Raw genomic sequence first — 144,179 nt, 5'->3', positions numbered from 1 at the left:
GGCTGGGGAACCAGGCATACGATAGCTCCAGAGAAGTGTCTTGATAATGCAAATCAGTGCACTTACTCGATTTTTTTCCTATAGGTTTTCATGTCATCATTAATTTAATTTTATCAAAATAGGATGCAGCTTTTCTATAAACTTGTGGCAGGGGAAGAGATTTGATTTAGCAGTCAGAACCTCTGTGTCAGTCAGGATATAAGAGGGATATAAGAAAATGTATTTTAAAAATATCCTCAGTGGATCCATTTTTAAGTTAATTCCACCCAGCAGATGCCCTTCCTAAACTACTTTCAAATGACTGCCTTGCTTAAGTTCCATTTCAATAACTACTAAATAGCACTTTCTTCAGTGACATGCACGAACTAAACCCCACATTACCATCATCTGGAATAGTTTTCTGTGGATTCACTCACTGCATGGTCTTGAAAGGCTTCCATGAAAAGAGGCTGCTTGATTTCTGTATGGAAATCTGACATTTAGAGTATGAGGTAAATGAGCTGTAAAGAGGATGGGTCAAGTAATATCAGTGGGTTTTAAGTACCCTCCTGATTATTGGAAGCATGACATTGATTAGAAGCATGAAGCAGGGATGTTAATTCATAATTTCTGCTTGTGCACTTGCACACGACTGGTTTGGGAGTGGCAGTCTTCAAAAATGTACAAAGAACCAGAGAAAGTGGCCAGTTAGAGCATTTACCTTCGTGTCACATCATTATTGAAAGCATTGACAACACTCCCTTCCAACCTCTCCCCCTCACTTCTGTAAAAGCAGGCACAGTAGAAGGGTTTGAAAGGAAGGGAGCAGCTTTAGCCCCCCAGCTTGGTGCTGTTCACACCTTGTAGCTTGTGTCAGTGGATGACAACCCGAGCTGCCTGCCAGGAGATGAGGATGCCCGTGTCTCAGCAGCTCCAGTGGGTGTCAGTCATTGCTGACACCATCTGTTCACTTCGCTGACAGCACTTCCAATCTGCTCTCCTGGAAGGGAAATGGCTGCAGTGGAATTCCAGCAGCTCTGCCGCAGGAAAGGACGTTTGCCCACATACAATGAGATTTTTTTCCTCTTTGCTTCCTTCCTTATACATATTGTGCATATATGCAAGGTGCACTTGAAGGTAAAATAACTTCCTGAGAAAACAAAACAGAAAAGTCCATTAATTCTTGGTACAAAGTCTGTGTGTCTGACTTCCTATAATAAAACATGCCATGCTTGCTGGAATAAAAATATATATCCCATGTGTAACTGTCCACTGTGCCAACAATTATGCTTTCTTCATGATAAATAAGAAATCAAATTTTGCGGAAATGAAACTTGAACACAAAATGCGGCCAATACTTGGTGTGTTACTTATCAGCTGATAGAGTTTATAAGGAAATGCGTGTGAGCAGTTTATAAGGACGAAAGAGAAAATTATAAGGGATTAACCACTTGTGATGCATGGTAATAAACTAATGTTGGGTGTTACTACTGCATGATGCCCGAGCAATAATTACCTTAACTGCTTTAAATCATTTACCAGCTCTCTATTATTTATGGCTCAGGCTTTATGAAACTTCTCAAGTTATAAAAAAAAAAACAGACTGAAACTGTAAGCACAGGAGACTTCTCCAGTTTTTGTTGTTTTTTTTTTTTTTTCACTACATAACAATGAAAACATTCATATGAGCATGCAGTAATATGTTTGCCAAAATAAGGTGAAGTCCTTCATTTCCTCTGCAGTCTTGAATTATATTTTTTCGCTTAACTCTCAGAGGCAGAAATTTCATTTGCAAGGTGACTATTGGTTAATGAGCGCACATCCTTTATTCCCTTTTTTCTTTATAGTAGTGTCACTGAAATGTCTCTGAAAAACAACTGGAACTTGCAAAGTTCTGGATAATAAACATGCATTGCTTGAGTGAGGCAGAAGGATGATCTATCTTTTAAATTGCAGTGTAAAATAAAGATGTACAAGATTGGGTAAACATTGAAAGCATTTTGAACGTGGTAGCACACAGGTTTCAACACAATAATTTTGTTCATACCAAAGTATTGTTCAAAATGATGTTGGGAAAGCAAATTAATTCAACCACTTACCACAGACCAGAAAAGATCAGGGAAAATTTTACGCTGAAATTCGTGTCTCACATACACATTTCATTTTCATTTTCATTTTCATTTCGGTTTGCTTTTGCAAGAAGTACTAAAGATAAGTAGAAAAGGTACCTTTTGGAAAATGTCTCCTGTCATAAGAACCAGTGTCTGCTATTAAATATTAAGGTATAGTGCACACTGAAAGAGCAATTAAGTATCTATAGTACTTTAAAAATATTTCCCTATACCTTCAGAAATGAAATAATATTGATGAAATAACAGAACACAAAGCAGTAATATTGAAACAAAATAAAGACAAATAGGTTTCCAAATTAATTCCATGGATTGTACTGGCATTCTGTCATGGTGAAAACCACGGTGAGACTAAAACAGGAGGTGTTATAAGTAGAGCAAAGCTGGAAATACTGCAAGTGCATATGAACTGACTTTTTCAGCTACAAGAGCAAACGAAATGGTTCAAAATAATAACTGTTCTTTGTTTCTCTAAAGTGAGCATGAGAAATTCTAATTTACAGGAGTCTAAGGACATTTGGAGTAAACAAAAATAATGTACAAACTGTGAGGTGAAATATTCACTTTTCTACTTCCTGACACAGGGAATAGTTTTTGTCAAGCCATTTATGTTTCCTTGGGCTAGACACTTGTTTTTGATGCCAGTGGAAATGACATTTGTTTATTCCAGAGGAGTTGCCTAGTGAAGGGGGTCTGTAGATCCAGGAAAATTTAAAAATGCTGCAACAACGAATGGTTAAGGTATTGAGCTCTGACTCTGGGAATTTAATTTTTAAACCTTTTTTTGTCTCTTTACGCCATTTTGGACATTTCACCTATTTGGTTCTTTATTTGCTCCTATATTTTAGCTCCAAAAGAACAGGAGGAGGAAGGGGTTTGCCATCTTCAAAAGCTTTCCTGCCATTACTAAAATCAGAAGGGAAGAGTCCAGGAAAACCTAGTGATGACTGCTGCATGCAGGCAGTACCTTGATATTTGTAATTTAGAATAATTTTCATATAAAATGGGGCTGTAGGAGTGCCCCATGCTGGGGGTCAGTTCAGCCTCCTGTTCTGGAACAAGGAGGAATTTCCTTCCTCCCTCTCTTTCCCTTCCCCTCAAGGCTGATGAATGAAAATTAGCCAATATTAGCAAAGGGTTTTTTGCAGTCAAGCACTGAAACCAATGCAGGTCATGTTAAGGGAGCACTCACATCATCTGCTGGGGTGGTGACCAAAAGAAAAGAAATGGGGCAAAGCTCCTGGTTAAGAGAGGGCTGATGCTGCTCTGTCAGCAGACACTGGGGCAGGATGCATGGCCATGACCTCAGCTAAATGGAATCACGACAAAAACCTTCCACTGATCCTTAAAACTCATCAGCAGCTCAATCTAGGGCACCTTCATTTTTCAGGGCAGCCAGATAGAAGCAGATTTAAGAGGATAAAGCTGTGGGGTTATTTTAAATTTCTCTACTGTCTCTTATTAAGAGCATCTGGCCTGTGCTTGACACAGAGATGAAATTAAATATATGTATTCAGAGCAGGATATGCCACTTTCCTAACCAAGGTTAGGAAAGGATGAGCATAGAAAGAACATCTTCCAGTGCCTGGGTTGTTAAACACTGCACTTGCAGTAAATAGTGAGAAAAATTCCCTTTTTTTCTGTTGTTATGGGTCTCTATATATCTCTCTCTTGCAGTTTCAGTGCTGGTTTTCCTTTGTGCTAAGGTATCTTATATCACTGAGACAAAATTTGCCACCTTTCTCCAAACAACTGCTCAAATTGGATGTTGTTCTCACTTTACAAGCACTGTAAAAGTTATTAGATGGCTTGTAATATCCAAATAACTTACACTCCCAACACAAATGTATCTTTTAATATTTTAAATTCTTGTGTCAGGTTAAAGGTGATAGGAATGCAAAGGTGAAAATCCATGGGTTCAGCAACTTAAAAAAAATTGAAAGCACATTTTAGTCATTCTCCTGATTTATAAATGAGCAAACAAAAGAAATGTTTCATAAGAAAAAGGGCAGCAAATTGGTAATCTCAGGAAAGCTTTCTTGTTTTACATGTTCCTACTGGATTCTTTTTCTAAGTCACTTTTTAAAACACAAATGAAATTAATGTTTCCTAAAAGAAAGAGCAGCCAAACTGGTAATCTGAGAAAAGATTTCTTGCTTTTCATGTTGTTTACTGGGTTATTTATCCTTGTCACTTCTTTAAACACAGACATCAATAAACAAGTTATAAAGCACAGTAAGAATTTATGACCTGCAATTCAGCTGAGCTATGCTCAGACAATACCATTAGGTCTAAGCAATGTGACTAAGCCTGATAGTGATAACTGTAACAGAATAATCTGATTTTTTTTTTTTTTAAATGCAAGCATTCTGGGTGTTTTTCATGCAAAAATCTGAGAAACTCATCACCCTGCAGCAGCCACTAAACTTACTTGAGCAGAAGACCCAGCACAGTCTGAACAAGAGTTCTATGGGGAAAAAAAGACTAGAAACCAGCTCTCAGCCAAAACCAGAGGCAAAATTGATCTCCTTATCTTTTCCTTTCTGTGCAAATAGCAAAATGCAGCTGTTTTGTCTATGCTCATAAAGAACAGATCTATTGTATCTGCCATGAAAAAAGGTAGACTAGAATATTGAAGAAATCTCCAAATCTATAGGACTAAATAGTGCATTTCTTAAAGAAAATACCAGTATCTTTTTTTCCCAGTAAAGTTCTCCACTGGAAGTTAAACCAGGGACTGAACAGAGGCATTGTACTTTAGATTACTGTACTAAAATTGCCATGCTAATAACCTTGCTGAACCACTATACATTAATTTATACATATGTATATTAGAAACATTATATAGCAGTTCATTCTGTATTAAAATCGCAGTTGTTTATGCACTTGCCTAATTTTCCTTCCTGAAAACGGCTGGTCAGCAATTAGTTTCCTATTTACCACAACCATTTTTTCAACTGTAGTTTCTCTCCAGAGAGTAATGCCAGGACAGCAGAAACTGCAAGGTATTTTGTTCTCCAGTATGAACCTGCTGGGCAGCAGATATTTTCCTAATTTTACAAATTTAGGAGCTTTCCCTTTTTAAATTTTATTTTTTTAAATGACGGTTTTATGTTGCTGATTGATTCCTCCTCCATACTGTGTGCTGTGCAGTACAGACACCTCTATTGATTTTATTTTGCACAAAAACCTGCCACTTCATAACAATCCAGCTGAAACTGATGGAACTGATGAAGCAAAGGGGACCTCCAAGTCAGGGAATCACAGATTTGTGAAGATGTATCAGCCCATCCTCTTTATCTTCCTGCCAGAGCCAGGCTTTTCCATGCCATGTGTCTGCTGTTGGAGCCCTGGTCACTGGGAATTTCAGGTTGTCTGTGCTGACAGGCACTGACCCCCAAGCAAACATTGCATTTGACCTGAGGCCTTGGAACAGGCTTCCAAAACTGAGTGATGGCCCTGGGATTATGAGTGTGTTGTTTAAACAGAAGTGTGTAGTATCACAGGGTGGAAAACTTAATGTTTAAGGTTTTAGAATACAGTAATATATATATAAAGCAAGATGGAGGTTTTAGGGTGGAGGCTGTCTTTCTTTTCCACCTTCTTCTTATGGGTCTGGATGGTGTTTTGTAATTGGATACAAAAATCCACATTGAGGGCCACGGATGGTTGGTTATTGGGTAAAAAGTAAAAATAATTGAGGGGACATTTCTTAATTGGACAGTTTATCCTTAAGAGGCCTTACAGAGAGAGAGATACAACTCCATTTTTAGTTTGTTAGCTAGAAGTGCTGTAGAACTCACGGCTTGTGAGACTAATATGGATAAGAATTAATAATCATCTGAGTCAGAACAAAAAATACCAACTCTGGCAAAAAAAAGATAAAAGTGACAGCCTGATTTTGTTCACTGGGCTTCAAATGATGCTGAAATGGGACAGGTTTGTATAGAAGAGGCAATCAGCCAGTTCCTACAGACGCGTTTTAGTGGGAGCCACATGGACTTCACTGAGTTCCATCAGGAGGTTGCAGAGCTGCCTCTCTTCTTAGTACTTCCAACCTCTCAGAGCATGGAGTTTGACGTTTTTTGGAATGTACAAACCAATATCTCACTGCTACACAATCCAAAAATTAAAGAATCACAACCCTATGCTTTCAGTCAAATTTAAGGATGGAAAAAGAAATGAGCTTTGGAAAGAAAAAAAACAAACATTTGAATAGAAATTGCAAGCAAGAGGAAAGTCCCTGAGAGGAGAAAAAGGTAGCTTGATTCTTCAGAAGAGACTTGCAGAGAAGAAGGAGCAGAAGCCTTCAAGCCATTAAATTTAAAACTTCATTGAGAAATGAAGCGAGGTTATGGATTGCTCAGTTTCAGCTCTGCTGCGTTCTGCCCAGCAGATTGAAAATTTCCTTTAGTTTTGAATTAATAACAGAACCTAAACAGATTTAATTGACCCTGATTCTCCTTTTTTTGTGTGTGTATTTCTGATTATACTGCAGAATGAGTGCAGCTCTGAGGAATGACATGGGGTGACACCACCTAATTAGAAAAGGGACTGAACTTCAGGCTTCAGCAACACCAAAAAGAAGATTGTAGATTTAAGTTGTTCCCATACCCCGAGGGTACTGGCTTTACAATTTTGGGTCATTTTAAATCTCACAGATTCTCATATATATTTAAAAAAAAAAAAAAAAAAAAAAAAAAAAAGCTCCATTTCTGATATACTTAAAATGATTATTTACTAACAAAGTATACCAAATAAGAGCCTGATAAAATTGTGTGCAGTCTTCATTATAAGAGAAGGAATGATTTTTACAGAAAATTAGATTGTTCTTCTCCTGGATCATCCTGAACATTTTTTTCTGGTTTGTGGGATTTCTTTGCACAGATATAATACTCTACCTGTTGCCTGCTTGCTGCTGGGGCTAGGGGAAACCTTAGAGATGAGGAAGAAACAGAAATTTGTGCTGAACACCTTTACAGTGCTACTTAACCTTGACATAAATCCTTTAATAACCTCCAGCTGCTCTGTTGTTATCATGCCCTTCTGAGCTTAGCTGGTTAAATCTCCCTCCTGCCTTTAAACTTCTCCATAAAAGTAGCTTTTTCTTTTGCAAAGTCCATCCTAAGGCTGAAGAGCAAATAGCCAAGGGACTGTGCCCCAAAATCCTGCTCATCTCCAGGCATGCGTGCTCCTCCCTGTTCCCATGAATGGGGAAAGGCACAGAGAATTCAGCAGAAGAATCATTTATTAACTTGAGGTTTGCAGCTTCAAAGGGAAAATAAAAGCCAGGCAAATCCCTTGGTGTGTCTGGATATTGTGGAGGATACGTAGAGGTCATTCCAGGAATGATGTGGCAACTTCTCATGGTAAAGACTGTTCTGTCTTCTGAAATTCTCACATGCTTGTGAGGATCTCTGCTGGCAATTTTTAATTTAAAAAAAAGTGTTTCCAGATCAATGAGTTGAAAACATTTTTGAAACACATTTCTGTGAAAGCAAATAGAGGGATTCACCCATTTAGCTGCGAAAAAACCAAACACCACATTTTAAAAAAATGAACTTAATTTACACAATGCAGAGAGCATGGGGGCAGGGAGACAAGTCATGGTCTTTGAATGTTTAAGGTTGAGGATATTGAATTATTCCATTTATTTTGAGCTTACTCATGATCCTGTGTCCTGCAGGCCTCAGGGATGATGAGGCTAAAACGCCTAAAGGGATGACACTGCTTGAAAACTGCAGAATTAATACAAGTGAGCTCCCTCAGCTTACATGTGACCTCTTTGGACTTCACCTTAGCTATAAAAGAAGCTAAATTAAGCTTGCAAAAAAGCTCAGAAAGGCCCTAAACTGTTTTTGCAAAGAGCCAGAGTTGTGTGGCCAGTGCTGGAAAAGAAATCTGGCTCTTTTTTTGTAAACTGTGCTTCCCTGACTGTCATTTTTACTTTGAATATTTTTCCCCTTCAAGGAATTCCTCCTGGATTTTTCCTCCTGCCTTGTCTCATCACAGTGACTCAGCTGGGAAAATAATGTAGCCTGCAGTTTAGCCAGTGTGCTTTTATCAAGAGGCTTTTCTGGAAAGAAAAGTAGATTTAAAGTGAAATCCCTTAGTTCAGCACAGATTAGGGCCTTCTGGTAGTTCACATGTGTGGGGATGAATTATTAACCTTTGGGGAAAGGTAGCAGTGTGTTCACATTAACTTCTCACAGTGTTTGAGGGTTTTTTCCAAGTGCACCTTGGGGAGCCATCAGGATGCTAATAATGAAGAGCAATCTAATTCCTACCATTCCTTATTTTATTGCAATGATCTCTGCAGAGTGAGTACAGCACAAACATTCCCAACAAATATTATTATTATTATTATTATCACTATAGTTATTATAATCATAATTATCACCATTGTCATCATTGTCATTATTATCATCATTATCATTATCATATTTATTGCAGTGCCAATGTTCAGCTAAATTTTTAATAAAAGTTTCTGCACCTCTCAGATGGTATTTATGTACCTTGATCTCCATGTGGACTAAATTTAAACAGAGAAACAGAGTAATAGGCTGTTGTTTGGGGTGTTTTCTTTGTTTCTCTGTTTGTTTGTTTCATATTGGTTTAAACAGACAAATTTCTTCTCATGGGGAAGATCAATCATTCCTCAGAATCAAAATTCTCCCGAAGTGGAAGCCTCTGGGCTGAAAATAATGAAGTTTCTGGGAGACGCTGCACATGCAAAGGTATAATATTGGTGTGGAAACTGCATTGTGGGATCTACTTCTGAGGAAAGCTTTGTTAGGGAAAAAGTTAACATTAATATAATCATGTTTGTTTAATATTTCAATTGAATTTAATTTAAGCAAAGTAGTTTCTTTGACATCAGAGAAATATGTCAGCATAATTTAAAAACTAATAAATCCTTTGCTTCTCTATCTGTTACCCATTACATTTTCTAGGATTGAAATGAAATAATTGAGGTAGTATTCGCTGACCAGATTTTTGAACCAGCAAAAGAGAGGTTTCTAGTGTGAGCAGGTTAAACTGTTTGAAGAGTTAAAACCAGCTTTTTCCAGCCATATCCTCCTGGCGGGCAGACTTGCTTTGAAGTTAGACTTTTTTTTTTTTCCCTATGTCAGTTCATTAAAGTAAACCAGTTCAGAGAGTAATTTAAAGGAGAGAATTTTCTGAGGAATTGAGAAATTGGCAGAACTGTTTTCCTCAAAAGGTATGGTGCTAAATGAGAAATGAGAACTAGCAGTCCCATAATCCAGGATGATTTGGACCCTGGAAGGGTAACTCATTAATTAAAAATAGCACTTTTAGAATAAGATGCTGGTTTTTCCTGTTTTTTTCTTTTTTTTAACCCCCAGCAGTATCATGCCTACAAAAAATGTTAGACCGTTGTTAAACTGTAAGTTTAATTGCAAATTTAGTCTTCTATTTTTAGGCCTTCCTGATTAAAGTCAAGGTCTCAGATGCAGTTCTATGAAAATCACAAGTGAAAAGGAATAATTTAGTAAATAAATGAAAGCTAACATTTACTGATAAATGGCTACTCTGAATAAATTTATAGTACTAATATATAAATAGTCAGAATAAATGACCTACTTTATCACATATAATAATGGGGCAGTCACCTACAAAAAAAGAGAGACTATGTTTCCTTTCATGTGTTTGCTGATCCTCTTTCGTACAGTTCCATCTTGTTTCAAGTCAATTTAATGTTAAAATTTGCATCCAAACCATTTCCATTTTTGGACAGCCGTGTAAGCAGAACCAAATTGCATCTCGTTAGTCACTCAGGGGAAAAAAAAAAAAAAAAAAAATAAAAAAAAGAAAAAAAAAGAAAAATAAATTAATAAGAAAAAAAAAAAAGGGAAATATGTATCAGGCTTGTGTACACTAAACAGAACTTTTGATGGAGAAAAAAATGAAGGTAGCACAGATCCTCCAAGGTGACTCTGCCTGTGAAGAGGTGTCACGGCTGGGCTGCCTGCTGAGGATGACCAGGGGCTCCCTGTCAGCAGCCTGATCACCCCTCACTTGGAAAAGGAGCTGGGAGAAAGATTATCAAAGCACGATGCCTTTATGAAGTGTGGCATTTAAAGCACGGCCCCAAAACCCCTTCCCTGGTGTCCTTCTAAGGGGAGAACAGATCTCAGGGAAGCCAAGAGGGATGTCACGGTGTCTCACCTGGCAGGTGATGGTGCACAGATGAAAAATCTTTCCACGAGGTGTCTTCAGGAGGATAAAGTCAGAGATTTTGCTGGTTTCTAAACAGGGAGCTGACAATGCCCCTGTTACTCGGAGTTATCAGAAGTGTTTATACCCACACTGAGCAAACCTCAGCCAGTGACTGAATCTGTAAATCCTCAAACAATCAAAGGCACTGAGTCGCCCCCCTGACCCAGGGGCTCTCCAGGCACAGAAGGCTGGCTGTGTGTAGGTGCTGATCCAGCCACTGAAACCCCCTGGCAGGTTTGCAGGGTGTTTTTTTTGTTCAGAACCGTGGCAAAGGCTGAGCTGCTGCCACACGGAGCACACAGACTGTCCCGTTCCACACCAGCAGCCTCGTTTGCCCCTTTGGCAGGCGGCTGGCACCGAGTGTCTGCTTTCAGAAACAGGACTGCTCCATCATGACTTGCACAGATCTAATTCAGCAGTGAACACGGAAGAGGAAAGGTTCCAGTTAGCACATTTCCTTTCAAAGACTGAGAAAATTGCCTTTTTCTTTTCCTCTTTTGGTATTGTGTCTAAAATAAACATTCGTTAAAACTTACCCTGTCCAAAATCCAGCTACAGTGGCTTAGCAGAATGCCTCAGGAATAGTGCAGCAACAAAGTGGAAGGAATTGGTATCAGATCACCATGGCAGAATAAAAATTTAAAATTATTATACCTTTTCAAAGCCCTCAGGTTGTCTGTTGTTAAAAAAGAAAATGAAAAATCTGATGCCAGATGTAATGCTGACTTTTTTTTCAGTAGAAACCAGGATACATGATTAGAGCATTATCCAATTCCTGGCACTGTCATGCATAGTCAGAGTTCTAGTTTAAGTGCTTCGTGTAAAACTACATTCAAGGTTAGAACCACTTGTTTCTCTTCTATGAAAATAATGATTTAAGTTTTCTGACCCATGCTAAAGAAATGGCTGTTAATTATTTAGAATATATTTACACTAGAACTCCAATATAACATTAAAACACCCAGCTAACAAGAGAATTTAACACACAACAGGAGGAAACTTGCAAGTTTAAACCAGACTAGATGTTGCTTCTCTGTTGTTACATAAAAAAACACACTTTACACAACAGTAAAAGGATGTGAGACTTTCCCTTTCCAGAACAGTGAAAGGCAAGGAGCCCCAAAGCCTTCATAAACTTCAGTGGACAATCAATTCCTCAGTCATTACCTGGCCATAGTTCTGGGCAGGGAAAGCTTTAATCTTTCCAGCCTTCCACTCTTCCAACTTTGAATCCTACATTGAATCCTTGAAAGTCCGGAGCACTGTTTAAAATATGAGTTATAAGTGTTTAATGATAACAATCCATGATCTGCTTGTCAGCTTTAGCTGGAATGCTGTTGGGGTCTCCCTGGTAATGTTGGATTTTTGAGACAATCCATTGCTTGGGTGCAAACATTTCAGGATGCAAGAGCAAAGCACCTGTGAGAGAGGGCAGCTAAATACAATTCAAGAGGAAAATGTTTCTGTGAAAGCATATAGAACTATAAGAAAAAACCAGCAGAGATGTTAGTTCAGCAGCAGCAGAGGACCAGCCCATTCTGAGCTGCAAAGGCGACTGACACGTCCCCACTTAAATGACAACTGCAAAGCCCCATCAGGCTTTTCATCGGGGGGTGAGGAGCATATCAATGTTTAGCCTGGCAAATCATCATTCACAGTCAGCTGCTGGGTGCATTAGCAAGTTTAGAAAAGCTTTGCACTTCTCATTTGTGCACATACTGCCTGCAGAAAGTGTTTTAGTGTGTAAGCTGCTCAAATCATCGTGGCACAGCCAGGGGAGTTGGTTCCCTGCACACATACATGATGCCACCTGCCTGGCAGCAATATCTGAAATATCTGAAATATCTGGCCTGAAACCAGCAAGTTATTTCACATCCATCCTTAAATTAAGGCTGAGTGATCATTGTTGGTACAATGATCTTGCTCAGGTCTGCGGAAGGTTCAGTTTTGCTGTGTCTGTGACCTTAAAAAAGGGTAAAAGAAATCCTGCTGAGTGGTGCAAAAAAGCATAGTTTGAAATACATACTGATTTTTTAATAAATAAAGAGTCTACATAATGGCTCTTGGGGCAGAGAAATTTATGGGTAGCTTAACTTCAAGCCCCTCTACAATTCTTTCTATTGGTAAATTACACATCCTTTTTTACCCCAGTGATATTCCATTTTTACCTTAATACATGTTATATAAGATGCCTTTTTCATATTTGCTAATCGTCTAAGAAGAGAAGCCCTTGACGAGGAGAAGCAGAGTCTACATATAAAGACTATATTTAAGGCATGTGATCTCTGCATTTCCAATGACACAGGATGTGACCAAGCCCAAATATTCCAAAATACATGAGTAGCAAGGCTACAGAACATGAGTGACAGGCTGACATTAACAGCATCCTGCAGTGATAATATCAGACAAACTTAAATCCTGGCTGTCTCAGAGCCTGGTCAGTCCTTTCTCTGTCAGCCATAAATTTCAGACCAGTGCTCATATATCAGCTAAATCATTTGAATGGTCCTTCACTGTATCATTCCCCAGCTGTTGACTGGATACATCCATCAATGAGGTGAGCAGCTTCTGCTGCAGTTGGAGTAAAACCTATTTTTCAGTTTGAAAAGAAAGTCAGTGGCAAGGTTGCCTAACGTAGTAACAATCCTTCTATTTAACCTTTAATGCCAAAAAACCTTGATGTAAGCAATAGTCACCTATTAAGGACACAGGAACAACATTAAGGCTGCTTTCCTGTCATTACAGGAAGTGTGAATATTGAAGTGTTGAGTAGTCCTGAACTGCTGAACCATTTGTACTCTAGCTGCTTAGAAAAACTCAGGATCTGATCTCCCTGTTTGGCAAGAATTTATTTAAATCAACAGCAATGAACATATTTATTCAAGTGTATTGGAATTTGCTGCAGCCAACTTGTAAACAGAGGTAAAAATGAACAACTTCAGCCTCGTGTTTGTAATCCTGGGAAATGCATGGACTGGAAAATATAACCTTAGGCTTCAAGTTCCTAAGCAGACATGCAAATACCATCATCTAAGTGAATTCCCTCCTGGTTTCTATGAATTGTTATTGCTTCTCCCATTTTTAAAAGCTCCTTTCAATAATTAGCCAACACCAAAATTGCACAGGAAGAAAGCTGCAGCTATCTCCATCTGCATGTGGATTAGCAGGTAGAAAACAAATCCATTTTGCATACAGGAGCTGTAAATCCTAGGACCTGATGGAATTGGACTAATTAAGAAAGAATTAAAGGTAGGTAATTTTTGGCATACCTACTTCATTGATAATTTTATGGCATACAAGTTAGGAAGGCACCAGATGAGAGAGAGAGATGAAAGTCATTTGCATCAACTAGCTTGGCTAGAGCTGAGGCCAAATGGCATTTAATGACATATATTTTCATTCTGAAATAATATTAATTTGACATGGGGAAGGGAAATTACCTTTAGCAAAATCTTAAACTTATGGTATTTTTAAGAAGAAAACAAAAATCTTAATCCCTGATCAGCTGCTTGCAAACCCAATGAAACTTTTCAAAGGACTTACGTTTTGAAACAATACCTTTGGCTCCAAATAGATAAAAATATTTTGTGTGTTCTATACTTACAAAAAGACTGCATTTCTCCTATGTCTTGATAAGACCAAAAGCATAATTTTCAAAGCTGTGAATCTGTCTGATATCCATTGATAGCCCAAACATTGCTTTTCCAGTTTCACACTGATGAAAATTTTTTAAGTTATGGAAGCAAAAGTTGCAGCTGTGTTTAAATAAGCCCTTGGGCAACTGATTGTGCTCTTGAAGTTATCTCATTCTCCAAGAAAATTCATCAGCTTTGGACAGTATCATCATTTAACATCTTCTGCAACATGCATGCATCCAAAACCAACAGTTTTGCCACACACTCGCCACTATTTGCACACGGATTGACAATTTGCTGACAATCTGCTGTCCCTATCTCAATCTTTTTAAATTGGAACTTTTTGGTCAGTGAAAGATGGTTTTACTTTCCCAAGTCTGGGACAAAACAAACAATCTGCCAAGAAGTCATTCTTAAAACCCACAAGAGTCACTCTGAAGGTTAAACAGACCACTCCACATAATGGGTGGCTTTTCTTTTTGCATCACGTTCACTTTACTAAGCATCAAAACCTTTCTATCAATTAACATGCTCCACTTCCTATCAGATGCCATTCTAAAATTGTCCTTGGCAACTTTCCTGTTTAATTTAACAGATCCTGCTCTGAAATCTGTCTCCTGAATTCCATGTCTTGCTTGTAGAGCCTGCAGCCCGCCCCACCCTCTGCAGCCTTGTCAAGATGCTGACAGGTGAAACAGATTCCAAAGAGTAAAATAAATACCGCCCGAATTCCAGCTGGGAATCTTCCAGCAGACTTTGTTGCCCTTTGTTCTGCACATTTAAAAAATTGGTTCTGGTAGTTCCCCATAATTTTCACAGCTCAAAGGTGAGAACCAAGCCTGGCACTGCCTGCCCAGTGTAAGCAATACGACCTGACACAGGAGTGTGTCTGCGCTGTACAGAGGGAATCAAATTGCTACAGACTCATTACAAAATCCACTAACACCATGGGCAAAAAAGTATTTTCTTTCTTCCTGAAGGACCCTATCAGAAATATGGTGAATCTGAAGACTGATGAACTTTCTTAATATGCTTCTACTCATTCCCTTCAATGATCTCATTTCCTTGAAGTTTTTAGAGAAGTTGACCACGGGGAAAAAAGACTAATTCAAAACAACTTTTGTCATGAATTAGATTTCTGAATTGAGCTGGGGTTAGATGGTAAACTGATTTTCAGCTAACTGCTTCTCATGGAGTTCATTCTTTTGAATGCATGGCTGCAAATCTGCTTGCTCACATTGCTGTTTCCTAGGCTAGAGTGACTATTAAGTTTTGTAATTAGTGGAATGTAATTATTTCCCGTAATGGGCTGTAAATTCACATTATGCAATAAATCATTCTTATGTACACTTAAGGATCCATTACTCTTCTTAGCAACTGAATAGCATATTTACTAAGCACAGAAATGTTCAGCTGGAGTGCCTTGTAGGTTATTCGGAAAGCATTAGTTGTTCCCAAATGAACCCTCTTTGGTGAGGGAAAGTGGTTAGCAGCAGGAAAATTGTGGTTCTACCACTGAGTTTAGAAATAAGCCTTGCAAACCTGATTCAGCAGGGCGCTAAAAAAATATTTGCATACCAGTTCCACTGGGATCATTTATTATCCTCATTAAGGCTATTAAGAGCTTTCTTAAATCTTCCTCTGAAATAATAGCCAGGGAGAGAGAATTGCTGTTATGACTAAAGATTTTTCAGCCTGGACAGGAGTGAGAGAGCAGCAGAATCCATGGAGCAGCTAAACCCAAACCAGAACAACCCTAAGCCTTGTATGTGCCAATTTTGTACCTTGGGAGGGTAAAAATAAACTGAAAAAGGCTGGTGGGTATTCTCAGTAGAGAAAGTAAAGTTTATTTTAATATTGTACTGAGCTGAAGATTCTCACTAATGTGGCCTTTAAATTGTATCTTCCTTGGAGCTATGCTATTTGTCACCTCTAAGTCAATGAAAGAAGCAGAAGCTCAGAACATCTTTGAGCACTGCCATCAAGAACTGAGAGGGCGGGAAAAGGGAATTTGTTCAATAGAGAAAAAATAAAGATCCAGCACAAAGTTTGTGATCTGTGTTGTCACACTGTTGGCAGAATTCAGATTCTTTTACATACTAACCTAGTACTCATATAGCATGCATGTGCATGTGTGCCTCCACCATCCTAATGTGGTTAATGAGGCATAAATCAGTCCAAAGATACTTGACTTCTCATCAAAATTAGGTTTTGTGTATGAACAGGCAGGCATCACCCTTCACAAGATGGAGGATTTCAGTATAAAAAGCTTTCCTTGCATTTTTCTTGTACTACTTTTGTTGTAACCTTTCTCCTCACCAAAACTGATCTTATCCCACCTATCTCCTCATTCACCATCAGTAAGGAAAGTAAAACTTTAAGAAGGGTCAGAATCTCTTTTCCTCGTTGCTATCACCATTAAACCCTCCTTTACCATGGTCCTGTTCCAGCAGGAAGATATCCTATCACATTTACAAGATATACATAAGATACATGTTAATTACAAAAAAGGATAAAGCTAAAACAGGTAAAAAGAAATCCCCATCTGCACCTGGAGCATTCACAGTCAGTATTGTGCATATGTCTGAAATGTGCAGGCTGCAAGGATATCCTAATGTCCTTCAAACCCAGTATAGAGTGTCAATGATTGATTTAACAGGAAAAAAAAAAAAAAAGAAAAAAAAAAAAAGAAAAATGCTAATCCAAGAGATAGCAGCAATGAACTAGATGCCAATAAAGGGAATCTGAGAATGAGCTTAACAGATTTTCTGCAGTGTAAACCTTGAAGGTGTTAGTTTGTGGCCAGCAAAGATCAGCTCTCTGCTTGTCCCAGCCTGATCCTTTGCATGTGATTAACAAAGGTGAAGGGAAGCAGCTCCAGGGGACTGTCACAGTGATAGATGGATGATTTTAGACACTCTTTGCTTCTGCTGTGGCTAAACCCCAGATCCTATTGCTGTCCATGAATTTAGTGTGTCCCCACTGGGCACTGCCAGATCCCATCAGCTTTGTTCCCATACCTTGGGGAACTTTCTGTCCAAACCACAAACAGATTTTTGCTCCCCAGAGGCTCCCCCAGTGCAGCTGAATAACCCAACACAATCATCCCAGCTAAAGGAAGGGCAAACACTGCTGTGCTAGACCAGGGCAAAACCTAAAATTAAACAGTCAAAATGCTCTCCTGACTCGGGGTACACAGCACCAAAAGCACACACTGGTCAGGGTGCAGAGAAGGCTGCCTGGGAGTTCTGAACCCTTTCATAGGAACTAGTCAGTGAAAAGCCACTTTTTGGGGTTTTTACACGTTCTTCAGCAATGGTGGGACAACAGTGCATGGTTACTGAGTACAGGACCAGAGAGCTTCATGTTTTCAAGAGCAGACCTTGTCATCAATCTGATGATGAGCAAGCAGTGCCTATTAAAGGTCATGCACAGCGCTGTCCTGCCTATTCAAGAACAGCCTCCCCATGGTTTTAAGGACAAGCTGCTGTGAGGAACTTTCTATCACTGCTCTGAGTCTGGCTTTAGCTCTGCTGCCTCTTCCAGCCAAGGCTGTAGCAATTAAAAGCTCCCCTTCAGCCCTATTAGGACACAAGAATTCACCAAGAAGCCCTTGCAACCTTCACAATATCTTTTTGACCAATAGCAGGACCATCTATCTGCTTGTTGTCTTCACGCCCAGAAGGAAGAATCTGGAACAGAGCCAGGGAGTTGCAAATAAACACCTTTTTAATTATTTCTTTTCTATATTTGCTGGCTTTCAAAAGCAGCAAAGAAGAAATTTGCTTTTCAGAAGCTGAATGTGTCATTTACTCAAGTAAATATGAAAAGTGGTTTTATGTATCACTTCCTCTGACTACTTTATAACTCTTTAAAATACCATTCAAATATAAGGTACTTCTGAGATACTTATGTTCAGTAAACGGGTCAATAAGAAACTGTTATGATAACAAATTCTTTTTCTTTAATTGCTTATCTGCTTACAATGCAAACCTTTCTCAAGGGCTTCTGTTTCTATGAAATATTTTGCAGCAGAGTACAAAGTTTTACAATATTGATAATTATACCTAATTTTTGGACGAATAAAAAATATTTCTTCCCTATTTAGAGTCCATTTGGAAAGATTTGTTTCCAGGGTTAAGGAATTGCCCAGATACTAACAAGAAAATTAACACCATCCCACATAAAACCAGGAGAGAATCCTAATGAAAAAAAGCTCTTCCAGTTTCAATATCTTTCTGTTACATGTACTTTTTTATCCTACAAAAGCTTTCAAAGATATAATGACTAATTTTCCTTCTTTTAATATTTTTCCCTCTTGCATTCTGTCCTGAAAAATTTCTCACTTTGGAGCTCCCTTCATATCCTTCTCTCCCTGCTTTTAGTTTTCATTGCTCATCTATTTTTTGGCAACTCTCCATTCTCCAGGATATTTCTAATGATTATTTAGGTCCACAAGCCAAATTGTAAAGCAGCTTCTGAAGGCAACACCTGAGCAAACATCTTTTGTGGGACAAGATTAAGGGCATATCAATGAGCCTTTTAAAAATGTATTCTTATTTCTTTAATGATAAAATGTACGTTGCTCCAGACCCATTTCTGTAAAACCTGCTAAACTACATGTATTGAAGGTAACATGAACCTCAGGGCTGCTCTGTCTTACAGTTCACATCTCAAGTGTGGTTATGACTTCACTTCATATCTTACTATTAAGAAAGAAGCATCATAGAAAACCGATCCAAATAAGTAATTAAAATAAATCATGCCAAAAATCTGCTCAGAACTGCTGAATACAGGGGTTAACTCAGTGGGAAAACTGCCCTACAGCCCATCACAAGGATATAAATTGTATTTTATGTTACAGCCCAGAAACTCAGATTTATTTCTGATGCCATTAATTACCAATCACCTCCTTTTGACTACATTTATGTTCCCATATAATAAGCAGGGCTATGCCAAACAGGTGGCTTTGTGTTCATTATTTTTTAGCAATTGATTTTCACAATTATCACTGATTATGACAGAGTATCTCGAGCTGGAAGGGACCCAAAAGGTTCATTAAGTCCAACTCCTAAGTGCATGGCAGGAAAAGGCCTTGGGGTGGCTAAATTTTCAGGCAGGTAAATTTTAGATATTAAAAATATTAAAAGGAAATCAGCAGTCAGTTGTTAGTCAGTCTAAGCTGTATATTTCACAATGAATGAAAAGGGGGAAGCACAGAGGAGAAAATTTTATGTAGCAGAAGATGACAAATTAGTACAGCTCTGTGTCAAACTCACATTTAGTGCAAGATAAAATAAACAGGTTCAAAGGCAAACCATAAATCAGGCTTATGAAAAGAGAGTGAAGAATTCACACACAAATGAAATCACTTGACAGCAAAGTCAGTGGGGATCACTCCACAGGCTCAAAACAAATAGGAATAAATCAGAAACAAACAAAAAATACTGTTAAGAACAAATACCCAAGTAAACAGTGAGTGGAAATACAGGCTCTAACTTCATACAGAAGCAATTCTGTCTGAAATGAAAACAAGAGGAATATTTACAGAAGTGTGACAGAACAATGGAACAGATTTAGAAATCCTACAAAGCTCCTAATGCAGGTCAATGATTTTAAACATTTATATTTAGTGGGATAGTAGCTAATGCTCTCACATGTTTTGAGGTGTCCTTAATTAGCCAAATACAGATTAAGGTTGTGACTCCTTTCTATAATGGATCTTTAAAACATTTTAATGAAAGCAGAGCAGAAGGAACATGCTCCTGACTTTGTCGTGGAATGGGGAAAAAAATCTGTTGCAAAATTCAAGTATAATAATGGTTTAAGCCATTAGAAGTTGAAAGAATGTTGTGATATATATGATGGACTTTGTCTTATTCAAAAGTGTTCACACAGTGCTCCAGTCTGCCCTCCTTGGGCTTTCAGATACAGAGTTGCTGGGAATGCAGACACTGTGTTCACTGGGATATTCTGCAAGTCTGTCTTGAATTTAGTCCCAGAAAAGTCTAGGGAGAGGCCCTCACTGATCTCAGAACAGGTAGCACATTGAAATAAACCAAATGCATATCTTGTCTAAATTTTTTATTGTAGAGCTGTTCATCAAAGTGATGAAAGAAAAGTAAAGTTCTTTTCTGACTAAAGAAAGCTGCAAAGATTTTATTAATGAAGTATAAACATTGGGGGAAATATTTCTGATTCCTACAGCAAATTGGAATGGGGCTTCAGTCCCACTATGTCTACCTGATGTATGTATTTCCAATTCCAGTGAAACATTAGCAGAAGGGACCATTTACAGGAAGGATTTTGAGGATTCTGTCCCCTTAGGGTCTATTAGCACACAGTGACTCTTTTGGTGAAGAATAGGGATTTTCAGTATTTTATTATTGTAGATTAGAATAAAATTACAGGTTTCCTCCTTGGATATGTTTTCTTTTGGGTTGTAGAACAACATTTTCGTTGCAACCAAAAGGCAGAAAGAATGATGTGATGAAACCAAAATTGCCTGGGAGAAACCCAGCAACTCAGAGAGAAAATATTAGAGTTTAACAGCTAAAAAACTCACAGTGACAGACTGATCTAGGTACAGTTGTTAAAATGCCTTTATTCAGATTCTCATGAACTGACTAGTTTAAAACAACTGCGGGAAGTTCTGAGTAAAATTAGAGAAAAAAATTACTGTCAGATCAAAAATGTCTTATACCCAAAGTGTTGTCACAGAGAAATGGAATTTTATAGCTCGTAATGTAAATGTATCTAGACAAGAATATTATCTCCAAAATTACAAATCTGGCATCACAATTCTTTTAATGAGCAAATTAAAAAAAAACTCTCCAGAAAACAACATTAATGAATGTTCAAATGACTTTCAGTATTAGGTTATCAGTGCTATATAAATAAATATGATGGAAAGCATTTCTGATGGGACAGATATATGCATGTCCTTAATCTTCAGTATAAATTTGACAAGTCTGTCAAAGCAGAAAGAAAAGTGTAAATATTGTGTGCTGTTTTTTAATAACCAAGCTCATTTTAATAATAATTGAGCCCCGTGCCTAAAGACCAAAACAGAATTTGATGGATTCTGGGTTGTTTTCTTTTGTTTCCCATTATGAAGTGAAGGCAACCTGAAGAAAGAGAGAGTCTGGACTAAATTTATAACACAAAATACCTTTTTGATCTGTTATACTGCAGAAGTTTTTCAAGAAGGGGAAGAAAAGGAGATACAGACGTCAAAGGTTAGGAGTGAGCAATCTCAAGCAGTCATTGACTTTCAGATCCAGGCCACCATCATCTTGATATTCCCACCTCCCTGTGTTGGTTTGGTTATGAGCCCTTCACAGTTTATTCATTGCTTCCCCTGTGCTCTTTGATTTTATTCTGGTATTTAATGTTTCAGGTAAAAAAAGGGCCTCTGTATAAAACCTCTCCTAAGACTGGAGCACATTCACAGAGGGATGTGAAGGAGCACTTGGAGAGGAGAGAAATTTTCCAGTATGGTTCTTCCATAAAGAAAAGAGGAAAAATTCTTGAGTAAGAAAACCAGATAAATTATATAGCCTTTCTGAAGTGATTTTGAACAAGAGGAAATCATAGGTTTTTACAGAGATGGAGAAAAACTAATATATCACCAGAGAGAAACTGGTGACGACCCATTGATTTCAAGAGTAAAAATGATCAATTGAGGACAAGACTGAAACCCTCCCAAAGCCCTGAAAACGAGCTGAGACAGTGAATCTTGGCAGAGCCCATCCATCCAAATTAACACCAGTATGTTTTATTGTTGAACTCACCCAAGACATCCACTCTGACATCACTGATCTCATGAAGCAGAGCAAACCCAGCACCCCACAAACAGCTGCTGGTGTTAAAGTTGATCTTTGCACGCTGCAAGAGGCACATTTCTCTCAGACGTGTCAGGTGCTGCAGCTCAATTAAGTTTTCTGGTGGGCTCAGCAGCTGCAGAGAGGGACAGGTTTTCAGGAGCGTGTCATTCCCATTCAGACTATAAAAGGAGTGACTTGACACTCAAATCGAGCTTTTGCTTGTGCTTAAAGATTTGCAAGCCTTGCAACGCTAGTGGATTTATAGAAATTTGTAATCATGGCTGCAGGAATATTTTTTTCTGAGTTTTGCAGCATGTGGGAATAGGATTCTGTTTAGCTCTGCGTAGTCCAAATGAAGACATCTGTATTTGAATATTTCATCCTTCTTTTGCCATATAAAGAATATAAATACCCCTTTCTTAGTGGAGAGAAATCAGTGCTTATAAGACATGATTCATCTCATCTTGAAGAATAAAATGATCAGGAAAATCATGTTCTAAAAATGTTTGTTTCTTCCCATGCATTGTAGAGGAAATGTACAGGAAAAAGACCATGATATTACATATATATAGGTATATACAGGTATACATATATGTATATATGTATGCACACAGATACATATATGAATATATACAGATATCTGTATATCTGTGTGTATATATATATACTCATATACTGTGCTGAACTCAACTTCAGTGGTTTAATAGAGTTATTTTAAAAGTGATTTGATGATTTCTTCCCTCTATTCACACACCTCATTTTAAAGTGATTCCGTTACATTTAAAGGCATAAATAAGACATTACTCTAGAAACGTTTTTTTCTCTGAATTTCAGCACTTAGAAAATGAGCTTAGGGGTTTTTTTATCTCGTTGAAGAAAACAAAATCAAAATTATAGCTGTCCTGTACACTCAATGACATCATAATTATATTTTCTGAAAAATGTTTTCCATTCTTTTTGTCCCTAAATTGGGGAACATTGTTGGAAGAAACACAACCCCTTATGCTTGGTCATATTCTAATGACTAGAGTTGATAAAAAGTCCCCTGTGGGCAGAAGTGTATTTGTCTGGGGGTATATTGATTCTTTTTGCTCATTTTGAAATATTGCACAACCAGTAAAATACTGGGTCATCAGACATATCTCATGTATTTAGAGGTGTGTGTGTGTGGTACAAAAAAATGCCGGTGATTGGAGCACAGCAATGTTTCCAGAAGTGCCCTTGGTCTTCCTGCTGGCATCCCTCTTAAACTCACTTTTCCCTGTGTTTTATTCACAATTGGCTTTTTCTTTACTCTTGAGAACAAACTAAATGCCAGAAAGTGTTTTAGGCAGGCTAGTGGTTATCAGCTGTTACAACACCTGATTTGTAAAACATTAAACCAGAGCTGCCTCTTTACCCACAGCTGGCTCAGATGGATGAGATAGAGCCTGTCCCTGGTGGTTTTTAATGCCCATGATGGGTCCTATCTGCCTTTCCCCACACAAACCAACTCTGAAAGGTGAGAGGCACCTGGAGACAGCACTCAGAGCAGCAATACACCCATGGGAAAAAGCTGAGATTGATTATTTTCATCTGGTCCAGGGGTTTAGCTTTACACAGTTTTGCTTGTATTGCAACCCTATCCATGCACAGGATGTTTACGGTGATTATAATGGACATTTCTCATCTCTGTTTGCAGAACATGCTGATGGCTGTTTATTTTTCTTGAGACTCAGCTGTTATTTCCCCCTCTCCTATGGAATGACAATGATGCTATTTTAAGTAAAAGCTGATCCTCGTAGTCAAAAGATTCATTTCACTTAGGCTCACAATACATTCTTGCTCTCAGCACACTTGCTAACTCAAGGCTTTTGGAAAGACAGAACATTTCCTGCAAAGGATTCAGGGCAAGGTTGATTGGAAAATTCTGCCAGCAAGACCTTGTCCTGTCATCCACTCCCCCTTGAGCAGCACCTCTCCCCAAAGCTGAAAGCTTGATAAACTCTGAATTTTAGGGTAGCATAGCTCACAACCATTTTACCTCTAACTCCACAGCACACTCACAGCATTCTCCAAATATTTGTGTTTCCCCTTCCAGAGGATACATTTAAAGACCTGTTTTACAGCTTCATAAATTAAATACTGCTTCTGAAGTCCGGGGCAGCTGGATCTACTCTTGCTTTGTAGGATAGGCAACCATATTTTATCTTTTCAGCTGAACATACCAGCAGGTACCATAGGGCTAAAGACATCAATTTCAGCCCTCCTTACTGAACCTCCAAGAAAAACTTGTACTCCATCTACCAAGCAGGAGGCCAGGCTGTGTGTAAGCACTGAAGGTGCTGCTCTCAGCCCGATACCCTTTTCAATCCACTGTTGGCTGTAAATAGGATTCTGCTGCAGGTACAGCAGAGCTGTGAAGCACAGAGGATCTGCCCTGCTGTGCTTTTGTGTGACTTCATTTTCAGAGAGAAAACCAGTTGATCATACGAGGCAGTGGAGTTGGAACTCCCAGTCTCTCTTACTGGAGACTCAGAGGTACCACAAGAAAGCTTCACTTCTTTTCATGTGGGTGAAGGAATGGCAAAAATTATTGTGTGTATGTACACCTGACCACAGACACAAACCTCAGGGCACCAGAGCCTTTTTGGGTAGAAGAGCAGCACCTTTAAAAGAAGATGCTGTCTGAACTCAGAAGCCACTGGCAGTGATATCTCCACAGAAGAGAGTAAATCTATAATGTGTTTAACAAGTTGTATGTTTTCCCACAGCTCTGGAGCACAACCCACAATTCCAGCAGAGCAATCACTGTGCTGATCCTTCTACCTTCCAAGTCATGCTTAAATCAATGGCTTTTTGTGGAAATGCAGCAGGATGATGTATGGCTGAGGATAATAATATCTGAGGAAAAAGATACGAACCAGTAAACTATTTCATCTTCTGTCACTGAAAGAGTGGCCTTGATTGAAAACTTTTTTTTCTTATAATAATTTAAACAACACAGCTCCAGCTGCAGCCTTCTAGACTGTGGTGTTTTGACTCTGACTGAACACTAGGTGCTCACAAAAGCTGCTCCATCACTCCCATCCTCAGCTGGACAGGAGAGAGAAGAAATAATGCAAGGCTCATTTATCCAGATAAGGGCAGTTACTGCCACTGGCAAAACTCAGCTTGGGGAGGTAAATTTTATTTATTAAAAATCACATCAGAATAGATTAATGAGAAATACACCCCTTTAACTAGTTCATGAAACTTTTTCCTGGACTGTGCAAATGCACAGTTGTTGCTTTTTTCTGAGTTTTGGTAGAAATGTTGGGTCTTGACCTACTGCTGACTTTTGAATTGTCATACTTTTAGGAAATTATCTCCTGCCACAAAATGCTAAATTTCCTCTTTTCAGCGTTAGAATAAAACTGCAGTTTTCTCTGGGGATATCCTGTCAGCACTTTCAGAGAATTTGATTTACAAATCTACTCATGGAGCTACAGAGACAATTTGTGTTGTGCAGTTCAAACTTTTCTATCCTCAGTGAACAATTAAATTCTTATTGGTGATACTGAGGCGGCTGAGGCATTTAGGGAACTCAAGTCATGTTGGGAAAATGCCTGGATTGAGGCACAGTAAAGCAAGAATTTAAATACGAAATTTCTATTTTCCTTTTGTGAATTTCCTTTTAACCTCTGTGAGTGTTAGAGGTGGCCAGAGAAGTTTTCAGCTTCTAAGACCTGTTGAAGTTGTTCCACACCTTTGTGGAAATTAACTCATGTCAAAAATTGCTGCACCAAAACTACATGGACTTTCTTAAAAATTTGGTGATGCTTACTTCATAAATATACAGGCTTTAATTTTTTTTTGAGCTGGTTGTTTATTTCATCTTCTCTTTGCAGTATGTAAAAAACCCAACAATATTCACATAAAAGCAGTGGTATATTTTCTCATGTATAACAATTACATCAAATTCAGAGCTCACCATTTTCTTCTCCCTTCTTTCTTTCCACCCTTACTTTTTTTTTTTTTTAGTCAAAGCTTTGAGATTTCTAATCCTTTGTCAAATTTGGCTTAAAATCACTTGAAAGGTCAAAAGTTTATTGGAGCAGGAGAGAAACAATGTAATCACACAAATCTTATCATCAAAGAATAGAATGAAAATTATGAGATTAAAAAAAAAATTCTTATATCTCCTTAAGTGAATGTTTGTTGTGGGGAAAACCCCTCCTTAATCTATTCATTCTATATTGCTTTTCCTTATTGGTTACAGTTCTGCTCATCTTTGATTTTCAAAGTTTTTTTAAAGTACCTGAAATAAGAGTAGAAATTACAAAATTCACTTAATCAGTATCTAGTCTGTTCTACAATGAAATCCTTTTTTGAAGGATTTTGAAAGGGAGTGTGTTTGGTTTTTGTGGTTTTTCTCCTTTTTTCCAATTGAACAATTTTCATCTATCCTTCACTTTCTAACTGCTTGGGATGAATCCAGCAACATTCATTCAGTGCCAATATCCTAAATCAGCTTTTCTTATCTGAACTACTTTTTTCTTTTTTTTTTTTTCTTTTTTCTTTTTATTTTTTTTAAGCATCTTTACATAGATTATTTCCTCATTTATATATTTATTCACAGCTGACCTATACCAGCATTCATCTGAACATGCTGATCAACGTAAGGTGCTCTCTGTAATTAGGGTTTTCTTTTTAATTAAAATAAATTAAGAGGAGTTATTTACATGAAATCAGCTTTGCCACTAAGAAATTTTATTGGTATTTGCATGATTGCCTGCTGCACATTTGCTTTGGTAATTATACACATGTTAGCTCTTAATGGAATGAAAAGGGCACAGAGACCCCATGTTTTAAATCTGTCATTTATATCCCAAAGTTGCCAAATTGAGGCTTGGCTAAAGACAGTTTTTCAGTGGAAGAGTGAGCACTGCTTTTATGCATCTAATCTTGAAATCATGTTTGTACTCCTATCCGTTTTCAAGATCGGAATGGAAAAAAATGGAGAAAAAAAAAGGAAGGGCTGAAAAAATATAAATGGAAACAAAAATACTATAGAAACTCAATAGCAACTGAACCTCTTCTGCAAAGAGAATGCATCCATATCATGACAAACAAAAAGAGAAAAGGACGCCTGCAGTTCAGCACAAATCTTTTTGAAGTGAGTGAAGTTCTCTGAGAGAACAATAGACTGCCACAGAATAAAGGTGTTTTGTGAGGAATCAGTTGTACTCATAGGCCAGCTGGAACCTTCTTTTTTTTTCCTCAGCAAAATCACTTTAAAAGGGGCCTGCACAGCAAAACTAGGATCTCTGAAAAGGAATGATTGCTGGGTTTACATGTTGAAGAAATGTAGGAAAGTAATTAGGGAGGAAATAATGTCAGCTTGTTATACTTCAGCTGAGAGGAGAATGTGGCGTTGATACCCAACTACTGCATTATTTGTATCCACTCTGCCATCCTAAATACCTCTCCTTAGCTACCCTGAGGGGAGTGAATTTAGCATTTCCTCCTTCTCTATAGAAATACATTAATTCATGTATGGAGAGTCACTTAAGCAGCAGGACAGCACTTTATTTACATGGGAGGCACATAACCAATGCCTGGAGGCACCTTCACCAATGTTAAATAATAGACTGACTCCACAAAACAAACTGCATTTGACATTAAATAGTTCTACGTAGTCAATACAATGCAATATATATTACATATGTGTACCTATTAAACACAATACAATACAAACAGTTCCACAAAGTTAAAAAATAAATAAAACCCTCATTTCGGGATCTGAGAAGCTTGGATCTGAAAACACACACTCTCACCCAAATGTCGTGGAGGTTCACAACAGGATTTAGCCATCATCATTCTTGTATTTCAGTGATGCAAGTGATGACGCAGCCTCCGAAAGCCCACTTGGGAATTTAATATATTTTTAAACTAACCAGGAGCCCTGGTGGACTTGGTTGTCAGTTTTCACAATGAAGAAATATGCCTCTCCTTGGAAATTAAGGAAAGAAGCATAGGATGGTTGGTTGAGAGGGACCCTGAAGCTCTTCCAGTGCCATCCCTACCATGAGTAGGGACACCTTCCACTGTCCCAGGCTGCTCCAAGCCCCAATGTCCAGCCTGGCCTTGGACACTGCCAGGGATCCTGGGGCAGCCACAGCTTCTCTGGATACCCTGTGCCAGTGCCTCACCACCCTCACAGTAAAAAACAGCCTCATAATATCTACTATAAACCTTCTTTCAATTTGAAGCCATTCCCCCTTGTCCTGTCCCTCCAGGCCCTTGTAAACTGTCCCTCTCCATATTTTTGGAAGGCTCCCTTCAGGTGCTGGAAGGGCTCAATTAGGAGAGAGAGAGGTGAGGAAAAGATAAGGCAGAGAGGATGGAGGGAGATGAGGGAAGAGAGAGAGGAAGGTGCTGTGTGCATGTGTTTTGCTCAACAGCAGATAAAAATACACTATTTACACTCTCTTCCATCTACATGTGCCCAAACTGATCATAATATAAAAGCAGCCAGTGATTTTTTTACCATGATTTTTCAAAGATAAAATAAATGGAATTTTTAAAGTATTTCCAACCAGCTTTCATTCTAAGCAGCCGTGAAGTTGCTATTATGACCACCCTCAATTATCAGATTTTTTAGATACACAGCCTGTGAACTATCTGTATAAAAAGTGAAGTTTCGTTTTATGCTTTAAAAATAGTGCAGGTCACTGCAGAAGTTAGCCTGCATGTGGGCCTTTGTGGAACTCTGGTTTTGGGGACTGAATTTCTGGCATCCTTTAGGATATAGACAAAGGTTTTAGAATACTTGTGGGCTTTTCTAGACAGGTTATATTTATGGAAGAGAGCCAAAATTTGGGTAGCTATCTCAAGAAAACCACAGAGAACAATAATCATGAGACAAAAATGTGGTAAAGGGGTCTGAAAACTTGCTCTGTTTGACACCTCTCCTAGAAGACCATCTTTGGAAGCTGAGTCTGCTATGTTCACTGGAAATTTAGGGGTTATTGAGGAACAGACCTGATTTAGTTTCAGTAATCCCTTTAGAGACATAAAGCATCTTGCACAGATACCAAATATCACAAAGCAGCCACCCATTCCTGCCAAATCTGAAATCTTCCAACCCTCTGTACTCAAGTGGTGAAGGCCATAAATCACTAACATCATAAAACTCATCATTGCATTTCACAGATACATAAAATATGAGTTGTTTACAACAGCCTGCTTGTCAAGAAATTAAAAGTCAGCGGAGGTTCATAAAACCTTTGGTAGAAGGAGGAGTGCAGATCTGAGACATTCCATAAACATCCATCTGTCTCTCTTAGAACAAATCTTGGCCACAGAAGGATGCAGAGGAATAGATGCAGAGGAATAAATGGCTCAGTTTATTTGGGATTCAGAACTGTCCCTGCAGCAGCACTGTGGATCAGAGTACAAGTCACACGCCCATGGGCAGAACTGAACATGCACCAATCTCTACATCTGAAAGATTTGTCTGTTTAATACCATGGAAAGAATCACTTCCAAGCCTCTTCCAGAAGGAGAAGGAAATTCTCACAGGAAATAGAAGTAAATGGTAGCTGTGGCATAGGAAAGTAGAAGAAATATCAAATCTGTGAGAAGGCCCAGGGGAGGATAAATAAACAGTTTACTGTGGAACCACTGGGTCCATGCAAGAGCCAGGTGCTATTTTATGGGCTGTGGAAAGACCTCTCAGTTTTGTGCTTGCCTGGGAATTAACACGTCATCTTCATGAAAAAGCTTGTTTGCTAATTAATCAACTGAATAAATAGGTTTGATTGCCATAGGGTTTTCCCACCTCTGCCCTCCTGCCTCCTCCAAAATCTGGAATCAAGAAATTCTTTTCAGGGCTTTTAATTTCTAACTATAACCTAGAGTGCTTTGCTATTATTTTATGTAGTGTGAGATTTTGTGACACTTCTGTATGAACATGACATGGCAGAGAAAAAATATAAACAATAACAGAGGAAAACTCTGAAGTGCAGATTTTAAATAAAGCTCAGTAGCTAACGTATTATTTTGCTTTTCTTTTTAATAACCTGCATAAAAATAAGGTAGCCTGGAGACTGCATGCTAACCATAAAAGAGATGAAAATCATTATGCAGTATTACACTCTGAGAATTAACTCAGGGGATTAATAATGTTACAAAATATACTGGTTTAAGTGCTGACTGTACAGAAAAACAGGGTAGGCCACTACGATAGTGCCACATCCTCTTTTGCATATTATCATTTTAAAAGAAAAAGCAGTGCAGGAAAGAAGGAGAGAAAACTCATCTGAATGAAGGGAGCTTGATTTGGGCAATGATGTAAAAACCACTCACCCATTCCAGGTGTTCAGTGCTCAGTTTGTAAGGCCTAAATCACCACATCTTGTGATTCAGCAGGTCTCAGAACAAAACATTCTGATTGCACTGTGCTGCTGTTTAGAACACTTCAGAGAATTTTGGGGATGAGCTTTCTCTGTGCATATTAAGGAAAAATATGTTTAAAAGACTCCTTCAACAGGAGGACTCCTCCATGGGTGGAGGGTAAGGCATCTTTAAGATGCCTTTTTTTTTTTAATACTTCAAAATACTTCCTTTATTTTTTTTTAATACTTCAAAATGAGCTCTGGTGTGATCAAGAAAACTGCAGGGCTAAATTTATTTGCACTTCAGTACTTGCTCCTCGGTAATGGCTTTACTTTTAGGGTGTCAGAGAAGCTTTAAAATTCACAAATTTGGGTATTGTGAAGTGCCAAAGGTTTCCTCCTCCACCTAAAAATGTCATCTCACCAGCTTTGGCCTCAATGCAACCCTGCACTGCAGCACTTCACTGCCTGAACTTTTGTCAGCCACTGAAAGAACTGCAGCTCCTAGGCAGGGACACCTGAGGATGTTGATAAAGTACGAGGACAAACAATATAATGAATAAATAATTAACATGTAATTAAAGCTTTATTAAACCAGACTTGCATTAGACATGTGCATACTGTGACTCTCTGTGGTTTTCTGAGATCTTACAGTCCTGACTCTCTCATTTTTTGCATTCTGTGTGTAGATCTTTGCCATGGAAAAGTTAAAAATTAATTGCTACCAGAGAGTAGTCTTTTTAACTACTGTAAATTAATTCACATATAAATGGTAATCAAACCCCAAACCTGTTCTTTTTCAAATTACCATGATAAATTACTATCTTTAACTAAATTTATTCTTATTTGCAAAATCTCCCTTCCTACAGAACAAATCGTTTCCAAGCTCAGCCATGTACAAATTCATTATACCAGTATTTCAGAGAACTAACTAAATCTGCTGCAAAAGATTAGGTTCCACAAGACCTAAATTGCTGTTTCTGCATATGTACAAGTAATTAAAAATGAGTCATGGAGGCTGTGAAAGTGTGAGAACCTCCCATAAATATTGTGGGCATCAGAAATGGGAGAGGCAGGTTTGCTGAAGTGCAGGAGATCTGCTGCTGTTCTTTCACAATGAAAGGATGTAGAGAAGATCCTGACAGGTCACAGCTTCTCTGCCTCCATGGGAAAGAGAGAAAACACTTCCACTGCTCACTGCAATTCTTCTCCTTGTTCATTGTCACCAATCTGGTTTTCTAATTAAGCCAGTTTTTACTTCATTTATTCCTGAGACTCCATTTTTTAGTAAGTGTACTCCAAAATGTGACAAGTGCTGGTAGTGGGTTAATTTATAGATTTCAAGTGCAGAGAAAAGTTTTAAAAATTAGTCATAACTGGTTTACAAAACACAGTTTGGTGAATTAATGTCACTGGAGAAATATTACACTTTGGAGAGGTGAGACGTCTATGGGAAAACTCATAAATTAACTTTTCTCCAGACTACAAAACTTATAAAAAAATCATTTCTAGATCCCAGTTTAACTCCTTCCCTTTAGAGAGAATCCAAAATACCCCGTGTCATACACATCATTTTTTATGAGGTAGGGAAAAGACTGTGTGGGGTTTAGTAGGAACTGCTGCTAATTTCTGAAATTAAAGGCACAGAGTGAGGGAATAAGAAAATGCAACTGAACCTTTAAACATCTACATCCTTTTTGTCATGTATTGGGGATCTTGACTAGTCTTGCTACAGGCCTTGCTGTAGAAAACCATATTTAAAATGGGAGGGCAGGGGAAAAAATAACCGAATAAAATTAATTTCTTTTTCAAGAAATAGAGGGAAAAAAAAGGAGTAAGATTTATAGTATGGTCAAGTTTTAATTGTGTGAAAATATTTAATATTTTGCCATTTGAGGAACTGTTGGTTAAAAGACAGCTCCTGGCAGCACCTTTTCAGAGAACCATTAACCCCACCCTATACAAAGAAATACATCTTTAATCTAATTTAACTTATAAAATTTCAAAATATAAAGTTGTTGTAGTACACCTGGTTTGTTAAACACCTTCTTTAAGGTCAACTTTCCTCTTCCTTTTGTCCTTGCTTTCTTCCCCAAAAGAAAACCTGAATTTTAAATTAATATATAGAATGTCTGAGAGTCTTGTAACTCTTTTTATAAAACCACCGAAATTCAAATATATTAGGTAAAACTGAATGTGAATCTCAGCAGGTTCTTATAGAAACCAATCTGCCTTGGGTTAATAAGGAAAGCCTGCTTATACATTAAGAAGTGCTCAAGAAAATGGAAAGGAAAGCTATGGGTGATACAATCCCTCAAGTGCAGCTTTGTCATTATTTTATCACTGTGGCCTGTGCTGGAATTGGAGTAGGGAAATGAAATCAGCTACTTATTGGAGAGAGCTAGAGAAGATCTGAGATGCCTTTGATCATAATTGACTACAGGGTTTACTTCTCAATGTGTGAAAAAAATCACAGAGCAGTGGTTTTTTGAGGGTTATGAATGTGGTGGTTTGGGTTTGAAGTCAGGGTTTTTTACATCATTTGTTGTGCTGTCTGATTTGCTATTTTTTTTTCTGTGGAATTTCTGAGGTAACAAATAAACTTTTTCATGTTGTTATTAGATTCCCATGTGATCAACACTTTTCTCCTCTGGCTTAGAAACAGGATCCCTTTTACCTTGGAGCCTGTACAAGCATTGCTGTCAAAAACTGAAACTCCATTTATTTCTCCAGGGTGACAAACCTCTCTGCTTTGACTGAGTTTCCCAGCACCATGCTCAACAACACAGTCTTAAGCTAATTCTTATAATTAATCACTAGCAGCTCATTTCCTTTGATTATATTTGTTTCTTTTGCCCAATACACCCAGAAGAAAGAGCCAGGACTGCTTTGTTCAAACAGTAATGAACACAAGCTAATCTCCATTTAATAGCATGTAACTAATGACATCTAAATGACCTCTGCTCCTTCCCGCCCCTGACTTTATTACATTTTTGAATAATGACCCTCTCAATCAAACCTTTCCTCAGAAGAAGATTTCAGCAGCATGAGCACAGATCAAGCAGGAAGCAGCTGTGATGTAAAGAGGAGCTGCTGTGACTGTGCCCACAGCAAGGGACACTGAGCCACTGCCTTAATCTAACACAGCACCTCTGTCAAGCCTTGATTTGCAAGAGTCCTGCAGTTCTCAGATACCTGAGCCATTTATGTCCCCCATTCTCTGAGCTGAACTGCTGAACTTACCTGTAAACTCCATTAACACCAAGGATAACTCAGTGATTGCTTCCCTGACTAGTTACTGGACAGTAGCTGAGATTATTTGCCACCCTGAGGAATATCAGAGATAAAAGAAGTACTCCAAATATTGGTTAAAAAAAAGCAAAAAACCACAGCAGGTATAATTTTTTAGGGTGTAAGAATCTCAACATCTTTTTCCAAAAATAACTTCTAATGTAGATTATCTTGTCCTATTGTAGCTACACCTAATTTCTTACTCTCAACTATAATTCTGTGTCTGGCCCAAGAATTACCTGGAATAAATCTACATCTTGCTAGGAACTGTGGTGCAGAGTGGTACATCCCACATTTCAGATAAAGCTTTGGGAAGACAGGTCTAATTTTATCTTATCTACTGGAGTTGTCCGGCACGATGATTTTTTTAATAGGGTTTTTTCTTTTTGGAAGATCTAAAGGTGAGTTACCTAGTTATTAAAAGCATTTCTATGTCCCCAAATCCTTCAGAGCCCTTAAAGCCACGTATCCCCGAGGCAAACTTGATTGAGGTCACAGACTTCTGATGTCCTGCAACAACTCTGTAAACCTGCAAGGCTCCAACACCTCACAATGCCTCCTTTAAAGATCTCAGAGCCCTGAGGCAGCCCTTTCCATCACAGCATGGCCAGAAGGCATCAAGAAAAGCAGGAGCAGGTGGAATATGGACACAGGAAAACTTCATTGCGCCAGAACAGGGAGGTTTGGCACTGGAGAGGGGAGCAGGAAAAAAGTCCTGGAGTCTGCAGATGCTCCAAGCAACCCCGTCCTTACAAGGAGAGATATCATCTGTGACAAGGACACAGAACAGAGTCTCTTATTCTCATTCTGAAACAGACTTGGTGTGCTTTTTTCCTTCTCATTACAACCAGGATAATGACTGTAGGGTGAAAGGGCGGAATTCAATCCAAAACATCACAACAATTGATATTGAAAAATATCAATTTCCAAAATGGAAAACGGGTATGAACTTAAGAACTTGACTCTGCTGCAGTTAGTGAGGAGGCAAAACACACAGAAGAGGAGAAATATCCCAAATGTCCTGTGGGATCAACATCATCAGAGGACAGAAAGGGTTTCTCCTGCCTCTCCCAAGTGGCAGCAGCTCACTCACAGAACACCAGAGCTTTCAAACATTCATATTTATGGATGTTGCGAGAGATGACAGCTGAGTACAAGGAAGAAAGCTGCTAAAATACATTTATCAGTGTTGGCTAACAAAAGCAGCATGTTTTCAGCTCTTTGAGGGAACCACAAGCATCGAAATCAACCAAAAATCAGTATTTATGATTACAACTGAATTAATGCAAACTGCTCCAAAACTTTTTGATATTTCCCATCAAATTAAAACTGAAGCTGGAAAACCATATGAAGACAGAAATTTGGTTTTTCTGCCTGTAGTTTCATCTTCAGGGTTGGATAAATGCCTTTGTTGTCTCTTCATAGTAGATGAAAACGGAACATTTAAAAGAGAAAGATGTTGAGTTTATAAAAGAAATGGTGTCTAGATTTTCTTCATCAAGTAGAACATCCTTGATCACTAAAATAGTGACATCATTGCATTACCCATTCTGTGATTCTGCAAATAACTCATTTTGTCTCTTTGTTTTTGACAGTTGTGACAGAAGGTCTACCAATGTATGGTTTTCTCGGCCACAAGAAATTTTTTCTTCATCACTAGTAGGAAGTAATACCAGGTGGAAAAGAAATTACCAGAGATTCCAAGAGACTTTCAGGCAAAAAATGTAGTGAACATCAGAAAAAAAATTCCTACCAGCTACTCTAACATGACAACATAAACATCCTGGCACAGATTACAAATATGTCTTTACAAATATACACATTTATTATGCCATGTACTTGCCAATAAGAAAACTTGATAAAAATGAATAGAGCTATTCTTTTTCCTGCAAGAGCAGGTTTAAAAGGAGGTAGAGGAGGACAGAGCTCCTTCAGAACAGAAATCTAGGACCATGCAAGGAGAAAAAGGCAGGTCAGACCTATCTTGTGGTGTCTTTTCAGGATCTGAAATAAAGCAGCAGTTTGTATCACTTCAAAGGAAGCAAATGTCATAATATAACACCACAGACACATTGTTGGGCTAACACAAAAAAAAAAATAAATCCATCAGCAGATACGGTTTGTTTGACATTGAGTCTGGGGAGCTGTGTCCGATGGCTCTGGTTTAACCTGATGATGGAAATTTTATGGACTTGGACAGCAGAGGCTTTGACTTTGTGGGTGAAACTGTGCAGCAGAAACAGTTTCATTTGATTCAATTCATTGGAGTATCGATTTTCAGGGTTGATGATTTATTAAAGTAACATTTGGTACAGTTTGGATCTTCCAGTAATGATGATGCTGTTACTGACACTGAAAACAAATCACTTAAATCTTAAAAAAGAAAACGAGTGCTTAGCCAACAAATTGGGTGTCCTGGATCTGAAGAAGCTTGGGAATTCCTGCTAAATGATACAGTGACCTTTTATTTCTGTGGAACTGTTCTCCTTTTTGACAACATTGGACAAAGGACAAGTTTATTTAAACATACAAGGGAGTTGAGAGCCTCATTTTTTATCTAAAGAGTCAATTGAACATACAAGGTGTGAAACACACATTTAATTTAATCTTCTTCACTATAAACGATCCTGTGTGAAAATCAGGCAGTGATCTAGCAAAATGAACAACTCACCACTGGTGTAAATGCTTGCCTCTCTTGTGTGGAATAGAGTTCAATAGTTTAGAAAATCCCTGGGACACACAGGACAGTTTTTGTCCCTAAGTAATCTCTTGTGTGTCTACCTGGCAGGTGCCACCCAAATATTTACCCCTGAAGAGGCTGCAGCTTCACAGACCTAGAGGATTCCCCTTCCCTGGAACTTTTCCACTGTTTTAGCTGCTGACAGTAATTTTCAAGGCTCACCTTTTTAATTACGGCTGCACTCAGAAGTAGGCAAGTCCTCCCATGGGGAAATGAGTGCAACCAAGACCATCGGCACTCCCTACACCAGTAATGCTGCTGCTCATCAGGCTGCTGCTGTGTTGCTGCTCCATAATCACTTTTAGACTGCCTGAGATGTGATCTCCACAGAATGGAGTCCATTCTCTGTGGTGACAAAGATACAATAAATGCTCAGTAGCACAGCACATTGTGAAAATGCATTTCTACAAAACAAAATTACAGGAAGTTAATATCTTCACAAGGGGATCATGACTTCTTTTTTCGACTTTTTTTCCTTTTTTTTCCTAAGGGCAGCTAGCTTAACTCATTTATTTTGCTTTGTAATAAACTTTATTTCCAAACCCTTATTCTTTTTTGCGTGAGAGAGAATAACCTTGGTAAGCACAATACACTACAAGCAATTCTGCCTATTGACTTTATTTATTCCTAAATAAAATTCTCTGAAAAATTCTGTCCTGAGATCAGGCAAACCTGTAAAGGAACTGCAAAACTGAGAACTAATTTGGTCACATTTTGCCACAGCCTTGAGAAGGAGGTGTAAAGAGCCATCTTCCCTGAAAGATCCAAAATTCCCTGCTCCATTGCACTGGGATTGTACTCAAAACGGCATCAATTAGCTAAAGCTCATTTAAAGATACACCACAGGGTCTCTAAACTGGGTTAGATCAGAGATTGCAATACAGAGGAACGGATCAGCAGGCCTTGTAGTGCTCCTCCATATCTTCTGTCTGGTGAGTCAGGGATTGATGTTGCAGGATGTTAAACAAACTTTTAAAAATTATACATAAAGTCTGACTTCTTGAAAAACAGAGGCAGCTCAGAATCAAAAAGAGATGTTAAAAAAAAAAAAAAGAAAAACCAAAGTAAACCCAGTGAATGGCAAAAAATTTCCTCTACTTCTTTTTGAGTTTCTTGTGGATGGGTCCTCTCAGACTGTCACTAGCACAATCCCCTGCGTTAACTCACTAAAGGAAAAAGAAGAAAAAAGAAGGAAAGAAGGAAGGAAGGCGGGAAGGCAGGCAGGCAGGCAGGCAGGCAGGCAGGCAGGCAGGCAGGCAGGCAGGCAGGCAGGCAGGCAAAGAAAGAAGAAAGAAAGAAGAAAGAAAGAAAGAAAGAAAGAAAGAAAGAAAGAAAGAAAGAAAGAAAGAAAGAAAAAGAAAGAAAGAAAGAAAGAAAGAAAGAAAGAAAGAAAGAAAGAAAGAAAGAAAGAAAGAAAGAAAGGAAGAAAGAAAGGAAGAAAGAAAGAAAGAAAGAAAGAAAGAAAGAAAGAAAGAAAGAAAGAAAGAAAGAAAGAAGAAAGAAAAAAGGAAGAAACAAAGGAAAAAAAGAAAGAAGAAAGAAGAAGAAAGAAAGAAAGAAAGAAAGAAGAAAAGAAAGAAAGAAAGAAAGAAAGAAAGAAAGAAAGAAAGAAAGAAAGAAAGAAGGAAGAAAGAAAGAAAGAAAGAAGAAAGAAAGAAAGAGAAAGATAGAAAGAAAAAGAAAGAAGAAAGAAATAAACAGAAAGAAAGAAAGGAAGAAAGAAAGGAAGAAAGAAAGAAAGAAAGAAAGAAAGAAAGAAAGAAAGAAAGAAAGAAAGAAAGTGAAGATGCCATGTATATATCTGCAGAAAACCCATTGAGCTAGCAGTTGTTTACTGTTTGGGAATTTGAAGGTTTTGATAACTATTCAAGACCACATATGTAAAAATGGTCCTTTTAAACTTCCGTATCATGTAGCTATCTTGTAGCTAAAAATCTCTGCTTGGCTGAGTATAATATATTGGGTTCTCAATAAATTCACAAGGGAAGTACCACATTTTCATGTAAAAATAAAAAAGGGAGGAAGAACTAGCAGAGATACCCAATCTGTTAATGAAGCTTGTTTCAATTTAAAAATAGCTGGCCATGAATTGTGTTTGTCTTAAGCCCTGACAGCTTTGTTATAAGTTTTGTAGCAGTTTTGTAGCTACAAATGGATCTTCTCTGTTTAAGGCTGTGAAAAGCCTCCCCCTGGGATGGGGCAATCCCTGGGTGTGGTGAGCAATTCTTTTGTGCATCACCTGTTTTGATTGGTGTTCGCTTCTCTCTTTTTCTTCTCTCCATTCTCATTCTCATCATCATCATTATTGCTGCTATTTTCTTTTATTTCAGTTGTTAATCTGTTCTTATCTCAACCCATGTGTTTTAGCTTTTTTCCTCCCCCAATTCTCCTCCCCATCCCACCCCTCAGAGATGAGGCTTGACACTGAGGACCAGATGGCCCTAAACCACAGCACTGCTTTTCCCTGCAGATTTACCCCTTCCATAGGCAGTGCACCTGATGACAGCAAGGTGAAGTCCTCACTGATGTTTCAAGTGAGGACTTCAAAAGTCTTGTTTTTGACTTGTGTGTAGACCTCTGTGACCCCAAAGCTGACACTCTCTCTTCCTTAAGATGAATTTTCCTTGCTAGGTGACATGGTTGGAACTCCTGTTAGCCTAAAGGCTGACCTATAACTCTGAAGGAGTCCCAAGAACTGGGAGAGATAATTTCTCCCCTCAGCACAAGCATCATTGCAATCATCAGGAACTACAGCAGAAGAACAAGAGCTAGACAGAAAAACATAAACAGCTTAAAAGCAGAAGTGATTATTTTAGTAATTAAACATTTCTTAACTAAAATTATGTGAAATGCAAAAGCAGCATGAAAGGTCAGGAGAGATTTTTCAGAGTGCTCCAGAGGAAGGGAAAGGGAAAAGCAATTAAACACAAAGATAGAAGGTTATGATGCATACAATATTACTGCAAACATGTGGCTCCCAGCAACAAATTGCATTGTTTTGAATGTTTAATTAATAAAATAATCTTTTTCATTAACCACTGCTACTGGGGAAGACAGATTGGAAAAAAAATGCAGGAAACAAAACAGACCCATTTCTTACTTGCATGCCTTTATGTATATGTAAAAATCTGAAAATAAATGTTGTTTGTCTTCAAAATGATAAGATCAGAAGGAATACATGGTTGTTACTGACACTGCATGTTCAGGTCATGTTTTCTTTAAAAAAACCACCAAGTTTGCCCACACATACATTTGGGTAAGCTAAAGGATGCACTTTTTTTTTTTTACTTTGTTATGCCTAATACTCAAAGGTAGAAAAGGCAGCTCAGGGAAGCAGAACCCTTAAAAGGAGGAAAACTAAAAGAAACCCCAGCACTTAAAAATTCCAACTCTGAGGCAGGATTGGTTAGAGCTAGTTTTTTAATAGTGCCAGAGTTGTGAGTTCAATCTGTGTATGAGTCACTCACTTAAGAGGTGGATTTGATAATCCAAGGTGGGGTCCCTTCCAACTCAGAATATTCACAAACGGGATAATGACTTAATGTGAATAATACCCTCCTTTATACCCTTGACGTCAATTGAGATTGAAGGTTTGTTTTTCTCTTCTAAGAGGAAAACATGGAGTAAAACATCGAAGGCAAAAGGAGCTGGGTGAAGGGCCAGTGTGTAATACTCAGTCCCTTTCCCCATGCTCTCTGCTCAGTGAATGTTTTCCTGCACCAACACACTCCTCTCTGCCTTCAGCATCAGCCCATGAGCAAAGCTGAGCTGCTCAGAGCTCTGACACCATCCCTGATTAAAGCAAGGCCTTGATCAAAAGCAGTTTTTAGGCTCCCAGCTCACTGTGCTGTGCCAGGCAGTGACTTTGTCACACCATATGAATCAAAAGCCCCACTGGATGTTGTAAATAAAAAAACACTTTAAACAACAACCACAATCAGGAAGAAAGAATCTTTGATCAGGCTACAGTTAATTGATTAAAATGTCCATTTCATTGTCCTTTCATGTCTAAGCTACAGCAAACAACATGAGAGAGTAGAGCTCAGCATGCCATAGTAGAAAGGAGGCCATGAAGGAAAGCCTGGCAAGTAAACAAAGATTAAAAAGAAAGGGAAAAAATAGATTATACAGAATAAATACAGAAACCTGCTGTGCTCATGCCCAGAAGCTTAACCCAATTCTCCAGCTATGCCACTGAAAGGCAGGGGAATTAATAACCATCAACAATTCACGGACTCATATTTGCATTTATTTTCCTCACTGTAACCGTATGAAACCTTTCCTACCAAACTCACAATGTGATTTGTGCAAAACTAACCTCCTATAATGCTTCCAATATGAAATGTATTAAGTACTGGGGAAGGATATTGACTTTTATTCTAGGGAAGCCTGAAAAAATCCTTGCCTTTGGTTAACTAATAAACCAGGTTTCCCACTCTGATGAAAGTGGAATTGCTATAATTGCAATTTCTCTCTCATCTGAGAGGTATCAGGATGGCAACCAAGTTCCAGAAAATCTCAAAGACACTCAGACATATAAACAGCAGCAGGGGCTGCTGAAATACTTCAGGATGCTCACAAGTAAATCAGTTTACAGGCTCCTCTTCTATGCAGTGGAAGAGAGCCACACAATCCCTCCTCCTCCTCTCAGACAACTCAGCACACTGGTGCTTCAACTTCTTTAAATATTCTCTCTGGAGAGCCTTTCATGATTCAAACAGAAAACCTAGAGACACTTGTCTCACCAAAGTCCATAATTTTTAATTATCTCTTTCAGCCTTACTATTAAAAAGAGATCACAACTTCATTAAACAATTAGGTTCAATGCTGGGCATGATATTTGCAAAAGGATAAAATAACGTGAAACAATATTCTAGAGTGCAGGTATTGTTCTTGTTTGCATTTTTACTTTTGCCTAAAGAACACCAGTGAGATCCCTTAAAAGCATAAGGTGCTCAAATAAAATGTCTTTAAACTTTTAAAAGTTTTAAATGTTCTGAAATGTTTTAAAACTTTCATGCATCAAGTATGATATATACCATAGTATCATATATGCAAATACACATTGACAGACAAAGCAAATGGGAGGTGAGGCAAGTGAATTGTGCCTCTCTTGTTACACCTTGGTTGAGTTTTATTAAAGAAGAGAAAAAATTACTCCAGGGATCCTATTTTATCTTGTTGAGGAAAAAAAAATCATGAATACAGTGGTTTTAAATAAAAGTAATGATTTTTTTCCTAGAATCAATGGTGCAACTGTAATAACACCCCACTTGTGTCATTGTCCAGTCCTGAGCCCAGATGGAGAGACAGAGAATTGCTGTCACTTATATATTTACCTCTTCTGCAGTGACTGATGCTCTGCAGCCCAAACATCCACATCCAATGCCAAGCTTGATCTCTCTGTTTTTCCTCTTTTAAGAGCCCAAAAGCACATCCCCAGTCACTGGCTGAATTTGGGGTTATTGCCTCTTGCTTGCAGTGCTTGATGTGTGAGCTCTGCATGAGTGACTGGCTCCCTTCTCCAAAAAACATGAGAACATCACTCTGCAAACACCAAGAGCTGCCCAATGTCCCACCTGAGTCATACTGGGTTTAAAATACAAAGCACTCATCTTGCCAGCACTTATTGTTGCTTGGGAAAAAGTGGCTGCCATGAATAAAAATCACAGAGAAACCTACACAGAGGGTCATCACTCCTAGCACTAAATTAAATTATTAAATAGTATTGGTGCAAAGATTGCGCATTCAGATATTTAACAGGTGCAAAATCTAGGAATATTCAGCTCCTGACATAACATGACTATTTGCCTGGTTTATTCCACAATTCCCTTTTCTCCTTTGTAACAGTGCAAACAGCTCCTCTGCCTTGGAAAGGCAAACAAACAGCTGGGTGCAACATATTTAACAACAGACCACTAAAAACACTTCTGTTCAAATAGGCAGAATTGCAGCAGCAAACCTCAAGATAATATGGAATTTTATGGAGTTTTTATGGATCCATTAGCTTGAATAGCTGCTGAATTTTTGAACTAGAATAACAGATTTGCATATACTGCCCCAAATTTGCACCTTGCAAGGTCTGTTTCCTAATTTTGAATGATGAAGGCAGCAATGTAATACCAGAGTATGCCTGAATAGTGCATTATATTAACTGTAATACTTTTTATTCTCTCTAATTTATTAATGTGCCATACTTCAAACAGCATGGGCTTTTTCAATCATCTCATTGAAGTGTCAAAGATGCTTAGTACAAACATTTCTAAGATATTAGTTATTAGACTGTTCATGCATTTTATTTTAGCAAATAGTGAAATCACGCATTTCAATTTGATTTTAATGTTCCATTCACACAGAACATTTTCACAGTTTTCAAATCTACTAATACTAGTCAGGCATAGTCTTCTGGTTGGAAAGATTAAATTTACAAAACTTCATTCCCACAAGTAATAAAAGTAATTTCACTTAAATTAAATCACTGCAGAATCATCTCCATTCAATTTTTTTAAATGCAAAAAATGCACAGCACTCCTCTCCTCTTACAGCACAAAAAAAGTGTAAAGGAGGGTAGGTTCTCACCTAAGTGCAGTCCAGAACTGATAAAATGTCTGGATTTTTGGGAATGAAAATGAAGACAAACAAGGCAGTTTTTCTGAAATATCAAATAGGACCTCCCCTTAACTCCTTGTTTTGTGGTGCCTTGTTGAATACAAAGAATCTAGGATAGTTTTATCAATATAAGTGGATATTTCCCTTGCTACAAAAGAGTAGTTTTTTTAAACTACCAAGCTATGTATATAAATAACCAGGGAGAAAAACAAGATCAAAAAAGCTGAGCCAAACACAAATAAATTGCCAGATAATCTTCAAAGATTGCACTTTTGCTAAATTACTGGTACTGATCTTAATTATCTTAATGGCTCCATTAAACAAATGAGATGTCTGAGAACCACACAGAAATATGCATTCTGATTTTGCTCAACAAATTGTTTGATTAATATGCTACAAAGCTAATTAATCTTAAGGGAAAGCATAAGTGTTGTGGTTCATATTGCACAGGTTATCTGTTGTTAGCTAGCAATCCACCCAAAAGAACTTTAAATCTAAAGGGTGCATTCATTATTCATTCGTTTTCTATTATTACATTTTAGGACTGCCTAAATACTGCTGATCATTCTCTTAAACCAAACTATTTTTAGCATAAATTTGAAGATTCCAAAATACACCAGAGAAGTGTAAACAAGCTTGCAAAGTTCATCTTCAGGAATATTTGCAATGTTGTCATTAAGTCCACAACTAAAAATTACAATACTCAGGTTATGGGACTGGGATTTTCCAAACAGCAGAATTTCCTTATGATTTTTTAACCCCTAAAGCAAAGACATTCCTAACTTTGAGCACAATGTAAACCCTGGGGATGACACCTAATATTTGCTTGCAGCCCTGCCATACAGAACTACTAAATCATATGATGGTGTATAAATTCATGTCAAGATGTGCTCCATGAAAGAGGAAAATCCTCTCCTCACTCTCCTTCACATGACCTGAGCAGACAGCCAGCATGTAGAAAAAAAATAGGAAACAAGACATTTGGAAGAACTTTAAAGAAAGAAAGATCACAAAACTTCATGGAATCATCTTAGAATATCCTGGGTTGGAAGGGACCTTAAAGATCATCCAGCTCCAACTCGTCTGCTATGGACAGGGACACCTTCCACTAGGACAAGTTGAAAAACTCTGTGATAAACTGTTGGAAAAAGCAGTATAAAGTAGCTTCAATATTCTCTAGTATAACGAAAATTTGACTTTGTAAGATTGAAAGAAAAGTGAATTTACCTATTACAATCATCAACATTATTACATATGTTGCATGTGAAAATATTTATATAAAATTGGATCGTCATTCTACTACTCTGGAAAAATTTTGCTTGCTAGCTCTTCAATGCAAGGAGGTGTAAGGACTGTAAAAATGCACATTCCACCAACTTTGTTTTTTAGTCAGGGACACTTGCTCCGCTTAGTATGAAAGTGAGATATGTGCTGAGCTTAAGGGCTAAAGATTTAGAAACTCTGCCTTTTCAAAAGGAGGTCTATTAAAAGAAAAAGAAAAAAAAAAAAGTAATGATCTTTCTTCAAAGATGCATTGAGCTGAATTGTATGTGAAATACTTAAGAGATAAAGCAGAATAAGATATTCCAGCAACTGGTGAGATTTAAAGCATGTTTTTGGCTAGCAGCCAATTACAGACTGCCACATTCAAAAGCTTACATGTAATTTGTCATATTTCTGTCAGAGGGATGCTTTAGCTGCCTGTGGGATATATGACAATAGAGATAAAAACAGCAGATGGGATCAGAGCACTGGCTTACTAATCCAACTAAAAACACTTATGGGAGAAAAAAGTCAGAAACTATGCTAATAAAAAAATTATATTCTGTAATTCTGTAATCACAAAATGAGACATTATGCAATGTGCCCTTGTCTTTTAGTACTTTGAGTGGATTTTCTACTCCATTTTGTTTTCTCTCTATTCCACATTAGCCTGCTGAAAAACATTGAAACAAACCAAAAAAGCAGTTTAATGCCTTATGTTTTTAAAAAAGTATTAGACTACAATTTTTTCTCTTAAAGCTTTGTATGACTACAGGAATATACTATCAAGATAATAGGTACAGATTTTTCTTTTGTAAAACACACCTTTGCAATTAGAGAAATTAATCCCGGAGTTTATCAATTAGATTTGTGTGCACACACAGAAATTTGTTTTCAAGCAGGATGTTTGCTTTTTATTTTTTCCAGTTTTCATAATAATGAGAGTTCCCAAGTTGATAAGAAAAAGCTGTTGCAATAACAAAGCAGAATACATTAAGCCAGAAGATGTTTCTTTTGATGGTAAATTTCTTTTTAATATCTATGCTTTTGGTCTTGCTTTTTGGTCTTGCTTGGTCTGTTCAGCCTGGAGAGGAGGAGACTGAGAGGAGACCTCATCACAGTCTGCAACTTCCTCGTGAGGGGAAGAGGAGGGATGGACACTGATCTCTGCTATCTGGTGACCATGATTTTGGGTATTTTATCTTTTCAGCTAGGATTACCCAATGCTTCAGGGGAGACTGAAGGGAAGAATCAGTAAAAGAGTAAGAAATATAACAAGAGCAGAATGCCAGAAAGATGAAGGGGAAAAAAAAATCAAAAAGTTAAGTGAATCAGCACTTCAAGTGGAAAGGTTGAAAAACCAGCCATCTCTGATGTAATTGGAAGCCTCAAAATCATTGAAGTTACATTGTCAATGATGAAAATAGAAGCAAAGCTGCCTCTTGTGAAGAAAGCCACTCTCTGCCATCATGCATGAAAGTAGACAGAGTCTCATCCTACACAAATCCTTTAAATGTGGCATGAAAGAGGGCGTGCTGGGGAGGAGGAAATGCTCACAATGAGACCTGTTTGGGACAAAATGGGCAGAGGAGGAAACTGTAGGGAGGAAAGGATGGTTGTAGTGTAGATTGGGTGTAAAAGAGATAAGAAGGACAAAGAGAGATATGAGAAGGTCAAAAAGGGGACAGGAATTCAGAGTATAAGAGAGGCGTTTCTAAACATGTCTAGATGACTAAATTGACAAACACTTGCAAGTGGAAAAAACAATGCTAAAGCTGAGCTAGGAGAAAGGAAGTGAAGTTTCACATGGAGCAGTTAAAATTGCGACCTTATGTTCACTGGAGACCCAGTTCTCCATCAGCTGAGTGCATGATCAGGCTGAGGTGGGGGCTTTAAGAAAAATCGTGGAACGTGTCAAAATAAAGCTTGTGGTTTCTGGGCGGTACCACTCCATCAAATCATTTTCATTCTTGTTTTGAAAATGGGCACTTGCTCTTGATCTTTTCAGATGAGCAATAAGTAAGAAAAAAGAAAAACGCACGGTTGGAGATCCTCTCTCATTCTGACCTTGGAGTTCCTTAGAATGACCAAAGAATAAAAAAATAACTCGAGCTAAAGTCATAGAGAAACAGACCAGAGATACGAGGAAAAAAAATGAAATTAGAAGTAGAAGCTAAACTGAAGTTAGCATCTGTCAACCAGCAAATCTTTGGCTTTGTCAGACTCTGTAATTTTCATTCCACAGAGATGGACAGGAGAAAAATGGCACATAACTGATGGGAAATGCTTAGTTCTGAGAATGTCTCCTGAAAATAATATAGACTTCCCTTAGTTTCATGCTGTAGCACAAGTATTTTAGTGCTGTTTCATGGAAGGCTTCACTCTGATAACCCTGGCTGCTGCTGTTTAGAATGGTGTGCAAAAAATCTCACTGCCCAGGGGAAAAAAAAATGGGTAGAAATGTTGCGTGGATGTGAAAATACTGATCTTGTTTTGAAACTTCCTCAAAAAATACAGCAGTATCTGCCAGAAAAAAAGCAGAAAAAAGGTGGTTTAGGCTCAGAATTTGTTGTTTTTTTGGTTGTTTTGGTTTGGTTTGGTTTTGGGTTGTTTTTTGTTGTTGTTGTTGTTGTTGTTTGGGGGTTTTTTTGTTGTTGTTGCTGTCGTTTTGGGTTTTGGGTTTTTTTTGGCTTTTGGGTTTTTTTGTTTTTTGGTTTTTTGGGTTTTTGGGGGTTTTTTTTGGGGGGGGTTGTTCTATGTTTGTTTTGGGTTTTGTTTTGTTTTGTTCACTAAAACGTAAGAAAAGGTATCTGGGAGAAATCCCTGCCCAGATAATTTTGTGCTGGATGGAAAATATAATAACATTCACCCCTGTCTATTGAGGTAAGCTGCTCTCCAGAGAGGTAGATGTGTAACACCCACGTGATAAATCCATATACATATACATATACATATACACATGTGCTAGTGGCTCGTTAACCCATCAGAATAAATACAGAATAATCTATTCATATGTCTAGTGTATAAGTACTTGTCAGCAGAACAACAGAAGGATTGTTATGCCTCCAAAAAAGGTGATCTCAAAGTTTTGTGCTCAGCCCAGAAAGACCTCCCTACACAGCTGATTAATCCAATTTGATTCAAATTTATGAGTTCACCAAAAAGAAATCTCTTGAAGGAAGCGGCCCCCACCTGCTGTGAGGCCTGTTTTAGAAGCTGTCCTACCAGAACACGTTCATTTTAATGAAGAGACTGAACGGACACCAAGAGCAAAACTGGCCCTCATCAGTGTACAGTTTCACATTCTTTGGGATTCTGTGATTTCACAGAAGAAGGAAGAGATGGAGAGTGAGAAAAGTGTTAGGATGGAGCACAAAAGCCATCTTTGGGTTGTGATCCCTGCTGGATTGACACAGAAAAATTAATGTAGCATGTTGCTTCCATCAAGGCACTTTTCTCCGTGGTATCGCCTAGTGTGAGTAGCACCTCCATTATTTGAAAAACATGGATTTTGATGGGCAATGTTACCTAATTACCAAATAACTTACTTGCCAGAACACTCAAACCTGGATAAAGTAAAGATGCCAGCTAATTTGGGAGATGTTTGGGCAGACAGATGATGCACCATGAGTGGAATCCTCCATCCAAGCAGCTACACAACTGTACATAACAGGTATCATAGAAAATATCTGGGAGCAAACAAATAATTAGAACCTACAGCCACCAGTACTATGGGGCTCTGAATGATCCTTGGAAGATGAAATTCTGTCTGGTGGAAATCTGTGAGCTAGAAAAAGCCTGGCAGATTTCAAGGCAGATGAAATAGCATTATTGCTCTCTATTTCTCAAATGATTGAGGTGACCGTAGATCAAAACTTGTTCCACTGACTTCAGGGCAGTGTCTGTGAATTGGCACTGGGCTTTGTTTCAGGGGCCTGGAGGCAAGCTAAATAATTTACTTGAGATCCCAGCTTCTCTCTTTCATTTGTATTTTTCTCTTTCAGTTTCTACTGGTAGCAATATCCTTGCTTCTGGCTAATTGTGCTCTGTATTATCAAATTCGCATCACCTATGACAGAAAATGTAGCTCTCCTCTTTTCCCAGACTGACCATAAGGCTGGTGAATTTTTCCTACCTGTCATTAAAAGCACCTGTAAAAACCTACCAACCAAAAAAACAAAATCAAAAACAAAAACAAAATCAAAACAAAACAAAGCAAATAAACAAAAAAAAAACCCACAAAAAAACCACACATAAAAACCAAAAGCCCTCCCAACTGCTCTAAGTTTACAATTCAATCTTACATATTGGTAGAAATGAGAGACTGTTTTGTAAAGTAAAATCCCTCAAAACACAGGAATATGATTTACCCTTGCAAAAATCAAAATCTATTCAATATAAATCTGAAAAAAAGCAGAAATATAAAGCTTGATCTCCTACTTTGTGAGCAATAGTGGAACACATTTTTAGAGCTTTTAAGGAGAAATTTTTGCTTTGCTTCACTGGAGCTACAAATGTTGGATCCGTTTCAAAACTGAGCTAGCAACAAAAACTGAATAAGATATATCTGAAAGAGTTTATGAAATAGTAATGTAAGAAAAATTACAGCAGAGACAAAAAGAGAGCACATGCAGGAACAGGAGCTATTGTTTTCAAAATGAAGAAAAAAAGCTTTTAACTTGCCAAAGAGTTGAAAATGAACAAAGTAGTTATTGTGTATGAGGGGGGAAATAATAAAGAAAATTTATGAAGATGGAAAGGTGAACAATAGCTGCAGTTAGCAGAGAAAACTCAGTTCAAATGACATACTTCACATGCAAGGGAAAGTTTCACTCCTCACTTAGAGCTGTGATCTTTATTAGTGTTTTCGCAGGTGAAATGTGCAAGCTCTGTGTGCATTGTGAGGTGATTTTCCCAAAGCCTGGCACACAAGTGCTGCAGGACACAGCAGCTGATGCAAACCCGAGACCTATGCACCCCGTGGGACCTGTGGAGAATGCTGACAGCAGGGAAAGGGGCAGACAGCACAAGTAATACTTGCTGACAGAACTGGAGGACGCAAATGCAGGTAGGTTTTGATCACATTAAAAAAACCCCAAACACAGAAATGAACCTATCTTTTGAATTTCCACTCCTTATGGAGTTCTGGAGTTCTGCTGCAGTGTAGTAGATCCTTGAATGGGCCAAATAATTCACTTGCAGACAACTCTCTCCTAAAATTAATGGGAGTAAAAGAGAAGCTTGTCTCCCCGTCTTGTGTGTCCATTGAACACTGATATTTAACCTGCAAACAAGCAAAACTTATCAACGCTCCTGCTATTTTTCCTGCAGCAATGACTGGGGGAATGAAGGGTCAATGCATTGCGGTGTCGGGTCCTGGCTGTTCCAAGCCCTGCTCAGAGATGGATGGTGTTGAACCTGCACTCCTCAAAGGCAGCTCCCAACAGCTCCCTCCTAAAGAATTATCATTTCAGACACTTACATGGAAATCAAAAGGTGTTTTTTGTTACCAAACACTCTGTCATTGTAGAGACGTCCAAGGTGGACGATGATTTTGACAGAGCTGCAATTCACTCTCTTGTTAATTAGGTGCTAAATGCTCAGCTCAAGGGATGCTTCTGTTGGACCCACTAAGAGAGAAATGCACATATATGAACAACACACAAAATTTTAAGTTATGTGTGTGTGTGTATATATATATATATATATATATACATATAGTAATTACTGATCTATTTCCTGATTGCATATTCCTTCTCCATGGCATCCCTGCTGTATCTGGTTAGATTCTCACCTTTAGTTGAAAAGATGGATTGTTACATTTTTTGTACCATTTACAAAGTTGAAACAGACCTGCCAGGTACAGATATGTCCCAATAAATATAATATCATACCTAAAAGACTCTTCACTTTCACAGGGTAAATGTGCTAGAGATGGAATTAATTTTTTTTTTTTGCAAATGCATCCCAAAGAAATTCCAGTCTTAGGTCAATACATGACAAAGTCCTTCCAAATTTTACATGGCCCCATCGCATTTATTTGGAAAAGTCCTTTGAAAAGAAGAAGAGAGTGAATATTTTTCTTGTCTGTATTGACAATTTAAAGTGCAAGTATTTGAATTGGTGATTCTCTTGTTCTCACTTAACATTTTCAGGCCTACAAATGATCAAACTCTAATTGAAAACATTAAGCAATAAAACAAACCTTAATCAAACTTACTTAATTTTGTCAAAGCCTGACTATATACTTGTTCCTTTTATTTGGTGAAGGGATCCTGCAAGCATACTGAAGAAATTTCCATTTCTATGCCCCTGTCCAAGCAGGTGAAATCTCTACCAAATAGTTACAAAATCTATGCTGTTCCTTGTCAAGTTTTTCCAGCAGAGCAGGTAATGAGTTTATGAGTACCTTAACAACTAAGGTTATGATACGCATTATAATTTCATCTAATTCCTCAGTCCTGAATAAGTTTTTTTCCTGTTCTTTGCAGATCCCACACAGTCTTTTGATTAATTTCTGTCATTAAAACTACAGCTGTGTTGGTACTGCAAACAGAATGCCAACTGCTGTACTTGCATACTTTGCACAAATTTCCTTAGTAAAGATCCTCTCAAGTTAAAAAAAAAAAAAAAAAAAAAGAAAAGAAAAGAATGAGGAACGCATTCTAAAGTTCCAACATTTTCACTGTGTTCCTTTATTTCTGCTATCCCTGAAGATAGGCTTCTAAATTTTTTTCCTCAGTATTTTCTTTATTCAATACTTATTATGTCTCACATTTTATATATCTGCAGTCTTGTTTCAAGGAAGTGACCCTTTTTTAAAAGGCACGTATACACTGAGCTTCTTGTTGCGTAATTCTCTTATGAAATGCAAAAGTATTGATCAGCATAATTTCATGCAGTTCCTCAAAACGATAAGAATCTGCTGAGAACTCTTAAGCACTAAAAATCTATGTGTCCTGTGCTCTTAAGAATTCAGCTCTGCATGACCTGGGAGTCAAAAATTTCCAAGGACCATTTACCTGAAATCTCCCAGCCTTGTTTGTGAGGTGTTATTTTTCACCTGTGAAGATACAGGTTGCTCTCTGTGTTATTCTTATGTGAGCCCTTCTTGGGTGGTGAATTCCTGTTCTGAGCTGTGTTTTAGAATCATTCTGCAAGCTTCACTTTTGGCAGAGGTGAGGAGCTCAGTGCTTCCTAATTTCTACTAGGGATGGAAAAGCTGCCCTGTTCTACACATACAGAAAACCAAAATCCTCCTCTGGTTGAGACTCATCCTGGCACTTCAGGACACCTGAGATATTTACAGGACACTGGTAAAAAAAGATCCTCTTCAGCATGATGATGTGCAAAGAGAATCAGTGAAAGGATACCGCACCATAAATATTTAAACATTTGCTCCTCTTTCTCCTATTTCCCCACATCCACTCCCTCCTCATCAATATTTTCCTGGGAAAAATTTATCCAGGGTGACTGAGGAAAAGTCTGGTGAGACCTGTTCATTTAGGAGCCTTCAGCCACTGAAATAGAATGAGGAATGCTTTCACTGTCATCTCTCACTGCTGCAGAAAAAGCCCAGACCACCAGCTTAGGTCAGAACATTTTCGAGGATGCTAAAGTCAGCGAAATTAATTTGAAAAATAATGTAATATTTCTGTCTTTCTCATATTGCTTCTCCTACATCTGAGCTACAACAGGCAAATTCAGAGGTCAGAATTCATCTTTTGCAAAATGCTGCAGAGTGAGGCCATTCCCTCCTGATGAGACTTTCAGCAAAATATAGAAGTGCAGGTAAGGCACACCAGGCTGTAGGGTTGGAAAGGAGGAATTTATAGTTCCGGAAAAGATGAATTTACAGTTCTGAGTCTGCCTGCATCATGTAACCAGATCATGCAGACATCTATTAAACCAGGGGTGTAAAGAAGGACGTAAACCATAATTACAGGCAAGAGTCAATAAGCTCCAAAGAAATGCTGGGACATGAATTATAGCTGGCCAGAAATTGTGAGTTAAGCTTCTTTCAACCATAGCCATTAACAACCTGTAAAATGCTTGCTGAAAAAAAATCAATACATAACTGTAGCATTTATCAAGTTCATATAGATTTGTGTTGTTCCTGTCTAATTTGGATGGCCTTACCAGGGAGATGTTCACAAGTGGGGCATCAAAACAGCACCTGGGAGGCAATTTCCTCATTTTGTTTCATCCTTCTGGTGTTCTATTGAGGAATAAGATCTGATGTTAAGTTCAGATTCTATGAAAAGAGATTGTTATTGATCATGTCAATGTACTGTGTAAGACTTTCCATATATGAATCTTCTATGTGGCTTTTCCTTTTGTATTGAATTCTCTTTGCCAATGCTTTATCACTTTTTCCAATTACACACAAACAAACAAACAAAAAAGCTAATCTAAATGATAAGCGCGAAATAACATTTGGAATATGCAATGGAGTTTGTTTACATTCTGCTTTTATCTTGAGGGTACTGTTTTTGCTGATGGGAAGAGAGAAAGTCAGCAAAAGAGCTAAGAAAAGAAATAAAACCCTGAGCTACTGTTTCTAAGGGGCAGCCTGAGATCAAATTTGCTTAAATAGCAATCCACCTTATAACAATAAAAAACAAAACAAAAATCCCTTACATTCTTTTAGTGCCTACAATGCTTGCAAAGTCACATTTTACAACAGTCATCTCGCATGAGATACTGGCAGTGAGAATTCTCTTACTGCAAGACTCCACAAAATACAAAGCAATCTGCCACCCAAATAGTGTTTTACTGTGCAACACTGACATTCTTCACACAGGATAAAAGATTAAATGGAAAAGGAATTTAATTTTTGAAGGTTCCTCCATCACCTCACCAACTCTCAGTGTCTTCTCCCTGCTTTCTGCTCTGAGTACTTTGAAGGATATAAAACAGAGACCCAGAAAAATATTGCAGTAGTGCAAGGAGGCAGAATTAAGATATCATTTGCAAGAAACATGAAGAATAATGTGACTAAAAGGTTCAGCTTTTTTTTTTTTCCCTTTTAGTGACTTGAAAACAAAGCAAAAGCACTTTACACAACAAAAAAACCAACCTCCCCATGAGCACATTTTCATGATGGAGCTTGCACAGAACCTCAAATATGCTGAAGTTGTGTGGCAGATACATTTACTGATGGAATTCCAGCTAATGATCTGCCTCCCAGGGCTTGTTAAGATTAGCTTCCTTGTTCTTGTTATACTCACTAGAGTAGTCATTTTGTAATTTCTTCTCCCTGTTTGGAGTTAAGAAGCCCTACTTAGCCAAATAGGTCTTTATAGAAGCTGCTCTCCCATGTAATCAAAGCATCTTACAAAAGGCTGCTCTTGTAGAAACATCAAATTAACTCCATTTGCAATGTTTCCTTCCTACACCCTTCACAAAAAACCCAAAGGCAAGTGGTTAAAGGAGAAACAACGAGCCTCATGCTGGGTGCACTGCTGGTGGTAATCATTGTTTAATTAGTCTGGAGGCAATTCAATTCATAAACAGGCTTAAATAAATATTAGAAATAAATTAATCCTTTAACTGATTTTGCAAATACTATGTGATAATAAAGTATAATTGTGGCAGAGATTTAAGAAGCTTTTTTAAAAATAATGTAACACTGAAATGTTTTTAATAAACAGGTATACATTAGGGAGGGGAATGAGTGTAAGTATGCCCATGTGCACATTCTTTAGAACAGTGCAAGGTGGACTCCAAAATTCAGTGCATCACCAGGAATGCTGAAGATGCAATTTAGATCTTCTGCAAGTTGTATCGTTGCTTGTGCTTCCCCCTGGGAAACTGAATTCACTGTACAGTCCCCCTTACAGCAATTTTTCAAGCAAAGCAATAAACCCTCTGGAACTTGTGAAAACAAAGGGGAATAGAGCAGCTGAGGATTGCTCAAATTCGGTGGGAAACCCTAATTCCGATTTACTCAGGGCTGATAAGGTCCAGCCCAGTCTGTGTGTGCCCATGAAAGTTGCAGGTGCATAGAACAGCACCAGAGTGATGCTTGTCACAAGAAATCTTGTTTATTGGTCTGACTTTGCATGGAACCACCTTTCTCCCTCACCACCTACACCATCCCCTCACAAAAAATATTCTGGAACAGCAGCAGATCTACTAATCTAAATGAGAAAAGATTCCTGGCTTCCTTCTGTTCTGCTGTGACGCAGAAAATTCAGCGGCTTTTGTTTCCACTTTGTTTGAATGTGCTGCAATGCAGTTTGATGCAAATGACTGAGCTAAAAATGAGTATAACTAGACCCAGCCTGTCTATCTCTACTTCCATTTCTTTTTGTCAGTGGGGCCTAAAAGAACAAACACATTTTAAGCTACCTTCACAGCCCTCCCTTCCACAGCGAACCACACAACTACTCAAAATATCATCCCTTGTAGTCACTGTGGCTGTTTTGGATAGGAGATGTTTCCTCTCCTACTTCATTCAATTCAAAAGGTTTTTTTAATTAATATCTTCAATTCAGTTTCATAAGAATAAAGCTATTACAATGGCTAAGGTTAAAATTACATGTTTATTTTAACAACAAGAGCCTTCCCAACTTCTCAGAGTCCTATTTTGAGGGATTCAGAGTTTCCAAAAGAAACACTCTCTCATTTTCCTCTCTGTTCTCTTTTCTGTTGATGAAAAGGTGAAGTAAAATACTGGTATCTTTTGGATACAAAATAGGTAAATGTTAAAAGAACCAGGATTAAACAAAAAGCTGTGTAATGCTATTAGAACTGAATTAAACAAAAGTAGCAAACAGTTTCAGACTTTTAAAACTTTAATTGCTTTTTAATAACTGAAATTATGTGGTTGCTATCTCTGATTATTAATACTGTTTCCAAATTCAAGATAAGCACAACATTTACTCACTTGTTATCTGTTCCTGATCATCTCCTCTTTACTTTTCCTCTTTCTGCCAAATAGACCAGACCTGGTGTTGCCACTGTGAGAAGAGAGTTTCATGCAAACACAGCTTTCACATTCTAGATTATCTGGTTAATGTGATTTTAGCATTAGCCCACTTTTTACATGTTTATATTCTATAATGTCCAGGGACCTGGTATGATTTTAAAAAATATCACTCAGACCTCAGAAAAAAATCAGACATCAACAAAAGCCTATAAACACTATATAGCTCGTAGATGATTGTGTAAAAGTAAATATATATATATATATATATATAATATATATATATATTATTCTGCTCAGCCTGGCTCATCTAGAGCACTATATTTCTGTGAGACTGTTGACTGGCGAGGCACACACTGAATTTGGAAGAGCTGGCTGAGTGCTCCAGGCAGCAGAATATTATAAAACACTCATTATGTTCAGTTTCTGAGAATAGACCGAGATACGGATTCATTTTGGCTTTTAACACTCTGAGATCTCTGCAACAAACCAACTGCACAGGAAAAACCATCCCGAGAAACTTCTGCTCATCAGCTCTCCAGCTCTTTCTGAGGGGTGCAAAATCACAGGGCCAGCAGGCCACCCCCAGGGACCAGGACATGACCAGGGGACACCACCAGGGTCAAAGACTGAGCTGGTGCTCCCAGGCTGACCAGGCAGGGCATGATCATCCCTTCCAGCTCCTGGCACAGGGCTCCTGGCCTTCTGTAGGGTCAGTTAGTCTGCATTTAATCTTTAGGTACTTTCAAGCAGTCATTTTAAATATAAATTTAAGTACTTTAAGTACTTTCCAGGAGTCATATAATATATAGATATAAATATATATAAATATATATATATATACAGGTTTGTAGATGCATATATACATATATACCCCCTGTACTATAGACACAGGAATTGCTTGTGATTTCCTATTCAGATAGGCAGTGATTTCTGTCTCAGGATGAATGCCATCAGCCTCCTTGGCTCTCAGCAGGCTGGAGCTGAGCCAAGAGACATTTTTCCAGGTGACTGACAGTCTGCCCAGGCTGCAGGGATGCCCTGGCTCCTCCTCTGTGTCAGGGCACGAGGAGAAGTGTGGGAACAGCCACTGTAATTTGGAAAGACCAAAATACATTGCAAAACAGCTTAAAAATACACAAAAGTTCAAAATTTTGTTACAAAAATTTGTAACAAAATTCCCTTTGGAAAATGCGGTGAAGGCTATTGCTGGCCTTTATCTTATATATTGTTAAGGTCTTTATAGAGAGAAGGTTAAAAAAAAACAATTATAATCCTGGCAAGGTTATTTGGGGTAATGCAGACAGTGCAAACTTTATGTCAGATGGAGTTGAACATTTTCTATTTAACTCTTCCTCACACTGAAGTCAGCACTTTTCAGCTTGTGTTTTTACAATTCAAACAAGCCCTGGGTTTATTGCTCCTAGAAGTAAATTCTGAATACTTCATGCACAAGGACAGAGTGGTTACTGTATCTTCCACTGGGTGAGTCCCTCACTTGAAAAAAATTAATAATTAACTGCCATTTTTAAGGATGGAATCTGCTGGAACAATCATTTGATTTCTAGAGAGAAGCATCTCAAAGCCACAACCACTCTCAGTTTCCTTTAGACAGGACACTGCCCTGGAAAACAACACAACCCTTCAGGACACACCGGCTCTTGCCCTACAGCAAGACCAACCTGTTCAATTTCTTCATGAGGCCAGAGTGTTTTTAGCCCCACGAGGGCTAAACGCACTCTGAGGGTGTCCAGCAACCTCCCAGAAATAATCATCATCATCATCATCATCATCATCATTATCATCATCATCATCATCAGGATGGCTGATGGGGTGTGTTTTAAAAAAGCAAAAAGGCTTTAATTAAAAAGGAAGTAACAAACTGTACAGAGCAAAAGAATGAAAGCTGTGCACAGTGCAGGGAGATCCATTGCATCTGCTAAGACACCCCGAAAATGCCCTGAGAGACTCCATGCTCTCTCATAAGAATTTAATGGTCTAAGAGGGTTCTTTGGCAAGCTGCTCAATGAAAAAAAGCTACTTTTCTTGAGGAGCAGCTCAAGGGTCAAACAGATGCCTTTGTCCTGGTGATGCCTTAAGTTTTGGCTTTCATGCTTTCAGATTCTGTGCTGCCCAGGGGTGCAGTTCTGAGCCTCACATTCAGTGTCAGTCAGCTCTGCACAGAGCAGGGAGACAAAACAAATCCTTTTCCTGCTCAACACCAAGGACAACTTTCAGCCCCAAAAGCACAAACAGCATTGGGCTGAAGGGAGGAACAAGAAGGATGGGACCTCACAACCTGGCGCTGGAACTGGACAATTAAACCCCCAAATGCAAATGAACCAAAACTTATAAAAGTGTAAGTGACCACTCAGCCATTTTGTGACCATTTTGGGTCCACCTTGGGTGTAGCCCTGGTCAGGCCCTATCCTGCCCAAGGTGGATCCTGGAGGCCTTTCAATAAATACCTGCTTTATTCTCCAGCTCTGTGCAGTCTCTGTTCCGGGTCAGCCTTCCCAAGGCATCACTGGCACTGGGACAACTACAGTGAGAAGAGCATAGAAGTTTCTGGTTCATTTTCCTTTTAAGTTCAGGTGGTGAGGCCTAAACTCTTTTCCTAATATGGGAAGACCTGCTCGGGTGTGGGACTGCACTGCAACACCAACCCACTGGAGATGACATTTGCAACAAAGATTATCCAGGAGATTACTGAATTTATCGATTCTTACACTGCAGTTTAACACTGATGTCCCTGTGCCTCGGCTCCCAAGCCCGCCAGGCCAGCACATCTCCTCACATCTTCAGAAAGAAAATGTCAGAAAAATGATATTTTCCCTTCAAAAGTCATCATGTGTCCAGAGCTCCATGAAGGAAGAGTATCACGTTCTCATCTGGGAAGATGGAACCCATGTTCAGGCAGAAAAGCAACGCAAAAATCAATCAGGTTGCAGAGAATAGTGAAGCTGAAAATAAACTAGTTTCACTGTACACTAGTGATCAGAACCTGACACATTCAACAATCTATGGAAGGTTCAGAAATTTCATCTTTAAAAAAAAAGATCATAATAATAAAAAATTTGACTTATGAAGTTCAAATAGCCAAAAATTCCCCAGTGACAAATTAAGCCTTACTGATTATTGTACCCACTTCTTCTCAGTGCTGTGTGCCACTGATGCTCTGGCAAAGACCATGGATTAAGGGTAAATTCTTCATACAGCAGAAATGCCAACACGGATGTCATGTCTCAGATTTCACTCAGTAGTACAGTAAACTTCTGTACTTGCATTTAAAAGTAGAAAAAAGGAAAAAAAAAACCCACAAATGCAGTTGGTTTCAAACAGAGCTTGTCACTGTCTGTAGAGATGCTCTGTTTGTCAGCACTTCTCACTTTTGATGCCACTATTGAGCCTACATTAAACAAATTTCTCTGGTTGAAACGCTGAATGGTGAGGAAGCTTCAGGAGAGGAAAAAAACCTTACACCACATCCATTTCACTTGAATTTTAAAGCAAACTTGCAAAGGCAAATAATTTTCAAGGTGAGGGCTAAAGTTGACAAATAAATATATGTTATTTTCATTAATGCTCCAGTAAAAAAAGTCAAATTAAATGAAATATAAATTCTACATTTTTTCAGAAATATTGGCTGCCTTCTTCTAAGGTGAAATCTTACTCAGATTCATGTTCTATAGTGCCATTAGGATTTTTCCTGCAATATGCACTAAAGAAAAAAAGAAATAAAAAATTATGAAAAATTCTGCTATTAAATTACTTATCTTGTATCTGTTATTATGAAAAAAAATTATTTCTTCTCCAGAGGAGAGACTTATACTTATGACTCAACTTCCAAGCATTCCCATCTTGTCAAAAACAATCTTCTATTATTTAACAGCAGCTACCAGAACTACTTTTGCAGAGCAGCTGGATGCCTGTAGACCTACAGAATTCCGGGGGTCTTCCCAAACAAAATTCTCCAGGCAAACTACTCCCTGAAAGGAGAGGTCCTCAGGTCATCAGTCAATTCGAAAATGTCAATTATTGGACTTGTTACAGTGAAAGATTAACTACTTTAAGAGATTTAGAACTCTAATTCCTTTTATAACTTAAACTAGGATAAGGCAACTGATGATATTCTTAAGGTTTTAACAAACTTGAAAGAAATAAAAAGCTGGTTTAGGTAGTGATGATCAAAATGACCGTAAATGGTACCACTATTCCAAATAAAAATTTTAATGTTTCAAAGATAACTTCAATACTTGAAAATATTTAAAATTCATGTGAGAAGCAGATGAAATGTCTGTCCATTTGCCAATATAAGCGTTCTGTGAAGAAAGATCCTTTTAGTCAGGTGAGTGCCTGTATTTAACTGAGAGGTGGTCGAAATCAGTAGACCTAGTTTAATGTAAATGTGTCTTTACTAACTTTGTTCCCAACTTCAATTTCCACTTAAAAAAAAAAAAAAAAAAAGAAAAAAAGAAAAAAAGAATTCAGAATTATTTCAGTAAAATATGAAGAATGTAGGAGGGCATGTGAGAAGATCAGACAAACAGCCTTCTGAACTTCAAGTACTCTACTTCATGATATCTAATTTTTTGTGTTTCCAGAAAAGCAACATTTCACTGTCTCTGAAAGACTCCCTTGATCCTCCCACACACATGCTCTATTTCTGCCTTCTGAGAGAATGCACTTCCTTCTACTGAGCTCCTCTCATCCCATGAAGTGACAGAACCACATCTTACCCAGCTCCAGGTCCTTCATGAATATTAAAACAAAAGAGATCGTGGGAAGGAAAGCAGAATATTGGAAAGGACATTTGAGGAAATCATCTTAAGAATTACTGAAAATACCTCGTAAGAAGAAGAAGGAAACTAGGTCACATCTTCCCCATTTCTTATTCCTTATTTCAGATAAAATATTTATTTTAAATAGTTTAATAAAGAAAACAGAGAGAAGAACCAAGGAACCCTGTAATTTCTGACGACATATAGTTTCCTCAGCACTTGAGAGGATTTTTTCTTAAGGCAATGGAAGGAGTTAAGATGAAGGAGAGAATGGATATCTGAAGGAAAAAAAAAAGAGTTTTGAAGACAGATTACTTAACTTGCATTCCGACACATGAGGGATTTTTTTTTAACTTCACAGAGTGCAGGTAGAGACACTGAGGAATGTCTTTAATGAAGGAAAAAAAAAAAATCCCAATCAACTAAACAAAAAAACCCCAAACAAAAAAACCCAGAACCTCCCAAAAACTCCTAATAACATTAATAGTGGCATGCTGTCCTGTCCCTATTACAGTAGTTTTTAGCAGTAATATACTCAAAGAGGCTCATTTGTTGAAATATTTGGCATTTGAAATACCTTCAGGGATAAGAAGCTGTTTAGTCTCACTTTCCTTATGTCCTCTTCCTCCTGTTCTCCCCAGAGAATATTTGTTTGGTGCCAGTTTTACCACACCTTGGAGGCAGACTGGGCTCTAGAGAGTCACTGTGAGCCAGAGGCCAGAGGATTGTCATTTTAAGTGTTTTCCTTATTGTTTATATTAGAGCAACATGTAGAGGCATTAACTGAAATCAGAATCTCCCTGTAAGATGGTAGGAGATGGGATTTTCATGCATACTGATTAGATTAGATTCCATTGAAATGCATAGCAAACCTTTTTTTTCCCCCTAATATTTCAGGTGTTTGAAAATCACTGTATCTTCTGTAAAAGGAAAAAAAAAAAAATCATTCACTTCCCTTCAGAATTCTTCCTGTCCCTCCCTACTCTTTTTCTGGTTACCTGTAGATCTTGCAAGAAACAGAACCTGTAAGTCTGGATTTGGCTGGAGAATGCAAACATGGTACCGCTGCAACCACAGATGCTCACAGACAGAGGTAAAAGCATCTTCAGGTACAACATTGTTAGAGTTTTTGGGGAAATACATACTCCACATTCATCTGGCAACAGCTTCATCCTCCATGGCTTCCACCAGGCCTAAAGGTCATAAAACCTTTTTTATTTAGAATCTGAATAAATCTTAAATAATATAAAAATTTTCTGGGACGACATGAAAGTTGTGCATCATGTGGGTGACAATTAATGTTGTTTTTTTGATGGTATGAAACAGAAACCACTGAAATTTTAAGCACAGAGTGATTTTCCCATCTTTATTGCAATCAGAATTCATTTTATCCATTTTAATCAAATTACCAGGAGGTTTTTTTTTTGTTTTGTTTTGGTTTTTTGTGTTTGTTTGGGGTTTTTTTTTTGTTTGGTTTGGTTTGGTTGTTTTTTTTTTTTTTTTAAATTAAGGATCTATTTACCCTTCAGTAAGTATCTTGGTCATTGCTAGATATGGGGAAAACAAAAAACAATGCAAAAACAAAGAAGCCAGACAGTTGTATATTTAAAACAAAATAATTGCTACAAAATTTTTAATAAAACAAAATTTAGACATAAATGGAAATGTCAGACTAGCTTGCTTATTGTTAGCAATTGAGATAGAAGAAATGGATGATTAGGAAAGATGTGTAAGCCAAAAAATTTACATGGATTTTACATAAATGTCCTAGGGTTTTCTCCCCGGTTTGCCCTAAACCAGGACAATAAGATATTAAAAAAAAAATAAAAAAATAAAAAAATCCCTGCCATTTTATCAGTGCCAAAAACCACTTCAGACCCACTTTGTGACATTCTGTGAAGATAGTTACAAGAAAAATATATTCACAAGCCACAGGAATACAATCAGCACCCACCATAGAGCAATTTTCTTAAAGACTTTGTTCTTTCTATTTTCTTCACAATACTCCGTGTATTTTAATTGTCTAAACTACACTGCACTCTTACTGTAAATTTATGTCTACAAACCTGACAGCTGGGACTTTTTTATCTCCTCTCTAAGGAAATCTCATTTTCCTTTTATTTGAGAGAACGCTCAAGATTCACAGCTTGAGCACATGAGTGACTTTCCTGCAGGCACCATGGAATCAATCCCCAGAAATTCCTCCCATTTGAAACCCCTGCCATACCAAAAAAACAGGAGGAAAGACAATGACCAACCACTCAAACGGCACCACAAGGTTAGAGACGAGCATTACTGAGCAGAACAAGCACGACAGCAGGATGTTTTCTCTTCCTGGTAACTTGTGTGAGGCTACAGTTTGGATTTGTGGTGATGCCTGTGTTGATAACACAGGGGTGTTTTAGTTACTGCTCACACAACAATGAGGTTTTTTTCCATTTCTCACACCATCCTGCCAGGATATCCCAAACCTTCTGGGGTCATGCTGAGCAACCAAAGCTGGAGATAGAAGGAAGAGATGATGTTCAGAGCCTGGCACGTTTGATCCCAAGGCACCATTCCATGTAAGGGAGCCCTGCTGCTCCTGGAAAGGCCTGAACACCTGCCTGCCCATGGGAAGTGATGAGTGAATTCCTTGTTTCGCTTATGTTGAGCAGCTTTTGCTTCAGCTATCAGGTTGTCCTGATCCCAACTCAGGAATTTTCTCCCTTTTACTCTTGCAGTTCTCTATCCCATCCCAGTGGGGAGGAACAAGTGGCTGAGGGGAGCTGAGCTGACCTGCAGGGATAAATCTGCAGCCCAGAACTCAACTGTGTGCACGAGTGAGTGGATCCAGAGAAAGCCACAGCTTCCCACCCCATGGGATTCAGCAGGCAAGCTGCCAGACCGTATTAACGCCTCCTAACAGCTCAGGTCAGATGAGTTTACACACAATCTGGAAGCCAGAGCCAAAAAAAAAGCTTGGCTGACCTCAAAAGGAGGTGCTCAGACCACAATGAATAATATTCATGAGGTTTGGTTGGCCTAGAACAAAGCAGCACCAGTGAACCACAACCCTGTATGAATGACAAATCAATTTGCTGGGAGCCACTCTGAAATAAGATATATCCCTCCAGAGAAAGGTCACACCTTCAGAAACCTCTCCTTTGCTTCAGCAGTTACCAGGCAAATAATGAGGAGTACCTCCTCAGTGCTGCCCCTGAGGGAACAACATCCCCCCATCACTTCTGAGGGAAAACAAAAGGCTTGGGATACAAAATTCATACTTTGTGGACCTTGTAACCCCGAAACTGAGAGCCCTTGGAAAGCAGCAGGCTTTCCAAGGAGAAATAAGCAAAAAACATGTAGTGTTCTTCCAGGAAATGGAGAGCATAAATTTATGATAAATATTATTTGGGATGAATAATTCACCCTGCTCTAATTTTAAGTATGGGGCTCTTCCACACTGTTGATGAAGAGCATCCCATAAGCCTCTAAGAAGAACTGAAAAAGAAGATAATATCTGGCATATTCAGTGCCAAATTACACATTAGTGAAAACCACTATTGTATAGATACTTTCCCATCTCTTTGTTTAGGAGTTCTACAGTGTATTTTTTACACGTGGAACCGGAAGACTGCCTAGTAACAAAATGTACTGGGAATGGGAAATTCAGACACTTTCTGGGAAGGTCACCTGTTTTCCCTGAGGCCTGGGCCCCATCTGTGGTAGAACTGCCTGTCTTTCTGATTTGGAAAAGAAATTTTTTCATAAATAAAAGAGAAGATTTAGAAAGAGGGAATCCTACAAGCAAAAATATGCACCAAAAATTGTTGTCAAACCTACAGTAAATATAGAGCACTAAAGAACTAAATGAAAAAACCCAAAAACTAAAGGGCTAAAATGAAAAAAAAGAAAATCAGCACTACCATTCTTTCATATTTCAAAACTGTGAAAAGCCATTAAGAAAATGCTGTACCAATGTGGATTTTTTCTTCCTTTCTACTGCTGTGGCTTCTGTGGGTAGATTAGTAGAGAGTGCTGATTTTGGATGCCACAGAAAATCATTGTACCACCATAAGTTATGAGTTAAGATGTAAGATGGGCCACAAATCACAAAACCAACACAGAAAAAAATCCCCTTTATTTCATACTACTTTTTTCCTAATATTAATAGTGTTTTTCCACTAATAGTATTCTCTTTCCTTAATAAATTCTCATAATAAAATTTAGTAAGACCGGAACACAAAGAATCCCTACATTCTGCTTTTGGGCTGATATTTTACTTTCCCTGCTACTGCATTACAGGTGCACTGTACCTTCTTTTTGGTGGGGGAGAGAATTGCAGTTTTAGAAATTCAGAGCTCAGATATCTTATTTTCTGATTTAAATTCGACTAATTGCAAAGCAGAACAGATGCAGCAACACAGTTTTGTATAGCAGCTTCTCAAATACCACATATGCTCTTTTATACTTTTAATTAGCACTTCCTTCCAGAGTATATGTGATGAGATTATTTGAAATAGTGGAAGTCCTACAAGACCCTGCACTATCATCCCATGCAAATCCCTTCTAACACGTGTTTTCCATGTCCAAGGTGTGGAAAATGCCTCAGAACCCTCCATGAATGTGCAAAATACCGTTAAAAATACTCTCCATTAAAGTGCACTGCCATTTGCCTGAGGATAAGATAGATAGAGCAGCTCTTTGGGCAGTTTTTTGGGCTTTAATTCATTTCAAGCCTTCTTAAACTTTTCAATTCTTTCACTGCTGGTGAAGGAGCACTGAACATATCACAGCATGTGCTGGGCTTCCAGGTGCTGGATTTGGTAGGTGTGTGCCAGCCTGCCTCCAAACTTGTTTAGGTAGATTTCAATCTCTCCATCATGCCAACATAATCAATTTGTAATAAGCCTTTGTGGCTACACTTCTGCCTCCACACTGAGACTTGGAACATTCCTATGTCCTCCCACTCCATTTGGGAATTAAATCTAGTATATATCTTGTATAAGTAATGCCATAACAATTTTTCTAATTATTTTCTCCTGACTATCTTGGACATTGCCACTTATCTTGCTCCCAGCTCAGTGGCAGCATTAACATTTACACTTTTCTCTGAGGGTGGATTCATGTATGTTCTTTCCTGAACTGTTTCTGAACTTGACAAAGTCTGATAAGCAACCAAATGCCATTTGGGACAGGGAGACAGTGAGCCAAAATACAATTCTGTTGGATATATGATGACTTTTTTTTTTTCCCCCAGACTGAAAGGAGCTAAGTTTCTTTTCTGCAGTATCCCAGGAAAAGAGGACGATAATCTTGATATCTAGAAGAATTATTTAACCAAATCGCTCTTCAAACACCAGCTATGTAGCAGTCAATCCATAGTTAGAGTCATCCAAAACTCCTCTTCTTGCTGAACACAGCCCTTAAACCCAACTGTTGATTTCACTTATATTCATGTTATTATACAAAACTACCACTCACAGATGCTACCACATAAAATTGCAGACAAACAGAAACAGATGAACGTGTAGATAAATGCATAACACACATTTAGATATGGGGAAGAAGGAGCAAAAATAAAACACAACACAAGCTGTGATTATCCTCATGGAACTTACCTGAAAAATGGTGCTATCAAAAAAACTCTCCTGGGGAACATTTTTTTCTGAGATCTGCTATGGAAACTGCAGTATGGCTGTGCCATCAGGGTTCTGATCTTTCCCAAAAGCAGAGATGTGACAGGCACTGCCACCCCCTGCCACTCGTTGACAGGTTTGGGATGTATGCTGATGGGGAAAATGCAAATATTGAGGAGTTTCATCATTTGTTTTCCTTGGGAAAAGAATGTTATGTAAAATAACTGCTTGCTGCTTGTTTTTTTTCCCTGTCACTTCTCTTAACCAGCAGTGCAAATAACTTAAATTTTGCAGCTTTGTTCTGGGGGCCTGTTTTTTCTCTGACAAACATTGCAGATGCATTTTTGAGTTGGTAATGTGACCCTATGAACAACAATCATATGACAAAGGCAACTTGTTAAGCCAGCTTAATAAAGGACATACAAGCAAGGTTAGTTCAGTTTAATATCATTTTTTCCATCTTGCCCAAAGAAGTCACAGAAGCCTGATATAAGGCAATATATTGGCAGCAAAGCCTTTATTTCTGGACAAAGGACTCTCAAATTTTCCCCCTTTCAGCTAAATCCTACTCCTCATGTCCACAAGTACATAGAGAGAAGGATGGAAGAATTTACTTCAGACCTGGGTACGTGGTATGAGAATTTGGCTGCGCATATTGGGGAATGAGATCTAAAGGATAATTGCCACATGTGCTAGTTGCCTTCATCAAAGCTGCATGAATCAGTTCTCTCAATCACAGAGAGCAGAGCTATTTAAATGTTTTTTTAGTGAATGGCTTGCTTTACAGATACACTGGCATGAAGTGTATGTGAGCTAAGAGACAGCGTTTTTTGATTAAAATGCTTTTCTCAAAATAGGCAATGTATATAAGGTGCAAGAAAATCACAATTATCCTACTTTTACACTGGGGTAGCTGAGCCATTGGCTTCTCGAGCTTCCAGCAATTTTGTTCCCCCTAACCTTTAAAAATTTGCTCTGAGTGCTGATCAAATAGTTTCCTCACTTATGCTTTTGTTTAGAAAAGAAAACTAAACCAGGATAGCCCAAAGTGAAGCCACTCTACAAACCCAGGAGCACCTGAACTGTAGCATCCCATGCAGAGCAGTAGAGAGGGAGCTCCTTATTTGTAGCAATGAATGAATGCCCAAATGTCTGCAAATTAGAAATTCCAAATTAGAAATTCCCATAAATCAATCACCTGTGTTTGGAATGGTGTTGATGCTCCTGCTCATGCTCATGTCACCAAGTCACTGGTAAAGCCATCAGCGCTGTGAGCAAGGATTTGGTGTCACATTGCGCCAGATGACTGTGGTGATAAACAGAACAGCTTCAGAATCCAGCACCAGTTACCAGGATAAAATTCAAATAAATCATCAGGCATTCCAATTTACCAGCCCTACAGCATTTTTCGGGGCAGCATTCAAAACACTCCCTTTCCACCCCCACCATTTTCCCTTTACAACCTGTTAAAATAACACTGTCTACAATTACAGGGTCATTTGTTATGCATGATATAATAGACTGCAAATATAAAAAGGCATTATCATTACTTTTGTCCTTTGTTCTTCCAGGCCAGAATATTACATAGTCCTTTACTTTGACATTTATTGCTTTTAGATTGGTAATAGAATGGTTTGTGTTGCTCATTATCTTGAATGATGATAATATTAGAGTTTGGGGAGCCTGCGTTCCCTGTTAAGTAAAGTAAAGGCTTCATATAATTTACCAAAGGTTATTACTGGACAATTACCCACAATACAGTTCAAGTCTAATAAACGTTAGCCACATTTACTCTTAAATACCACATCTGGAGTGTGGTTCCTAGGAAACTGCAGAGAATGATTTAAGGCATTTATGTGCCTGGAAGGAGGAGGGGAGTTTATCTGTGCATATGCATTTACCTGGTTTTATATGTGCTTTTGGTGTTCTCTAATTGATATGTGGGTTTGGTGTTTATTAATGGGGGTCCTTAGGGAAAGGAATTAATTGAAAGGCATACCTAGCTGGGATTCTGAGACAAGAATGGAAGCGGAGGAGGGATAAGGTATAACCTCAGTTTTCACCCTTACTATTGGGAATAATGGAGTAATTTCTTATTTAAAATTCCTAAAAATCATATCAGGTTTTGGCCTGAGACTTTTCATAAATTCTTGTACAACAGCCTAATGTATGAAATTTACCAGTCAGCAAGGCATGAAATTCAGAGCCTGATTTTATTCTTCCACCTCTTTTATCACTGACCATGGTCAGCATCTCCAGAGTAGTAGCAGGGCCCTGTTCTGGACACAGTTCCCCACCTGCAGCCAGGGAGTGGCTCCATTCCTGGGGAGAGTAAATGAGGGTTTTCCACCTGAGAAACTTTCTGGACTAGGGATCCTTGACAATCCCCTCCATGTCTGAGCCTCTCAGATGCTTATATGAGTATAACACTCTGTACACAGGCACACACATGTATACAAACAAATTTTTTTCCTGTCCCTTTTCTGTTTGCTACTCCAGTTTGCCTGCAGCTATTTATGTTCAATTTATGTTTATCAGTTCATTTCTCTAGCAGCTGCACTTTCAATGAAATGTTTTTATTTGGTGCCAAGTAATAGTAGCTGGAGTTATTTGCCCTATGAATCTTGGTAGATTAGTTTTTGTAATTTACATACATATCCAATTGCTACCAATTTTCACTGACAGTTTTCTCTTTGGACTTTGTTTCATTTCTATTTTTGAACTGTAACAGTTTCAGATGTACAGTTCTCTGCAAACTTTATGATATGCCCTGCATTATTATAGTTATCTAGTAATGCAAAAGTGAGAGAAACCTTTAACTCAAAATGTTAAAACAGTCTGCAGAAAATGAAGTTAATGTTTCATGAAATAAATGTCATAATACAAAAAGACTTATTTTAATGGGAATTTGCTCAAAGCTTTGGATGTCTCTTTCCTGGCTGACACCAGTTACAATTCTTCACATGATTCACGGAGCTCAGAGTGATTAGGTCAGCTGGTTCCTCCACAGGGCAATAAATAAGTGTAAAAACTCACCACATTTGTAGTTATGATGGTGTGAGATGAGCAGGAGCCCGTGTGGGTGTGAGTGACATACCTGCAGTGGGTTTGCTCTCCAGAGGGAACACAATGATGCCTGGGACTCCTGATGCTCTAAGAGGCAGATAAGCCCTAAACCCAGGATAATGCTCTTCCATGCTGTGCTGGAAACGCTGGAGCAGATGTTCAGGAGAAGTGAAGAAAAGCACACAGTTGCTGTTATTACATCACACGATGCTGTAATGGGTGGGCAGCTGCAGGCAGGAGGGGCACACCTGCAGGTTTGCTCAGCATGGGCCCAACACAGGCATCTCAGGGTAAGGGGAGGCTTTTCCAGGAGCTGCTGTGGGATTTCAGAGAGCACAGAAGCTGCACAGACCTGTGCACAAGCACTTCACCCCTTGGACACAGCAAGCCTGGTTTCCACCTCTTGTGCGCAGCAATGAGATGTGATGCCTAAAGATTTCAGCTTTTACACGTTTTTCATGGCTTTGTAGACTATTAATATGCGGTTACACAGATCCTGGTGTTTTTCCTAGCCTTTCTCTTGGATTTTAGAGTAATAAACTAACCTTCTAACACATTCCTGAAATACAATTTAGTCTTATTTTCAAGAATAGGACCTACAGGAAAAAAGTTTTGTTTTCCAATCTGAGGAGAAACAACAAGAAATGGGACAAAGAAGCCCTGGACCAACTCCAGTGGGGCAGTATCTGAGGGAAAAATTACCTAACCAACTGCTCTTCTAATTGGACAATGTTTGCTAGATATGATAAGTTGCTAAACTTACAAAAATTGTAGAAATCCTATACTGAGTGTGACCATAGCCCATAACTATGGATGCACCTGGGAGCACCCTGCAAAGAACTGCTTTTTTCTCTTACCATTTTAACACTGTTGCAAGGGTTTTTATCTTTTGATATCAGACAACAGAAGCATAACAAAACCTCGATGTCTTTGGTGTGGGGCACAGCTTGCTGAGTGCAGCTCATGATGCCTGACAGGAGGGGACCTGGAAACAGAAGTTTTTGTTAAAATCTGGAAAGCAGCAGGTGCTGGGGACTTGGAGAAGGCACTGAAAATTGCCCTCAGAGTGTCCCTCCCAGACCTGCAATAACACAGAAAGAATTCATGTGGATTTTCAACATAGCCTGAGCAACTTAGAGATACAAATTAAATCAATGTGCTTGTTACTTCCACCTGCTTTCAAGACTTCAACTTAATTTTAAAAAGCACAATGGTAGCATGCATAATGAACAGGTCCAGACTTTCAACTTTGCTTGTCCTCTGGGCTAGAAACTGGGAGTGAATTCCACTGCACAGCAAAGATACAAGGCAGCAGACAACTTTCCTATATGAGAAAAGAAATTAATTCCTCCAGGTCTGTGTATCTTGACAAAAAAAAAAAAAAAAAAGGTATGAATCTTTTCCTGTACTGTCATCTTTCAATAAACGAAAATAAAAAATTCAGAACAACGTGTGATCAAATCTAAGCAATAAAAAAAACACAGCTTACATTTTGATGAGCAGTGTCGCATTCAAAAAAACAACAGGAACGTTCAGCTGTGGCATTTTACAATCTTGCACGTTCAAAAGAGACTTTTTTTCTTCCTCCAATATTGAAGCAGGATACTCATAAAGTTGAGGAGACAGCTCAGAATCTTATATCTGAGCTGCACATGGGCTAGAATTCAGCCAGAAGAGAGAGCAGTAACTTAGCAGCCAAGCTCCAGTCACTACAGAAGACTCTAAATCAAGCAAGGGCAAGTACTATTAATGCTGCCTTCCCCCAGATGGATCCTGGTGATGAATGCATTCCAAATGCCAATAATCTCAACCTTTGTTCGGCGTGATACAAGCTTTGCATTGCATTATTGGCAAACACCTTGCTGCTCTTTGCCACCTCTCTGCCATTGGGTGCCTGCACATCTGGGATTGCAAGCACTTCTGTTTTCCCTTCCCTCTGTTCTTATTTCCCCAGTGCCCAGGCAAACGTGGCCAACTTATCAAATGAAAGTGGCCTTGATGCCTAAGCACATTTTCTTGGTCTTGTTCAACCCTTTATAAATTAAAGTTCTGCTGGTAGCTGTGTTCATGTTAGTTTTTATTAGTTCATTTTCACATAGCAGATCCCAAAACATAGGGAAATTCTCTTTGATCTGTCTATGCCATTTACACTTCCACATCCCCTGAATTGAATCTAAGGTTCCACCAGCATTGTGCACCTCAGCTGCAGGAGTTTCTTGCTTTAAGTACCAAAGTGGAGTTTTGAATTTTTATTCTTCTATCCCTGCAATCACAGTTTCTAGTGCCATTCTTGACCTTAGATCATTAATGACACTTCCACCAGAACAATGAATGGAACTAACCTGTTGCAATTGTCCTGATTTTAGTGCTGTCCTTTCCAGCTACAAACAACAGAAAGTTCCAATTTCCTCTGGTTGAATTAATTACGTTCTTTTTTAAAAAGTGCAAATAAGCATTCAAGCTTTTCTGATACACAGCATCAGCCACAGTACTTGAAATAACATTGGATACCATAATGAAGCACACGCCTTTACCACTACAAACAGATCACAGCAACAGCTTCAATTTGCTTTGGAATAAATATATTTATATTTAATACACATCACTCTCCTGCCTACAAACCCTGCAGGAACACTGCTGTAAGCGAATCCACGGACAGCTGGGACAAGGAGTTCTGCCAATCTGTATATTCTAGAATATGTGGTTTTATTGCAAGCGTCGTGGGTAAAAGGGCCTTACCTTCAGCCACCAGCCTGGGCTGGAGAAAGAACAGCAGGGTGAGAGCTAAGAAAGAAGGGAGCGAGAGAGCAAAGTGGCAGGGGAAGACAGCAGGAGAGAGTGAGAATAGGGGGAAGAGGAAGGGTAAGAGAGTTAAGAGAGTTAAGAGAGCGAGGTCTTTGTTACAATACATTATATCTCCTTTTGTGATGAATATTCTAATTTACAGTGACCAACCAAGACAAGACACAAAATCCTATAGAATCTACATACAGCCTATAAGAACTATTATATTACCATACTGTGTTATATTTTAAACTCTAAAAACTACTGTTTTAGACTTCTGTTTTACTACATTGACCTTTGGATCCCTTAGCCAGCAGAAAGGGATTGTTCAATCAAAAGGGATTCTCCTTCAGCTGGCTAGAACATTGTTTTCAGGTTTTATAGTAACTAAGACTCAGTATCCTACAACTCAAATTAAGCTTTCATTTCTATTCCGATTATAGGTTTCATATTTTCAGAATCTTTTGCTAAGCAATCATATTTATAAGGTTTCTCTGATTCATCTTCCCCAAAAATGGCTGCAAAGGAGCACCTGCTCTGCTGACTACAGGAGTTCAGTTTTCTAGTGGGAAGGAGCTCCACAGATATGCTTGGAATTTAAGCAGTGTTTTTTTTGCCTCTCATGGTTGGTTTAAAATTACATTTAAATCACATTAAAGCAATGAAGAGCTATTGATCACTATCAAAATAAAATATCTAGTTACTCATGTACAAGGAATTGAGTAAGCAGGGGTGTGAGCAGAAAATTATAGTTCACAAATGGGAAAGTGATATTCTAATGCGTCCTGGCATAACAGGGCTTGAACGAGTCTTACAACTGGAAAGAAGTTTGACTTCACAAGGGAAATGGTTTGAAGTCTGGCTTAAAAGAAAAATATTTTCATTTCCTGAGGAAAACAGTCTAATTGAGAAGATTTTTTGAACCCTAAGGAAACATAAAAAGATTTACCACCTGGGGAATTTTAATATATTATGTCTGTTTAACTGTCACACACAATATGTTTTCTAGTCTTATTCTTGTTACAGAAGCAATAGCACGTAAAGCAAATAAACTCATATTTTTTGTGTGGGGGGTTTTATTTGTGCCGTCTTTACCTGCTGAGAAGGCTAAACCATTGTTTTCAGTCAAGTGAATGATCCTGGAAAAGACCTTCAGGTCCTTCTCCTGAGCAGACAGAGCCTCTCAGGGCTGCTGTGATGCCAGCAGGGCTGTGCACATCACCTGGCACAGGAACTGTCTGGAAAAGCCTCTGCCTGAGGGTTTGAGCTGCCACCAGGAAGAAGTCGGCTTTTCTGTGCCTATTGTGTCACCCTAAATTACAGCCTAATTGCTCTGCCCAAAAGAGTTCAGATGAGTCATTCCCTACTGCTCATTTCTTGTCACTACCAAGGTGGGAAGAGGTGAGGAAATCAAGGGTAGAGCTGTACCTACTGTAGATGCCTGAAGGTATATGAAATTTATGCTGCCAGATAGTTATTGACTCAAAAGATCAATTACACTAAGACAAAAAGCTGTTTTTCTTATTTGCTGCAAGTTCTAGATTAAGTTTTGAGTCTAACACCGTTGTTGTTAATATTCAAGGAAGCATAATCTGTGTGAAAATTAATGGAAAATGAATCACTGCATTATAACAAGAGAAGTAGGAACACAGACCTGGTTGTCTAGAAATCTGATTTGTGCTGAATACTGAATGCAATAACTCATGTGAAGGATAAAAGTGAATGTTTTATAGACCCTTTTATGGTTAAAATAGGCAGCATCATTACAAATGCATTTCTCACTAATTCTTTTTTTCAATCTAGTGTAAACACATTCTGAAACCTGTTTTTTAATTCAATATAAAACAAAGAAACAAAAGACCTAAGTTGAATCATGTTTCTTCAGAACATTCCCTTCAGTTTTATTCAAAATTCCATTCAAAATCTTATTCTTTTACAACCCTGACCAGTTATTTTGGACAGGTAAGTCCAGAAACATTGACACTGCTTTGGGAAGACATAACTGTGTGAGTCCTCCTAGAGTTCTGAGTTGTTAGAAAAGGGAAATACACCTGAAGGACATATATTTAATAAACAAATTAGGAAGTAGGGACTAGAAGGTGAATTATTCTTTCTCTTTGTGTTTTAGTTGTTCTTGCTGCACATCTCAACATTAACTCAGCTTCTCTCTCAGCCGTCCACAGTTCTCTGTAAGACACAGAGAAACTCCTCACATTCCTTCCCTGGTTTTGAGACAAGAAGAAGAAAGGCATGGCAGTGGCACATAAATTCCTGTAAATCTTTTGATTTCCACAACTGAAACATAAAGGGGCATACCTCAGTAATAGGGTAAATATACCTGACTTCTATCCAACAAAAATAAATCTCAGAGCAACACTACTTGTAACAAACATGATGGAACTGATGAGCTTCTAAATTCAGGAAGGAGTGTTCTGCTCTGAACTGAAGGACTTTGTTGTTAGAAAAAAGGAAACTGCTGCCACTAAAATAATAATAAAAAAAAGAACAAAAAAAAGAACAAATTTTAAAAACCCCATTCACCAACAAACTAGCCTCCTCTTAACCCATTTTCCATACCTAAACATCATTACACAAGTAAAATGCTACTTTTTCTCTTCACACACCCTCTCACTTATGCATGTTTCTGTGTTTCACAGATATGAATTTCACACAATTGGAAGAAAAAAGATTGCCAGAGATAATGCATGTGCCATGTGGAAAAGCAAACAGAGGGTACCAGAAAACATTAAAGTTTCATTTATTCATGTCTGGAATATAGATATTGTAGCAACTTCCTGGATACTCTCCTTACCAAAAAAATAGTGGGTGCAGGACTAGAGCTTCTGAAAGCAAATCTCTTGTTCATGTGCAATGAAAATTTCTGAAAATTATTTTCTTTTCCATTTCACTGTCTCTCTCTTCTACCTTTTCCTTCAGTTGATGACTTACAAACATGAATCTCTTACAGAAATTTCATTTGTTTCTGACTTTTTAATGCAAAACCAGGTACTGTTGTGCTTGAGCTGTAGAAGCAAATCAAGTTCATTCGCTCCATTTGGGCTAGAATAAATTTATTTCTTGAGTTACTACAACCAAATTTAGCAGCCTATTCTTTTAGGTGATCCATCAACCCAGAAATCCTGGCAATCCTGCATCCAGGATCTCTTTGCATCTCTTTTCCTGTGTCATCCCTTTGATTTCTCCCTGAATATGTTATTTGTCATTCTTTGTACTAAATAATGAGCAGCTTACAAATACATCTGCTGCAAAATAGATAAAAAGCTCATTGCAGCCAAAGGTGAGGTTAAACCCTCCCCATGAGAAACAGCTGGCCAATTTTATACTCTTCAAGAACAAATTCACTTTTCTTCTTATTTATCAGCTAGGGACCATGCCTAGTGGCACAAAACATGCAGGACATGAATTAAACTTCCCAATTTGCAATGACCTTTACATCAAAAGAAAGGCAGAGTGGTTTTCCCAGGAGCTGGAGTGTACTTGCAGTTCCCATTTCAAAGTCACTTCGTCATCTTTGAAGAGAAAGTCCATAAAGTCCAGGAGTAAAGCACATTTTCATATTGCTTTGGGATTTGCTGCTCATAGGGGCACACAGTGCAGTGCTCGTGGTTCAGATCAGGACTCACTTGAACAGTGCAAATCTAATGTGCAATCCCAAATTGTTCTGTGTTCACATTTCCTTCTGTTCATACCTGAAATTTAAATTACATATATAACTCTTCCCAGACAGGTTTTAATTATTCACTGGTTTGAATTATTCATATTTAGCAGAGACCCTGCATAACACCCACTGATTTTTTTAATAAAGTAATTTTACAAATACTATGGGTCTGTAAAGCTAGAAGAGCCCTCCTACATTCCCAAATCCAATATTCCACTGCTATTAGCAAACATCCATCTACCCTGCAGTCTCCATTTTCACATACTTCCACTATAAAATTTTCTTTCAAGGATTAAAATTCTATTTTGTCTTGTAGGGCTAAAAGAGAGCCATGCCCATGAGCATCTCAGATGTAGTTAGCTAGCCAGAACCTCATTGCCTCAATAATCTGGAGTTTTAGGAGACTTTGGGGTGTTGGCAGAGCTGAGCCATCTGCTTCCTACCCACTGAGGCTTCTCCAGGGGCAGCTGTAAGGGACTGTCCTCCAGGCACACCTCCTGTGCTGGCCTCTCTCAAGATGCTCTTTCATTAGTTATAAACTGCCTGGTAGCTTCCATAGTTTTTCTTAGACTGTATAAAATTGGGTTCCAAGCACATTATCTAGGCACAAAAAGAAAAAGGAAAGGAAAGGAAAGGAAAGGAAAGGAAAGGAAAGGAAAGGAAGGAAAGGAAAGGAAAGGAAAGGAAAGGAAAGGAAAGGAAAGGAAAGGAAAGGAAAGGAAAGGAAGGAAAGGAAAGGAAAGGAAAAGGAAAGGAAAAGGAAAGGAAAGGAAAGGAAAAGGAAAGGAAAGGAAAGGAAAGGAAAGGAAAGGAAAGGAAAGGAAAGGAAAGGAAAGGAAAGGAAAGGAAAGGAAAGGAAAAGGAAAGGAAAGGAAAGGAAAGGAAAGGAAAGGAAAGGAAAGGAAAGGAAAGGAAAGGAAAGGAAAGGAAAGGAAAGGAAAAGGAAAGGAAAGGAAAGATTAATCACTTTTCCAGTGCTATGCTGAAATTCAAGTTACTGCAAGCCATATGTCTGCTCTTCTCCTGCTCCAGGGATCATTAAAACAGGGTGCCAGAAGAAGTGGATCAATGGTCACTGTCTGGAAGGAAAACAGGAGATGACATCTCTGAGAAGGTTTAACTCCAGCACTTCTTCCTCCTGTGACAGAAGCCAACATTTTATCTGGGGGCAGAGATGTATCCTCACAGTACTTCCACACAGGCCCTATCACCTTCATTGTCCATGCACGAGACTGAAGAAAAGGCTTTTATAAGGTATTGAGACATTTAATTTTTCATTGTTTACTCTCAAATCCCTCCATATCTCTGCTCCTCATCAATCCAGTGCCTGGGTCAGTCTCCTGAAATCAGAAACAGAACTGTCCTCTCTCAGATTCCCTTTAACATCCCAGATGAGCTTAATATCCACTTCTACTTTTCCCACTTAACGCCAGCCAGTGCTTGAAACCTCAACCTGCACTCCTCACCCTGTTGCCACAGATCCAAATCTCCTGAGCAACAAAAAATCCAACTGAATGCTAAATAAACAAAGTAATTAAAGCAAGATAAATGAAACAGGAAGGTTTTAATGCCCTTTGTCCTGGAAAGTCTGGAATGAGGTGGCTGATTTCTTCAGGAAAGTGACTGGTATTTAAAATCCAGAGATGCTTTTTACCTTGACTGAAGGGGGAATGAATTATTGTCACTATGTTAATGCAGTTAACAGCAAGTAACACCAAGGTCCAGAGGTGGAATGTGTGAACATGTTTATATCCAGTAACAACTTTACATTTGAATTTTTTGGGAGCTAGATTTTGATAAAAGGATGATGGACTGATTCCAGCTTTTCCCAGCCATTGAGACAGAGAATGTGAACAAGAGACTACTCACTGAAATTAAACTTTACAGTGATGCTTCAGCAACCATTTGTTGTGCCTGGAATAACAAAACTAATATGAAATAGTTTTATATTAGATGTCTTATTAATACAGTATGAATACTAAAGCTCAGCTCTCTGGTCTCAAAATAATGAGGTCCTGCATTGGATCTACTTTAGAGAAGTCAAAACTGTCAGGACAGACAACCCAAAAGCAAATTCAGGGTAATTCTGTTAAAGCAAAGTCTCTTCTGGCAGCACTGTCTCATGGCTCTGGGTCTCCTAAAGACAAAAGATGGCACAACAGACTATTGTCAATGCACAAATATCAACCATCAAAACCAGCATCCTAGAGCAACTTATCACAGAATTGCAGAAACACAGGCCTTAAAATTTCATCTACATCCAGACAATCTGCTCAAACATAGGTGCAACTGTGTGAAATTACCTCACTTCCTTCCTGCACTCATCCTCTGGTCCAAGCAAGCAACACCTCCTAAATTCTTGCCTCAGGCAACTATATCTCTTCAGGAGGTTTCCCAGGGTTTTGGGGGGTTGTTGTTGTTCTGTTTTGCTTTCTTGCTAAGTTTGTTTGTTTGTTTGTTTGTTTTGTTTGTTTGTTTTGTTTCTTTTTGGGGTTTTTCGTGAATTTTTTTTGTGGGTGGGTTGTTTTGTTTTTTTTGGTTTTTTTTTTTTTTTTTTTTTTTTTTTTTTTTTTTTTTTTTTTTAATGAAGCAGTTTTAAAACCCAAGCTGTTATTTGTAGAAGTGTCTCTATCCCTTTCAACATTTCCCATAGAATATTTGTCCCATAACACCCAGGAGTTACAATGATGGACATATAAGAGAGGCTCTTGGCACAGCATTTGGCCCTTTGCAAACATCCTTTCACATGATCCTTCAGTTTGCTGCCAGTGGCAGAGGCTGAAGTCTGAAATCTGGACTCAGCCAGGACCTGGCAGGCTCCAGGTGGAAACACAACCCCCTGCCTGCCAAACCGACACCCTGACAGATTATGCTGTTACCCTCTCTCTGCTGGTGTGCACCAGCAGCCCAAATGAATGAACTGCCTTTATTCCTCATGAAAGGAGGCAGCACAAATGGCTCAAGCTGTTATAATGATCTTACCCTGCTCTGCACTCCTGTAGGGGCTTGGGTTGTGTTCAGCTTTTGTGCTCCTATCGTCCTCCTGGATAAGATTGTGGGCGTTTGTGCACATGTGCTCAACACTTTTTAAGGGAACAAAGACCTAGAACAGAAGCAATTATTCAAAGGCTTTATATTGGTTTTGCTGTCAGGCTTTTGAAGCATTTTTTTTTTTTTTTTTTTTTTTTTTGGTCTTTACCCACTATTGCAGGAGTGAAGACAGTGTGAGCAATCCCAGACTGAGCCCTAAGGCCTCTGTGACACAGGAAAAATTCCCAGTTGTGGTGCAGTAAAAATTCCCTTCTGACATTAAGGTGTTCCAGGCAATAATGAGGTTTGATATGCAGAATTGTGGCTCTGATACTTTAACCACCTTAAGTCCAAGACTGTTTACATACTTTGTGTGACCTGTAATGTCAACTAAGTTGTGAATGTATAAAATGTCATCGCTGAAAACAATAAAGAGAGAGTTACATGATAACCACATTGGCTCCACCTGTCGACTGCTCTGTCCAGCCTCCTATTACTTAGGGATCCCTCTTTGTTACAGTGGCGCCCGAACAGGGATTCTACACTTAAATGCAGGGGGGCTGGACGCGGCCCATTGAGTGCCTGAACACAGAAATACGGCTTCACTTCAATGGGGAAGACTCCATCCTCGTTTCCGAACCGGGACTGCCACAGTTCAGCAGGGGAGACAAGTGTGGGAGTGGGAGGCTGGAGGTGGGACCACCCAGTCTGAAAAGTGGAGCTGCGGCAGCTCGCATTGGTTGGAGGAAGGCTGCGGTACGCTGAACTTGTGAAACAAAGAAAAGGAAGGGAAAAGATATAGATAGAAAGTTTCCGGCAGCTATGCGGCTCCTCTCAAATATTCTCTCAAAGAGAGGTGAAACGATTAAGGACAATGACTAGCCCTATGGGCTAACAAAACAAAAGAGGAAAATTAACCAGATCATCGCTTGTGTTCAGTGAGACAGAGTGGAAAAAACTAGGAAAAATACTGTGGGACTGTATCATTTGGAGGTGGAAAAGACAGAAAAATGGCTCCGAAGTTCGGTGTGGGTTGGAAAGAGAATTTAATTACCTGGGAACTGTCTTGGCCAAAAACAAAGGCTTCCAAGAATGCCTGACTGCTGAGATTGCCATTCAGGCTTTTAACGGGACGAGGAATGATGCAGAGAGATGCAAAAGTCCTCCAAGATTGCGAATTTTTTCAGTGTTTGTAAGTCCCTGTCCCCAGAAAGCCACAATGGCGCCTGCTGTCACACTCTGCTGGATTAAATAGACCTCGTGGCTTCAGGAGTGGAAGTTCTCTTGCCAGCTCTGGAAAGAGACTGAGCACGATCAGGAAGTGGCACAGCTGCCAGACCCTGAGGGCGTGGTGAAACACGAGAGGTCAGGCGGAGCTCACAGCAACGTGATAACCACATTGGCTCGACGTGTCGCTGCTCCATCCAGCCTCCTATTATTTAGGGTTCTCCCTTTGTTACAACCCACATATTTAAACCCAGAGAGAACTTATTGCAGGTTATTTGGTTAGTTCTTTGGCAAAGTGCTTGGGTGAAATCAGTTTATATTTTGCTAAACATGGTCAACAATGCCTGTCACCAGGATAAATTATGGGATTTTCTTGACTTGTGGGGAGATCCCCCAAAGAATAATCTATTCCTGAGCTGTTTAAGTTTGGGTTTTAGTGTTAGTGATGTGTTAATGAGTTTCTAAATCAGTACAAGCAGTACTGCTTTTAAGAAGATGAGATGGCTTGAGGAAGGTTGACTTTGGGCCATCAGAATTTAATAAATGTTCCTGCTTCTTTCCTCTCCTGCTTGCTTCTCCTTTCCAGTGATACCCAGCTGAGGAGGATATCCTATATGGAAGCATGACTACAAAGCTCGGGACTAAAAGGTAAATCAGCTTGAAAGGAACCTCAGAACATCCCTGTGAATCTGAACAACAGGGAATAAATACTCCATTAAGGCCAGTAGATCACCTGCTGCTTTGTACACATACTGCTAATCCAATGAAATTGGATTAAGATATTTTCCAAGAAGTTCACTGTGAGAGACTTCCTCATTTACAGCTCTTGTAGCTGAACTGCAGCTTTTGTAAAACATAACTACTATTCAAGAGCTCCGGTCTGATCCAGTAACAAACCACAAGCAGGAAAGTGCAGGTTCTCACCACTGGGAAGAAGTTTATAAAAAGGACTTCAATAAACACAAGAGAAGCAGGCATGAGGAGCAGCAGCCAGCAGAGGAATGCAAGGTTCCAAATAATGTTCAATTTGTCCAAGGCCTGTGAAACCTTGTTCAGTACCAGCCAAAGACAAAGTACTTTCCCTTAAATCCAAACTGGGCCCTGGGCAGCCTTACACACAGGACATGGCACTGGTCCCTCTGCAGCACAGCTGGGAGCTGTGGATAGCATTCAACCCTCCAAGCTGTGGATAGCATTCAACCCCCATCTAAAGGCGTGAGAATGTCCTCACAGGAAGAACTTCCATGCCAGTCAGGGGATGCTTTTCAGTGACAATCAGAAGAAAATCTGTACCAGAGCCAAACAGCTCCCTTCTTTCATCCTGGCAGCTCTCCCTCTTATCTCCAGGCCCATGTCTTTGTTAGGGTCATTTTCTCTGTGTGCAGCAGAAATCTCATCTGTTGTACCCAGAGAGCTGCAAGTTCTGTTTTACCCTTGGCAGCCAAGATACCAAACCTCCCCTGTGGCTCCTTTTTTCTTCTCCCATTCTCAGGCAGCTACAGCTCCTGAGATCCATCCAGGATGGATGAGTGATTCTCTTGCTTTAGATTTCACTTTGGTATTATTTTCTCTCCTTTGGGAGCAGGAGCTTAACAGTGTTTACCAAAGACAAAACTATTATCAAGTCCAGACTGGCTGCCTTTGTTTGTGACCATTTATTCCTGGGATGTATTTTTAGCTCATTTTGTTCTCCTCAAGTCAAACAGTTGTTCTCATTTATGATCCCTGTAACCAGGCTCTCCTTTTTTCCCAGCTGACTGCTCACACACATTGCCATTGCTCCAGACCTGTCATTCACTAAACTATTTCCCAGGACATCCAAAAGCATAAATGGCCACAGACTCTCAAGTACCCATTGCTGTGCATAACCCCCAAACTGCTGACTGTCAGACACCTAGATTGGAATTAGCAGAGAAATCCAGCATCTTTAAGTAAGCACTAGTTCAGCAAGGACAACTGCAATCAAGCATCTCACAAATAACTGGGGAATTGGAACCTCTTGTATGTAACTGAGCTTAACTTAGCTCCACTCATGGATCAACATTCTAGGCAGGAGGGCGAATCAGAGTAATTTGAAATATTTAGTGTTAAAACACTGGCACATGAACATTAATTTTTGGTGTACTCCATCTTACCTTTATCAGTGTTTCAGCTAGTCAATTTTGCATCATTTTCTGCTTGTTATGGTGCTTTCTACCTTAAGTAGCATCACTGCTTTCAAGAGGACCCCTCACAGCTGGCAAAATAAGTATGTCACCTTTCAAACACAAGCAAAGGGACAGGATCCTTTCCCACAGCTCTCTTCTATGTCACCTGCGATGAACTTCACACTTTAATTGTAAATACCATTGTCTTAATTTTCTATTCGTCAGGCACTGAGATCTCATGACCTGATCTTGACGGAAATGAAATAACTTCCAAGGCAAAACAGAAACAGGGTTTGCTCCAGAAGATACACTCAGAGCTCATGTCAGCATATGTTCAACCTAAAGGTTTAAAGTGCAATAGAAATGAAAGCATGGAACAGGCACCACACTTAGTGCTTTGATCTTAATGAAGTTAGTTTTTGTGTGTTCAATTAACCATAAATGTTGATGAGAGCACAATGATTATTCTGGAGCACAGCAAATAAAATGCAATTTAAAACACCAGTATAGCAACACACCTGGGAGTTACATTTGTGCAAGGATGCAATTCAGTAACAGATTGGGGACACATGTCTCAGAGACATTAGCGTCATATCTGCAAAAAAGTGGCAGATTTCTTTAATTATGGCATAAGCTAAATCAAGTTTCAAAAATGTCAGAAATGTTTGATTCAGCAGCTTCTTCTTAATAGCAATATAATACAACCATCTCTGCCAAACAAAATAAATTTCCTCCTGGTAGGTCTGCATGTGGAGGAAAAGCTTTTCGTTATTTTTCATCAATTCATAATTTTAAGTCTGAACTGCCTCGTGCACTGGTCACTGCAGAGTACTTAGAGAATTTGTACAAAAATGAAGTGAAGCTCTGTTGGCTCTGAGTGAGCTCCATCTCACCTCTCCAGCAATAGCAGTTTTCACATATGTACCACACATTAAAAGAATATTAAGTAGACCTGTTGTGTCTGATAACGAACGAGGTTGTAAGCTAAACATATGGCCTGGAAGATTTAGAATTTTCTGTCTCTAAAAGTAGAATTAATGGGGCTTTTAGAGAGTCACTGGAACAAAAATTCTTTACTGGCTCATTTAGTGTCAAACCATCACCCAGCCCAGAATAAAAACCTTCACAACCTTCCCAAGGTCATTTTTCTCATAGATATGAATGAAATTAGCAGTATCACATCTTAGACAAGTAGTCTTTTCCTTCTTGTATTTCTTTTGCCTTACAGTGGACCACAAGTATCAAGATATATCAGTAATACATCATTGATTTCAATATATCAATAATATATTGTATGGATCCTGAAAAAGGTGTTACTTGTAGAATATATTGGTATGCCTAATTAGAAGGTGTACATTAAACAAAAACAAAAACCCAAAACTACACAGCACTAATAAGCTTGATTTGCTAAAATAAATATGATCTAGGACAGTAGCAGAGAAAAAAATTAATATGATCTTGGAATTAAGCAGCCATTAATAAAAAGAAATAGAAGTAGGAGCTTCCTGCCCCACACAACTTAGATGCTTAGGGATCACTCTCTGGGCAAACCCTGACCACCCCAGTACTGGTGTTTGAGAGAATCTGGTGTAAGACAGTATCTTGAATTCCCTGTCCTCCTGGACAGGAGACTTGAAGTAGGTGAAAAATAATTAAACAGCCTAGTGTCCAATTAAAAAGGGCTTGAAAAGGCAATTTAGGAGAAAACTGAAAATAAAGAGAACTGACTTATAACAATCTAGGTAATAAGACACCTGTTTACCAGAAAAGCACTGGAAAAGCAAAGGGTTGTAATGAATTAAGATCAATTGTAAAAAATAAAAGGAAGGAAAAACTCCATCGAAAAATCAGCATCAATCGATTTCTCAGGGTGAAAATTCTGAAGATCACCTCAAGAAACTCTTTTCAAAAAGAGTCTCACAAAGACCCTGTGTCCAAAGGGTACATGACAGAAAACAGTCTGGTTCTAAGGGGGGCTGAGATGGATGACCTTTCATGTCTTGCTACGCTCCCAAACTAACAACCACAAGGATTGCAGCTGCAAGTCAAAAATCTGGTCACAAACAGAGACACAACAAATGTCTGATCAAAGTTTTACCACGGGTGGTTGAAAGAAAACAGGGGTGGAACAATTATTTCTGTTGACTAGGGGAAATGGAGCTGTCAGGTGAGAGAGATGATTAATTTCCTGTGTCCTCTCCCCAGGCCATTGGTGGGTATGAAAAATTCCTTTAGACTGGTATTTCACCCACTGTTGGAGATGTCATTGTCCCAGAGAAGGAATAACCAAGCTGAGAAATTGAGTCTCATCCAAGAGACTGAAGAGAAAAATTTTTGTGTGTCTGTGTGTCTGCTTCAAATAAAAATGCAAGTTAATATTATCTGGTTTTTCACTTAGAGAACAGGAGAAGTATCAAATAGTGAGGAGAATTAAATAGTGAGGAGTATTACAGGATGTGTATCTCTTTGGGGGCCTCCCATCTCCCCACATAAGGAGACACAGGAGAGGCTGTGGTCTTCCCAAATCTAGACATAGAGGAGCACAAGGGACAAATTAAATATCTGTCCTGTTTTCTCAAAGGAAATTACAATTTTCTATACATAAATATTGTTTAGAATGCACCTATTTGTCATCTGGCACTTTGGAAACCAGAATGTTTCACATCCAGAGCTTACATTCAAAGATCTTCACCATCGAACAAAATAGATGTTATTTGACTAAACTGCAAAGAATATAAAAAAAAATAAAATTTCTGAATGAAAAATGTCTGATACAAAAGTATCAAAAATGCATTTTCCCCCACAAATATTCCTTTGATCACAGAAGCAGAGAAAACAGAGCCACAAGGGAAATCATCAGGTCAGTTAGTCCGTGCTTCTTCTTCAAGATAAAAAATCAACTATTCCAAAAAATAGAACCTGTAAATTAGCTTTCAGTTCAATGTGTAGTTGCCTTTCACTATTTTTTGTGCTGTGGTGACAAAAAAGAAAACAAGGACCAGAGCTGATGAAATCCACATTTCTAACCAACAACAAATAAAATATTTTTCTCTTGAGATTGGTATGTAAAACCCTTCAAATTACTGTAATGAAATGAGGAGTGCACAAAAAACTAAGAATACCATCTAATGAAAGGAATGAACGTTGTGAGATGAGTGATTTGTTGGATGCTGCGAGCACGAGCAGCCATGAATCCTTTTCAGAAGCAGTCAGAAAAGCTTACAATAGCTCATAAATCTAAAGCTCGGGGAGGGGGGACCGGGAAGAAACAGAGGCTGAAATAAAGCAGCTGAAAGGGATGTGAACCTCAGTCATACACATTTTAATTTAGGTGCCCTCTGTTTTCCTGTATTTCTCTTTAGCCAGGCAAATTCCAGTACACAGGTGTGGTTTTATACGCATTTCAGATCCTGGCATTAGCCTACGGAAAATATACACTCAGAAATACCTTCTCTCATTGATAACAGACCTGCTTTAAATGTTCTGTCTTCAGAGGCAGCAAAACTAGCAGATCATCCAGCAAATATGAAGATAAAGATGTTATTTGGAAGTAATAATAGATGTAGACTCCTTTTCCAATTATATACATGAGGAAACAACTTAATCTGTTCTTCCAAACACACTTTCATACAAATAATGTCCTTTATAACTTTGGCATTTTGTTGCCAGTACCTCTGGGCATTTACCATTTTTGAGACTAATGGCAGTCAGAAGACCTGCATGTAAACATTTAAATCTATCTTTGTGATATTTATTGGGGAATACAAAATACATGGATTTTTTGTGGTTTTACCCTATTGTGAAACACAAATGTACAGGAATCCAGTTTACTGCTGGTTGCACATGCACGCCTTAACTATAATGGTAAAAGTAAAAACTGAATTTTCAGCTAAAATAATAAATAATTATATTAAGACCTTAGTAATCTTTACTTTTAACATTCAACAAATACAAAATTCAATGAAAGTTGGTTTTGGTGTGAGACTACCTTGATGTAAAAAGGAGAGCCTCCAAGGATTAGAGTACCTGATTAAATACAATTTGAACTGAATAAACCCAAAATGGAAAGAAGGAAAGGGATATGAATGCCCCAACAGCACACTGAATAACTGTAAATTATGCAAGCACAGAGAAAAATATGCCACTCTGCTCACTTTCTTTGTCTCATTAGAGACCTGGGGAGAATTTTGAACATGCTGAGAGAAGGCTGTTGGTGTGAGGTCCAGTGAGCTGTAAAACAGTGAAATCACTGTCCTTCACTGGCTGAGTGGAATGTTCATGGAGGATGCTGGACATGCAGAACTTCAGGGTTAAAACGTTTTTAGTCAATTCGTGGTCAAAATTACAGAAACTGCCAGGGCCTGTTTGCCATGCACCAGGCCACTTCCATCACCTTGGGTTAGTGGATCCCAGGCTGGAGTGAAAAAAGCTCTTTGATGGCAGTTGTCACTCAAGCAGATCTGAATTACCTCTCCAAAAGACAATTTTTCATCTTTATGGAGCAATGTAATTGCCTATACTAACCCCTATTGTTACACTAGAACAATTTCAGCTGTTCAAAAATGGGACCTTTGAGACTGAGGTTTCATGACATAGGAGCTATTGTAAAAAGACTAGTTTTAAGCCTTAATTAGGTTTAATTAGGACTAATTTGTCCTGGCTACTCATTGCTGTCTCTATTCAGCACTTTTTCACCCCCTGATTTTCTCTGTGACAGCCTGTTTTAAATCAGGCTCACTTAACACAAAAACAAAACAAAACAAAGCAAAGCAAAACAAACAAAAAGGAAAAAAAAAAAGAAAAAAAGAAAAAAAAAACCACAAAACAGTAGGCTGAAAACAACTTTTTCGGCAGGATTTCTTTTTATTCTGACCAGAGATCTTTTTTTTTTTTTTTTTTTTTTTTTTACATATTCAACAGGACAGCCCACAAGTTAACTCAATTGACAGAGGGCACTCTATTTCCTAGAGACCAGAATATGCTGCCAGGGGTAGAAAACAACTTACACTAAAACCGCGAGAAAAAAAAAATTACGACCTAAGATTCTCCCTTTCATTAAATCAGTGTCTGCCTAAACTTACTGAATGTAAATTTCCATGCTCTGGGACATCATGGAAAGAGATTAGCTAGTTTCAGGCATGAGCTAGAAGCTACAGAGTGTCTGCAGGGTCCCTGCCTCCACAGCAGGTGATTTCAGATGGAAAAGGCCATCTGCACAGTCCAACTTCCCCAAAGCCTGCAGGTCACTTCCCAGCAAGAAACTTTGCCTCCAAAGTTTCCCCTCTCCTTTTCTCAAGGCCTTTCCCAGCACTGCCTCTAACCCAGCTCATGTCGAATCAGAACTGGAAAAAAAGAAAACAGAAGAGAACACATTTTATGTGTCAGCTACAGCAGCTACTGCCACAGCTCCTAACAGCAATCCTTCCCTCCTGGAAAAAGAGATGAAACAGAAGCAGCAGCAGGACAGAGCAATGTGCCTGCTCCCTGGCCTCCCTGCTGCAGCAACAACAGAAATGTTTGGCTCTATCCAAACCAGCAATCAATCCCATTTGCCCCTTTCTTCTGTACATTCTGTAAGCTGCTCTCCTCTGTTTTTGAGGCACTCAGTTCCCTCCTGCAGCTGGGGAAACAGCCACAGACTTTTCCTCCAAATTGAAACAGTCAGCTTGTTCCTGCTTCTTCAGATGTTGATTTTGAACCAGTTTTCTTTTTTCTCCTCTTTCTTTTGTAAAATTTGCCTTTGTATGACTTTCCTGGGCACATTCAATGTCCCTGCTGATGGGTTCAGACCTGGGCAGGGCACGAGCTCCAGGCCTGGAAGAGCCTCTGTCCATTTCCCCTCAGCTTCTGTGTATCCAAGGTGCAATCTGAATCCCCAAATGTGGGACTGTTCTGCTCTACTCCCTGTTTGATCTCCAAAATTATGAATAATTTATTGACTGGTAGAATTATGACATCAGCAATGGCCCAGGCAGACATCACAAGGGCAGAAAATTCATTTGCTCTCAGCTGTTCTGGTGTTGAAAGTTCTGTATAAACCCCTTCACACTTTGATAAAGCCACAGTCCACCGCTGCATCATAACTCTAAATGTGACCCTCTAATGACACTGCACTCATTTTTTGCCAGCTGGCAGTGGAATTTTTGTTGTACACATCAGATATAAAGATCAGATAGATTTTGGAGAGTACACACAGCAAACACTGTAAGCAGTGGCTCTGGAGCTAAAGGGAGCCTCAGGCACATGACACTCACAGGTTATTTTCAAGCTGGGAGAATTTAGCATCCTCCTCAGTCTAAGATAAATATTCAAAGTCACTCACCACATCTTGGTAGCAACATCAGCATTGTTGTTGAATATTAGCCCGAGTTTTTCTCTTCTTCTCTTTTCATTCTTTGGCCTGTCCTATGCAAACATGCTTTAGGATCAATAAAATCTCCATTTCACTTCATCATGATCTCATTCCTTGCATTAAAAGGGTGAATAAGATATTTAAGGGGAAAAAAAAACCCCAACTCAAAAAGGTACATTATTTCAATGGAGGTATTAACTTGTTTTGCTGTGATATGTTTTCAAATAAAATAATTGTGAAAAATCACACTCTTATGCAAATTAAGGTGTTTAATCACCAACCAGGAGCTTCTTAGAGTTGAGCTCCTTAAAATTCAGAATAGCAGACAGTATTTTTCTATTAAAAAATTAAAATATGTACAAAATTCCTGCCTCCTTCTGGACCACTTTTATATTTTAGAAGTGTGTGAATGCACATACATATTTGAATGCATCCGTAAGCTACCCTTTTCTTCTTTCAGTGTTTTCTGTCTTTGCTCTTTTTGAGTGAGAGGTGCCATAAAGCCACGATTTCTATCCTCCCCTATATGACACTCAAGGGTACCTGAGAGTGTCTGGAGAAATCCTTTGTTAGTGGCAGTGCAGGATCACACAAAAAGTCCTTCTGGAAAATCATGTGGAGCACAAGAGAAGAGAATTCTTCCCCCGCTGTGACCAGAGATGAGTCCGTGACACAGATTTCTAATTTCAGAATTCTGAAATTGTCCAAATGTTAGTTTGGGCATACCCCAGTAGAGAATTAAGGGACAGCAGAAGAGACCACAAATTTATGGCAATTCCTGTGTAATCCACGCATGTTCTAGTGATACCTGTGACCTCAGGACAGATCCTCCAGAAATGCCTTACAAGGTCAATTCTTTTTTTCTCCTGATAACTGGAAGATTTCAGAGGCTCAGGTACCCAAATTATACTAATGTATTCATACTACATCCTTTCATTTGGGGAAACTCAGGCTGTTTGAACAAATATTTAATTAAGCCTCATATGGCACAGCAGGGAAGATATTTTTAATGATATCCTGCGGTCAAAATCAAAATTTCCTGTCAGTTCCCTCAGAGTGGTGCCCGAATTTCATCCTGTTTGTTCCACACAGAAAGAAGGGTCGTGTCTAGCAGCACTTGGCAAACCCTGACCTCTCTTACTTATTCCTCACAATGCTGGGACAGCTTTGGGATGAAATGTGGCAGGTGTTGGAGAGGCTACAGCAACATCCTGAGCAAAAGGGTTCAGGATGGGAAGCAGTGAATGGGCAAATGCATGAATTTATCTCCTCTAGCACCTGGATAAAAAGACCATTGGCATCTATAACTCTGAAGCCATGGTCTGAGATCTACCTGAAGCAGTGAGATTACTTGAATTTTATCTGTATTCAAAGGTTTAAAAGTTTCTTTAAAGATTTTACCTATAATAAAAGGCTTTTTTAAAGGTACCAAGACTTCATCAACATCAGAATACAGACAGAGTTAATACTAGAATATTAAATTAATATTAGAAGCTGAAGGTAGTTGCTGAGAAGCTTCATTTATGTGTGTGTCCTGGCAAATTTTACATTTCTCAGAGATTTCAGCCAGCCTATGGTTAGAGAAGTTAAGCTTTTCCTGCAGGACAAACCAGGTGTGGGAAATTTTAGTTGTAAACTGAATAAAGAGATTCTCATCCTGGCCTTTCCCTTTCACAACTATTTCTCATCCTTAGTGTCATTGCTTCATTTGCAGATTGATATAAACCAGAGTATTTTTAACATCTCCCTCAAAGAGATCGGAATATGCAGAGGAAGGGTTGTGCTGGGAATTGATCACCAGTCCTCAGATCTTGCAGGAAACTAAGATGTGTCCTGATGGAAAGAAAATCAAGATATTGGTGTAACCAAAGTAAAAAACTGGTTTGGACATACCGCATTAGCAAGGTAGAATCCTAATTGTTGTTTCAAGAATCTTGCTGGAACAAGGAAAGAAGCATGATGCTGATCAGATATGAATTAACAAAGAAATAATGTCAGGGCCCAATTTAATACAAATTAAAAAAATCTATTTTAACTGAGTTCAAATGGCTCCTTTCATTTCAGCTGCTATTGACAACACATTTTATAAGTATCCCTGGTAAAATAAACTAGAATTCCTTCTTTTTAAATTGATGAAAGTATTTCAGGATGTTAGGAAACACTTATTCATACATACTGACATTTGACATTACTTTCATAGAGCTTAAAGCATAAGCAACATTTCTTAGCAGGTAGCCACCAACTAAAAAGAAAAAAAGAAAAAGAAAAAAAAGGTTCTTCTAATGAAACAAGAATTAGTTCAAGGCTAAGAAAGAATCTATTCCCAAAATTAATAAATTGCATAAAAATACAATTTGACATCCTACATAATGTCTCTGAGTATTTCTTTGACACGGATACATTCATCAAATTATACCAGCCTTTAGATTTTTGATTCCATCAAGAAGAAGGAGGAAAACGCCACCTTTGAACATGACAAATGTGACTATGAGCAAAAATGGACAATGACTGATCACTCAATAACCAGAGATCCTTCTCCCGCTTCCTTCCCATCACCTGTACTGCAACAGCAGAAACAAATATTGAGCTGGCCAGGAAAAGAGATGGATTGTGATGTGTGCATGTCTAATGCACTAAAAAGGTGCTCTGCAGACAGATTTAGAGAAGTGCAGGTACAGCCAAGCTTAAGGGATTTGGCTTTGCAAACACTGACTAAAAGACGGCCAGACTTTTATTAAACACAAGCAAAGAATGATGAGTACAAGCCTGGGACACTGCAAAGACATTTCTCCTGCACTCCTATGCATGTACCTGCTGTGTAATTGTCAAATCTCAGTGTTGAGCCCCAAACACCATTCCCAGAGTAGAGATACCTGGTAGGAAGGGGAGTGCCTGGAGACACCAAAGCATGAACAGCCATTCAGGAAACCAACATGGCACAGCAAATTGCTTACATCAATTCTAGATCCACTGGTACTTACAATATCTACATATGCACCTAATCCCATACCAGTTTGAGCCAGTATGTCAACAAAATATATAAAGTAAAATGAAAAAAAAAAATATTCATTTTATCTTTCAGGGTTTTTTAGTTGGTTTTTCTCATTTGTTTGTGGTTTAATTTTGGGTGGTTTTTTTTTTTCCTTTAAATATCTTAAATAGGTTTTATTCATAGAATACCAGTTTAGAAGGAAGAATAAAATCGAACAAATTTTCACTTTTATCTCTGCCTCTTAATTTCCTTTCTGTTAAGAATCAGAAAGCATAACTGAACCAGAACAACATTTTAAATTTATGTAGCCAGAATTTTCATACTCTTCATTGCTATGCTCGTACTTTTCATGCTCTTTTCATACTTTTCACACATCATTGCTAAGCTCACAATTAGCTCAAACAATAAGCTCAAAATTTCAAGGAGCTTTTAAGAGCACAGGGGAGTAGTTGATTTATCTTGTTGCCCACTCCCCCATTTATTAACCCTGTTGTTCCACTCTTCTGCAGTTTACTAGCAGTAAACAAATCCCATGCGAGACCCAATAAAATACTTCTTTTGCAATGTTGATGCTGCTGCCTTTATAAATCTTCGATTCAAGGTACATACTGCCTTTGATTTACCAGTGGAGTGACCTGGGCCTAACCCTGTCAGCTTTGGCTCTGAAACAGTCCTGAGGATCCCAGCCCTCTGATCTGGCATAAAAAGAGAGAGAAACACAAACTGAAAAGAAAAATAAATTAACTGAGGAAGGCTCTCTCTGACAAGTGATAAAGCCCTGTTCTTTTTAGGTTATGCTGGAGATGGGGTTATGATCAGAATTAATTGACAGAGACACAGGGACAACAACAACAACAACAAAAAAGTAATGAAAAAAAAGTCATGTGAGGAGGAGGAAACAAAAAGAGAACACAGAGTTTATGGGAGAAATATTGAATAGGAAAGAAGGAGGGGTTGAAGGGAAGCAATCAATTCCCATTTATAAGGTAGAGACCCCAGCAAACTAATTAGCATTAGAGCCAGATCAATTTTCTTACACAAAGTATTTTATGAGATTGTTACATGACAGTGTGCTAATTAAAACTGATCAGCATAATTAGAGCAGCATTAATAACATGGCAGGCAGTGGCAGCAGCACCCTCAGCCAGTGATGTGCTGCACAGATAAAGAGACTGAGAGTCACCACAGGCAGCCCCTGTTTAACACAACATTTTGGGTTGCAGCAAGCCAAGCCTGTGAGCATCCTGCTTTCATTTCCATAGTGCAGGAACACGGAGAAGAATGGGACATTAGACAGCACCAAAGGGAGAGACAAATTGAGAGCTGAAAATGGTGGTGTGCGACGGAGGCAATTACTGAGAAACAATTATAAAGCACGGGTCTGATTGTCACGTGCCCTGAACCCTGGGAAATCATTTACTGGGAGATCACCCCAGCAGTGCTTCAGCCAGGCTTTGCTTTAGAGTGAATAAAAAGCCTCGCACAAAGCAAGGTAGCAGAGCAAAACCGGCTCAGCTCAGCAAATTCCAGACCTGGGAGTCTACAAAGTCTGAGCAGTCTCCAGGTTACCAGGTTTTCCTCAAGGACTGAATGGAGAACCAGGATTTCACCAGGCTGGCCATGAGAAGCCGTCCAAATTGAAGTTTCGATGAGGTTTTTATAAGAATTTTTTATGAACATGAAGAAATCAGGAAAAGATGCCTTTGTGTTTGTTGGGGTTCTTTTTCCCTAGGAAAACACCACATACATAAGGCATCCTGATTTTATAATTCTAGAAAATGAATGAAAATTCAATAAAAGTATGCTTATAATTTGACTGTGAATACTGAGTGATGGATGAATGAAGAACCTTCTACAAGAGTTTGACAGAAGGCAAGTCATCAAATAACTTTATAAGCAAAATGTTATTTAAGTATGCAAAAAGAAGCCAAACTATTATTAAACAAATTGAAAATTAAGACTTACTAAAAATAAGTAGAATATTCCTCAAGATTTTGAGCATTTTGGAGTTTATTTATAATTTAGGCTTTACCTGCTGTGATTTTGCCATGATAAGTCAGAAATGAACATGCACTGAAAAATCAGGATATTTAAGGTTTAAAATAACAGCTGCAGCAGAATATGAAACTATTGTAAGTTTTATAGTAATGAGAAAGATGAGTACTGCAACAAGATAGGCAGCTAGACAATAAAATAACCAAAAACCTTTAGAAAGTGGAAATTTGGGAATTTTCTTTTAGTTCTGGGGCAAGGTTTCCAGTCTATAAGAGTTCTGGTGGTAATTGCTGCCAATGTTTTGTTCCTCGTTGCACAGAACAAACCAAAGCACAAAAATTATTTGGTGTTCTGCTTCCAAAAGCTTCTGCCTAGAAACCCCCTGTCCTGGCCACAGCAGCTGCTACAAAATAGGTACTCCATGCACATTATCTCCAAAGGAGATAAACTTCCAAAATTGCTTCAGCTACATCAGAATTTTTCACCCCTGTGGGCAAATTCCTACAAGCAAAGTAACATAGTTTCAAGATAACTACTGCAAAATAAAGTTATTAATGCATCAGAATCCAAGTAGAAATTTATTCAGGAAATTTATTTTACCATGATTGTCAACTTCTCTGAGTAGAGAAGTGCTTACAGAGAATTCCCACCCAGAGGAAAAAGAGAAAAGAGGAAAATGGAAAAGCCCATGAAGAGCCTGCAATAAATGACAATATCAGGCTTATAGTTTTAGTTGTTGGCCTATCATGCATGAGTATGAACTCATCGCTTTTATATGAATTTTGAACAGAATTTCCTAAATTTTAACACATTCTTGGTACAAAAGCATAGCAGCACAGAAGTAAAGTACATACAGGATTTGATTTCAAGTTTCACAAATAAGAATCATTAAGCTTCATATTAATTACGTAAAAGTTCATACAAAGAAAAACATTTCTGCAATGGGGAAGGTCAATCTGCCACGAAATTATAGTCTGAAATATATGATGAGTCTGAAGAAACCAGGACAACTCATAGACCTTTGCTGAGTCTACCACATGCCTCAGCTCTGTGCTCTTTCACAATGCACAGCATCTGCCAGGTGTCACCTGAAGAATTTCTATTTATTTTACACAAATCCATCTCAGAACTGTGGGGGGATTTTACCAACAGCCATTGGACAACATCCGATTAACTCATGACCTGGAGAATTGCAAATCATTTATTATTAAGGGGGAAAGAAAAAAAAAAAAAAAAGCCAAATGTTACAGACAAATGAACTATTCTTGCCCTCATATCTGGGTCATTCTTTAGAACTTTCTGATGGGTTTCACAGCTGAATGCACATTTTGGAGCTGAAGCTCATCCTTGAGCTCCTTGTCACCAACATCCTGCAGCACTGTCTCCATTCTCCCAGCTCACAAGGAACATAAATCTTCAGCTTTTGAGGGATTTGGAAGCTGTAACCAGAAAACCCATCAGTGAGATCCTCTGCTGAGCCCCAGATCCATCCTGTTATTTAAATGCATTTTTTTCCTCAAAGAAGCAGCTCTGCTGGCAGCCTGGGTTTTCAGCTCTCCTGTTTGGAAGTACATAATATTTGACACAAACTGATTCAAGGACTGCAGAGGTTGCAAAAAACTTGTCATTGCTATATACAGTACAAAAAATTGCAAGGATATAGTGGGGATGAAATGAAATCATCTTTTAGTGATCTGCCTCAATTTTTTTGCCAGTCCTATCCCTTACACTTTGAGAAATCTTAGTTTATGTTTCTTTGTCCTGTGCATTGCTTCTTTCCCAGTCAACAGTTTTTTCTGCACATAATTCCTTCATACTTGGATGGTCCTATACCTAAATTACCTCTCCAGCTATCAAATAATTCCCTTTCATTGGTTTTCAATATGTCCATAATCACCATTCATTCTGCTCCCTTTTCACTTTTGCCATTCCATAAGCTAACAAACTTGTATCTAGCAGTTTCTTTTCTCTTCTGCAGATTTTTCAGTCTGCAAAGTCTCTTACTAGAGATTAGAAAATGCAGCTTTTTCATAGGTTGCATCCAGACCCTTTTTCCTGCTATTCCCCTCTGAGACTGACTTGGCAGAATTGTAACTCGCCCTCCTGGTTAAACAGTTTATTACTAACCCCTCGTACTCTAAGTACTGATTGAATAAGATACATCACAATGCTTCTCAAAACTCAGTATATGTAAAGCAAATCTGGCCTCCAGTCATCTCTTCCTGTCCTGAACATCAGGTCACCCTTATTTGTGTGCCTGAGTATGGATTTGATAGCTAAATTTATGGATAAGTTTCAAAACTGGGGCTCAACTATAATGGAAAATTACAGTGCTACCATTCAGTCCAATTTGTTGACTGTGGCAGTGCCAGATGTTCCGGGGAACAGCACAAAAAGTGTCCTTCAACTCTTAGGCTGATGCATAGAGAAAGTCTTTTTAACTTCTGCTGTCAGCTAATCATTTAAACATTAACAAATATCGTAATACAGATGACAAATCTGAACCTTTGAGCTTTGCAATGGAAATGCTGTTTGTAGTTTTAGGCAGCATTGTGAAGCCTTAAATCTGCTCAGATTTTTTGGAATGCTTTCCAAAGGCAGCTGCCTTCCCCTTCAGCAGGATCCTCAAGTCTATTAAAATACCACAGGAAGGGCATTAATAAAACAGAGGAGGTGCATCAAATGCATAAAAATAAGAAAATGCTGAGGGCTCTGAAATTTTAGAAACTACAATTATGTTTACAAGTTTTGTTTAGCTTTGTGTAAATACACCGCTAATGGATGTTAAATATAGTGGTCCACATCCGCAGCTTGGGAAAAAAGATCAATAAAATCTAAATAGATCTGGATCAGTTGTGGTTTTGCCCTTCTATCCTGATATTTACATTTCTGCTTGTTTATTTGTTTTCAGTCTGCTTCTTGAAGACTTTAAGTTTTGCAAACCACGAGAAAACCATGATCTTGTGGAGACTATTACTGGTGCAAGTCTCACTGCTGAAAACGCAAGCACCCTTTCAAAGAATCCCACTTTGACGGGACCTGCTCTCATGTTCTTATTGCTCAAAAGGAAAACTAAAGTTCACACATTCCATGACAGGCTAGGGCAACTTGAATACAAATCACAATAGAAAATCCTACCTTAGGGTACTTATTTCTCTGAAAAAGTGTCTCCTCAACCCCAAATTTTTGTGAAGATAGACTGCTTTTAGTGGAACAGATTTCTTTCTTTTTTTTTAATTTTTAATTTATTTTTATGGTCTTGGTATAAATGTTTTGTGAAAGAAGAGGATGCTTGCAATAATTTGCCTTACATATGTAAGATATCAAGAAGGAAAAAAGCATTTCTGTACTGTTAGAATAAATGTTTAATGGAGTTCATTCCTATTCTACTGTCCTAACCGAAAGTGCATTAGAAAGCATTAATTCAATTTAATCCAATTACAACATATTTACAGTAGCAATTTATCCTGTAAGTGGGAAAAATTTGTCCCTGACCATGGGAAAAAATCTTCCAGCTATGGAAAATAATCAAATTTTATAACCCAAGTTAACTCTGTAGTTGGAAACACACCATATCTTGTCTGTTACAGCATTGCCAAAACCAAAGCTGGTGCTGCATACCTTGAACAAATTGGCCAACAAATAAATTTCTTTCAGAACATGGAAGAGAGAATAACAAAGCCGCCAGTATCCACAGAGTAAAGCATTAATTGCCGCGCTGATGCACCAGGACCTTGAAAATCACTCCTAAATACAGCAGTGGCAAAGCTCCAGACAACTTTCAGGTCAAATTTTCAAGGGAAAATTGTGCAAATGGACACAAGGAGAGGTTCCTTGTTCAAGCTGACAGCAACACCACGGGGAACAGAGCCCTGGCTTCCCTCACACCATTTCATGCACCAGACAATTAGCATCCTGTGCACAGTTTCATTCCACGCAATGAAAAAGATTTAAAGAGAGACATCTAAAATAGCTCAAGAATGTACAAATCATGAATCAGAATAACTTTCAAATGTGTGACTGTACTGCTTGCTTGCCTGGAATTGTCCCAACCACAGATGGAATAATTTCACAAAGTCTTTTGACTGTGAACACTTTATGAATTTGGGGGTCATAGGAACACTTAGGTGTTGACAAGCCTGCAGCTCAAACTGCAAAGCAGGTCCTGAATAATGAGTCTTCATCCTAGATGCCATCAATGCCAGGGTGTACATTCAGATCCCTGGATCATTTTAGACTTCACTGCATCTAGAAACACCTGATTTCTCTTGCCAGATGGTAAAAGATGTGTAACTAACTCCTCCACAAAAACTTCTCACGAGACTGAGCAGGCCCATCAACAAGAGCACCTTCAGTGATACTTGGAAATAACTGCAAAGGGTTAAGGAAAGACATTTTATGATTTATGCTCCATTTCCCCCCTTGAACAAAGAGAGGGAAACAGGAGGTGGGTGATGTCTCAGTGCTTGTTTCAAAGTCCAAGATGGCTTGTGTTGGATGGTCTCTGATGGTCCCCTCAAGGAGGAAAGCCAAGTGTGTCCTAAGGAATGAAACAGGTCTGGCTCTGCATGCTTGGATCTACAGGCAGCTGCACAATTGGAGAGGAAATAATGGAGAGGAAATTCAGGAGCAATCAGCCAGAAAATCCTCTCCTTTTTTGCCTTCTGTCTGAGCTGAGAGGCCTTAGGGGATGCACCCACAGAGGACACAACGCTGAGAGGAATTCCTGGTATCAGCAACAGAGGGACTCAGGCTGCTCCCAGGTGCACTGCAGCCAAGCATCCTCTCCCTAAGAACTTTGGGATGTGTTTTGGGTCTGCAGTGCTGCCTGAGGCCACTCAGCCCCTTGATTACTTCCTACCGAGGTCAGAGGGGGAGGGCAGAACATGAGAACTCCAAACCAAAGCCCCGATTTCTGCTCCTCTCCTCACAGCAGCGGGACAGATTGTTGTCAGAAGTTGTCAGGGGTGGGGATATCTGTGGACACTGAATCACACTGCTGTAGAAAGGGGCTGGGGAGTGGTTTTGGCCATGCCACGAGGCACAAAGGCTTTTTGCATTCTTTTTTTACATAGCTTTTTTTCTTTTTTTTATATAGCTTTTTATATTCTATTTTGTCAGGGTCGACATTAAAAGCGCCAGACAGTATTTCCTGTTTTGACTCAGATGTTTATTAATTCTTATCTATAGTACAGTCTCACAAACAATGAGTTCCACAGCACTTCGAGCTAACAAAACAAAAATGGAGCCCTATCTCTCTCTCTGCAAAACATTTAAGGATAAACTGACCAATTAAGAAATGACACCTAAATTACTTTTACTTTTAACCCAATAGCCAACCATCCCTGGCCCTCAATGTGGACTTTTCTATACAATTACAAAAAAACACCCAGACCCATGACGAATAAGGTGAAAAAGAAGTACCCAGCCTCTGCCCTAAAACCTCCATCTTGCTGTATATATATTACTGTATTCTAAAACCTTAAACTCAAAGTTTTCCATCATGTGATATTGCACACTTCTATTTAACTCCACACCCACAACCCCAGTGCTGTCACTCAATTTTGGAAGCCTGTTCCAAGGCCTCAGGTCAAATGCAGTGTTTTCTTGGAGGTCATTGCCTGTCAGCACAGAAAGCCTGAAATTCTCAGTGACTAGGGCTCCAACAGGTCGCAAATTCTCCCTTAGACAGAGAGATGGGTTACATCTTGGCAGAGTTCCATTTCTACCACGAATTTCAGGTTCACCACTGTGGGCAAGAACGCTCAAAGGTCTCCCAAAAACAGCCTGCAGCCCTGCTGGAGCATCTGCTATTTATTAAAGCACGCTTTTTATCAAGAAATCAGGACCCTGGAGAACCCGCTTCTCAAAAAATGTTTATATGACAGCATAGAACACAATCACCCCATTTTTCCTGTCCAGGTAGTGACATTCTTGAGCTTTCCTTTACTGCTCAGTAAAAATATTCTTAAAAAATACCTACGTTTTTTGTTTTCTTTAAATAATTATCTCAAGTGCTGAAACCTGAAAATATTTCATTTTGAAAGTGACACTTCCCCCCCCAAATGATTCAAACAGCCTAAGCTCTGCTTTCCTTCCTTTCCACTCAACTTTGATTTCCTTCTTACTACTGAATACAAGAATATTTAAAATATTTATGTAACATTTTGTTCTTGAGTTTGGGGTGGGGTTTTTACTGGCTATTCACAGAAATAGCAGGTAGGAATATTACAAAAGAGGAAGAATAATAAGAAACAAAGAACAGAATACATTAATACATCCCAGGCACCTCCTCCAGGTACCATTTCTGCAGCATTATAGGAAAATAAAAAGAGACACGAACACATGAAAGAGACTGTGAAGAGGTTTTGTCAAAAACCTGCTATATATAAATTGAAAAAGCTTGCAATCAATATACAGTGAGGAAAATAAAATGTAACCAGGTACAGGAATATTGATGTAGCTGGCAACTTGTTCTGGAAAGCACAACTTAGTGATCCAGCAATGCATCAACTTCAGCCCAAATAACAAGCAAGAGAGCACTCGGAGGATGAATCTGTGAGGAATCCCAGTATGACAGTAATAATTTTATGATTATTATGTGCCCCATTGGTGTGATATTTATGTCTTTGCTCTCCGTTTCCAAGATGTTAATTCAGGCAGGAAAACTGGCAATAGCTTTGTACAGAACCATTTACCAAACTTCAAAGGACAACACAGGTGGGTTTTTTTGCAAGGAAATTATACCTCAGGCTATTCTGAACTGCAGCATCTGCTTGTAAACACAGATAATGGAGTGCAAGAGAGAAAACGTGTAACATTTGGTATAAAAGCACAATTTCTAAGAAATGAAAGAAAAATATAGCAAGGAGTTCCATGAGCTCAATTTCCCACAGCTATCAGGAACTTGGGACTCCAGGAAGAAAAAAAATCTAATAAGCAAATGATTACCCTAAAAGGTGCAAATGTGCCTTTTCTAATGTTCAGAATATTTCAACACCTCCTCTTTGTTTCCTTTGTTGAATCGCAATTGAATTGTGTTCCTAATCAACGGCTGCTAAATGAAAGAACAATGGTTATAAAGATCAATTAAAGCCTTCTACTCCTGCATTATGGTCACCAGAGGGACCCGTGATAAGGCCACAGTGACCACAGGATTATGTCCTGCAAGAAAAGGTGGGTCTCCATCTCTACCTGCTTCTGACATCTGCAAATCTTTAACTGCCTTTGTATTTGGAATGCTGAAGTTGAAACATTTAAACAAAAGATATTATCCAAGCTTCTTACAATACTGGTATTAATGCCAAGCAAACAACGAGGAACAAAAAGATATATACATGCACCTATATGTCTGCACAAAAGAAGGAAAAAAATTACAAAAGACAGTGAAAATGTAAATAGGATCAGGACAGACTCATACATAGGATTAGAAATCTAAATCCCACTCATACTCCAAAAAATATGCCCTGCTTAAATATGAGGCTGGTAGACAAAAGAATTAAAAAATAAGGCCTGTATAAAGTATCTGCCCCTATATTCAGTCATAGTTTTTATTCTATGCTGCTGCAACTTCTGTTATCACATCACAAAACCTGCACAAATACACAAGACACTGCCTGAAGAAAGAAAGGCTTTCTGAACAAACAGACAAATGTATTTTTACAGTTCCTGACACAAAGGAGTTTATAAAAGGTGTGAAAACTTGAATATTTTTTGTTTCCCTGAAGGTGAGAAGTCTTTTACTTTTCATCTCCAAGGGGACTTCACAGAATGCGACATTAATTTTCTGTGATTATGAGCCCTGGCTGGGGAAGGAGAAACCCTCCACAGAAAAGATCTTTGATCCAAGTTAGTTGCCATGGAGCACATAAATGTGAATGCTTTCCAAAGAGGGATACCCTTTTGCTTATAAATAAATCATCCTATGAGATTATACCTATATATATTACCATATCTTAAATGCTTACCCTCTTCTAAACTTACAAAAATACCATCAAATTAAGGGCTGCACATAATTTATACAGAATTTGAAAAGAAGTTATAATCTGTGATCAAATTGTCCAAGACCAGTTTTATATAATAGTGCCAAATCTTTGGTAGGGTTGGAATTTTCACATGTTCTTGCATGATGGGATAGACATTTTATAAGCCAGCCTTTTCATACATACTATATATGTGCCAATGTGACACCAAAATAATTTTCTGTGTGTTTGCTCTTGATTTAGAGCACTTCTCTGCCTGATGAACTGCATCAATTCACATTGGTGTCAGTTGAAAATAAACTTTACTAAACTTTGGTAGTGCTGGAGGTGTAACCTGCAGTGGTACAGTAGTAGTCAAAATATAACCGCAAGCATCACACTCAGTTAAGAGACAGCTCAATTTTCATCAGCTTTCTTCTCACAACAAACAGAAGGTTTCAGCTCTGAAATCCTTCATTCTTTCCTCATTGTCCTCCACTATGAAATCATTCCCTCCTGTTGCATCAGAACAGGATTGGCTGCAAATACCTCGTGTTCTGTTGTTATCAGCACTACTTGTCAGAGGAAAAGAGCTTTAAAACTTCAGAATAACTTGGAGTCATTTGCACCATCAACACTTTTGGAAGAATTTTTAAAATAATGAAAAGTTCTCAGTCTCCCCCATTTCGCTTAACAAGGAAAATGCAGAGGCAACATTTGCTGGGTCAGATTTTCTATTCACAAAAGCTGCAAATGACACATTATCTACTTTCTCATTTTATTTGTAAAGTGGGGAGGAAAAAAAATCTATTTTATTGAGCTGGATGCTCTGTGCTCTCTCACTAACACAGTATTAAGCACCTTTTTCTGCTGCTGGAGCAGAGCTTTAAATTAAACACCAAATCCCTTTTGTCAGGTGAGGCATGGCCAGTGCAGGCACCCCTCAAGCAGGGGTGACATTTTGGCACTCTGGGTCTATCACCAGGCATTATTGGTTAATGCATCACTGCTGGTAGGGCACAAACCAATTTAAGCTTTCTCCCTCCCTCTTCCCATCAAGGCTTTTATTGATATTGGTTCCTCTAATAAAAATTCTTTTCTAAATCAAATCAACAGCTGTTTTAGTAGGCCAGAAACAGAAAACCAACTATTTGAAGGCTTGTTTTTGAGTTTAAAAAAATCGTTCACAGAGTCTGGGGATGATACTCTCTCTGACTTGTGGGGAAAGAAAAAGCAACTCTGGATATTTGATTTATTCAGGTGCAAGGAAATTCAAAGTATGGAAATCATTTGCAATCTATCCCTTTCAAATGCAGGAAATTGATGGGCATTAGAGACAGCTGAGAGGTTTAGGGACTGTTCTGTGATTTGAATCCATCAGTATCCGCACTCTTAACAAAATTCAGCAAGTGGATATAAATCATTTCAACTTCGATTGTTCATGAGCATATACCACCTCTCCTAACCTGCTCATGAATGAGAATGTTTGCTACAGGCTAAGAGTGCATACACTGAAAACTGAAAAACCAGTTTGTAATCAAGTTTGTGTAAATCTTAAGCCTTTACCAAGTTACATTCACTGTAGGAAAGTAAAAATGTCTAAACTTTGGGTTTCACTGGATTTTCTGGGTCAGCCCTGGACTGGGATGCCCCAAAGGGTTCAGGGCCATTTTGGGCTCAAACCTTACACAAGCTCTGCTGACAGAAAAGAGTCCTCACAGGTCTCTCAGCAATAGCAACAACACTTCCATGGGCACACAGGAGAAATAATTTCTCCCTGCCAGTTTGAAAATGAAAGGTGTGTTTTAAAAGACATGAAAATTTTACAAGATCACTCATAGCAACTGATCTTGGCAAGAATACATTTGCCAAGATGGGAGCTTTAATGAAGCAGTAGAGATAGAATGAGGGACAGAGTGAACCACAGACTGAGCTCCAAAATACAAGAAGAGCTTTACATCAAATGTTGAATAAAAGTGGAAGAGGAGGGAGAAATGTTCCCAAATTTGCATTTCTTACATGATGACATTATCAAAACCTGTAATTCAGCCTTTTAGAGACTTCAAATTTTGGGCTGAAAAGATTATTGAACCACCGTATTTCTAAAACAAGTGAATAGAACAAACATCAATATTTTCTTTTTCCATCTTGACCTGAGAGTCCTGGTTAATGTTAGAAAAGAGAGTGATGGTACTGTTTCAGGATTTCCCAATTGGTCCCTTTTCCATGGACTGGGCAGTAGTAAAGACAAAAGTCCATATTCAAATATCGGAAGCTTTCAAACTACTAGGTATTTGAATTAACCAACAATACATCGATTCATCATTCTATGTCAAAGTTGTTTTTTTTTTTTTTAAGGAAGTATGTTAGAAAAAATCAAATGAAAATGTCAGAAAATTCATTAAAATGCCTTTTTGATGACGTGAAATTGTAGAATAAAACATGATTGTTCTTCAGACAGCCACTTACAATCACATTTATTGTCTGGATTAATCAAAATTGTTAGTTGTATTTTTGAAACAAGAATTTTATATTTTTGTTGGAAGAAATAAATTGCATAATTTGAGTTATCTCTTTGTTGCCTTTTTGTTTTCCCCCTATATTTAAGGAAAAGGAAAAAGAGAGAAAGCAATAAAAAACTTTCCTGGTTTTGTAAAAAGAAAAAGGTTAACTAAGAAGAGAACAACTTTATTGCATTTTGGATTTTTCAACAGTGTTTTGTGCCAATGCTCTGCACACATAATACAGCCATACACACATTTTGTAACTACAGACATTGAAAGAATTGACATTTTGACTTATCCACCTGATGCAGCAAACCACTGCAAACTGCAAACTGTGATTAGCTGGTTTTAACAGAGGAAATGATCACTTTTATTCCTCTACCAGAAACCTTTATAGAAAATTGGGTTATTCTGGTTTAAAAGAACTATGCAAGAACCAGGCCTTGTTGTTCAATAGCAAATAAATCAAGCAGGCAGTAATCACAGTATGTGTGGGATAGACAACATTAATATAGAGGCGTAAACATATAGTAGGCTCATTTGAACTATAATTTGTTATTTTTCAGTAGAATATCATTGCTAATGGAAAAGGAGAAATATAGGAGAAAAGTGCTCCTGTCTTAGAAACACAAAAATTAGGGTGAAGACAAAAAAACCCCCCACATTAATTAAGTTTTGATTCGCAATCTAACTATGAACACTTTGTATTAATGGTTCAGGATATTAGAGAAAAAATTGGGGTTGTAGGTTATAGAAACTCATTGGTCCCTGTATTACGTGCATAACTTTTCTAAAATTAGTAACATATTTATATCACACAACTAACTGGAGTTACCCCACCTTAGACAAGCAGAGGAGCTTCTGTGAACGTCATTACTTGAAAGATAAAGAAGCTATAATAGTGCCTACACTGTCATTGTCTAGATAACCACTGAATAATTGCTCCAAACCAAGGCAATTAGCATTTCTTTTATCTCGTATGTATGATAATAAGAGTCATTCTACTTGTAATAAGCCATTTGATTAATATGGGTGCCTGGTAATTTCAGATTATTAATTCCCTTAACCATAAAGAGACACCCATGTACTTGCAAATTTGATGTAAATTGAAGCTGATATAAATTATCTAACACAAATTGAAATTTACAAAAACCATTAAGCGCCACAAATATGAAAATAAATCATACTTGGCAAAGCTATGGGCTTATTTGCTTCTTCTACAATTCAGATTACTCCCTGAAAATTATTCAAACTTTTGGCCTTAAAACAATTAATTTCCAGGAAGTGGAGACAGCTCTAGCTGGGCTTGGCTGATCAGTGCTCAAGAGTGACATGCAGCACATGGTACCACTGAATATTCCACAGGTTCTACTGAGAAATGACAAGCCTCTGTAGGGATGAAGGATGTCGAAAGAAGCTTGGGAAAAAAAAAAAAAAAAAACAACATTTTGAAAGGCTGTAAATGTACACAAATTATTAAGTGCCGTCATTGAGTTAGAGATAATTCGGACATAGGAAATTTTAGAGAATACAAAAAAAAAAAAAAAAATGGTCACACTTGCAGGAATCAGTTCATTTCTCTCCACAAATATCAAAATGGCAATTGTTTAGGAAGACTGTAATAACCTGATAAGAATACATAGCAAACTGGGTTTTATTTATTTAACTCTAACATCCTACCAGAGTGGTGTCTTCAACTTAAAATCTCAAAAAAAACAAACCCAAAAGTCTCCTACCAGTAGTTCTGGATTTCAATTTTCCTCTTACAGGCAGCAGGCACTAAAACCAGGACCTGAAATATAACTGTGCACGTGACTAACCCTAAATTTTGGTTCATTACAGGAGTTCTGAGTAGAATTAGTACAGCAGAAGTGGTGATTAATATGCACAACTCTAATAAATCTCAAGGATTGGAGTGACCTGTTTAATTTTTTAAGAGCATCTGACAAGAGCAACAGAAAAATAAATATAAAAATGTGGGAAGAATCTTAATCTAATCATGGAAGAGGCTTAGTTATTTAATCCTAAATAACTAAGACACCTACTGCTGTCCACTTTCTGAAGTATTTATATTCTCATTGCTGAAGAACAACAATCAGGTGTACAAGACTAGAAAAGACATTTATGTTTATGATGCTAATTTATATTTACAGAAGGTTTTGTGAGATGAAAAGGCCTCTTTAGTCTTTCTGTTTAGAATTCTGCTTTCAGCAACATTTCAAACCAAGATGTCCTGGTGCAAGAAAAGTAAAGTGAAATAATTTGCAAATTGGCCTTTCTTGCTGTTAGAAACAAGTTAAAAAACCAGTTTATAAGTACTTGAATAGAAGGGGCAGGGAGAAAATATAGGAATGTATAGTTTGAAAATTGTATATTTATATAAAAAATAGAGCTGATAACTGCTGGGGCTGTACTCAGAAATGCATCACAGCCTTCCCCAAGTGTTGGATAGAGCTCATGTGGGAAACAGAGGTTATTCAGGATAACTGAATTTTAGCAACTGCTGGGGGGAGAGATACTTTTTTAACTGGAGAGAAACAAAAAGAAAATCATCTTGGTCACTGAGTGCAGCTCAGGGATGAGCAGCAGACTGTGGTTTCCCTCCTGTTCACACACCTACAGTGCCTTTCCCTTGAGTACCTTTACTTTCACTGAGATGAATAAATAAAAAATATATATTTTGTGGAAGAATAAAATCACTTCTGCCCAACAATTCAAGTCTTGTTGATCAGATTTCCAGAGAGCAACTGTACATTTCCACATAGCACAAAATCTTTGCTTAGAGATATCAACTTACTTGTGCTACTTGTTTGAGAGCATGTGATGTTTTTCTAGCAAGGCAACCTTTATTGCCAAATGTTGCCAAGGGTAATCTATCAAAGGTAATCAAATGGAGATTTCAGGCTGTATCTAGTTTTTTGTGAAACTCTTTCCATACACGACAGGAAAGAGAGGCTTGTCAGAAAGGATTAGTTCCAGTGCCCAGGCTCCCTGTACCTGTCCCTCAGAATTCAAAGTACTGAAATCTGTTTTCAACTTCAGACAGAGAAAACGAAACAAACTTTACTGACACCCCTGAAAGTCACACCTCCAGCCCTCTCCTATGCCATGTTTCCAGCCAGTTATCAAATTGGGAATTCTGCTTCACAAAATGAGCACGTCCTGGCACAATTCAGTGAAAGGAGAAAGCCAGGATGCTTCTTTTTGCCCAGAGCCAAGGGGAGAAGCTACAGATGACATGGGCTATCATTACAGACTGGACAACAGGGCTGCAGATTTGTGGGTTGACCTGCTCTGTGTTTACAGGGAATTCTTATTCACTAATGCTGAAAGCCTGACTCTGGCAGGCCTTTGATTAACAGCAGTGTAAAATGTGTAGAATTACCCCTCTCTCTTGCAATGCCACTGACATTAGGAAAACACTACAAGGGATTAATCTGGCCAGGATCCTCTAATCAAACTGGTAATCAGTTGGATTGGCAAAACATTTCTAAATGTGAATGTGATCTGTCAGAATTTCACCTGCTTTCCTTAAAACTATTTCCACACTTTCTAAGTAAAACAACTCCTAATTGAAAAAGAGCAATTTAACAATAAACAACACAAAGATTAAAAATATGATAAAATGCACGTGTTTATGACCTTACATAAATTCAGGTTTAAGGTATTTTTTTACCTAGTGACATAACAGCTCACAACTGCTAAGAGAATTTAATAGGAATTAGCCAGCACATATTGAATTTTACCATTCTTAAATTGCTAAAAGACAGAAGTGCATTTGTGAGAGACTTTTTAGTTGCTGAGCAGAATTAGTCCCTAAGTGCATTCTATAAAAACAACTTTAAAAAGAGTTCCCGTCAGTTTATGATTTCTTCTACTTGTAGAAGAAAACACAATTTTTTTCCTCAGTTCTGGCATTCTGAAAATAATTCCACAGAATGAATCAGCACAGTAACTAGTGTGTGAGTAATCTCAGCAGAAACAGGCTGTGCAGGTACATTTATTTCCAACATATAATTTGTTCCATTCCACAGGCTAAAGAACTGAAGCACGGTTATTTCACCAGCTGCCATCCTGATCATGTGATTATTTAGAGAGAGGCTGAAGTTTGAGGATGTATTATTATCCTTATGCTTGAGTTTGAAAAGGTTAACAGTGGAGTCAGAGCTCTGAAGACTCAAATAAACTTGTTATGGCCTGTTCTCCAAAGGTGTTTCTCTGGCCGCAAGGTGTTGCCCTACAGGGTGAGCCCAGCGCAAGGACTGTTCCTGGCACTTCCCTGTGCTGATGGCCTGCAGTCCATCCCTTTTCTCCAGCTCCCTCTGAGTATCAGCTTGCCCTCTTCAGCACTCCAAATTTGTCTCCCACCATGAATTCATACAGTGAATATTCTGTGAGTGTGTCTCTAGCCCATCATTCGGGCTGATGATGGAGACTTCAGACAGAATTGACATCAGTATCCACCTCTGGGAGCTGACACCAGTGATCAGCCATCAGTTTGTGCCACTGATCCCAACCTCTGAACTGTCCAGACAGTTCCCATCCACTTGTCAAGTCCACATCTCACCAAATGTGGGAAACCCCGTCAAAGACCCTGCTGAAGGCAAGAGAAACAACACACATTGTTCTCCCCTCATCAGCACACCGCTCATCTCATTAGAGAGGAAATGAGGCTGATCAGGCAAGACATGTCCTTAGTAAATCTAGGCTGGTTTGTCCCAAATGCCTTTTCTTTTGTGTTTCTGGAAAAGGTTATTCCATTACTTACTGATCATAAAGAGTGACTCAGCCTCAATTCTTCCCTAACAGAGGATTACATAGTTTTCCTCTATGAAGAAGTGTAATATTGATGGGGACACAGATCATTATGGATATCAGAGTATAGTTTTTTTTAGCAAAGTTATTCCAGCCATGTAAGAGCATGAGATTCCTTCCATTTTTAAATTGTACCTGGTAAAAAGTGCTGCAAAGAAACACCCTCTAAACAGCTTCAGAAAAATCTCTGTGCAGATTTATATTAAGCTCAAAATCAGCATGAGTCTGTTCAACATGGTTGAGAGAAGAATTGAGTTATGGAGCTTAAGGCTTGAGGCTATCAACTGAAACTGAGCTTTAATTAAAATGGATTTGATAATGCACAGTAGAGTTTGGGATGGCTTCAAAAACCATTTCAGAAAGCTGATGTGATTTGCCAGCTTTAAAAGGAAGTAAGGGTTTTATCTGGATACCAGAGTTTGTAAATGATGCTCAAAATTATAGAGATGAATTCTGGGTTAACTGAAAAAGAGAATATCTTCTAAACAAGAGTCTGCTAACAATATACCTTTGGTAAATAAAAATTTACTTGTACTAGTTTTTTGGGGGCTATTGGCCAACACCACTGAGCTGTCAGAGACTGGAGGGTGATTTCCCTTCCTTCAGGAGAAGCTGGCATTGCCATCCTTCCACTGGGGCTGATGTCTTAAGTTTTAGCTTTCATTTTTTCATATTCTGTGCTGACCAGGTTCTGAGCCTTATATTAAGTGCTGGTAAGCTCTCTTCACAGGGTAGGTACACAAAACAAATCCTTTTCCTGCTGAACACCAAGGACAACTTTCAGGCCCAAAAGCACAAACAGCATTGGGCTGAAGGGAGGAACAAGAAGGATGGGACCTCACAACCTGAAGCTGGAATTGGACAATTAAACCCCAAAATGCAAATGGACCAAAACTTATAAAAATGTGAGACCTTGTGACCACTGAGCCATTTTGTGACCATTTTGGGTCCACCTTGGGTGTAGCCCTGGTCAGGCCCTGTCCTGCCCAAGGTGGATCCTGGAGGCCTTTCGATAAATACCTGCTTTATTCTCTAGCTCTGCCCAGTCTGTTTCAGGTCAGTCTTCCCAAGGCATCAGAGCTCCAGGCACAGCCTGCAGGTGTGGGGCTTGCAGTGCTCCAGGTAACATGTTGTGAGCAATATCCAGTGTCAGTATTCTGCTTGAAGATGAAAGCCTTAATTCCAGGACTTAGGCATTGTTTATTTTTGCTATTTGGAGTCTTTTGATAATCTGCTCTTTTTACACCTAAGGCTCACACAGTCCCAGACAGCCTTTTTGGTTAGACAGAGGGGGGGAAATAGAAAGAGGTATAGAAAGAAACAGAAAAATTATCCTGCTTGCTTCAAAGCTGAGAAAGTAGCTTTCTCAATTTCTCAAGCCCAACAAGGATTTATTGGCTGTGGAATGTTGGGGTTTTTTCTTTACATTGCCCCTTAAGACAGGAGAAAATCTAGAGATTGTGCACATAAAAGGATTTCCTTACTATAACCTTTACTTAAGCTTTCAGCAAATATCAATTTTCTAGATTTAATCCAAATGATTTCGGGAGGAACAGCTCTATTAAGAGACACGATCAGATTTCCAAGCTGCCTCTCATATATATATATATATAAAAGAATTATAACACCAACATGTGAACTGATGCAAGAGTCTGGCTTACATAGTCACCCTGATGACAGACTCAGCTTAAAGTTCCAGGAAAGCAAACAGGAAGAAATAAAAAATTCAGAAGTTAACTGACCTTCTCTGTGTGGGTTAATAGTTGTGGTACTATTACAAGGTACGTAATACTAAATTTCAAAGACAGACGAACCACAGTCTCATGCAAATCTTGCACTCTTAATCCATAAGTGCTCTCTCAGCCAGGTTTTTAAGTCATTCTAGAAGTGCAGCTGTGCCTCTCACTCACTCACCCAGTTTCTCACAAGTTATACACATAACCTGAGGATATTTAATCAGAGATATTGGCTATAAAAAAAGTTCTGTGTAGTTTTTCCTCAACCAAAATAATGGCACAAGGCCTTGAGTCATTGTAAGTTTGTTACTATGGAGGCACATTAACTTTTCCACACCCATTTTGTCAGTATCCCTAGTTCCAATTAGCACAGCTTTTTAAATGCAGACAGCAGATAACCGAACAAGGCTCCTTACTTCACTGAGATGACGGAACTGGACCTGGTAAACCAAAAAATTATGATTCCTTCAGAAGAGCTGCAAGCAGAATTGATGAAATTTTCCAAGTATTGCTATGGAAGAAATTGGTGGAGGGCAGTGGAGGGCACATATTTCTCAGCTCAACAATTCTTTCTACCTGCAGGTTTTGCTTCTTCCTGACCTTCCCTCCTAACTTGCCAGGATCTGCTTTTTTTGTCTTGCTCATGGTCAGGACCATCAGGACCATATTTCTTCATTCCTCTGATAACTGGTAACTGCTCATCGTCCCCCACACAGCCCTGCAAGCTGTCTCCCAGCTGTTTGGATAACCAAAAAGCTGCAGAAAAGGGTATGAAGAAGAGAACAGGCTGTTTTATTTGTCTTTTTATTAACCATAGAAGACAGTCTTACAAGAGAGCAGTCCACCATGAAACTACCACCAGGCAAATCCAAGTTGAAGCTTAGGGACCCTGTCCGTGCAGTGCTCTCTGCCCCAGTGCCCCATAACTAATCTGGGTCTGGGCCACAGGGAGAGAAATTCTCTTTTCCTTGCTGTTTCCAGAGACCTGAGGAGCAGAAGCCTTTAGAACAGGGGTGTGTGAAATGGAGCTCCTCAACACACACATGAGCTCCTTGTAGAGCTTTGCTTGGTTTGCCTGGAAATTTGGAAACAGCAGCTGCAAGTCAATACACCACAAAAAGCAATCCAGAGGCTGTATTTTTATATTCTTGTGAAATTCATCAAGCCACTTCACCATCAATAAATTATTACCCATCGGTAATCACAGATATTCCAGTCACCAGTCTCAGAATCCCTGGGTTTTAAAAATATCTGCTTTTTATGGCCTCGATTAAAAAAGCAGCGGTTGCCTTCTATTAAAACAATAAAGTTGCATGAATTTTGTGACCTGTTTGTCTTAACAGAAAGAAGTGCATTCACAGGCACTAAGCAGACAGCATTTTGTGTATTATCCTTCCTATTAGGTCTCAATCCAGCAAAACATTTATCTAGACAATGAAATAAGCAGTTCAGTCCAATCTGATAGCATCATTCACATACTGGCTGAAGGCTATAGTGCTCATAACTCAACTTCTTGCTCGTAGAAGTTAAAGAAATTTTTGAGTAGAATAAAATTGAAAAAAAAAACCCCAACAAACCAAAAACTCATCCTCTCACCCCCCTAACAAGGAATATGATTAAATTAGGAAAGTATTTAGATGACAATCGTTTTGATCATTCTGAAGATCAGACAGAGGCATTCTGATGACAGAAAAAAAAATCACCCTGTCTGCAGGATTAGGTAGAGTATTTAGCAGAAATTAATATCACCTTGATTTTATTTTCAAAGAAATTGCTGTTATCAATTTACAAGCTGATATGCAAAGAATGGATTTGTTATAAAAATTAACAGGTAAAACAGATATATATATATATGTATATATGCTAGAGAGTGGAGAGATTACACAGCCCTTTTCTGCTGTTAAATAAAAGCCTTCATTTATGGAATAAAACAATAGAAGTGAGTACTCATACAGGGAGGGGAAAATTGTTTTAAGACCTGCATAGGGCAAGAGTGATACATCATTGAAGTGTAATGCAGCATTGGCATGGTGAAAGAAAATTGAGGATTGTGTGGAGCTCCCAATACAGAGCATACAGAGATAAAAAGATAAAATTCCATACAGGCAGTCATAAAAATTGTCCCTGTTTATCTCCAAGGTTTTTTTCAACAGAAAATGTGAACAGATAAGTTTTGGCTCCCACATCTTCCTCCCTCATGAGCAGCTACTATGGTTTTCCCCAGCTTTTGCTTCCAAATTCAAATGATCAAATGTTATCCTAAATCAGACTCTTTCCAGGCTCTGTGCCCACACAATTCACTATTGGATCACTTTTCCCATAGATTTATAGGGAGCTATACCCGTGCACAAGTCAGAATCAGGACATGAACTCTTTAATAAAACAGGAACGACCTCTAAAAGTGGCTTTCCTGCCAGGGTATCTGGGACTAATATTTGGTATAATTATAATCAGAAGATTATTCTGGTATATATTTAATTCTCAGAGTCATAAAGAAAATCTGAGCAAGTGCAAGAATTGAATCAGTAAAGATTTGTATCAGAGAGAGTTGCTGTGTGAATCCTTGCCCTTAATGTTCTACAAGGCATAAGCAAGAAAGGACAAATAGTGCCCTGCAGGATTTGTATCATAATCACCTCCAATAAGGTAGATTTCCCAGTGAGGAATTAATTAAACCTAAAGAAGATTAAGGAATGCAGAAGTGTTAATTTCCCCTTTTAATTAAAAAACAGACAGAACAAAAGAAAAAGAAAAAAAAAAAAAAAAAAAGGTTGCCATAATGCTATCATTAGCCTCTAAACAGAAGTGTCTGATCTGATTCTGAGCTCACCATATAAACAAGAAATGTCCCCAAAGGAGGCAACAGCCCCATAAAATCAGTGAAAAGGTCAGACTGAGCCCCTCCTCATCTGCTGTGAAAGGTGTCACCTTCTTCAAGCCCTCATGGCATCGAGGATTGATCCTCACTGAGCTGTGACATTCTGTGCCCTGCTGAAAACCTGGGCTGAATGAACACTGGAAGGCTGACAGCTTAATGTCTAGCAGCAGCTAGAGAAAAGTCAGGCCATATTTTCCAATTCCAAAACCAATAATCAAATGACCATTCTCACTGTTATGAATCACTGGATGTGTTTTACTTCACTTGAGAACCTGGCAAAGCCACAGCACCAAAGCCTTTGCCACGTTGTAGGGAGGGAAGGGGTGACTTTTTGTTTTGGGAGGGTTTAGAGTTGGTTTGGATCTTGGATGGAGGTTTTTTCCTTGCTGTTGTTGTTGGTTTTGTGTTTACAATGATATCTACTTAGCAAAGTACAGAGAGAGAAGAAATCAGCAATAAAAGTGGAAGACAAAAGTGTTTGAGAGGATTTCTGGTTTTCTCCTTCCTTTCTTCCCCTTACACCTCATTTGTCTTGTGCATTTAATTCCAGAGCACATGCCCCTGCATTGTATTGACTCCTCACCTAAAAATCAAGCGTGGCTTTCAGTCATCAACCTTGCCAAGGGTAAGAGTGAAACAAAATTATCTTTGTACAGGGACTCAGGTCATCTCTCCCATTGCAGTAATGGGAAATGACAGCTCAATTTCTGCATCCTGCTTTGTCTTTTGCACTAAACAGCCCAGTCCTCACAAACTCCCACCACTGAGGCTGCAGAAAGACAATTTTCTTTTCCAGATCATCCTTCCTGACAGCACTGCTTTTAAGACTTATAAAATATCTTCTAGTAAATCCTTGCTTTGGAGTGTAATTCGTTTATTGTCAATAACATGGCTGCAAGTCAACAACATTAAACAGGCAACACAGCCCTGAAGAAACAGCAGACCTCTACCAAAGAGGATTCCTGATACAGGCAAGAAATGAGAAGTATTTCTTGCTATTTGTCAATACCAGCCTGGCTACTTTTCTTTACCCAAAGCATAAAATTCTATGACTACGGAAAAAAAAATCCACTACAACCCAATCAATGTGCAAAGCCAGGGCTCCCTCAGCAGGTGAATACACCTGGCAGAGTTTGAAACTCCCAGATCAGGCTTTACATCTCACATTTTTGTAGGATTTTTTGGGCAAGCAAGAATGAAGTCATGGATCAGTACAGCACCCTTATGTTCCAAAGATTTTCTTTTCAGCACATTTCTGTATAATAATACTAATACTAGTAACAATAATAAAATTTGTCTTGAGCTTGCTTATCAATTGAGGGTTGACCAGATATCTAATAATGGAATCAGAAAGATCCATTACCCCTCCCAAAATCACTCCTCATGGGGACAAAAACAGAGTCCTTCAACCCACTCTCAGCAGGAAATAGAGAGTTGGATTTTTTTTTTTTTTAGAAAAAATACAGAGCTCGCTGCTGTGGGTCACTTGTGAGTAAATTATTAAAAATCTCACTTGTTCTGCCTTGCTGGGGAAAACAGTAAATGCTGGGGTAGCTGTGCTCTTATGAGACGAGCAGGTTTAAAATCTTATCAATGCATCCAGAGTTTGAACATGGCCCAAGAAATGCATTATCCAAGGTTCATTGATCAAAAATCAACGGGATCATTCACTGATCTGAGCTTCACTCATTCCAGAAGAGAAAGTTCCCTGTCCTGGTCTTCCCTCTAAGGAGAGGTGCATAAAAGAAGATCAGCCATCAAAAGGAGTCAGATACAGATTAGCAAATAAACATTTGGAAGTTTATGTAAAATAGCAGAGTTGAATCCAGAGTGTTAGGGATTTCATCTTCACAAGCACAGTTTAAAATTTTGAGATATATAGAACAGTTTAAAGAAAATACACTTTTTTTTCCTTCTAAACTCATCCATAATCACTTTCAGATTAAAAACAATAGATGAAATCAGAAGTGCTAGATGACCAGAATAGGGTTTTCCCTACATTTTCTCTGTGAAAAATACTAATTTTTTCTCCCAGCAGAAAACAAATTTAAAGAAGGCCTAAAGTTAATATCTATAAAGTTAATATCTGTATTATAAAATTAATATCTATAAAATTAATATCTATAAAGTTATACATATTCATGAAACAAAAACAAACAAACAACCACCCCACCAAAAAAAAAAATCAAAACACATATGTGAAAGGACTAGAGTAGCTTAATCTTGTGTACTTGAAATTATATTGAATCATGAGGACAAACCAAAAACCAAATCCTGGATTCCTTATCCTTTGCTGTAACTATTCAACTGTTCTGTTTTCAAGATAATCATTCCTACCATTTCAGTCATAATATTTCACTCTCCCTTGCTTAAAGAACATCCAATAAATTATATTTTTCGTATTTAATTTTCATAAAAAATCTAACAATTGTAATTTTATCTGTAATATCTTTGGCCAGATTATTTAGCACCTGAAAGTTCACTGTACTTTTAAATATTTGGCCTATGTGGGAAAATAGGTAGGAGACCAAATGTTTGGGTCCTGCTTTTTATGCCTTTTTTCTCTTCTTAACTTTTATTTATTTTTAAATTTAGTTTGTCACAGAAAGTCCTAGGATTGATTGGGGATTAATAATCGTGACATCAAGTTGACTGGAATACACTCCTTTTCTGGAGATGTCATCTTTATTGCCTCAAGTGAGCTGCATCAAATTGAAAGTCCAAAAAAAAATTATGTACCAAGAATTCCTGTGGGTGCAATTTGTCACCCACCCTTTTCCAAGCCACTGACATGCAATTAAAATGGCATCATAGAAATAGATGGGGAAAGTTGGAGAATATTTTAATTCCTCAGAGAAGGGCAACTTGGACAATTTGGTAAATTACTTTTTATTACCTTTCTGTTTTGTTTTTGTGTAGGAGACTCTACTAAAAAAAAACACAAATCTGTGAAGTTTGGTGACACTCTCTCACTTTGCTTTTTGACATCTGAGAAAAAAATGAGTAGATTTTTTCAGAAACCCTAATTTATGTTGTTCTATTGAATGCAATAAACAAAATTATTTCTTTTGATGCCAAAATTTATATCTAGAATGTCAGGCTTGATTTTTAATTCACTTTTATTCTGCTTGAGTAACTATAATAGAGAAGTCTAAACTAAGCTCCATGCAAAGTTCCAGACTTTCCAAAGAAGGTTAAAATTTTTTCAAAACTTATAACAAGTTGAAATTATAATATGAATTATATGAAGATAAAGGCTTCCTTGTCTACAAATTTTAAATTGTCCAATTTTGTTCTGGGTCATGCAGTTGCCTCTTATTCAAAGCTGGGTTTTACAAGATCAAGTGGAGGAAAGAAATAAATCATATGCAGTGTTCAGTCCAATACTTTCCCTTCTAATGGTGATTACTTTTCTTGTAACTAAAGCAGATTTTTAAAAATATTTTTGGATAAAATCTGCAGCACAAGTTCAAGTTAAAACAGATTCTGCCATTCTCTGCATAGAAGTTATAGTGTGCACTACCCAGGAAAGAGAAAGACCTCATTTATTTTGGGTTATTTAGTCAGACTTTATAAGTTGTAGCTTCTGACATAAACCCACCTCACTGTTCATGCTAAAGCTTAATGGCTGTTCTCAAACCCTTTATTTAAAATAGATATGTAAATTATAACTCCTTAAAGCACATAGGCAATGATACAGCAAATAATTGAGCTGGATCAATGCATTATTTATGTAATAAGGCTTTCCATCACCGCAGCAAACTCCAGGAAAATACAGCATTTTAGCACAAGAGAGCCAAACCACAGCGCGTTTTCTCACCTGTCAATCTGGCTGGAAACTCTCAGAGATTCCTTAACTGAGCAAAACTTCTGAAATCTTCAGCCAATAGGTTTATTTTTGATTTTACCAGAGCTAAATGCAGATATCTCACCCACAGGAGATCGATACTTAGGGCCAGACTTGGGAGAGAAAGGGAACAAAGCTCCTTCCAGTCACAAAGATAGAAAGAGGGTAGAGGAAGGGCATCACTAAAAAGGGCTGAACGCAATAAAACTGAGTGGAAATGCTGTGGTTTAGCTGAAAAAGTCCCCTGCTTGATGATATAAGTCCATTTTTCTCATCATTGGGCTGCCACTTAAACATTACGTGCTGGCTTCCTTGATGGCAGGAACACTTCTGTTCAGCAAACTGAGTTTCTAGGGAAAGTGAACAACCTCTTTTATTTGTTTTTACATTTAGATTGCTGGATAATGCCAACCAGAAAGCCTTAAAAAAGCAAAGGGCCTGGCTAAACATAGGTCACAACAACCTCATAGGCATTTTTAAATATCTATGCATAATTCATTCTGATTTTCCTGCATGGGCCAACATTGAATAGTATTCAAGAGGGATGGAACTGAATGGAAATTTATATACTTATTTTTCCAATTTTTGTGGACAAACCCCCACAAACAGCTCACCCCATTAAAAGTAAGAAATCCCAAATCTGTTTCAGGTTTTTGTGTTTTCCAACTGAAAGAAAACAGGATTGCAAAAACTATCTTGTATTTATTAGGCTGGGGGAAACTAAGACAGTAGCAAAATATGTGTTTGATATATAGGCATTTGAAGACAACTGAAAATGGTCGTTTTAGGAGATGACCTATATGCCAGCTACAAGGAATAAATTAAAATGTGATTATAAGGGAATGAGCTGAAACAAAAAGAGCACCCTAACAAAATCAGCATAGACATGATTAGTGAGTTGGGTTTTTTTCCCCAACGCAAAATTTCTGATTACAAGACCACACTCTTTTTAATAAAACAAAACAAGCAGCTGAAGTCTTGAAGGATTACAGAGCAGCACTAGCGTGTCAAACTTACCCCCAACAGCTTGCTTTGACAGTAGCCAAAGAGCCTAAAAGTTAAGAAAAAGGCCAGGTATGTATTGGTATTTCATTAAAATGAATTATTGGTATTTCACTGAAATACTCCTCCACCAATTTGTGGTCAGGCCATTTTCACTGATATTGAGGGATTTCTCTGTTATGAATTTGCCCAGTGTCTCCTTAAATTCACGTGAAATCTCAGCACCAAAACCATCTTGATGTTTTTGCTCCACAAAGTGGAACACAAAGCATTCCACAGATCAAATAAACACCTTTAGTGATTATTTTCTATTCTGCACTGGTGTTTTTCTGCTCCTCCAGCTGAATAATTTTCTCAGCATGAGAAAAGGACCAGTAAGACACAGTGATTAACTGCTTGAATTAATAGAAACCAGATTTTATATTAAAAAAATATTTTAAAAAATATTCCAATCCTCTACACTAAGCCTTATTTTGCCCATGCTTTCAAAGAATACAGGCACCTCTGCAAAATATATTAGGACAATAAGAGACAATAAATAGTTGGAAAACTTGGCAGCTCCAGCTCTCCTGTCACCTGTTCTGCTGTCAGAGCTCCTAGGACACTGCCCACATTGATCACATATGTACAGGATACAGGATCTGTAAAGGATCAGCCCATATCAGGCAGTAAGAAATTACAGTCTGTGATGCATTACCTATCAAAGTCAAGCTGTTTAATCACGTCTGAAAATTCAGTGGAATCCCATGTGTTGTAACCACCAGAAATGTGCCTTACATTCATACTCATCACTCAGGCTGCTGCGAACACTGCTGGTAATTAAAATTTCACAGTTTTCACTCTGTCATCATATCCCAGCACCAGTTTCTGTTTCCTTCACAACAGCATTTGAGCAGGGCTGCTTTTCTGACCAAAAGCAGAGAAGAATTGCATAACCACAAGAATTCCTGCTTCCTCTGAAGCCACAATGTAAGAAATCAGCTCCTTTGGCCCCTGTGACAAACCTGTGTCTGCTGTGCCAGTCCGTGGAGGCTAATTTCAGAGTCAGGTTTCACACCAGAAGTACCTGAGCAGCCATCTGATGGAGGAGCAAACAAAGCCACTCAAATCACCTTTCAACCCATCACAGCTAACCAACAAACCTCAAAGCAGAAACTGTCAACCATAAAACATCATCAATATTCACTCTGGGAGGCCCAAATGCATAATTAAACAGCACACCTGAAATAATTTTGTCTATATCTGTATTCAAATGTAGACTTGTTATGATTTGATGCAATTTGTTGATGTAGTTCTGTCACCACATAAGTGGGTGGTGGAGAGAGAAACTGTGAATGTTTCACTGTGCAAGGCACTGAACCTGAGAGGAATGCAATTTGGAATTTTGTTGGCAAAATTCATCAAGGAAAAAAGTTCAGAATCCTGGATCTTTGAAATGAGAACTTTTAAAAAGAGGAGACTGTATTTTTGGAAGTTTCTGAATTGTTTCAATGTAGAATTCTTAAAACATTATCAGAAATAGCCACAAACTATGGTGAAACCAAATAATGAAAATTAGTTCAGGGTAGGTTCTTGAGTTAGTCCAAACCTCTGTCTCCTCCTCTTCCTCCTCAAATTCCCACAGGTATTTTGAAGTCTCATCCTGATAGACTAAAATCCTGAAGTCCTTACAGTAAAACAAAAAACCTCAATTTTTTCTGTTGGCCTAATTAAAATCAGTCACCATTTGGTTTACAAAATCAAGGTCCCTGTCTCACTATGTGATTACATCACTTGGTTTCAACACCTCATTTCTCAATACACTTGGAGGTTTGTTGGCATGAAGAATATTTGGAGCCATGGTTGTTGGTATCCGTAGAAATCTAAGGTAATTAGAAAACAAACAAAAGAATAAAAACACTGAAGAGAGGGAAACCTGTACTGGAATAATCTACATGAAGTTTTTAACTGGTATATCCACAATGGTGAATACAAGAGTAAAATATCTAGGTCAGTAGTGATTAATTTACATCACAGATTGAAGTCAGAGATACAAGTGGTTTTATAAAGAGTATCAAATACAAGCAACATCATCAGGGAAAAATATTGCACCTCTGAGCATCCCACAGTTAGTCCCACACTGCCTCACAGGAAAGCTCTCTGCTTATCAGGATTGAATTTCAAACTCAGTTTATCCCAAAGCCAAAGACCTGATTTTATCTCAGCTAACAAGAAACATTATCAGTGATCGTAATATTATCAGCTCTCTGAAAAATGAGGCGCTTGTCTCTGTGTGACCTCCTGCAGGAGTGAATGCTGCAGGCAGGAGCTTTCCAGAGATGATGACTTCCTTGTTTGGAACCTGATTTAAGCCAATGTCAATGTCTATGCTAATCTTAGCAACCACCTCACCTTAAATATAAAATATTTCTTGCTAGCTCACTTGATTAGCTGAGAAACAGCCCGCTCTAATGAAATAAATAGGGCTCAATAAACTGTTTTTATCCTACAGTCAAGCTGTCTGAAGAAGATAGTTACGTTTTAAATCATAATCTTAAATGTATCTGTGATGGTGTCACAGAAGGCAAGAGTAGGGAGGGAACCAATTTTACACTATGGTAGAAAAAAAAGTAAAATACAAATTTGATGTTTTAAGGCTCATGGAGTGCAATCTGAAATTAATACAGAAAGGATACCATAATCAAGCTCCAGGTTAAAACAGGTTTCTGAATGCTTCAGTACCAGTCAGACCAGTGAAGCAGACTATTGGAACACCCCAGGATGGAACAGGAAATGAAACTGCAGGTGAGGCTAAGCTGCCAAAACTATCAAATAAAGATTTCCTAACTACTGGCTTAGAGCTGGCTCATCCAAATCAATTTGCAAACTCCTTGCTTTTTCAGATTTAAGAACCCTTCAAATTGAAAGCTGATGGCAAATGCATCCTTGAAGACCAATTCCCATTAAACATTCTGCAGCTATTCAGACAGAGGGAAATGATCACATTTACCTGGAGGTGGGTGCACTGAAAGATGAGATTTACAATTGTGGAGCAATATTATACTAATATAATTATTTTAAAAAATATTTTTATTTGTTTTTGAAAAATTCAACATCAGGAAACACAAATTTACTCTTCCCTATCTCTAACAAAATATCTATGAAGAATTTTTTCCATCCTTGTGATTTCTCTTTGTTTTCTCTAAACAAGAACATTTAGAAGTTGCAATATTGAATATTATTTTACTGCTGATAAAAGTCCAGAGGTTCCTTACTAAGCTGACAATGGCCTCGGGAATGGACTCCAGAAGAAAATGGAATGTGGAAAAAAATACCTGCTGTGAATCAACATTTCTGATGTTTATGAGTAGTTTCTACAGTTATTAACTTAAGAAACAAAAATATTTTCTCAAATTGTTCAGTGTTCCCGATGTTGAGGTTTGTTTCCCATTAACACTCAGAAATAATTTTCTTTACACATTCCTTTGACTCCTAATGATGAAATGGAAGATATTTTCTCAGGTTCCTGCGTTTTCATCAGATATTATCAAACAGGGAAAAAATATTTAGAAAAACAAATAGGCAGCTGGCTACAAATTAAATCCTTCTGCTGCACAACAGCATTCAGAAATTCGGCCACAAATCCACTGCTGAAGCATCTGATGTCCATCTCTGCTTTCTTTTAGTCACCACTGCCAACAAGACACAGCTAAAAAAGTGTATTCTGAGGCTTTTGCTCCATCACTCAGTTTTTCACAACAGCATTTGTACTTTCACACCTGAACATCTTTGTTAGGATAGCTTTATTTTGATATCTGTTACTTTAAGCTACATTTGTGACATCACTGAATTACATTCCTTTTATGCTGATACTATGACATGCCCTAAACCTTCTAAGATATCCAAGATAAGATACAGATTAAAACACTCCCAAAGAATACTGACAGAAATAGATGGTATTTATAAATACAAAAGATATTTGTATTTGTAAACTGACTTTTGTACATGAAAAAGTGAATTTATACCTCACTCCAAAACCTCCAGCCTGTCTTATGACTTTTATGATTTTATATTTTTGTATGACTATATTAAAAAAAAAAAAAAAAAAAAAAAAAAAAAGCCATCCACAAATAAAAGTTTACTTCCTTGTCATGGAACAAAGCAAGAAATGGAGCCTATCTTAGGATTCAAAGGCCAGGCAGAAATTGAGGTTTTCCCAAAGTGTTCTCACAGATTACATCAGGGTAGGCACAATATGTGAAGAGGTTGGAGGAGGGGTGGCCCCAGCACCTGGATTTTCAGCCTGGAAATAGAGTTCCCAACAATTTTTCCAAGGATCATTTGGAGCAGCATGGTGTCTCTGTTATGGAGAGATCATTTAGGCAAATCATTCTCACTTTCTGCACATAAACTCATCCTCATACTGGTTCTGTAATTCCAAGGAAAAAATCACAGGAAAAACAAACAAACAAACAAAACAACACAAACACCAACAAACCAACAGAAAGAAAATAACAGGAGCATAAAGTCTACTTTAAAGAATCTTTAGATCTGAAAGACACTCTGCCAGGCTTGCAGAACCCCAAACTCCATGAGAGCTCAACCACTGCTCTAATGTATCAGCTCAATTTGTGATGCACTCTGTGCCCTGCATCCTAATTAAGCAGCAGCTGCCAGGGAGGAACAAAGCACAGCAGGTCATGTTGGGTCACCAGCCCACCTTTAAATGTGTGCCTGCCCAGCTTTTTTTAGGCAGGCAGGTTTTACAGCAGTTTTTGCCTCTGCTGAGCCTCTCTTCAGGTCATTAACACTGTGCAAGCAACTTTGTGTAGATCAGTCCTTGATTTCTGTTTGGATCCTTCTCGTGGACAGAAGGCAGCTTTTATCCATCTAGAATCTCAGAATTCAGAGCTCTCCAAGTTGAAAGGAATATCCAAACTCCAGGATGTGTTTTTGTACTTCAGACACAGATTTTTCCTCATCTCCAGGGGTCCCTGCTTATGTGCAGGCACAGGACAATGACCTGAGAATTCCCACTTTAATGGAAAGCCTTCTCCCAGAGGGAAATACTGAGCAGCATGCATCTTTCGCCCCAAGATGCTGGTGTATTTTAAAGGGAATTTATGCACTTCTCATAAGGTTAGCAAGGGATACATTTATCCCCAGCACTGATTCTGAATTAGTGCTTGTACACACACTCACAATCTACTCCTTTAAACTAACATCTCTCATCTTTTTTTTTTTTATGAGTACTTCAAAGTATTTGTTTCAAGAAGCATTCCTTAACAATAGCCCAAGAATATTTGTAATGACATTACTCCTACTGGCTCTAGAGCAAAAACAAATGCATTTGTGCAAAACTGCATTTGCAGCTGTTCCAAGACGAATTAAAAAGCAGTTTACAATGCAAGAAGTACATTAATCTTAGCACGCAGCTGAAGGATTAATTTGCTTTCAAGATGTAAATGTCACACCTCTGGGCATGACCCATTTTAGTGTAAGAAAAAAGAATAACCATCTACAGACACAGGGCTACAGAAACTTAGATGTGACTGGTACTTTAGAGCCTAATTACCTGCAAGAGAGAAACAATCATTGACTCCTGCTTGGTGGATCAGTCTCAGAAAAAGAGTGATGGATGGGGAGATTTTAGAATATTAGCAAACACCAGCTGAGCTTCCCCTTGTGCTTAATGGACAGAGCAAACACAGCAGTGTCAGCAATCAAAGAAAGCAAAATGGGCAAAACAAGTATTTTCAATGGTGGAAAAAAAAATTAAAAAATACCTGCTCTTAGCTTTCTGGAAACGTTAATACTCTTCTCTGTGGAAGTGTTATTGCATGCTCACACTTTGCTGTCCCAGCAGCCCATTTCAAGCCCAAAACCTATCTCGAAGAAAATCAACAGAAAATCCACTTGTTCCTTGTGCCCTGGGGCAGGGTAGGGGCTGTGCAGGGAGAGGCTGCCTGCAGTGCCCATCTCACTCTTGTTGTGTCAACAAAAAGCACTCCCTGAAATCATGGAGGATGCAGTAGTTGAAAGGAATGTGATAAATAATTGCAGCCAGAGCCCATTTCAGACCAAAGCAGCTTGATTGTTATATCATCATAGGCTGTGCCATGGACTGATTCAACAGGAACATTTGCCAAGCCTTTAGGCCTTCAATGGCAACTTGCACACTCTGTTTTCCACCTCCTGGATGGATTGGGATTTTTTACTTTTAAAGGGATGGGATGTTTTTGGTTTGATAGGTGGCACTTCACATCCCCTGCTGCAGCTCTCCCTCATTGCTCCCAGGGAGACTTTCCCAAGTCCAACACTGCAAATAAACAGAGAGAAGCAGGGACTTGCAAAGATAGGCCTTTCCTCTTATTATCCCCTTATCATGAACAAACATGACACATATCCAAAGGAAAAATTAACAAAATATGACAGGACAATTAAAAGTTTACGAATCATATCTTGAGATGGCTGATGAACTGCTCTTATCAAGTAGCATTCACAAACTTGGATTAAATTGTATGCCCTTCACCATGGAGATGGAAAGCCACTCTGGATTTGCCTATCTAAATAGAAATACTTGGGAATGGAGGGGAAACAGAAAATAGTCATCATACAGAGAAATACCTTTGGCAAAGACAAAAACTCTGATCTTTTCTCTGACATGCTTGGAGTTTAACTACCTCCTCTATGTAACTGAGTTTCATGCTCCCAGCTGAAAAAAAAAAAAGACACTTGTCTGTTTGTTAAATTAGAATTTCCCCTCATTTCTGTGAGACTGGGTTGCACTTTAAAGATTGCAACACACTCTTGGAGATCAGGTCACATGGAGCCACTGACATTTAAAATTCAATTAAAGTCTAAAACTATCATATAAACAGTGATGAAGCATAAGATAGTTTCAGGAAAAAGGGATGAAGCCCTTTCCATAGCTGAGGTTAAAATAAAACAAGCAATTAAGAACTGGAAAGGACATTCTGCAAAGGCTTCTGAAATGTAATATATTATCCTGATGCATATTAAAGAGGAGACCCTGAGCCACCGACTGGAACCAAGGTTCAACTCTGAGACTTCAGAGCAACAGCTCCAATTATTTGTGCTTGCCACAGGCAATTACTGACAGCCCTGCCATATCCCAAAGGGTTAATTAATTACCATAGTTTAAGAGCCTATTACTTATTCTAGATGTCTTTGATCTCTCAGGATTTACTTCAAAACAGACCTGCCTGAGTCGTTCATCAGCAACACAAACACTTGATTCTATTCACTGTGATAAGAGGTGAACACTGCATACAAAATCTGAACCTGAACTGCTCAGATGAAAGGGATCTGGGTGTGTGAGGAACATGATGTGCAGCCTGTGATATTCCTGCTGCTAAAAGCTCCAAATGAAATATTTGCTTTCCAAGCACTGCGCAGGAAAACAACAACAAAAATACCAAACAAACAATGCTGATAATTTACAAGTAACTTTCACACCACCATATAATCTTTGATAGAGTGCCTAATAGCTCACAAAGTGCATTGCTGGCAAATATAAGAGGATATGATAGAGATCAATTCCCTCCTTAGAGATCTGTGACATTGGAATTTTACCTGTGTCCTCCTTCTCTCCAACACGGTGGTAAAGGACACTCAACAACAGTCTTGGTCCTTGCAGAGCCCTTGGGACAGTAACCCTGGGTGAGCCTGACCCTAGCTCTGCCCAGAACAACAGGAAGGTCAGAAACCCTGCAGGCTGAACAGGAACACCTGTTCAGTGGGAAGAGGTGAGCATCAGAAAGAGAGGTGGAGAGTATTTGTTGATATTTGCACTCCCATGTGGTCTGGGCACCAGAACAAGAAGTATTTTGTGAGATGAAGCTGCAGGTGTGATCAACACAGGGTGGGGAGAGCACTGCATGAAGCAGGCAGGATGACGACAAGGATTGGAACAGAAATATTTTCTGTTCCATCACAGATTTTTCACATCACAGCAGAAGGTCATGATGTCACCACAAGCTTCAGCAAAACAGCAGGAGCTCATCAAATGGAACAAACTCAGGTTGAGGAGCCACAAAACAGCATTTCACAGCTCTTCCAGGAGTTTTCTAATGGTTGCAGTTATGGCAGTTGACAAAATTTCGTTTATCTACCTCATGGTTATCTCAGAGATGGGAAAACAAATTGCCATAACTCACAATACACTGATGAACCTCACCTGCAACAGTGCCTGAGGTTCCAGCCACCCGTGTGCACAAAAGAAACCAGATTTGTGCAAAGAAACAGACTAGAAAGGAGATTTAATCTCTCATTTACCCTAAGAATAGGAAAGTGAAAAGGGAAGTTTGAATCTGCTCTTATCATGCAGGCATTAAAGTAAATATCACTGGACAAGAAAACAGAAAGGGAAGTAAGAAATAAATGTCTAATTAATAGATTAATAGAAATTAATAGAAACCATTAGGATTACACCAGCTCCTGAAGACAGCTTCTACTTGTTAGAACAACAATATTCTGATATGCATTGCTGATTGAAGCAGTAAAGGCAAAATACTTGTAAGATGACAACTAATTCAATGGCAAAGGTGATTGTGTTGATGGAGCACAGTACAGTGATGAGCAACCCAGGATGCTTTGTGAATTTTATAAGATTAGCACACTGCTACCAAAAAAAAAAGAAAATTAAATAAAACTCCCTCAAACCAATCAAGCTCAGGATGCCCCTGAGGAGATTTTTTTTCTCCCCCCATTAATATCTGGGCTGACTATTCTTAAGGTTCATTAACACCCCACTGTCCAAGAGCAACACAAACTCTTTCCAGCAAAGAAAAGGTTATCCATGGCATTGCACTCACCATTGCACAGCTGAAGCTTTGCTCATTCTCTTGAGGCTCTTATTTAAATGCTAAAAGTTCTAAGGGATCTTCTCTTTGACATTCCAAGGTGCACCAGCACCTTGTCACATGGCCTGACAGCACCTTGCATGAGCTATTACCTCAAAGTCATTTTCAATTTTCTCCCACTTGAGCTCAATCCCATTAATTTGTAGTCACGAATTCATTTTGAAGCCAAATGTGTATTGCACTCCACTTGTAGACACGCAATTTCTTCATTTGCCTTATTTGGGGCCCCTTAAACAGCAGATCTAAATCAGTTCTGAATTTTACCTGCTGCTCAGAAGTGACCTCAATTTTTGTTTTTCTGGCATCAGCGAATTCAATTAGTTCATTTCCCACATCTTGGTCATTGATGTTGGCTGGAAAGAGACAAGGGCAGAGCACTGAGCTCCATGGAACTCTCACTGCCAGCCAAATTTCACTTCTCCATTTTCTCTTGGAATACTGGCGTTTACCCATTTTTTTTCAACTATCTCCAAAGCCTGAACTTCCACTGAAATGACAACCAAAGCTCTCTTTTGAGCTGCTAAATACATGTTCCCATCATCACCGGCACATTAGACATTTTCTTCTGTTCCATGTCGACACCCTCCACACCCCCAATCAACTGAATTCCTGCAGGTACAAAGTTCAACAGCAGCCTCATGATCTCCACTTCTATTTAGTGCACTACCTTCCATCCAAAATCCTGGCTAAAGGAGCACTAAGCCGTAAATTTATTTGGGCTTCACTGCAAATGCATCCTTTGCTAAAGCATTAATTCCTTAATAACTTTTAAGTTGGTCAATTCAGAGACAAGTCCTTTTAAAGGTGCAGTTTCAAAGTAAAAGAGAAGAATTACACAAACTACAGGAAAAGTGGTGAGGGGTCTCAAATTTCTAGCTCAAGATAGATCTCAAAAAAAAAATCATAGGCACAAAAATGTTTCTTTTATTAAAAAATTAGGATTTTGTGGAGCAAATCTAGATAAATTTAGCTACAAGTTTATTGATTACCAACCAATTGATGAGTTATAGACTCCAACACTGTTACATCATTCTCCATGATAAAAAAAAAACAAACACCAAACAAACAAACAAAAAACCCCAATGCTTTGTACATTGGGGCTTTTTTTACCATCTCCTTATCAACATAAGAAGAAGAAAAAATATTGATAGATCCTATGCAAAAAAATGACTGTTCAGCCTTTCCAGTATATTGACCTTGCAGAGTACCTGTTATAGTGTTTCCCAGAGATTTTCCTAACTTTTAAACAAGGTTAATGGCTAAAGATAACCTTGGAAATCCTATTTCTCGTTTATCAACTTTCAATTAAAAAATAGAGGCATAGAGAGCTACATGCAAGGCTTTACATTGATTCAGTCATGAAAAAGACATATTTGAAGTTATCATGCAAAAATCACATCAGGGGCATCGCTGTTCCCATCAAAAAGTGAAACAAAGGAAAACAGGCTGACAAAGATGAAAAAAAAATTCAATAAAACCCAGCTAACACTCAGTTACAAAGAATCCCATTTTCATCACTTTCTGTGTGTCTCTAAATGATCATGTCAAGTTGAGGAAGAAGAGAAGGGGGAAATAAATCTGAAATGCACTAAGTTTGAGGACAAAGAGATTGACTTTGATTTAAACACCCTGCACAATGCATGGCTTTCTAAAACTGGGCTTGTCACAAGCCACACAAGCCGGGTATTTATTTCACACCTTAAAAAAAAAAAAAAAAAAAAAAAAAAAAAAAAAAAGTGTCAGTAAGTACTTTGGACAATTCTTTCAATGCTTTTTCCATGATCACCTGGGTTCTATATCAAGTTGACTATTCCAAGGACAATGTTCTGAAACACACTGTTAATTAGAGAGGGCTGCAATTTTAGAATAATCTAGAAATTCTTCCAATTCCTTCAGTGTGTAGTGCGTTGAGCTTGCAGATTTGTGAACCTCAAGCAGGCAATTTGCTGAGTTCAGCTAAACAAAGCAGCGAAACAGGACCCCTGCATGCTCAGAGCCTGGTCACTGCTCAGAGAACTTCATCTACTCGTAGCTCTAGAGCCAAAGCTGATCATTCCCCAGGGAAAACAGCTCCTTCCTAGCAGCGCACATTGTCAATGCTGTTGTTAAAGCTGTGGTCTTTGGATTATTCCCCCTGTTTTCACGAGGTTTTCCATATGCTTTCCTTTGCAGCTAGCTCATTTGGCAGCACGCTGCTTGTTGGCAGCCTGCAGTCATGTGTGGGGAAAGGGAAGGATGAGGACAAATCACCAAAATATTCCCAAGCAGAATGCATGGAGGAGGGAAGAGTAACTGAGCAAAGAGATGAGAATGTGGGGAAATAGGGAACGGTGGAAAATGAACATTTAAATCCTGTTAACCGTGACTGAAACATCCCATACTCAGAAGCTCCACAGCCAAAAGCAAACAACAGCTTGGCTCAGGAATTAAAACACCCCTGCAGACTTGGGCACTGCCCCTCCTCCTGCATTAGACAATGCAAGACTTTTTTCAAGTGTAGGTAGCACCATGACACAGTCAAGGACACCAGAGGGGATGTGCATCCCTGGCAAACTGCACAAAGAGCCCAAATGCAGGCTGTGCAATCAAAAGAGAAGTCTTGGACATCTTGTATTCACATTTTTTTCTTCTACTTATCCATTATCAATCACCTACATTCTTAAAGCTTCTTTCACAATGCTTTCAGCTCCTTAATTGATTTACAGATAAAAAAGAAAAATGCAACATTGTATGCTCTGATGCCATCCACATGCCAGTATAGAAGGTCAATGGAACCCAGGTTTTCCCTTTCCATAAATGAAATATTTCTGCATATTATGTGTAGCTCAAAGAGCACATTCATTCTTATCACTAGATAGGCCAGTGTATGTACACAAAGGGGTACCCCTATGAAAACATGAAAGAGAACCATTCTTTCTGCAGCCCTGCGTAGACTTTGTGATTTAAGTCAAGTCTAAAACAAACTTACAGCCTTTAACTCAATGGGGCCATAATTTTAGTTTACATCAGCAGTGCCAGACTGCACCCAAATTTCAGAGTAAAAAAGTTAAAAATAGCATGAGAAAAAGCCTCACATCAAACTCAGCTTTTCAAATATCTCCGGTGGGAGGGTTGGAGACATTTTTGGGAATAAACTTATGCATTATAAAATGCGGTTTAAAGTTAAGAAAATATGTCAGTGCAAGGTCAGGAGCTGGACTTTGGTGATCCTTGTGGGTCCCTTTCAACTCTGGATTTTCTATGACTTCGGGAAATTGAATTGAAAGAAAGATCTCCTCCCATGAGAGCAAAATGGGGAAAAAAGTGGATTTGTTTGCAGACACCTACTGTTCCCATTCTATGCAAGTTTTCCTATCACTAAAAGCTCAACAGTCTAGTTTATCTTTCAAAATCCAGCATCCTCTGACAGGTTTGGGGGTGTTCATTGTATAAAACTCTAAAAACAGCCATCAAAAAGCACTGAGCAACTTGGAGTCCCATCACTCTGTAAAAACGCAGAGATCAAAATTAAAGTGACTGCTACAAGGAAAAAAACAACTGTTCAGCTCATATGACTAAAATCACATTAGGATCCAAGGGGCTATTGATTTATTAACAACAATTAATTAACTGAGAAGCAGAGAATTATATATTGAGAACCAATCTGGAGATGGCACTCTCCGTTTCAGTGAGGGCTTGGTGCTGTTCGAAAGTGAAGGACTCACAGGTGTCACTGGCGAGAGAAACACTCAGTCACGCTCACAAGTTCCCTTTCATCCCACCCTTGGCACTCCATGCTCTTCCAGAACCATTTTCCACATCCCCTACCTCAACAAGGCTAAAAATTCTTCCTACTTAAAAAGCAGGGACTATGCCAGTAATTCCCAGCAGCAGAACATTCAGAAACCTCTCTGGCTCTGACCTGCCACGACAGAGGCCACATATCAAACACCTGTGGCTCAAAGACAAGCTCTGTAAGGCAGCCTCAGCATCCCAAAGAATTCCCAGCCTGGCTGCCAACACATTCTAAGCAGTCTCTCCTCTGAAAGACCTGGACAGAAGACGTTCTGCCAAGTGAATTTTTATGGTTTTACAGGGACGCAGTTAGCTCATTTCGCTTTGGAAGGCTTTACAGACCAAAGATCTTACCCTCTGCCTGTAAACACAAGACAAAGCAAGGGAGTCAAAAACCCAGACCAGCTGTTTTCAAGCTCATACATGCAATGCAGAAGTACTGACCTTGAAGATAACAGCTGATAAAATTTGATGTCATGGGTAGATTTCAAATAACATCAGTGATTATGCAAAATAAATCCCACCTCAAACAAAAACAAAAAAAGTTTAAAAAAATTAAAAAAAAAAAAAATCAAGTGTTTGAACCAGGGCTGTTATTTGAGTGCCTATTCCCTCTGCCAAGAGGTAGAAGAAAAGGATATTCTGCTCCTGGCACTCCTCCAGTCTGAGCAAACTGTGTGTCCTTCCACCACACAGCCCTGCAGGGATCAAACCAAACTGGCAACATGTGGTGTCTTTCTCCAGCTCAATTTCCACCCCTACAAAACAAACTACTGCTACAAGATGACAAACATGTGAGATATTGAAGTGTTGAAATGTGTGTAAAATAAGAAATTACATTGTTGGGAATAAACGAAAAGAGGGCACTGAAATAAACATACCCACCACACTCTGAAGAGTAAAAAACAAACCCAAGAACTAAACAGTCCTCTGAAAAATCTGAAAATGAGATGCCAATGGGGTCAGGAGGACCTGTAAAACTCAGAATAAGGTCACAATCTGAATTGCACACTGCACATGCCACATACAAGCCTTCCTTTTTAACATCAGTGTTAATTCTTACCCCTCTGGGTAACATCGTTGTTTTTATACAACTGAGACATGTACCTGCCTGTTTCCCACCTGCACATACCAGACCTAGCACTGATTTTATAGGATTTGAGATTTTTCCTTTTATTTAGAGAGACTTGGTATCTTTGTGCTATGCAGTTCCCCTCAGGCCCTTCAAAAGGGAAGGCATGATTTACAGACACAAACTCATCAAGCTAAGGGTGCAGAACAGCTTCCATCTGCACATCTCAGACAGCATCCACAGGTAGAAAAAGGAGAAAAAATAAAATAAAATCTAGATTTGCAAAGGTGCCAGACAAAAAATAGATGGAGGGAGAGAAGGAAGTATCACAGTTCACATGGTTTTTACAGGAAAAACACATGCCAAAAGGCATGTGTGAGGTTAGACACACCACAGAAAATGCACACTAAGATTCACCAGACGGCTGAAAACACCTGCAGGGCACAGAAATGGTCTTATTCTCACATGGAAACAGAGTAGCCACAATACTGAAATTAATTTTGTGAGCAAAAAATTAGCTTGAGACCTATAACTGCAGTGCTGCAACCCCAGCCACCTCAAAGCATGCACAGATTTACAGCAGCTCTTGATCCGCTTCACCTCTCCTTTTTGTAACTTTTGTGAGAGGATAATTCAGCAAAATTAACGTGATCTCTCTCACCCTTCCCTTACAAGGCTGATTCCATGAAATCATTTAATGACACACATTATGTGAGGCACAACTGACTAACCCAGTCATCTCCTTAAAGGTGTTTAGAGAAGTATCCTGTAACCTTGGTAATAGTAAGTATTTTAGTTAATATATGTAGGAGCACTTAAAAACCTCTGGCCTGAATGAGGTCACCATTAAACAAGGGCAGTAAAATATGCTGCTCCCTCCTGTTGAGCACAACAGCTGTTGTTAAACACTCCAGAAAACATTGATATGGGGACATTTCTCCCAAACACTCTTTCTAGAGAAATTCAGATTGAAAGGCAACAAAAAACTCTGTTAAAAGTGCTTATAAAAGTTAAATATGTTTTTATTGACTGCATTAAATATGTGCACCAAATGAACTGGTTTTGGCATTCCCTCTCTCTTCTGTATGTGTCTTTTTTCTTTTTTTTTTCTTTTTTTTTTTTTTTTTTTTTTTTTTTTTTTTAAATTATAGAGTTTAACCAAAAAACATATTCTATTATCAACAATCCAAATCAGAATTTGTACCTAAATTCAAAGGTCTATGCTGCCAAGAATGAATACACTGGTCAGCCTTTAAGCCACATTACATTTGAGCAAGGGATTACTTTCACAGAAAATGATACACAACTGTCTATAACACAAAGATTTCTTCCTTATTTCATTTTGAATATTGAATACAGTTTTGCACAGGGCAATTTTTTTTCTTTGAAGAGTCAAGAGTCACCAGCAACCTTCAATGGCACAAGATCCAGATTTTCCAAGCAGTAGTAAAAGCTCATTATTGATTTATAATTAAAGTGAAATTAAGTTATATCATTGTAATACTGAGTTATCAGCACTGCTCTCCTATAGCTTGACCTGTTAAGCAGAGGAAGGCCAGGTTTCAAAGAGAACACACAACTTTTGAAGCATTTTCCAGTTTGAAAAAGTTTTATCTACAAATTGAATCCTGGTCTAAAGCACCAGAGTTCCTCCCCTCATCTCTCCTATAGAAAGAGGAATGAGGATTACATGAGATTAACATATTTCTCCTATGCTCTTGGTTAATAAAATTTTAAACAAGCCTTGTTAGCAATTAAAAAGAAAAAATTAGAATCTTTGGGGAGGAAGGTCCTGAGAGGTGAAAGCCTATCAAACTTGTGCCATCTACTGTTGTACTGCTGCCCTTTGCAACATTTCGTGACTTGCACTCCACAGAGACTGCATTAAGTTCAAATAAGCAAGTTTCATTCCTCAGGTGTTAAAGGCACACAGAGAAGGGCAGGAGGTGAAAGAAGCACTGTAGGAAGGGTCACAAACGACACAGAACATTTGCAGGGACCACAGAGCAAGGAAGATTTCACCCAGCCTTCCAAACAGACACCTCCCACAAAATGATGTTTCAACAGCATCATAATTGCTTGTTATAGTTATGAACTGTCCAAAAATTGCCAGAAAAAGCAATTTAAACAATAAAGCTTTATCTCTTAGTTGACATCCATCAATTAATTCCTGATCTTCTTTTAATCAAGGCTAACTGCAGAAATTTACTTCTATTTTTGTTAGCAAAAAGTGATTTATAGGATAATTCCGACTGGATATCTCTAGCCACATGGTCAGATAAGGTTATTCAGAAGTTTAATAATTTTGATATTGAAATAATCCAGTGCTGGAGACTGCATAACTGCTCCAGGCACCTGCTCTTTGTCCTCATGGGGAAAAGTTCTCTCCTTATATCCTGTCTGAACCCCTTGTTTCAAGCTGAACCCATTGCCCACCCTCTCTGCACCATGCACTGCTGTGAGTTGTGGTTCTGTCTTCCCTAAAATCTCCATACAGGTAGGAGAAGACTGTCACTAAATGTGCCCCAAATTCATCTCTCCCCTGTGCATAACGAGGCCAGCAGGAGAATTCCTCCAGCCCCTTTAGTGTCTGCCTGCTGAACCCACTCCAGGAGCTGAGCTGTACCGAGTTACACTGCTGCACAAAGCTGGGAATAAAGTATTTCAAGCCCAGAGACACACTTGAGTTTAGAGAGAGTGGAAGGACTTCAGGTATTTAACAGCAAAAAAAAAAAAATAAAATCGAATTCCAAGGAAAATTTCAGCCCCTTGCTCATTCTGTGTGGGGTTTAACATGTTTAATGGCCAGATCTCAGAGGTGACATATGGTAATGTATTTCTCATTGTCAGTCCTGTAGCTGACTCGTATGAGGGGAATGGAGAGCAGGAGGATGCCCAGGAGGGGAGAGGACAGCACAGTCAGTGACAGACACTGTAGCTAAGGGACAAATCTGCTGCTGATTCCTGGCAGGACTGCAGAGCAGTGTTACTGTACTCACTGACCCACCTCAGTGCACTCTGAGTACTATGCTCCACATCTCTTCTAGTGCCTGAAATAAGGCTCTCAGCCATTAATGTTAGAAAGACCAACAACTTCTCAGCAAATCCAGAAATAAATCTTAAATGCTATTCTGGTCTCAGCACCACACATTGCAGGGAGCAGGGAATAAATATCCTTTTATTTCCCCTCCCAACAATTTTGTCAGAAGAATCCTGAAGCTGAGTGTCTGAAACAGAAGTTGATCCACCTGCCCTAAACATGTGGACAGGGGGCAAGGCAGGGAAGGAAGCTCCTCCTTTCAGCCCCCAAGAGTCAAAGTGAGCAAATTATTTTTACTTGGGCCAGTCAAACATTAGTCTCATATTAAAACCTTGAGTAATGCTGAATTTCTGTCAATAAATAAAAAACATTTTTCTAGTTTTTGGGTGCAACTGGATATAACTACAATTGAAACTTGTTCCAAATCCTTAAAAAATGAGGTTGTTGGTTCAATACAAGTGTTTTGTTTCATCACAAAGCTCAGACTTTGGTATGAAGAGCGCTGGAAAAGGTGAAACAGAGGGGAAATTTTCCGGAATTCTGGAAAATCTTTCTTAGCTCTCATGAAGTAAATCTGGACAACTTTTCTGAGCTTTCCTTGCCTTTTAATGTTGGGTGGGGCAGCACCCTCAGCACTATTCAGCTGTAGTTTAGGCACATCCCATGGTAGGATATTTCACTTTGTGTTTCACTAATTTGAAGATATGCAGAGAAGAGAATTAGCATATTTGTGGTGTTTCACCTGACATTAACAAACAAACAAATACTCCAAAGGTAGCAGAAAAAAAGGACCAAAAAAACCCCAAAAACCCCCAAACAACCACAAGTCAGCTAATGTCACCTAGAGCAAGACAAATATGCAGTGTTTTGCTAAGTCTTAGATGCTATTTTTTATTGGCAGTTTAAAAACAAACAAACAAAACAAACCCCAAACCAAGTAAAAGCAATAGAGATTCCTAGATAGAAGAACTGAAAACAAACCCTTTTCTTTGTAAGCCTTGCACACCTCAGATTAACAAAAGACTTAATTCAAGTCAGTGTGAGCCAGGGTAGGATTTGTCTCTGTCCTGTAAAAGACAAGTGACTCCTTACTTGTAGAAACACAGGCTGCATTTCTAGGAATTTTACTGGAGTTAAAAGCAACGAGCCTAAGGAAAATGGACAGAAAAGTGGAGTCAACCACACCTTTTAACATCCATTTTCATCTAAAAATAGAGAAAGGGAGAGAAAACCTCCTCTGCCTTCACAGGATGTCATCTCTGAACAAAGCAGACACAGAGCAGGCACTTGTCTGTCTGTCTGCCTGCTGTCACTGTGGAGATTGATATGCTGCAGATGACACCTTCTCTGGCTGCTAGGGGCAGAGAACTGGGGCTTCACCCACTGCCAGACACCCACAAAACACACTCTGCTCCTGGAGGGGTTTTTAAGGGCTGTCTTGCTTTCTGTGCCTGTTAGCAGAGCCAGGGTGGCAGGACACCTCACTGGAGGGTTCTCCAGTGCACCTGGAGACACCACATCATGCTTTAAAACCCCACCAGAACACAAGGAAACGTGAAGCTATAGACATTTACCTCCTTTAGGTTGAAAAAACCTCCAATTTTCAGGCCAGAAGCCAGGAATCAGAGTCCCTCTGAGGGTGGCAGCTGCTGGATTTGTGACTGCCTCACATCACCATAATAGTCACTAAAAGTTGTCAATAAATTTGGTCTGGAAGAGTTATTTAATGTGTTTACTTCCCAAAGAGGAATAAAATAGAAATTATACAGATTCACACATACAGATTCCCCTCTCCCACTCAGTTATAGGCTACATCTAGAAAGAAGTACATGTCAAGGGAAAAGGGGAAGGGGAAAACAAAAAAAAAACCCACAGGGGGAATTTGCTCCTCCTTTGCTATCACTTACACCTCTTCACAGTAAATATATCCTGGGTGGCCAAGTAATTTGGTGTACCACTGTAAATTAGATGGCATTTACTACAGGGAGGGAGAAATGCAGAGGAGAAGGAAGCACTCAGATATAGAAGAAGCCATCCATTTTAATAATAAAGGCAATTACTCCAAATTTTCCTGGAACAACAACATACAGCACCTTCTGTTCAGGTACTCTATTGACTTATATCCTACTTAATAGTAACTGCAAATACTTTGCTTAGTGAAGTATGCTCCAGCAGCACCTGATATTTCTGCATTCATCTTATTCACATTTTATTAAGATGATTGCCTAATCTGCCTCTTGAATTATGGCAGCACATCAAAACCGACATGGAAGACCAGGCTTTGAAATGACAAGGCTCTGGGAGATTTACCTTCAACTTACTTTCCTACATGTGAAGACAATTTAAGGATAGTTCAAGGCGGGTAGGAACTTCTGAAATATCTAAAAATTGGTTGGAAATCCCTACTTTTCCAGCCAGAAAGGATAAATTACTTTTAATTTAACATATGTCTATATATGTTCAACTTTTTTAACATCATAGAATAATATTTTGTTTCAAGAGTATCTTGTTAGTAATTGGGGGAAAAAAACCAAGACAAAACCAAAACAAGAATACCCCAGAGCACTCAGCAAAAGTTCTATACTTGTTAACAGTAGAGCAGGGATTTGAGGATGGTATAATCTCCACCTCAACTGCCTCAGTGATTTTCAAAGAAAAATATGAATGGTTTTCCCAACATCAGCACCCTCTGATATCAGGACTGAGTCACTCTCTGGATGCAACTCACAAGTCACTTAGATTAAAGCACTGGCAGGAAATGCGTGCAAAGCCCACTAGAAGAAATCATCCTTCAAGGGAACTCACTGGGTTTGGGATCAGATTGCAAATTTTCACTTCAATTAAGACAGCACGTGCAGGAAGCCAACCAGCCTAATGCCCTCACCACAAAGGCTCACACTCCAACAGGCACTGGGACAGATTCGAAAATTTGCTTCCACACCATGTCCTGGTGTGACAACCAACAGAGAGCAGAGAGTGTTGATCTTTGCCAGCTTGGCCTTGATTTCAGCTGATGGCCCAGCACCGACAGACTCTGCATCATTAACACATTTCATGGTGCAGAGAGATGGTTACATGTGTCAGTAAATTACTTTAATTTGATGAAGACACCTTCTTACCCCCTGCTGTGTAGATTCTTTCAGCTATGCAGAACGAATTCTGTTGTCTGCTTCTGAAAGGTAATATATAAAGCAACAGAAGATTTAAAAAACCATGTTGGCACCGACTCTCAGCTCCCTGCGTGGTGCTTTACAGCCACAAATCCTATTAGCATTAATCAAAGGGAGAAGATGGGCTTTATCACACCTCTGCTCTGGGAGACAGAACCTGCTCTAAATCTGAGAATTGGAACCTCAGCAAGTGGGGAGGGTGAAGGAGGGTGAGTGAAGACCTCCCCCATCCACGTGATGAGGGAAGACTGGAGAGTTTGTTCCCTGTCCTGGGTTCCCCCAAGCTCTGCAGCTGTCAGCAAGTTGGGAACAGCAATGTGAAAAACGAGGTTCGCTTTCTTGGTAGAATCTAAGAAGTTTACTAAAAAGACAATAGGAGACAGAAATAAAGCAAAGGGTTAAAACAGCCAGGTGCTTGGCATTCAGCCAAGCCCACACCTAGTATTTTTAGAAATATCCTTTAAGTTGCATCATCCTGTTGCATATTCATAGACCATTATGCAAATTCAGACTTTTCTACAAACTAACTTCCATATTCCAGGAATTGTTTTGCTTGGCCACTCCTTGGGTCTGCTTTTTTAGAGTATGCTTGTTTCTTGGCTGTGGTTTTAGTCAGTTCTTCTTATCACTTCCAGTTTGGGCCTTGGTTCACATTTTTCACAGATGGTAGATGTTGGATAGTTGGCCTGTCAGCAGCGGGGTCTGCATCATATGTTCACTGGATGTTATCTAGCCGAGCAGACATTTCAAGCCTACTATATCAACTATTATCACTGTACCTAATTTTTGCTAATTGCAGAAATAAAAACTATATCCATACAGCAAAGCCATTTCAACATTATACACATAACGTTCATCTTAATACTTGCTAAAAGCCAACAATATAATGTGCATTTATAACAGGCAACAAACCCCAGCGGTGGAGCTGAGCTGCCAGAGTCCATTGCCCACTGAATCATTCCCAAACAGAGCTCTTCACTGAATAATTCCAGCAGCACCAGCGGGCTGTGCACTGCACTTCTGTATTACAGCTCTGCTCCATAAAACTTTACAATGTATAAGGAAAAAATTAAACGCTACTGCAGGCAGGAGCGGTTCTCTCCTGTGCGTGCAGCAGACATAGCCCACGTTGGCTGAGGTTTGAAATGGATTTCAGATTTCCAGGGAACTGGCCAAAATCTGATACGATGAGGCCACATGGATCTCCTAAACAGGCATCCAGCAAAAGTCCTGCTTGTGAGTATTTGTAGCTGATATTATGTTGTGACAGGTAGAAGAATTATAAAAGAAAGGCCTTATAAAATCAGACCTGCTCTATTAAATTAATAGCTAGCCAGCCATTTCTTCTAAGTGCAGCTAACAAGCAATTCGTAAATTCACATATGAAGCTGTTTAGAGAATGAGAATTTCCTTTAACACAACAATCTATTCTGGGGGTGAAAAATAAGTGCACCTGTAATAGGGTGAGATTTGTAATAGAGATTTGTCCCTTGAGAATCAGTAAAGAAAATACGTAAACAATCTGAGAATAGATAGATTTGATGGACAAGTAAAATAACTTTTACTAGCCAATAGAATAATTAACAAGAAAACTATTAACCAATTAGAAGTTTCCCTCAAGGTTTGTATAAACTGTATAAAAAACAGCATGCAGCCATATTAAAGAGCCTTCTGAAGATAATACCATGTCGTTCTGTATGTCGTGACCATCTCTACAAGGACAATATTACAATCACCTGGCTGTAATGGAACTACTGTTTATCCAGCTGCTTTATTTTGGAAATAGTTCCATGTGCTTACCAGCAGATGAGGCAGAAAGAAAATCCCCGCTTGCTGGCATGTATTTTGAGGAAATAAACTCAAAACAACAAACAAAAAAGAAAAAAATATTCCAGCCAAAGTTGAATAACTGGAAAACTGGAAGACAGTATATCTAACTCTAATTATGGGGGAAAAAAAAAAATCACAAAATCTAAGTGCCTGCCTTAAGACATGTTATAACTTTTCTAAAAACTACACTTTTGTTCAAATAGTAATATTGATTTTCAGAGCTAAGCAAACATTATTTCCCAAAATACTGATTCTGGTCAATTTGGGTGTGCTTTTGTGCTGTGACATAATCACAGAACATCCTCTTTATTTGGACAGCGTCTTGGAAATACATGAGGAAAATTAGAAGCAAACAGTTTTATCTGTCAACTACAGGTATTGAAAGGCAGTGGTGTTTTCTACCCGACATGTAAAACTCAAAATTAGCTGTGTGATTATTTTGCCTGCAAAAATAAGTGCAGTGCATCAAAATACATAGATTTGCTCAATTTATGCTCTTCCCTCTGGAGGATTTTTTGGAAAGAACAAGCATAGTCAAATAACATTTCATCCCTACCCCTGCTGTGGTATTTGTGCTTTTCTACCCCTGGGCAGCAATGCTGGGCCAGCTTTGTAAAATGAACTCCAGTATATATACATATTTCTGCTCATCACAGCAAATCCCAGACCAGACTTCCTGCTGGTAAAAGTGGGCTTAACCTAACATTTTTGCCTCATTTACATCAGCAGGTAATTTGGGGCTGTGGTGTGCACAAAAAATATAAATGTACACTTAAAACTGTTTTCTGGAAATGTTCCCACTGAGAACATTTACCAAATGTTGGGATTCCACTGGAGTTTCAGAAATCAGTGAGATTTAAGCAGCTGCTTAAATCAAATGGTCCTTTGAAAACAAGAAATGGATTTCAAAATTTTGCTGAACAGGATACTACTACTATTATTACTACCAATAATAATAATAATACTCTAGTAAAAAGCAACAATATTCAGCAATTCATTTTCTGTTGCTGTATCTAAATAGATGTAAAACTCGAGCTGGGCAATGAGAAATCATACTGCTGAAAATTGAACAAGCATCTGCTCTTGTATCAATCCTGTTGCTAGGTTGTAATACCCATTTAACATGCACTTAGCAGCTGAATTACTGCCATCAAAAGCTTCCTAAGTGGAAGAAAACTTACTAGTAACAGACAGATCAGCTCTCACTTCACCCAGATAACACTGCTCAGCCTACCTACAACTAAATTGACCTCTTAGAGTTGCCTGCACTGAACTATTATTGATATTTTCATTCTATACTCGATGCTCTGTTTCCTATATAATTGTAGGTATTGGCCAGCTGACATTGAGCCTTCTAGGAGGATGAGGAACAACTGAAAGAGGTTCAGAGAGCCACAAAAAGAAACATTCTTTAAGAAGATGAGGCTAGGTTAATTGAATTTTTTATTTTGCTTTCCAAAGAGGAAGCTGGGGGAAGAGGTGATCATGGTAACTTTTGTGTTACTGTTACCTCATCTCAGGGCAGGGTCCTCTTCAGTGTAAAAGACAAAAGGATGAACGATGTCCAAGGCTTTGGGTTCAAACCAGATAAATGTAGATGAGAAATAAGACTCAAATCTCCAGCTGCAAGCCCAATCAATCACAACAAATTACTGTTTAAAGCAGCTTCTCTTTCTTTGCAAATCCTTCAATCAATATCAGGGGGGGGTTCTGAGGATTTAAGTTCTGATCTCTTTTGTTGGGGAGTTGTTTTGGGGTTTGTTTTTTGTTTTGATTTCTCTTTAAAGATCACCTAATTTAGCCGCAGTTCCTGGGCTCAAAGCAGTCTGAGAGAGTTCTGCAACTTCAGCTGATAAACAAAAAGTTGGTTTGGGGAAACTTAAAATTTATAAACCCACCAATCCACTGTGTGTGTACTTTGTGTGGTGACAGAATTCTATGTGAGACCAGGGCCATACCTGGGAGTTCACAGCACCTTTGGAAAGAAAATCCCCCATTCCAAACAAAATCTCCAGAGATAAATCAGGCTTCATGCTGGAGGTAAAAAAATGTACAAAGGAAAGACATAACTTTGAGCAAGGTGAATCCCAGCTTTCCCAAACACAGACAATAGTCTGTCCCAAAATATTAATCAATTCAGTGTTAACACTGGTGTCGTATTCTCTTTTATTTTATCAAAACTAATTAGACAACCTCAAGTTGTGGTTGGAGGAATCAATGCTTTGCAAGGACAACAGAACCTTCTACATGCCTTCATTTGACTATCTGGACAATTTAAAATACAAAACAGAAAAACCAAACCAAATAAAAAAACCCCACACCTTGTAACAGAGTTCTACCATTTCTGAGCTTCCATTTGGAAAGCCCATGTCCCACATTTTAACCAAAGAAATCCATTGAAAACATAAAATATTGCCTCAGCAAGTGCCTTTTTGCATATGATCCCAAACTGTCATAAAAGTGTTATCTCCACCCTTCTGCAAAGACTGATTTCTGAAAAATCAAATATTTCTATGGAATATCTTTTGGAATGTCCCACTGCATTGGTGTGTCAAGGACAGTAGATCAATTGTCTCTTAGGCCAATGTCCTATGTGTTTTAACTTTTGAATCATGAACAGAAATTAATGATTTATTTCTCTTCTAAAGCATTTATTTTCACAGTCAAGGAAATAAGATTTGTGGTGTCAAAATGCTGATAGCGTGGTATAAATATATTTATATGTTCTTGTAATTATATTTATACTATACCTGAGGGATTCTAGCTCTGCAAATAAATTTATCATTTTCCACACTATGCAAATAAACAACTCCATAGTGGGAATAAATGGTGTTTATTCCACTACAGAAAGCTTTTCCTTAAAAGCAGTATACTATCCTACCAGTATCAACATCCTGTCAGGCAGCAATGGGCAAATTCCACCAAACTGTGGCAAATTGGGGCTTCCTGGCTGCCATGGTCTTGGGGCAGGGGGAAAGAAGAGGGATTGGAGAGACAGCTTAAGAACCCTGCAGCTCATTGTGCCAAATTTGTTCCTGCGCACAGTGCCAATCCATCCCAGCTGCCAAGGGATTGAGAACAGCATCACATCTGTGGTTAAACAGAGGAGAAGCAGACAAAGCTCTTTGCCTCCACCTGAGTTTTGGGGCAAGCAAGTCTTGTTGATTTTCAGCCATGCACTATTAATCTTAATAAATTCAGCAAGGCAACTAACTTAAATATATGTAACTGTGAGAAGAATTAATCTCGAGTTTAATTCTGTTCCCTTCCTTTGGTGGCATGACTTCAACAGCACCCAGGCATCCTGCATTATTTAATTGCATTTATTCTCACAGCAACCTTGCAGAGAGGCAGACACCATTATCCCTGCTTGACAAGTGGGAATGTGAAGCACAGAGAGACTGAATGACCTGCTCAAGGTCACAGAGAAATCTGTTGCAGCATAAGCACTAAATCCCAGATTTGCTGAGCTCTTTGACAGCACAATCCACTACGACTACCTGCTACTGGTGCTGGCAATTCTTCCCAAAAGGACAAATAGTATTTGCCTTTTAATTGCCACAAACTTCTCCTCTGTGTTAAAAAAGAATCAGGCAAATTGCAGAAATCAAAAATACACTAGGAAGAAGAATCTGACCTGAAGTATTCCACGCAGGACTATAAATACAAACAAAAATAAGAAATCTTTTCTACTTTACAGAGGCAGTGTTTTCTTCTTTCAGAATATAAATTTCTTGATGGCAGCAGTGCAGCACAAAGAGATAAAACATGGCATGCCTTACATGCTGGGGGAAAAAAAGGATTTCTTCTCTTTCCTTTTTTTCTTTACATATATTTCATCTTCCCTCTCCTTGTTTCTCCCCTTCCTTTCATGAAGGAAGATAAGTCCTGGCAGTGAAGTTACAGACACCTGTCTCCCAGTTAATTGCTAGCAAAGGCATTTTTACCATTTCCCTAAGGATGGTGCAGCTTAGATTGAAAATATTTCAAATATTTCCTGTTCAAACAGGTAAGCCCAGCTCTACAGCTGCTGGGACACGTTTCTCTGAGCTAACCTGTGCTCAGAAGGATCTCTCTTCACAAAGTAGCATGGGTTCAGCAGAGGATTCTGGGGAACCACACAATTTAAGGAGAAATAATGTGAATAGCAAGGAAGGTAATTGAAAAGGTAACCAGGTACGTGTGGCAGGGAAGGCAAACATACAGAGGTGAGCTAAGTTAATTTACTGAAAGGTCAGGACAGAATCAGTCTTTTGCTCTCCTTGTGCAAGCAGAAGGGGAACAGATACCAGGAGAAACGTGCATTGCTATGCAAATAATTTGCTTTATAACTACCATAAAGAATAGGCAGCTTGTACAAAAATGTCAAAGGGAACGTGGAGAGCAAAGGGGAGGTGTGAATTAGTGAATAACTGAGGAGATGGTGACTAAATGTCACTTTGCCACTGTTCCTTTAGCTCTTCTGGAGACATTGTTTCCTTCCCATCCTTCAGTCTCTCTCATGTAAAATTCAGCAAAGCTATTAGCAATGGAATCACAACAAAATAATGATGGTATGGCAGTGAAGCACATGGATTTCTGCCAGCAAAAAAAGCTAAATATTAGTTTTTATATACTATCATTTTTTTTATTATTATATTATTATTAGTTTATATACCTATAAAGGAATATCTTTAGGTATCGCACATTTCACTCTAATGGCACAGGAAAAAGAAAATTCTGTTGAAAAGTAAGAAAACCAGTGACTTCCTCTTCAATGCTGCATGATTATTAGTCCAATTGTACAAACCTCCTCTTCCAGCTCTTCAGATCTCAGATCCTTCACATAAGTAGGGCCCAGAAATGCTGCAATTTCACATGGACCAGGATGGGATACTTTATTCACATTTTCTGTGCACCACTAGCCCTTCTAAAACCACTTGAAACGGAGACGAGGTCAGCAATGACCGTGGCTTTTTGATGCTCAAACTTCCAAAAATTTGCCATTGGAGCTATGGAACCTGAGTAGA

The sequence above is a fragment of the Sylvia atricapilla genome, chromosome 2, assembly GCF_009819655.1.
Source record: "Sylvia atricapilla isolate bSylAtr1 chromosome 2, bSylAtr1.pri, whole genome shotgun sequence".
In the NCBI taxonomy this organism is placed as follows: Eukaryota; Metazoa; Chordata; class Aves; order Passeriformes; family Sylviidae; genus Sylvia; species Sylvia atricapilla.
This window is presented reverse-complemented; position numbering follows the sequence as displayed.